At 39.9% G+C, this 138,601-nt stretch overlaps 4 protein-coding genes and 1 long non-coding RNA gene across 9 annotated transcripts; 1 reads left to right on the forward strand and 4 right to left on the reverse strand.

Annotated features, from left to right (window-relative positions):
- Positions 1-556: 556 nt before the first annotated feature.
- RNF135 (ring finger protein 135) lies at positions 557-13,844 on the reverse strand. Its single transcript, XM_074188971.1, has 5 exons — positions 13,466-13,844; positions 11,273-11,422; positions 7,005-7,122; positions 3,866-3,952; positions 557-2,058 (listed from the first exon to the last, which is right to left on the reverse strand). Exons 1-5 carry the CDS (start codon positions 13,829-13,831, stop codon positions 1,508-1,510), a joined length of 1,272 nt encoding a protein of 423 aa, XP_074045072.1. The 5' UTR covers positions 13,832-13,844; the 3' UTR covers positions 557-1,507.
- A 1,444-nt stretch (positions 13,845-15,288) lies between these two features.
- Positions 15,289-20,763, reverse strand: LOC141488688 (uncharacterized). Its single transcript, XR_012468757.1, has 3 exons — positions 20,625-20,763; positions 17,281-17,343; positions 15,289-15,437 (listed from the first exon to the last, which is right to left on the reverse strand). It is a non-coding gene; the product is annotated as an uncharacterized LOC141488688 (long non-coding RNA).
- A 7,464-nt stretch (positions 20,764-28,227) lies between these two features.
- ADAP2 (ArfGAP with dual PH domains 2) lies at positions 28,228-68,723 on the reverse strand. 2 transcript variants are annotated; one of them, XM_074188972.1, is made up of 11 exons: positions 68,530-68,723; positions 67,973-68,103; positions 64,220-64,311; positions 59,196-59,275; positions 56,108-56,220; positions 52,600-52,746; positions 51,298-51,381; positions 43,752-43,814; positions 40,589-40,666; positions 39,134-39,362; positions 28,228-36,673 (listed from the first exon to the last, which is right to left on the reverse strand). In XM_074188972.1, the coding sequence occupies exons 1-11, from the start codon at positions 68,621-68,623 to the stop codon at positions 36,621-36,623; spliced, it is 1,164 nt and encodes a 387-aa protein (XP_074045073.1). In that variant the 5' UTR covers positions 68,624-68,723; the 3' UTR covers positions 28,228-36,620. The 2 variants fall into 2 exon arrangements, with proteins under 2 accessions (XP_074045073.1, XP_074045074.1); XM_074188973.1 differs by having other exon boundaries at positions 28,229-36,776; positions 68,530-68,721.
- A 16,977-nt stretch (positions 68,724-85,700) lies between these two features.
- Positions 85,701-95,708, forward strand: TEFM (transcription elongation factor, mitochondrial). Of its 3 annotated transcripts, none has more exons than XM_074188975.1 (4): positions 85,701-85,774; positions 88,879-89,348; positions 90,969-91,115; positions 94,003-95,703. In XM_074188975.1, exons 1-4 carry the CDS (start codon positions 85,738-85,740, stop codon positions 94,441-94,443), a joined length of 1,095 nt encoding a protein of 364 aa, XP_074045076.1. In that variant the 5' UTR covers positions 85,701-85,737; the 3' UTR covers positions 94,444-95,703. The 3 variants fall into 3 exon arrangements, with proteins under 3 accessions (XP_074045076.1, XP_074045077.1, XP_074045075.1); XM_074188976.1 differs by lacking the exon at positions 85,701-85,774 and adding an exon at positions 86,041-86,129 and having other exon boundaries at positions 94,003-95,706; XM_074188974.1 differs by lacking the exon at positions 85,701-85,774 and adding an exon at positions 87,148-88,520 and having other exon boundaries at positions 94,003-95,708.
- A 5,795-nt stretch (positions 95,709-101,503) lies between these two features.
- On the reverse strand, positions 101,504-137,095 carry ATAD5 (ATPase family AAA domain containing 5). Of its 2 annotated transcripts, none has more exons than XM_074188978.1 (23): positions 137,018-137,095; positions 131,033-132,930; positions 130,405-130,486; positions 127,194-127,358; positions 126,671-126,797; positions 126,223-126,304; positions 124,955-125,136; positions 124,421-124,578; positions 123,804-123,963; positions 122,270-122,611; positions 121,706-121,802; positions 121,361-121,440; positions 119,574-119,716; positions 119,329-119,479; positions 117,028-117,192; positions 116,642-116,754; positions 115,077-115,170; positions 113,029-113,093; positions 108,964-109,144; positions 105,557-105,723; positions 104,205-105,061; positions 103,325-103,486; positions 101,504-102,327 (listed from the first exon to the last, which is right to left on the reverse strand). In XM_074188978.1, the coding sequence occupies exons 1-23, from the start codon at positions 137,078-137,080 to the stop codon at positions 102,249-102,251; spliced, it is 5,613 nt and encodes a 1,870-aa protein (XP_074045079.1). In that variant the 5' UTR covers positions 137,081-137,095; the 3' UTR covers positions 101,504-102,248. The 2 variants fall into 2 exon arrangements, with proteins under 2 accessions (XP_074045079.1, XP_074045078.1); XM_074188977.1 differs by having other exon boundaries at positions 116,642-116,772.
- Positions 137,096-138,601: the final 1,506 nt, after the last annotated feature.

The raw sequence follows: 138,601 nt of genomic DNA on the forward strand, positions 1-138,601 counted from the left end.
GTTGGATAAAACTAAACAACTGAAAGAAAACAATTTTTATCTTACCTTCATTTCTATATGAGACATTTTATTTATAAATAATTAAAAAAGAAAACTTCATATCTTTTGACCATTTATCTGTTGGTTGTTTTATTTTCTCACTTCATAAATGAGGAAACTGGAGTTGATTGAAAATGTTTTCTGTAAAGACTTACATGAATTGATGCAAGGTAAAGTGAGCAGAACCAGGAAAACATTGTACAAAGTAATAGAAATAATGATGATCAAAAATGTGATGATCAGCTTTGGTGATCAACTATGAATGACTCTGATACCCTCAGTATTACATGATCCATGACAATTTGAAAAGACTCATGAAAGAAAATGCTATTCACATCTAGGGAAAGTACTAATGGAATCTGAATGCTGATCAAAACATATTATTTTTGCTTTATTTTTGGTGGGGTTTTTCCTTTTGCAAATTGTAAAATTTCTTTTTACAAAATGTTTCTTCTTTTACAGTATGACTAATATGGAAATACATTTTACATTATATATATATTCATATTTTATATATATATTCATATATATATATATATATATATATGAAACCTATATCAAGTTGCTTACCATCTTAGGAAAGGGAAAGGGGAGAGAGGGAACTAGAAAATTTGGAACTCAAAATCTTATAAAAATGAAGGTTAAAATTTTCTTTACAAGTAATTGTAAAAAAATTATTAATTTTTTTTTAAAATAGGGGCAGCTAGGTGGCATGGTAGATAGAGTACTCTCCTGCAGTCAAGAGGACCTGAGTTCAAATCTGGTCTCTGATATTTGACAGTTACTAGCTGAGTGACCCTAGGCAAGTCACATAACTCCAATTGCCTCATTAAAAAAAAAAATATATATATATATATATATATATAATAAAAAAGAATGCTTTAAGAAAACTATTCATGGGGTGGCTAGGTGGTGCAGTGGATAGAGCACTGACCCTGGAGTCAGGAGTACTTGAGTTCAAACCCGGCCTCAGACACTTAACAATGACCTAGCTGTGTGGCCTTGGGCAAGCCACTTAACCCCATTGCCTTGCAAAAAAAAAAAACCAACTAAAAAAAAAGGAAAACTACTCATATCCTGGGCCCATATACTTACTGATTTTTCAACCATTTCAGAAATCAAGAAACTGAAGTCCACAGAGAAAAAAATAACTGGTCCCCAGTCACACAGGTTTTAAGCAATGCCAGGATCCAAATCTTATTCTAAAGTCAATTCTCTGAAAACATACCCTGAAAAGGAAGGAGGAGGAAAGAAATGGGGTACAAAGTATGTTGGAACTAGGTGGCTTTCCCTCCTGACTAATACTGCAGAGCCAGAGGGTAGAAACAGAATCAGTGATTTATTTTACTTGGCCACTGAGAACTTATCACAATGCCTGACCCATGGGAAGCATCTACTGAATCTTTGTTGACTAAGTGGCTGATTGGTTGACCGGAGACCCTTCTGAGCTAGGTCACTAGTTTCAGCACTAGGAGGGACTCTCATCTCTTACTTTGTTTATAATCAGGGAGTTTCCAGGCTGTAAACCATATAACCAAAAAGCAGGGAATACGATGGGCATGGGGATAGGCAGCTCAAATTGATATAAGAGTTTTTCCTCATCTGTCACTGAATAAAATGAGAGTTTGTTCTGCTCTAGGTCGAGCCAAACACCCACCACCATGGGCTTATCCTTGTCGATGACAGCTTCCTTTTTCTTGTGCCAGTAACACAGTTCTTCAGAGGTGTCACTCCATTCCACGCACCAAGAGTCTGCCGTCCTGCCCAGCCAGTGGTTGTGGGCAATGATGTCCTTGGAGGCCACCCCAATGGCCCAGTCACTGCCATACTGAGTGTTCACTTCCCAGTACAGTCGTCCAGAGGAGAAGCCTTGACAGCACAAAATCTGGCTATTTTGGAACCTCTCGCAACTCGGAGGGTAGATTTGTCGATGCTGAGACACAGTCACTTTCTGACAGTCCTTTGACAATTCCAGGTAATAGGAGGCAGTTTTTTGGTCAAAGATTGGAAGGACAGACCCTGGGGAAGAGATTACATTTATAGACAATTCTTGATTGTCTGTGCTATTCAAATAACCAAGTACCTAATGGGTTACTAAGTATACTATGCTATGTGTGTGGGATACAAAGTCCTTGCCTTCAAGGAGCTTTCCTTCTAATGGGAGAGAACGTGTTCACACATAAATAAATAAAAATAAAGATGATGGGAGCAGTTAAGTAGTGCAGGGGATAGAGCACTGGCCTTGGAATCAGGAGGATTTGAGTTCAAATATGGTCTCAGACATGTGATACTTAGCTGTGTGACCTTGGGCAAGTCACCACCCCATTGCCTTGCCAGTCAATCAATCAATCAATCAATAAAGATAATGATTTCACTGAATAGAAGGAAGGAAATAAGCATTTATTTTGCATTTTGCTAAGCTCTTTACAAAGATTATCTCATTTGATCCTCACAATAATCCTGTAGGAAAGCACTATTAAAATTTGCATTTTACAAATAAGAAACTGAGGCAGACAGAGGTTAAATTATTAAAGTCAGTGAGTGTCTGAGACCAGATTTGAACAGATCTATGTGACTCCAAGTCCCTTGTTCTGTGAATTGTGGTGCTCCCTGGCTGGCATGAGGAACTCTCAAGGCAGGGAATGCCCTCTCTATGTGCTGACCAATTCAACACCTTCTTTGCACCTACGACTTTAGAGAGTTAACTGGAACCCTGAGAGGGGTCTTAAAGCTACTAAATGTCAAACATGGAATTCAAGTTCACATCTTCTGATGCCAAATTCCTTATTCAGACTTAGGCTCAAATTTAAGTGAATCAGACTTTTCTGGGCGAAGGTCAAATGATAGAGGAAAGCAATGGCCCATAAGCATACTAGGTGGCAAAAGGAATTCCACTGTGAGTGATGATCATGAAGCAAGAAGGTATAATGCCAGACTCGGACTCAAGAGGGCAAAGGTTCAAGTCTAGTCTGATCTGAGTATTAGACTATTGTCAGATCACTTTATCTTTCTAAGTTCTAGTTTTTTCCCCACTGTAAAAATAAATATAATAGTATCTCTGCTCTGTAACCCCAACAGGATTATTCTAAGACTCAAATTAGATTACTTAGGCAAAGTGCTTTATAATTTTAAGGTGATATGCACTTTGACTTATCATGTTTACAATTTTATTACTATATTACTATGACTTTTACCATAGATCAATTCTCCCTCATGGTGGCACAGCAAGGGACACAATGGATAAAGCACTGAGTCTAGGATCAGGAAGATCAATGTTCAAATTCAGGCTTAGACATCAGCTGTGTGACCCTGGGCAAGTCACTTAACTGTTCATAGTGGCATATACCACCCTGGGTTGTCACAAGGGTCACATGAGATAATGTTTGTAAACTTCCTAGGAGAGTACCTGACACAGAGTAGGCTCTTAATAAATGCTTGATCTCCTCTCCTCTGTTTTCTTCTCTTTTTGAATGGAATTCTAATAGAATTGCTTCTGGAATTGGTTGACATTGCTACCATCATATTGGCCTTATTCTCAATCCAACGTTGGTAATCCAGAGTTGACTTTCTTCTGGCAGAAAATATAAGCAAACTATACCTGGATGTGAAATCCAGAGTTACACCTGCTCTTTCAATAATAAGGGAACTCCCAATTTTTAAGACACTAAACTCGAATTTAGGGAAAATAACATTAGGAGGGAAAGTCATGAGTCCCACAAGGGGTGCAAGTGGGGAAACCAAAACATGGTGCTCAAATGACAAGTTCCAAGAGCTATTTCTCTCTATGGAATTTGAAACCCCAAATCCCCATCACTTGTATACTCACATTTAGTCAACTGGGAGGATCTCCTGGGCCCAGGCTGTCTCTGAGCAGGCTGTAGTCTCAAAGAACAAGAAGTCCCTGGGGATTCCTCTAAGGAAATAAAAAAATTGAGGAAGCTCTTTCAGGAGAAGGCATGTGAATAGTCTTCATAGCACTATACATCATGTTGGAATTAATATAGAAATTCTATCTAATAGTCCCACTTTTTGGGGGGGGGGTTGCAAGGCAATGGGTTAAATAACTTGCCCAATGTCACACAGGTAATTATCAAGTGTCTGAGGCTCGATTTGCACTCAGGTCCTCCTGACTCCAGGGCCAGTGCTCTATCCCCTGCACCAACTACCTGCCCCTAGTCCCACTTTTCTTGATGGAAAATTTGAACTCTTTCTGGTCACACCAAGAGTTTATTCAGGCTTAGATTCAGTTTTGGAACTGAAGCCATAAATAACATTATTTTTTTTCTTTTAAAGTAGAATATCTCCCCAAACTGATGGACTAAGAAGGAATTTCTAGGCTAGAAGTTTATATATCAAAATGGAAGTGTCTAAATAATTTGAAAACTATCATGAAAAGAAAGAAGACCTCTTCCATGGACAAATAGTGTTTGTACTGAGTCTACAAAGAAATCTAAATACAGCTCCTACTTCAAGAAACTCACAATCTAATGGAGAAAATATATAATATTTTATAATATAATTAAAAATTCGAATATATATTTTGTACAAATCTTACAAACCAGGATGGATCTGATAATTCAGAAGAGTGCAATTCAACAAGAATTTTTTATGATCTTTTTACATGCAAGGTAATGTCTAGGTATTCAAGATACAAACACAAAGGGGCATCTAGGTGGCACAATGAATAGAATGCTGCTTTTGGAGTCTGGAAGATGGGAGTTCAAATCCAGTCTCAGTCACTTACTAGCTATGTGACCTTGGGCAAGTCACTTGATCCTGATTGCCTGGTATCCAGAGTCATCTTCAGTCATACTGGTTCTTATCTGGCTACTGGACCCAGAAAACTTTGGAGGAGTAAATGAAGCTAGTGACTTAGCACAGCCCCCCTCACTCAAATCCAATTTATGTGCTTGTCATGGCATCACCTCCCTGATGTCATGGTCTTCTTCAAGGATAAAGGACAAACATTATCATCATCATCATCATTATCATCATTATTATTATTAACAAAAAATGAAAACCAGCCTCTTCCCTTGAGGAACATACTCCCTACTACAGAAAAAGAACATGTCTACAGATCTGTGAAAACAATCCAAGAGTAACCTCCTATTGGTCTCCCTTACTGTAGTCTCCTCTTCGTAGTGGCCTGAATCTTCTTAAGGCACAAATTATGACTATATATCATTCTTTTGCTCAATATCTCCAGTGTTGCCTGTTCAACAGAATGCAAAAACTCTTTTGTCTGATTTAGGATACAGTCTACTTTTCCTACCTGAGATTTTACATGGTTCCCTTTTACCTACTCATTCTAATCAAATTGTACCACTGTCCATTTCCAAAGCTCATCCTGCCTCTCTCACTTAATTTGTTAGCATGGGCCAAGCACAATATCTGGGAGCACTCTCTCCACACCTTTGCTGGTTGAAACCCTTCTCTTCTGCAAGACACAGTTCAACCTCAGCTCCTCCATGAAGCCTGATCTCCATTAGCTGAATGATTTCTCTCCTCAAATTGCCTTAGAGTCCTTTCTCTGGATCTCTACATAGCCTTTATATCAGTATATCATTTTAAAAATCTATATATTTTATCTTTCTTCTCCCAAAACACTCATCTCCATTAGATTACCAACTCCTTTATCTAAAATATTTTTTATCTTAGTATGTACATGCTAAGCCTTATGTAAAGCAAATATTCAGTCATTGTGCTCAACCTGAATCGTTAAATCATCCAGCAAAAAATAACAAGGAAACCTTTAAAAAATTATTTCAACTGCTATCTTATTGTCTGATCTTGCTATCTCTTATACTTTAGGTTTCTTCCTTAAGGATATGATTTCTCTCTTATCACATTCAGTTTGGATCAATGTATACCATGGAAACAATGTAAAGACTGGCAAATTGCCTTCTGTGGGAGGGAAGTAAGATTAGGGGGAGAATTGTAAAACTCAAATAAAATCTTTATAATTCAAAAAAACAAGTAAAAAGACGAATAGCATATAATAGATATGAAGTTTCATATGTAATCATCTTTTTTTTAATTCTCCTATGTTATGGAAATGTTTGATTTATTTCATAAATTAAAAATTTTTTAAAGAAAAAAAAGGTTTGGATAGTAAGTAGCCTTCCAACAGATAATTTTTATTGCTCATTATTCCCTTTCTCTAAAATTAAAACTATTCCAAACCTGGAAAATATTATTTTAAAATTTTCAACTTTTGTTGACCTAATTGAGGCTATATACAATCCTCCTGAGCCTGTTACAATCTACTTCTTCTCTCTCTCTCTCTCTCTCTCTCTCTCTCTCTCTCTCTCTCTCTCTCTCTTTTTCTTTAGTTTTTGCAAGGCCAGTGCTCTATCCACTGCGTTACCTAGCTGCCCCCCTTCTCTACATATCTTGTATTTCCAAAGCCTTCTCTGATGGAATAGAAATTAGCTGTGTGATCATTACACAAACTGTATGTGCCTGAGGATGGTGACCAGATTGAAGAAAGGAGAAGGAACAGTGCATCAGTCTTAGATGAAGAAATCTATGCCTCTCTCCCCTTTTACCCTTGAAGCAATTAGGTACTCTCTCCACCCTTATCAGTTTAGAAATCTATTTTGCCCTGGGCTGAGATTGAAATTATTTTTGGTTAACATCAATCAACACAACATAGCCCTCCAATGCACTTTTCTCAAAGACTAGGGATATATAGCTGCATATGATCTTGATCTGGATCTCTCTCTCTCTCTCTCTCTCTCTCTCTCATGTATAATTTAAATAAATTTAAATTAAAATATTTCAAATTAAATTTAGACAAAGACAAAACTCACTCTATATAATTTAAATTAAATTTAAAGACAAAGCTCTCATGTATATATATATATATATATATAAAATCATTTTTTCCATTTCTACTCAATTTTCATAGCTATTCCATCCTTCAAACCTTTTTACTTCTCCCCTGTGAAACAAAATTAACTCACCATTTATTTTGCTGGGAGTTTCTTCCCAGATTAATTTTTCCTGAATTTTTGTCTTCAGTTCTTTGATATCATTGAGGATTTCAATGATGTTTTTCTGAATTATGTTGGTATTCTTCAGCTTAGAAGAAAGTGGTGAAAATAGATCTTAATTGAGAGATGGTTAAAAATAAAAATAACAATCTTTAAATTTTCAAAGCACTTTATATGCATTATCCCCTTTGAGTGTCCCATTCACCCTGTGAGGTAGGTACCACAGGTATACCCATTAGGAGACTAAGATTCAGATTTAGCTCTTTCAGAAGGTAATTAAATGTCCAAGGTGAATTTGAATTCAAGTCTTTAACAAGTCCGACTACATCATGCTTCATCTCAAATAAAAAGCAACCTTTTAAGAAATTCCCATTAAGGAATTTTTACCATCCAGCATGGTTAGATGCTACATCCCTGTCTATCCTCTTTCCCTTCTCTCCTAACATGTTTTCTCTATTTATATGGTTGTTGTTTTGTTTTGTTTTTGAGAAATTGGTTTTGGAATGTTTATGTTTTAATATAGTTGGGATATTTAAAAAATATTTGTTAAGGTTGTTGTTCAATCATTTCAGACTCTTCAGACTCTTACCATTTCCTTCTCCAGCTCATTTGACAGATGAGAAAACTGGGCAAAGAGGCAAAATGCTTGGCCAAGGTCACACAGCTAGTAAGTGTCTGCGGCCAGATTTGAGTCTTTCTAACTCCAGGGCTGGCACTCTAGCTACAGTGCCACCTAGCTACCTGATAAGGCCTACATTTTTTAAAATGCCTTTTGGAACTGAAGCTAGCCAAAATTGGGAGAATAATACTCCTCATTGTTATAATATATTCATATCACTCACTCCTCTGCTCAAGCAAAGATTGTGGCTTCCTATATCCTAATTCCTATATCCAAATTCCTATATCCAAATTCTCATCATGAGCTCAACCTTCTACCAACTGCCTTCACTATAACTCATCTGCCTTATTTGCCGCTCTGCCCAAACATGGATTATCTATTTGCTGAATCTCTGGAAATTGTTGACCATAGAAGGGACCTCAAGAATCTTCTAGTAACTTATTCAACTCTGAGAGATCACACAATATAATAATAAACTTTGTTCTGAAGGTGAACCTGGGCTGCAGATCATGACCCCAGGAGGAGGTGTCCAGGACAATGAGAGGACCACAGCATCTGAGGACCAGTTTAAGGAAGTGAAGATGTTTCATCAAGAAAAGAAAAGATTAGGGGTGGCTAGGTGGTGCAGTGCATAAAGCACCAGCCCTGGAGTCAGGAGTACCTGGGTTCAAATCCGGTCTCAGACACTTAATAATTACCTAGCTGTGTGGCCTTGGGCAAGCCACTTAACCCCATTTGCCTTGCAAAAACCTAAAAAAAAAAAAGATTTAGAAGCCTGAGAACTGTCTCAGGGCTAAATGGAAAAAGAATTAAACTTATTCTTTTGGGTCCCTGAAGAAAAAAGTAGGTAAAGTATGTATAAGTTGCAGAAAAGTGAATTTAATGAAAGAGAAGGAAGACTTCCTTTTAGTTATAGCTGCCCTAACACAGAATTAGCTGCCTTAGGAGCTGCCTTAGGATCTCCCTGAAGGGTGTGAAATAGAAATTTAGAAGACTACTTGTTGGTGATGATGAAGAGGGTATGCATGAGTTTGGGCTCAATGGCAAATCAAGATCTGTGAATTTCTTAAAAAAAATCAAACTCCTTTCTGTTCTATGTTCCTCAGAACTCTTATACTCAACCTGCAACATTTTTTGTATTCCTGCTATCTACAGTAGGGGCAACTAGGTGGTGCAGTGGATAGAGCACAAGGACTTGAGTCAGAAAGACCAGAGTTCAAATTTGACTCCAGACACTTACTAGTGTGTGGCCCTGGGCAAGTTACTTCACCCTGTTTTTCTCAGTTTCCTCATCTGTCAAAGGAGATAGAGAAAAATAACAAACCACTCCAATATCTTTGCCAGGAAAATCCCATGGACACTTGGTTCAGGGTGAGTCACGAAGAGTCAGATACAACGAAACAAGAGAACAATATCTCCTATACATAGCACATTAGCCTATATAAGGTAGGTGCTTTTATAAATGTTTATTGAATTGCCTTAACCATAGCTCAAAAATAGCTGTAACATAACACCTAATCCTCTGCCTTGGCCTCTTTTGTAATTTTATGTATTTTTAAATTTTATGCATTTAAAAAGCATTATTCTGAAAACGAAAAATAAGTTTCTACCCATGAGGGGCAATACTACCAAAAGTGGTCCATGATACCAAAAAAAAAAAAAAATTAAGAACTCTTCTTTGGATTCTTTTTTAGCTATCCAACAATTTTTTTGAGGATACATTTTATTTTTTCATTAGGATAGATACTACTCAAAGGCAGGGATTATTTCACATTTGATTTTTTAGTTATATAACTTAGCACAGTACCTAGCAAACTAATGCTTTGTTGGGTTTTTTTTTTTAATTTAAGGCAGAGGTTAAGTGACTTGCCAAGACCAAACAGCTAGGTAATTAAGTGTCTGAGGTCAGATTTGAACTCAGGTCCTCCGGACTCCAGGGCTGGTGATCTACCACTGCCTAGCACTACCTAGCTGCCCCCTAAAGTAACTCTGTTGATGAGTTGGTTTGTTTTGCCCCTTCCCAAGAAAGTAAATTCCCTGAAAACAGTTCATTAAAGCCACCTAATAAGGAGATCATAATAAATAGTCCATAACATTTTCCTTATTCACTTAAAATTCATCAATTTAATTCAATTCAGCTAAATAAATATTTGTCAAATGTCTACATGAGAGAAGCAAACCTTTTCTTATCCTCCTTGCTGGAGATAAGAAAATCAAAAATAAAATTCCTGCCTTCTTCAAGGAACTTACATTCTGCTGAAGATTATATATACATATATACACACAAAGCATGTATTTTATTATATATATATATATATATATATATATATATATATAATGTAACATTTTATGGTACAAAGTCATTTAGAAAGGAAAAAGGCAGAGAGATAACAGCTGGGAAAACCTTCACTTATCAGGGAAGCACCTATGAAGAAAGCTAAGCTTTCTCCAGGGAGGTTTGGAAGAAGAGCATGCCCCAATTTGGGGGCATACTGGGTAAAGTCTAAGAAAAACTTCAATTTTTAGTGTAACACCAACATGATTCATTGCTTATTCAATTTGCTCTTAGGCTCTATCCAGAAGCTGTCCCTTCAGGTCAACAACCATTCTTTTTTTTTTAATTTTCAATTTTTATATTTTATTTTTTCAATTATGTATAAAAGCAATTTAATGCTTTTTAAATTTTGAGTTCCAAATTGTCTTCTTCCCTCTTTCCCTTACCCCGATCCTTTAAAAGGCTAGCAATTTAATATAGAGTATCATGTGCAAGTAACTCAAAACATATTTCCATTTTATTTGTTGTAAAAGAAAACTCAGGCCCTCCCCCAAAACCAAGAAAAATGAAGTTTTTATTTTTTTTTTAGGTTTTTGCAAGACAAATAGGGTTAAGTAGCTTGCCAAAGGCCACACAGATAGGTTATTAATTACTAAGTGTCTGAGGTCAGATTTGAACTCAGGTACTTCTGACTCCAGGGGCCTGTGCTCTATCCACTGAGCCACCCAGCTGCCCCAAACACAAAGTTTTTAAAAAGAATGCTTCTTTATAATTCAATTCTTTTTTTTACAAGTGATGGTATTTTTCATTATGGTCTTTCAGAATTGTCTTAGATCATTGCATTGCTGAAATAGCTCAGTAAACCATTCACAGTTGATCATTGAACAATGCTCCTCCTAATGTTTACATTGTTCTCCTGCCTCTGCTCATTTTATTTTGCATGAGTTCATATAAGCCTTCCCAGTTGTGTCTGAAAGTATCCTGCTGGTCACCTCTTATAGCATAATAATATTCCTTCACAATCATATGCCACAACTTGTTCAGCCATTTTCCAAATGATGAATATCCTCTCAATTTTCAATTCTATACCCCCACAAAAAGGACATATAGGTCCTTTTAAAAAAAATCAGTTTGGGATGCAGACCTAGTAGTGGTATTACTGAATTAAAGATTAACAATTATTCTTAACTATCTATTATGCATGAGGCAACAAGCCTCATAGAAACAAAAAGGAAAAAGTCCTGCCTTCAAGGAGTTTATATTAGCTTTATACTCTATATAATCTATATAATCATTCTCTCCCCTACTACCTTCACTCTCCCTATTCCATCCACACCACTTTACCTTCTCTGGGGTGGTCAAGTGCTCTGACACCCCGGTCTCCTCAAGAGGTCCCAAATACGGAAGACTGGTGACTCCAGAAATGAGCTGTTCTAACAGGCCCTCCAGTTCCTGACGGACATCATTGATTTTCCTCTTTATGGGTTTTGGTTCCTTTGAAAAGGAAAGTCAAAACATCAAACCAGGTCTCTAATGTGCACTGATTAGACTCAAAATCTAGCAAGACTTCCGGGGGCTGGGGGGGGAGGCCTCAATGCACCTCCTGGGTAATTCAGAGTGGGAGGGGGTGATGAGAAGCAAGTTGACAAGAGAAATTCCCATTCTAGTCCCTTTGGGAAAAGGACAGCCAGATGATAAATGGCAGTGGGATGGGGAGAGAGGTGGGAAGGATGGATTTTGGCTGAAGCAGCGGAAATGAAGGCAGTTGCAAGTAGAAGAGAGTAGTGAAGGATCAATCATTTAATCAACAAGTATTTTTTGGTTTTGTTTTTACAAGGCAATAGGATTGAGTGATTTGCCCAAGGTCACACAGCTAGGTAATTATTAAGTGTCTAAGGTCGAATTTGAACTCAGCTCCTCCAGACTCCAGGGCTGGTGCTCTATCCACCCTAGTGGACCTCAACAAATATTTATTAAGCACTGATTGTTTACTGGAGTAGTAGCACCGTGGTTAAAGGGCTAGCTATGTAACCTGGACAAGTTTTTAGTTTCCCAGTAAACCCATACAACAATATAATACAACATAAGGCTAAGGTAATAAATAGTATTTAGAAGGTATAATCTATATACAACATTTTTAAAAGGACCTATATGTCCTTTTTGTGGTAGAAAAGAATTGAGAATTGAGAGGATATCCATCCTTTGGAAAATGGCTGAACAAGTTGTGGCTATGATTGGGATAGAATATTATTATGCTATAAGAGGTGACCAGCAGGATGCTTTCAGAAACAACTGGAAAGTTGTTAATCTATCTATCTATCTATCTACCTATCTACATTTTTTTCTAGATTTTTTCAAGGCAATGTGGTTAAGTGGCTTGCCCAAGGCCACACAGCTAGGTAATTATTAAGTATCTGTGGTCGGATTTGAACCCAGGTACTCCTGACTCAAAGGCCGGTGCTCTATTCACTGCGTCACCTAGCCACCCATTATATATATGCTCTTTACAAGTATCTTATTTGATCCTTGGAGACATTTGATAATTACTAGCTGTGTGACCCTGGGCAAGTCACAACCCTATTTGCCTCACATTCAGGGCCATTCCCCAGTCATTCTGATTCTTATCTGGCCATTGGAGCCAGGTGACTCTGAAGGGGAAAATGAATGAGGCTGGTGAGTTAGTCCAGCCCCCCCCCCCCCCAAATCCAATTCGTGCTTGTCATGGCATCACCTCCCTGATCAAGGTCTCCTTCGAGAAGGAAGGACAAACAACACCACAACCCAGTGAGGGTAGGAACCATCATGATCCCCATTTTATGATGAGGAAATTGGAGAAGACAGAAATTAAACACAGCTCTGAAGGAACTAAGAGCGAATTTGAAGTGAAGTCTTAAGACCAGAGCGCTGCCAGAAAAACTTTGTACACTCTAACAGCAACATGGGGGTGATGATCATTCTTGATGGATTTGCTCATCCCTGCAGGGCAACGACAAGGGACAATTTCGGGCTATCTGCAATGGAGAATGCCATCGTATCCAGCCAAAGAATTATGGACTTTGAACAAATTAGCAAATTAGGAAAAAACCCGTTATATTATTATGTAATTTTACTATCCCATACTTTATTTTTCTTCCTCAAGGGTATGATTTCTCTCTCATCACATTCACCTGAGATCAATGTATACCATGGAGCCAACTAACAGAATGCCTTCTGTGGGGGGAGGGAAGCAAGAATGGGGGGAAATTGTAAAACTCAAAGTAAATAAGATCTTTCTAAAAAAAAGAGACCAGAGCGTTGTCCATCGCGAAGCCAGTCTAGAGGAAAGTTACACAAATGATGTGAGGATGTAGGACTAACGGGGGTGGGGGGTGGGGAGCAAGAAGGGGGGAAATTGTAAAACTCAAAATAAACAAAATCTTTCTTAAAGGAATGACGTGAGGAGAAGAGTCTGGATAGGACGGGAGGGTCTGCGGGGAGGCGGAGGAGGAAGGGGAGGCAGGAGAGCCTCCAGGAGCCCCTGGCTCCCCAGGCTCTTACCTGTAGCTCCCGCAGGTGGGGCGGGGAGGGGTCCCAGGGCTCGGGCCCCTCCTTCAGGGCTTTCTGGTACTTGTCCACCAGGTCCTCAAGGGCCGTGTTCTTCTTCAGCCAGGGGCTCATGCGGACCTCCTCGCGGCAAATGGGGCAAGGCCGCCCGGTCCCCCGCGGGGCTCTGGGGCCGCAGCCCCCGGCTTTACCCCCGCAGTAGGTCCAGTGGCGCTCGATACAGTCGCTGCAGAAGCTGTGGCCGCAGGGCAGTGTGGTGGGGCAGGAGAAGAGAGCCTGGCAGATCCCGCAGCTCAGGTCATCCTCAGACAGCCAGACCAGGACCCCGGAGGCCAGGGAGGCCCAGGGCAGGCCAGCCATGGTCCTCCCGGGAAACCGAAACCTGGATGGCTGGCCCTCCCCCTTCCTCCGCAGCCCAGAACGCCCCAGCCCGGAGGAATCCTGGGGTTCTAGTCCAGCAGCCTGGCAGCTTTTCTGTGTGGGAGCTGGGGGGGGGCATGCGCCCCTTCTCCGAATCAGGGTTTTAAAATGAATACTAAAATGCACAGGCTTACAAATCAAATTAAATTCTTTAATTACAATCTTTTTTTGCAGCAAAAGACTTGGAATAAAGCCTAGAATCCATCCCAAAGACAGAGCCGCTGGTTTCTGAATACAGACGGAAGCCTAATTTTTGAAAGAGCTTTTATTTTATTTTTCCAGTTACATGTTGATGAAAGTTTTTCAAGAGTCAGCCACTTGCATAATTATACATTATACATTTTTTTAAGTTTTGCTTTTTTGCAAGCTCCCCCTGACTCCAGGGCTGGTGCTCTGTCCACCCTAGTTGCCCTCAACAAGTATTTATTTATTCATTCGTTTATAGTTTTTGCAAGGCAATGGGGTTCAGTGGCTTGCCCAAGGCCACACAGCTAGGTCATTATTAAGCGTCGGAGACCGGATTTGAACTCAGGTACTGACTCCAGGGCCGGTGCTCTGCCTGCTGTGCCAAATAGCTGCCCCTTAACAAGTATTTATTAAGCACTGATTGCTTTTCTCTATTTTTTAATTAAAGATTTTATTTGAGTTTTACAATTTTCCCCCAATCTTACTTCCCTCCCGCCCCACACACAGAAAGCAATGTGTCAGTCTAAGCACTGATTGTTTAGTGGAGTAGTAGCACCGTGGTTAAAGGGCTAGCTGTGTAACCTGGGCAGGTTACTTAGTTTCTCAGTAAACCCATACAACAATATAACACCACATAAGGCTAATGTAGTAGTATTTAGAAGGTATAATCTATACACAACATTGTTAAAAGGACCTATATGTCCTTTTTGTGGTAGAAAAGAATTGAGAATTGAGAGGATATCCATCCTTTGGAAAATGGCTGAACAAGTTGTGGCTATGATTGGGATAGAATATTATTATGCTATAAGAGGTGACCAGCAGGATGCTTTCAGAAACAACTGGAAAGTGACATGCCGGGGTCACACAGCTGGGTAATTATTAACTCAGGCCCTCCCGACTCCAGGGCCCCATTACACATTTTTTTTTGTAAATATCTTTGATATTTATTTTTTTAAGATTTCATTTATTTTGAATTTTATAATTTCCCCCCTAATCTTGCTTCCCTCTCCCCATCCCCCACCCCCACAGAAGGCATTCTGTTAGTCTTCACATTGGTATGCATTGATCTAAATTGGATGTGAGGAGAGAGAAATCATATCCTTAAGGAAGAAACATAAAGTATAAGACATAGCAAGACTACATAATAAGATAATGGGGGTTTTTTCCTAAGTTAAAGGTAATAGTCTTTGGTCTTTCTTCAAACTCCACAACTTTTTTTAAGATTTTATTTATTTTGAGTTTTACAATTTCCCCCTCGATCTTACTCCTTCCCCTCACCCCCAACAGAAAGCAGCTTGCCAGCTTTGTTTTCATGGTGTACATTGATCCAAATTAAATGTGATGAGAGAGAAATCATATCCTTAAAGAAGAAAAATCAAGTATAAGAGATAGCACGATCAGACAATAAGATATCAGGGTTTTTTTCCCCCTAAATTAAAGGTAATAGTCCTTGGCCTTTGTTCAAACTCCACAATTCTTTCTCTGGATACAGATGGTATTTTCCATTGTGAGATACCCCAAAATTGTGCCCGATTGTTGCACTGCACATTTTTCTACCACCCTCCCTTCCCAACTCCCTCCCCTAAGCTGTGAAGAATCTGATAAAAAGATGTATATTTGTGTTTAACATGCTTACATATTAGATATTTTGTGTAGGAGGAATTAGAACTAAGGGAAAAGAAAGAAACCCATGGGATAGGAAAGAAAAATATAAAAGAAGGTTTTTAAAAATGAATATAGTCTTCATTCAGATTCTGTGGGTTTTTTGATTATATTGTTTTGTTTTGTTTTCCTCCGGATGTGGATGTCGTAGTTCATAACAGGTGTCCTAGGTGTGTCTTATATCTCTGAACTACTGAAAGGAGCTGCATCCATCACAGTATATCAACTCACAATGTTATCATTAATGCAAACAAAGTTCCCTTGGTTCTGTTCCCTTCACTCATGGAATTCCTCCCATGTTCCTCTAAAGTCCAACTATTCATGATTTCTTATAGAACATTAGTCCTCCAAAACATTCAAGTTACATAACTTATTCAGTCATTCCCCAATTGATGGGTATCTCCTCAATTTCCAATTCTTTAGCAAATTAGCAAAGCATATTTTTTTTACTTTATTTTTCTTGTAATTTCTTTTTTGAGGGAGTTATGTTTACTCTCACATTGTGGTAATGTTTTTCATGACTACACATTTTTTAACCTATATCAAATAACTTGCCTTCACAATGAGGAGGATTGAGGTGGGGAAAAGGGAGAGAACCCAGAACTCAAGTTTTTAAAAGTGAATGTTGAAATTTGTTTTTGTATGTAGCTGAGGAAAAATAAAATAAAAAATAGAATTTTTAAAATTAAAAAAGAACAGTTGCTCAAAAAAAAAATAAGCTCAGGTATCCCTGATTAAGAACCCATGCTTCCTTTTGTTTGACTGAGGAAACAGGCCCAGATAGGGTTTGGCTATATGACCTATATTATAGGTGGAATTTGAATCCAGGATCTTCAGCTACTAATTCTCCCTTCACTCTTATTTCATTCTCTTTTCTCTCCTCTCTTTCTTGTTCTTATTCTTCCTCATCCCCCATTTTCTCTTTCTTCTGCACAATTATCATCTACTCTTTACTAGATGGGGAGGCAATAGGGTTAAGTGATTTACCCAGGATCACCTAGCCAGTAAGTGTCTGAGGCAGGATATGAACTCAGGACCTCCTAACTCCAGGACCAGTGCTCTATTCACTAAGCCACCTAGTGTACCCCTTAACTCTTTCCTCCTCCTATTATTAGCTATAATAATAGCTAATAGTCACATAATACTTTGAAGTATACTAAGCAAATTTTTATGTATTATTTTTCCTGTCCTTTTCTATTCACCCTTGTCCTGGTACCCAGACAACAGATGTTGCCTTTTCATTTCCTTTTTCTCTTGCTTTCCAGGGTCAATGAAAATGAGGTCAAACAGGGATAAATAGAAATAAGAATCATTGGCACGGAGAGGATAACTGAATCCATGGGAGTTGATGACATTATCAAATGAAATTATCTAGATCAGGAGGGGAACCTTTTTTCTGCCAAGGGTCATTTCAATCTTTGTAACATTGTTCTTGGGCCATACAAAATTATCAGCTTAAAAATTAGCCTTCTATATTTGGTCAAACATTCAATTAATTCACCCCTAAACAGCTCCTACATTTATTGAATTTCAAGTCCTACCTTCAATTACTGTGGCAGCACCAGACCAAATGTCTTCGAGGGCCTTATCCAGGTGCCCCTGATCTAGGGAAAGAAGAAAAGAGGACTCAAGACAGAGCCTTGGAGGACACCTAGGGTCATAACATAAATGAAGACTGGCAAAAAAAAGAAACTGGGAGTGTCAGACAGAGAAACCAAAAAGAGTAGTATCATGAAAACCTGGAGAGAAGAGAGTATAAAGAAGGTAATCAATAGTATCAAAGACTTCAGAGAAGGCAAAAAAAAAAAAGATGAGGATTGAGAAAAGGTCATTAGAGTTGGCAAATAAGAGATCCCTGGTGACTTTGGAGAGAGCATTTTCACTTGAATGATGATGTCAGAAGCCAAACTTTAAGCCAAAGAGAGAGAAGAAGAATTAAACTCCAGGTCATCCCGGACAGGGAAAACTATATTGATAATTATCAGGGATGAAAGGAAGGGACTCATTAACCATGTATCATTAATAATTAACCAAGGCTATCTTCCTCTAGAGAATTGAACTTGGATTTGCTGTAGAAGCAGAAAATTTGTTCTTCTTCCTACACAGGTTTTAACCTGGTCTCCACAACCATTATTGAGGGGTACTAGTCCTGTGGAGAATGAGCCTAACTTTCTCACCACCACCAATTCTAGTTAGCATGATTTGTTGGGGTTTTTTTTTGTTGTTGTGGCAGTTGGGGTTAAGTGATTTGCCCAGGTTTATTTGTTGTGGCAGTTGGGGTTAAGTGATTTGCCCAGGTTCATACAGCTAGTAAGTGTCAAGTATCTGAGGCTGAATTTGAACTCAGAACCTCCTGACTTTAGGGTCAGTGTTCTATCACTACCACCTCAATGCCCCCAAGTAGCATATATCAAGCAGTATCTCATTTGATCCTCACAACAACTCTGAGAGGAGGGTCCCATTATTATCTTCATTTTAAATTAAGGAAACTGAGGCAGACAGAGATTAAATGACTTGCCCAGAGTCATGCCATTAGCAAATGTCTGAGGCAGAATTTGAACTTAGGTCTTCTAGACTTTGCTGTTCTATCCTTTAAGTCTTCTGTTATTGTCAATCATCCAGTGATGTTTAACTTTTCTTGACCCCATAGACCATTGCACACCAATACGTCCATAGAATTTTCTTGACAATGATACTGGCATGGTTTATCATTTCCTTCTCCATTAGATTAAGGCAAATAGAAGTTAGGTAACTTATCCAGGGTCACACAGCTGGTAAGAGTGTGTGGCTGTCTTTGAACTCTGCTCTTCCTGATTCCATAACCATCTAGCTGCCTCCCAAAAAAATTTATTAAAAAGCCATTATTTCAAAGTAGTCTCCCACCTAAATACTAACCTGGCTCTACTTAATTTCTGAGAGCAGAGATTCCACACAATCAGAGTAGTGTGACAATAGGCTTGAGCCATCTAGCTGCCATAATAAACAACTAAGTCCAACAGTCAAGAATTCCAGTGCCCCCTATGTCACTGGTCCTGTTTCCAGACCATTCATTATCCAGGGGAATCTCTTCCTATTGACCACCTATTGCCCACAGTGATGACAAATTATCCTTATCAAAGCAACAAGACACCCTGAGATGGAAACAGGAGAACTGCATGGACCAGATGAGTCATACCGCTACTACCACCTTGACCATCTCTTCTCTGCATAAGACAATGAGAAGAGCCCAGGATCCTGATCCCAAGGTTTCCAGGAATATCAAAGACCCCCAAAATACTAGCCCTACTTCTAGTCTGGCCCCAACATCCATCACTGAGGTGAAGAATTACAATGGAGAGATGATTTACTTTCTTTATTACCACCAACACTACTCACTAATCACCTGCCAGTGGTGGCCCCAAACCATCCTTCCTGCTTTCAGTTCACCAGATGCAGCCTGGCAACTTCTGCAGGTGCTGTATCCAAAACTACAAAAACTCAGAAAGAAAATTTTCACCATCAAAGCCCCAAAGCCTTGCCATACAGTTCAACATCAGAAACTGATATACGATTTTATCAATAAAAATGACAACAAGATGCATTGTCTTCTGTTTTACCACTGCACCCAAACGAGCAGGAGATATTTCTATTTGACTGGAAGATGAAATTTCCAATGGAACATCTGTTGTCTCTCCCAATAGAATGTGAAATTCACTGATAAGGGCCTATCTCCATTTTTCTATTGATATACCTAGCAATTATCACAGTGCTTTCCATATAGTAGGTACTTTGTCATTCATTTATTCATCAGTAGGTGAATTGTTGTGGGAGCACTTGTCACTGGCTAGATGATATTCAAGAAATGTGTGCTGGTGGGTTGCTATTAAGGAATTTATTTGCTGGGGACTTGTGAGTGACATCAGAGAAGAGACAAACTCCCATACCCAGCTGTGTCCTCCTTTGAAAGAAGAAGTTGTCAAGTTCTGGGCTTTTGACCCTCATTGAGGGTGAGAGTCAGGAGAGTAAGCCCAGAGACTCTAAAACCTAAAAATACTTGGGCTCCCAAAGAACTCAGAACCTCCTGGGAACTACATTAAATAGTGAGGAAAGTTTAACAGCTGAAGCTTTACCCCTAGACCCAAGCTACTACAACTGCCATAGCCTCATGGGTAAGTCGAGTCAGTGTTGATGCCACTTTTTGCCCCAGGCCATCACCTTCTCAAAAGATGGCGTGAGAAGGGGAAAAGAGGATGACTGGCCAGAAAGCAGTGGACCAAGGCTACCATACACCACTGTCTCACATGCCCAGGTCCTGGCCCTACCTTCCACATCCTGGCTGTCTTTGCCAGGAGTGAAATCAAGAGACAGAATGGGAACTTTTGCCAAATGAAAGGGGGGGAAGAGGGGGAGAGGGAGAGGGAGAGACAGAAAGGGGGAGAGACAGAGACAGAGACAGAGAGAGAGAGAGACAGAGAGACAGAAAGACAGAGAGAATGAGAGAGAGAGATTAAGGCTAGGTAAGATAAAAGCTGTTGAACTCAGAGTGCAGATTGAAACATTTTCTTCTCTCTTTTTTCTTCTTCCTTTCTTGGGGGGGGGAGAAGTGGGGAGGAAGAAAACAAAGCTAATGTGGAAACTTATTTTGTAAGATTATATATATTTGTAATGAGTTTTATTTTTCTAGCATCCTCGGTGGGGAAAGGGAGGAACAGGAAGGGAGGAAAGAACATAAAATAAAGATAAAATATAAAACTAAAAGGGGGAAGTACGTTAATTTAAAAAATGAATGAATCATTTCTTTAGAAAACATTTTCTAGGAGCAGCTAGGTGGCACAGTGGATAGACCACCCCAGAGTCTGAAGGACAAGAGTTCAAATCTGGTCTCAGACACTTAAAAATTACTTACCTGGGGGTGGCTAGGTGGTGCAGTGGACAGAGCACTGGCACCAGAGTCAGGAGGACCTGAGTTCAAATCCGACCTCAGACATTTAATAATTACCCAGCTGTGGTGGCCTTGGGCAAGCCACTTAACCCCATTGCCTTGCAAAGACCTAAAAAAAAATTAGAATAAGTAGAAGTCGATGATTCCATGTAACATCAAGACACACACACACAAAAGAAATCATAAGAATGAAAAATAAAAGAAAATATGAACTATCTCAATGGAAAACAAGGGCCCTAGAAAATAGATTGAAGAGAGATAACTTAAGAATTATGGACTACTTAAAAGCAATAATTAAGAAAAAGAGCCCAGGCATCATATTTTGAGAATTTATAAAGGAAAACTGGTCTGATATTTTAGTAGCAGAATGCAAAAAAAAAAAAAGAATTGCAAGAATCTATTGATCACTCCCTAAAATAAATTCCAAAATAAAAATTCTCAGGAATATTATAACCAAATTCCAGAGCTCCAAAGTCAAAGAGAAAATCCGAAAGGGAGCCAGAAGAAATCCAAATATTATGAAACTATAGTCAGGATTGCACAAGATTTAAAAGCTAGTAAAATAAAGGAGTGAGGAATTGCAATATGATATTCTAAAAGACAAAGGAGCTAAGATTACAACCAAGAATAACCTACTTTCAAGCACTCCTGATAAAATGAGTAGAGCTAAGTAGAAAATCTGACATTCAAACATAAGACTCAAGAGAAGTATTAGAAAGATAAACATGATTGAGAAATAATAAGGAACTTGGTAAGATTAAACTATTTATAACCCTTTATGGGAAGATAGTAAATGCAATCATTAAAAAGATCTGGGTAATAAAAATTAATTTATTAAATAGGCCAGCCAATCATTAAATTAATGATCAGTGATTCTCTTGGTCATCAATGACAAGAAAACACTGAAACACCTTCATTCAGATATGTTCCTTCTGACAGGGAATTTCCCTGAGAAGTGAAACTCAGCCCTGATTAGTGAACATTTAATGAGGGGATGGGATAGAAGACCTTAGCATCTCCCGATCACTTCATCTGTTGTAAAGGAGGGCCAGGAGGTCAACTGAGAATGTGACCTGATTGTGAGGTATGAGCCCCTTCAGTAATCAGATTCTTGCTAGTTTGGTTTCTCCTTCATGATCTCAGTCACTCTAAACTCTAATGAAGGGGTAAAAGAAGGACCAAACCAAAACTGGATCCTGTTTATGTTGCAAACAGAAATGAGGTTCCCAGTTGAGTGGAACCAATCTAGATATCCTAAGAAGAGTTGGAATACTTCTAACATTCTTTAGCCAGAGAGGTGCTTCACTCAAAACAAGTCTTTTTACAGATAAAGAAATATTAAAGATAATTGTTTTGGTTTTTGGTTTTTGTTTTTAAGTTTTTGCAAGGCAATGGGTTTAAGTGGCTTACCCAAGGCCACACAGCTAGGCAATTATTAAGCGTCTGAGACGGGCTTTCAACTCAGGTCCTCCTGACTCCAGAGTCAGTGCTCTATCCACGGCGCCACCTAGCTGCCCCTAAAAATAATTATTAATAATCAAATGGTGCAGCATTAAAATAATTTCTCACAGTATAAATACTTGTAAGTCTACCTGCCAAAACACATCCCAGAACTATATGGACATAATTATAAAAAAAAACTTTTCACACAAATAAAGACAAATCTAACCAACTTGAAGAAATATTAATTACCAATAGGTAGACTGAACCAAAATAATAAAAATGACAATTCTACCTAAATTAGTTTCCTCAATATCATGTTGATCAAACTACCAGGCAATTACTTTAGAGCTAGAAAAAAATAACAAAATCCTTCAGAAAAAACAAAAGGTAAAACATAGCAAGAGAATCAATGGGAAAAATGTGGTTAGATGGCTTAACAGTACCAGATTTCAAACTTTATTACAAAATAGTGGGGCAGCTAGGTGGCACAGTAGATAGAATCAGGAGGACCTGAGTTCAAATCAACCTCAGTTCATAATTGCCTAAACTGTGTGACCTTGGGCAAGCCACTTAATCCCGTTGCCTTAAACAAATAAAAATTAAAAAAACCCCAACAAAATAGTAATCATCAAAACAATATTGTAAATGGCAGCTAGGTGGCACAGTGGATAGAGCACTGGCCCTGGAGTCAGGAGGACCTGAGTTGAAAGCCCATCTCAGATGCTTAATAATTGCCTAGCTGTGTGGCCTTGGGCAAGTCACTTAACCCCATTGCCTTAAAATAAAAATTTAAAAAAATTAAAAAAAAAGAAAAACAATATTGTAATGGCTGACACAGAGTGGTTGAAATAAATATTTATATAGAAGTAAATGAGCATAGTAATCTAGTGATTGGTAAACCCAAAGATATATGTTTTTGAAGAAAGAATTCACTGCTGGGGAAACTAGAAAGCAGTAAGGCAAAACCTGTTCATAGATCAATGTTTTATACTACATACCAAGATAAAATCAAAATGGGCATATGATTTAGACATAAACGATGATAATCATTGGAAAAATTACTTGTCTGATCTATGGACAGGGACTATCTTATGATCAAAACAAAAGATCATGGGAGGTAAAATGGATAATCTTCATTACATTAAATTAAAAAGGGGTTGCATAAACAAAACCAATACAGCCAAAATTAGAAAAAAAGCTGGAAATGGGGGGGGACTGATTGTAGCAGGGGGTTTTTTTTAGGTTTTTGCAAGGCAAATGGGGTTAAGTGGCTTGCCCAAGGCCACACAGCTAGGTTATTATTAAGCGTCTGAGACTGGATTTGAACTCAGGTATTCCTGACTCCAAGGCCGGTGCTTTATCCACTATGCCACCTAGCCACCCCAGCAGGTTTTCTTAACAAAGATGTTATTTCTTGAAAATAAGAACCATTCTACCTATGTGACCTTGCAAAAAAAGAAAAAGAAAATAAGAAAAATTCCTCAATAAATGGCCAAAAGATTTGAATAGGCAATTTTCAGGAGAAATCAAAGCTATCAGTTGTGACAAGAAAAAAATTTCCAAATAAATAATAATTAGAGAAATGCAAATTAAAGCAACTCTGAGGTTTCACCTCCCAACAATCTTATTGGATAACATAACAGAAAAGGAAAATGACAAATGATGACTGGCAAATAGGAAAATAGAAATACTAATACATTCTTGGGAAGGTTATAAACTGGCCCAATCATTCTCTGTAACAATTTGGAGCTATGCCCAAAGGGAATTAATTTGTTTTGAATGATTGGTATTTTATTTTATTTTCCAATTGCATGTTCTGAAAGTTTTTTAACAGTCATCCACTTTGGGGGGAGGCAGAGCCATGATGGGGGCATGAAGGTAGGAATTCTTAGAAACTCATTTCCCCTAAAACTCCAAAAGCCATCAAATTATGACTCTAGCCAAAATTTAGAGGGGCAGAACCCACAGAAAGACTGAGTGATACAATTTCTCAGTTCAAGACAACTTAGAAGTTCTGCAGGAAAAAGTCTGTTTCATGGGGAACCAGGGTGGGGGGGGGGGTTGAAAAGAGCTGCAGCCACGGCGCAGCTCAGCAGAGCAGGGCTGGGTGCCTGGGTCCATGGCAGAGGGAGTGGTTTCCAGACCTCTTGGCCCAGGGATCACCAGGGACAGCTGGAAGAGGTGGTGAGAGAATTCTGCCACCAGAGTGGAGCACTAGCCTCAGAGCAGCCCTGCAGTGAGAACCTGCAGCAGGAATGAGCAGAGCCATCCAGCACTTCCAGAACACTGAGCCCATAGATGGTAAGGGGGTCAGGAGAGACTGCAGAGGTCTCTCCGTTCTCCCTGGGGTAGGACTCTGTTGTTTGCCCACACCCAGATCCAAGTTGCAGTTTCGCTCCCATACCACCATAGCCAAGCAGGAACCCCCCTCACAGCTTCAGGGCAGAGGGGAGGACCTGTGGTCATCCATATACCAGAGCACAGGCAAGAGAGCAGTCAGAGCCTCTCATAAGACCTTGGAGGAATTAAGTTCCCTGTGGATTGTTCCCAAAACCCACCAAAGCCTTGGAAGTGCGCTAAATCAGTCATAGGTTGAGGAAATGAATAAACAACAGAAAAAGAAGAATCTGACCATAAAAAATTACTTTGGTCTCTTGGAAGATTCAGAAGATGACAAAAATCAAAGCTTCTGTATCCAAAACTTCCAAGAGAAATAGAAAATGGACTCAGGCTATGGATGAGCTCAAAAAAGACTTTGAAAAACAATTAAGGGAAGTAGAGGAAAAATTGGGAGGAGGAATGAGAGTGATGCAGAGAAATCATGAAAACCAATTTAACAGCTTGGTGAAAGAAATACAAAAAAATACTGAAGAAAATAATATGTTAAAAACCAGTTTAGGCCAAATGGAAAAAGCAACACAAAAGGCAAATGAGGAGAAGAATGCCTTAAAAAGCCAAATTGGCCAGCTGGAAAAGGAAATAAAAAAATTCTCTGAAGAAAATAACTCCTTCAAATGCAGAATGGAAATAATGGAAGCTAGTGACTTTGTGAGAAATCAGGAAGAAATAAAACTCCTCCAAAAAAAAAATCAGAAGAAAATGTGAAATATCTCATTGGAAAAACAACTGATCTCAAAAAAGGGTCCAGGAAAGATAATTTTAAAATTATTGGAATACCTGAAAGTCACAACCAAGAAAAGCACCTAGACCTCATTTTTCAAGAAATAATACAGCAAAATTGCTCTGAGATCCTAGAAGGAGAGGGTAAAATAGAAATTGAGGGAATTCACCAATCACTTCCTGAAAGAGATCCCAAAGAAAAATTTCCAGGAATATTATAGCCAAATTCCAAAACTCCCAAGTCAAAAAGAAAATACTAAAAGCTGCCAGAAACAAACAATTCAACTACCATGGTTCTTTAGTTGGGATTACACAAAATCTGGCAATGTCTACATTAAGGGCTCATAGGGCTTGGAATATGATAATCCAGAAGGCAAAAGATCTTGGCTTATAACCAAGAATCAGCTACCCAGAAAAACTGAACATCCTCTTCCAGGAAAAAAGATGAATTTTCAATGAAACAGGGGACTTTCAAACTTTCCTATTGAAACAATCAGAGCTGAACAAAAAGTTTGATCTCCAAGTACAGGTCTCAGGTGAACCATATGGGGGTGGATGGGAAGGATTAATTGTGAGGGACTTAATGATGTTGAACTATTTGTATTCCTGCATGGGAAGAAGATACTGATAACTTATATGAACTTTGTCATTTATAGGAGTATACATAGACAAGACACAGGAAGGAGCTGAATGTAATGGTATAATATAGTAAAAAGATGGAGTCAATGGGTGATAAAGGAAAATTCTGGGAGGAAGAGGAAGAAGAGGAAGAAGGGGCTAAGATGTTTCACGTAAGAGTCAAGAAAAAAGCTTTTACAATGGAGTGAAAAGGGGGAAGGCAAAGGAGAATGAACGAGCCTTCATTCTCATCAGAAATAGCTCAGAGAGAAAAAAACATACACATTTAATAGGGTGAGGAAATCTATATTACCCTAGAGAAAAATGAGAGGAAAGGGGTGGGATAAGAGGGGATGGGGGAAGGGAAAGGGGAAGCAGGTGATAGAAGAGAGGGAAGTTCATGGGAGAGGGTACTCAGATACAAAACACTTCTGAACAGGGACAGGATGAAAGGAGAGAGAGTTTGATCATTCTTGGTTTTTTTATAGAACAATAGTACTCCATAATATTCATATACCATAGTTTGTTCAGGCATTCCCCAATTGATGGGCATGCCTTCATTTCCAATTCCTAAAGGGTATTATTTAAAATTAAAGTGTACAATTTAAAATTGTACATTATCTTTTGATCCAGCAATACCATTATTATGTCTGTATCCCAAAGAGATCAAACAAAAAAGGAAGGAATCTTGAGCGAGATGAGAAGAACCAGAAGAACATTGCACACCCTAACAACAACATGGGAGTGATAATCAACATTAATGGAGTCACTCATACCAACAGGGCAACAATCAGGCACAATTTTGGGGTATCTATGATGGAGAATGCCATCTGTATCCTGAGAAAGAACTGGAATTTAAACAAAGACCAAAGACTATTACCTTTAATTTTTTAAAAAAAGTTATCTTATTATGTATTTCTGCTTTATCTCATACTTTGTTTCTTCCTTAAAGATATGATTTCTCTCTCATCACATTCAGCTTAGATCAATGCATACTATGGAAATAATGTAAAGACTAACAGACTGCCTTCTGTAGGGGCTGGGGAGAGGGAAGCAAGATTGGGGGAAAATTGTAAAATTCAAAATAAAATCTTTCACAAAAAAGGGAATCTACAAATACAAAAATATTTATCACAGTTCTTTTTGTGGGGGCAAAGAATTGGAAATTGGGGGGATGCCTATCAATTAAGGAGAGTTAGGTGGTACAGTGGATGGACCACTGGCCTAGGAGTCAGGAGGACAGGAGTTTGACTCCAATCTCAGACTCTTTTTAATTATTAGTTGTGTGACCTTGGCCAAGTCACTTAACCCTGATTGCCTCTCATCCAGGGCCATCTCCAATTGTTCTGTTTCATATCTGGTCACTTGGACCCATATGGCTCCAGAGGAGAAAGTGAGACTGATGACTTAGCACAGCACTCCCCAACTCAAATCCAATTCATGTGCTTGTCATGGCATCACCTTCCCTGATTGCCATGGTCTTTGAGAATGAAGGACAAACATCATCATCAATTAGGGAATGGCTGAACAAGCTATGGTTTATGATTGTGATGGAATATTATTGTACCATAAGAAATGATGAAGGGATGGCTTCAGAAAAACCTGGGAATATTTTTATGATGTGATGCAAAATGAAATAAGCAGAATCAGGGGAACATTGTATGCAGTAACAGCAATATAGGAATGATGATCAACTTTGTTACCTATTGTCATACAATGATCCACAACAATTTGAAAAGACTCATGATAAAAACTTCTATCCAGCTCCAGAGAGAATTGATGAAATAACTCTAAGTATTTATTGAAGCATATTTTTTCCACTTTCCTTTCTTCTTTTATTTTTTTCACTTAGCTAATATGGAAAAGTTTTGCATGACTTCACATTAATAATGGATATCATCTTGTATTTTCTATGGGTGGGTAAGGGACTAGAGACAGAGAGAATTTGGGACTCAAAATTTTAAAACTGAATGTTAAAAATAAATTTTCTTGGGACAGCTAGGTGGCGCAGTGGATAGACCACCAGCCCTGGAGTCAGGAAGACCTGAGTTCAAATGCGGCCTCAGACACTTAATAATTACCTAGCTGTGTGGCCTTGGGCAAGTCACTTAACCCCATTGCCTTGCAAAAAAAAAACCAAAACCTAAAAAAAATAATAAATAAATGTTTTTATTAGACAGAAAAAAAGAACTTATGTGTGCTTCAAAAAAAAAGCAAGAACTGTGTTTCTCTTATGGAAACATTTAAAAAAAATTTTTAAATATTAATGTATCCAGGAACTGGTACCCATATAGTCTTCACTAACTTATTTAGCTAATACAACTTCTCCATGGGGAGAAGCTGGGAAGACTGCTTTCGAAGGAATTGTGATGCTTTATAAGGGAAATACTGTGGAGCATACAGAGCTTTTTTTAACTTTTTATTTTTAACTTTTAATTTTGTAACTATTTCAGACTGCTAACTACATAGTTAGGAAAGGCTTTTTTTATTTCAATTGGCTGTACAAATGGAATTTGAAGTGTCTCCATATTACCTAAGTCAGTTTTGGTTGACCTTTTGTGATCATTCTTCCTTTGCTTTCCTCAGTGATTTCCTTTGGTTATAACAGCCAGTGGGAGACAACTGCTGCAAAAAGGACAAGCAATGAGGCCTTCCCCACTCCAAGGCCATGAGGCCATATAAAAAGACATCAGTCATTGCCTTCTGCATCTGTTCTTTTTCCTTTTAGGTAAAGGATGGACAGCTCGTGTGGCAAGAGAACTCAACAGGTATTACATCCAAATAACAACCCTGAGTGAAACAAGACTGGCAAATGAAGTTGTCCTTCATTACTGAAGCTGGAGTTGGATACATTTTTCTGGAGTGGTCACAAGAAAAGGAATAGCTGTGAAGCTGGTATAGGTGTTGCAATCAAACTAATCAAGTCAAGCTTGTATGCCTACCAAAAGTAGTGAACAACAGACTCATCAACAAACTCATGACAATGAGATCGCCATTTGCAGGAAAATGCCATGTGACTATCATCAGTCCCTGTGCTCCCACCATGACAAACTCTGATGAAGTCAAAGAAAAATTTTATGATGACCTGGAGATCCTCATCATCAATCTACCAAAAGAGGGCAAGCTTCTAATTCGGGCTGACTTTAATGATAGAGACATGGCAGGGAGTCCTTGAGAGGAATGGAGTTGAAAACAACAACAGCAATGGTCACCCTCCTGAAGACTTGTGCATCTCATGACCTTCTCATCACAAACACTGCCTTCCATTTACCTAAATGCAATAAAACTTCCTGGAAGCACCCTTGCAGCAAACACTGGCATCTAATCGATTATGTGATTGTAAGGAGAAGAGACAGACAAGATGTGAGAATGACAAAGGCAATGTATGGTGCAGAGTGCTGGACTGATCACAGACTCATCCTCTCTAAGCTAACTAGCAGCCCCAGGCAAAATGACTCCTAGAAGAATTGATGTCAAGAGATTAGAGTGCCTCCCTGAGTGGAAACAGTTTGTTGTTAACTTGGAGGGAGAATTGAGCCAACACACAGTTGGCAATAGTAGAAAAGAAAAAGAGTGAGCAGCTTTCAAAGATTTGGTGGGTAATAACATTTGCAAACACCAAGACTACTCTGATGAAAATGATGTGAAGGGGTAGCTAGGTGGTACAGTGGATAGAGCACCGGCCCTGGAGTCAGGAGTACCTGAGTTCCAATCCGGCCTCAGATACTTAATAATGACCTAGCTGTGTGGCCTTGGGCAAGCCACTAAACCCCATTTGCCTCACAAAAACTTAAAAAAAAAAGATAAGGAAATATAGATGCAACTAAATGAAAAACAAAAACTCCACAGTTTAACAGACAGTTCAATTATTTCTAAGAAACCAGCATTCAATTCCATCAAAAAATAAAGTACAAATGAAGATTAGAAAGATGCAGGACTCTTGGCTCAGTAAGAAGGCAGATGAATTCAGTTTTATGTGCATAATAACAATTCAAAAAGTTTTTATGATGCCTGGAAGGTTCTTTATGGGTCAAAGATATATGATGCATCTCAACCACTCAGTGCTGAAGAAGTCACGTTGATTAGTGATAGGGATATGATCCTAGAGAGATGGGCTGAATACCTCCATAGTGTTCTTAACAGACTGTCATCAATCAATGCAGAAGCCATTGACCGTTTACCTCAAGTTGTAGTCAATCAGTCCCTAGCTGAAGTTCCAATGAAGAAGAGGTTTTGAATGCCATTAGGTTTCTTTCATGTGGCAAAGCACCTATTGTTGATTCTATTCCAGCTGAGATCTACAAGGTGGGGGGGGCCCATTGCTCATATAAAAACTGACTGAAATTTTCCAAGTTATAAAGCCATGGAGGGGCGGCTAGGTGACGTAGTGGATAAAGCACCAGCCTTGGAGTCAGGAGTACCTGTGTTCAAATCCAGTCTCAGACACTTAATTACCTAGCTGTGTGGCCTTGGGCAAGCCATTTAACCCCATTTGCCTTGCAAATACCTAAAATAAAATAAAATAAAAAAATAAAAAAATAAAGCCATGGAGTGGTTATTACCCTAGGAATTCAGGGATGCTTCTATTGTCCTTCTCAATAAAGGTAAAGGAAATAGATTGTCCTCTGATAATCATAGGAGTGTTTCTCTCTTAGTCATTGCTGGAAAGATTCTTGCCAGAGTCCTTCTCAATAGGCTGGAAGATGGTCAGCTACCTGAGAGCCAGTGTGACTTCAGAAAAGGTCGAGGAAGAGTTGATATGGTGTTTGTTGCCTGACAACTCCAGAAAAAAATGGTAGGAACAGAATGGAGGTTATATACAACATTTGTAGATCTGACCAAGGTCTTTGATACTGTCAGTCATGAGGGCTTATGAAAAATTATATCAAAATCTGGTTGCTTGGAGAAGTTCATCACTATTGTACATCGATTTCATGATGGCATGCATGCCTGGGTTCTGGATAGTGGACCATGCCATTGAGATTTTCCAACATGGGGAAGCTAGGTGGCACAGTGATAGAGTACTAGCCTTGGAGTCAAGAGGACCTGAGTTCAAATCTGACCTCAGATACTTAATAATTATGTAGCTGTGTGACCTTGGGCAAGTCACTTAACCCCACTACCTTACAAAAACAAAACTAAAAAAGAGAGAGATTTTCTGTTCATCAGTGGAGTGAAACAAGAGGGTGTCCTTGCTCCCATGCTTTTTAGCATGATGCTTTCAGCCATGTTATCAAATACTGTCACTGAGGATGAACATGACCGCAAGGTCAGCTACCACATTGCCAGTAAATTCTTCAACTTGAAAAGGCTACAAGTCAAAACCAAAGTGGAGGGAGTGTTGGTGCATGATCTGTTTTCTAATGATTGTGCCTCAATGCAGTCTCTGAAGCTGAGATGCAACAAATTATGGATCAGGGGCAGCTAGGTATCCTGGCGGAAAGAGCACTGGCCTTGGAGTCAATGACTTGATTTTAAATCTGACCTCAGACATTTAATACTTACTTAACTGTGTGACCTTGGGCAAGTCACTTGACCCCATTGCCTTGCAAAATTTAAAAAAAGAAGTATTGATCTATTCTCTGTTTCCTGTGCTAACTTTTAGTTTATCTAACTAGCAATTAATACAAAGAAAACACAGGTGCTCTATCAGCAAGCACCACACCATCCATATGTGGAACCATATGAAAAAGTTTTGAACATTGTGGACAAATTCACTTACCTTGGCAGTGTACTTTCCAAGGAGGTACACAGTGATAATGAGGTTGACACATATATTGTCAGAGCTAACTCAGTATTTTGGAGGCTCCAAAAGAAAGTGTGGGAGAGAAGAGATATTAGACTGACTATCAGACTGAAGGTCTACAGAGCTGTTGTGCTGACCTTATTGCTATTTGCCTATGAAACCTGGAGTCTACCAGTGCCACGCCAGGAACTGAATTCAAATTGTCTTAGGAAGATTCTGAAGATCACGTGGTCCCAGAGATCCTTTCTCCAGCTAAACTGTCAAGCATTCAAACATTACTATGGAGAGTGTAAATAACTTGCCTGGTCATGTTGATGGAATGCCAAAAGTATAATTGCCAAAAAGACTATTTTATGGAGAACTCAAACAGGGCAAGTGCTTACAGATGAGTCAGAAGAAGTGATATCAGAACACCCAAAGGCTTCTCTTAAGAACCTTAGAATTGATTTGGCAGCATGGGAAACATTGGCACAAGACTGTCCAGTGTGGTGTGCCCTCATTAGTGAGGGTGCTGCACAATATGAGGAAGGCAGAATAGATGCAGTTCAAAGGAAACATGAGATACATGTTCTCATGGACTATTTGTGCCCAACCTGTGGTAGAGCATTCCAGGCTCCAATGGGTCTGATCAGTTGCAGGCAGACACACTGTAATTTGTCATTTTAATCTTCTTCCATAATGAAAGCCAAGAACCAGGTAAAGGAGACTGGAGACTCTGACCTTGTGAGCTTGAAAGATCTGGCGGGAAGTCCAATATATGGGTTCAAGAATCAGTAAAGTTTTAATGGAACAAGAAGTGACCTTCTGGGGGCAGCTAGGTGGCACAGTGGATAGAGCACCGGCCCTGGAGTCAGGAGGACCTGAGTTCAAATCCAGCCTCAGACACTTAATAATGACCTAGCTGTGTGGCCTTGGGCAAGCCACTTAGCCCTATTGCCTTGCCAAAACAAACCTAACAACAAAAAAAGAAGTGACCTTATGGACACAGACCAGCAGTCAGAGATAAGGAATTATTTGGCAGTTATGACACCTCTAGACAAGAACTTAATGGAATGAAGTAGGAACTGAACATGGTTATGAACCTACTCCTCAACCAGAGACTGGGGCGATGAAAGGGAGAGTATACACCTGAGGTGTTGAAGCAAATGTTGAAGGGTTCTGGTTATGCCTTTAAAATAAATATTTTTCTAAAAAAAATTTTTTTAAAGAAAAATAAATAAATATCCTTTTGTAAAAGCCAATCAATGTTAAGTAATTGAATGAAATTTTATGCTACTCCCTGCTGCCTAACAATGGAAAGAACATAGCCAATGGGAGTTCAAGCTAATGGCAGTAGAGAAAAGAGATACTCCACCCCCTCAGGTAGAACCCAAAGAGGAAGACATAGATGGCCTAGCTTCAAAGCAGAAGAGAGTTTAAGCATATCTTGTATTTCATGATGTTTAGAATAGTATCTATGCAACTTAAAACCCTTTCTAGACTTTTTTCCTTTTAAAAAAAGTAGTAGAAGGTCAAGAACAAAGGCCTAGGGAAAATGGGAATAGAGTGTTAGACCTAATATCGGGAGGAAGAGGGTTCACATCCCTGTTCTGCCCCAAAGGGCTAATCTCACTAGTAAGGGGCAACAATGGGATTTAAAAACAACATTAAGCTGCTTTCCAAGAGCCTAGATAGAAGCAGAAATGAAATAGAAAGAGCAGCCTGAGGGATATCCAAGAAAAAGATATTAATATTGTATTCTGCCTTTTAGGTACAAATCTGTCAGAAATTTTTTAAAAATTAATTTACTGTGTGGCCTTGGGCAAGTCACTTAACCCCACCCACTGCCTTGCAAAAACCTAAAAAAATTAATTTAGTCTAAATCCAAACATTTCTAATTTTGAAAGAGATAGTTCTCTCCATGTCTCCCCAAGACAATTTGAAGTAACAGTTACAGGTATCTATAACACAACATGTTGAAATGCAATTTGGGGGTCAATATTATAAAATAATCATCACTCACAGCTACTCATTTCCTTCCTTGACAACTCTCCTAAATTATTCTCTTGTAGTAATCAAGAAGGATCTTTCTGAGATCATACCTTAATTTCTTCAGAATATAAATACAATGATTTTAACTGGAGAGATGTTTGTTGTAGTTACAGGTCAAATCACAATTCTGCCCTTTATTACCTAGCAAAGTTCCTGGGATAAAACATTTAATCTTTCTGGACCTTAGTTTCCTTATGTTAAAATAAGATTGGACAAGTTGACTTCTATAGTCCCAAATTGATCATCATATGACTTCTTTGGAATTCAGTTTTAAAGGTTCCTAACAGGAATGATGCAATGTGTTGTAGCCCAGGAGTTCTTTAGATAGTAGGGAGGGAGGGAGATTAAATGGTAGATAGATAGATAGATAGATAGATAGATAGATAGATAGATAGATAGATAGATGATAGACAGATAGATAATCTGTATTTGAATGTAGTTTCCTTTGTAATCCTATATATTTTGTGCATTTTTTAATAAAATGATTCTGAGAACAGGTATATACATACTCCAGATTGCCAAAGGGATACATAACACACACACACACACACACACACACACACACACACACACACGAACTTCAGATGTAGTGGAAAAAATCTTTGGTCTATTTAAGAGGATGGATTCTGATCTCTGTAATCTGATCTGTAATCCACTGATTGTATGACTCTGGGAAAATGATTATCCATTTTTGTGCTTCTCAGCTCTAGCTATACTTAGAAAGATCCAGGAGCTGCTGTGGACTATGGCCAATGACTCCAGGAAATAGAAAAATCTGCCAGACTCCCACCTTTACTACTTCTAACCTAACTAAGCAGGCTCTACAGAATACTGGAAAGTCCCCTGGCTTTGTAAATCAGAAGAAGCTGGCTCTGATATCTATTAGGTATCCATCTCTCTGAACTTGTTTTTCCAAAAGTAAAATGGAGAGGATGATTGTGTTACGTTCTTCCAAAAGTTATTGTTAGAAAAGTCCTTTGAAAAGCTTAATGAAAGAGAAAAATAAATTGCTATTATTTTTGCCTCTATTAAATTAAGGGTTTGTATGAAAGAATCACTAAGATCCCTTTCAGTTTTAAAAATTCTCTGATTTATTTGAGACAACTTCCCTGCCCTGTCCCAGTCAATCAAAATAAAAGATAAACCCTGGTCTCAAGAAACTCAGTCTCAAGGGGAAGACAATATGCAAATAATAACTATGTACAAAAGATATATTGAAAATAATCAACAAAGAGAAGGGACTAGAATTAATGGGAATAAATAAACGTTTCTGAAGGAAAGGGGAACTTTAGTTGAGATTTGCAGGAAGGAAACTGGGGAAGCTGGAAGGGAAGATCAGGAGGGAGAATATTCCCCGAGGGATTGATATAGCTGGGCAAAATACCCAAAACTTGGGGCGGCTAGGTGGTGTGGCTATTCCTTCACTTCCTACAATGGGAAGGTCACTAAGCAAGGAATCTTGGTGAGGGCAGCACTCACTGCTGTGGAGAACACGATTTAGCCTCCCAGAATCTCTGGATCTCAAAGAGTAAAGTGCAGTCAACCTTTCATCACACCTAGAGGCAGCTTGTTCATTTTGGTCTATGACCTCAGCCAAAGCCCAAAGTGAACAATTTTACATTTTGGGGAAGCAGCAGAAAATTCGATCTAAATCCACCTATTTAAGATAAATTCAGTTATAGGAAAGAGGAAGGAAAAGACCCTGGGATACATAGTGTTGTGGGGGCAAATACACCACCCTATGTATACATATTGGGAGAAACAGAAACCCAGAGTGGAAGTCTTAGGATGATCGGTGTAAGCGCGCCTACTCTCCTATAGTGAGGAATCACTATAAAGGAGAAGGAAAGATTCCCACCTGGTATATTTGGGTGCTGATAGGGAAAAATCTCATCTTGTGGCATCCCCTTTTAACTGATTGATCTCACTAACAAGGTGCTAAAGTTTTTTTTTTGCCTCCTGAAGAACTTCAAACTGGAACCCTCTAAAAGTTGATGCCCTAGGGAAAAGTTTAAGTCTCCCCTCCCTAGTTATACTTCTATTTGTTATACTTCCAACAGATGTTAGAATTACTGTGATATCATCAGCATCAACATCCCCTAGATAATCACCATTCACCATTCACTTAGCACTGGAAGAATGTAAGAATATAAGAGTTGATTATATCTACTCTTTTTTTTTTTTTTTTATGGATTCAGGGTCCAGATTCTCTGCAACCAAGTAGTCAGGTCCCTTAGCACCTCTGTTCCTCTGTGTCTTCAAAGAACCAAGTGAGCTGTGCTCTCCAAATTTCTCTGCATGGTATCCACCTTATTCTATAATCCAATTTATTTCATAATTCAATCACTCACTTATGCTGCATAATATCCTCCTCCATAGCCCAGCTATGTGCAAATATTTGCTTAATAAATGTGCTTTCAGAAGGAGGATGAGGAGGAGAAAAAGAGGAAGAAGATAATGCCCAACTGGTGAGATCCTCTTCTGCCTGGGATAATGTACGCTCAAGGTTGCTGAGGGTCTCCAAGCAGGACAGGAAACCACCAAACAAGCTTCTGGGCAGAACACACATGGTTACAGAAGGCTCAGCTATCAAAGAGTTCTTGCAAGGGATGGAGGGGTACAGTTCTCAGTTGGTTTCTTGCTTCCTAGGCATCCTGCCAGGATGCTGGCATTCCCTATGTTCTTATTGTCCTTAGAGTCTTCACCATTTGATTGTTGAAGGGAAGAAGTCTTCTGCTCAGTCACTATGGGGTTTCATAGAGACCAAGGGGAAGAATGATAGGAAGAGACCCAAGAAGACCTGTTGGGAGGGAGGGAGGCCCAATTTCCAACCATTGCTGCTGCTGTTCATCCTTCTTGAAAAAGACCAATGACATCACCAAGGTGATGCTCATGAGTTGGATTCTGCCTGCCATTCCAGCCGTCTTGACTTTTGTCTTGCCCAGTTTGCTTCTAAAGCAATGCTTCAGACAAGAAAACCACGGACCACAGTTTGTCTTTTTCTAGTCCTTCCTGCTACAGCAGAGGTCATACCCCAAAAGCGAACTTCTCTTTCCTGAAACAGAATGGGGACTTGAGAAGCTGAAGTCAATGTTAGGCCCGGCGAGAAGCGAGCAAGTCAGCTAAGTCCAGTCACCTCTGGTCAAGAGCTGCCATTGCTGCAACATAAGGAAAAGAGAGAATGGTGGAAATGCCACATAAACATGAGGGTGGCAGAGCAGACCCGCCACTAGGGAGAGAGAAGGGGAAAAGGAGCAAATGGGGGCAGGAGAAGAGAGAGAAACACAGAGAAAGAGAGAGGGAGAGCAACAGAGAAAAAGGGAAAAAAGAGGAAAGGGAGAGAAAGGGAGGAACAGAGAGGGGAAAGGAGAGAGAGAGAGACAGGAGACAGAGACAGAGAAGAGAGGGAGAGAGAGAGAAAAAAGGGAGAAAAAGAATGGAAAGAGGAAGAGAAGGTGAAGAAGATAGAGAAAAGGAAAGAGAAGATGAAAGAGGAGAGATAGGAAGAAACAAAGAAGGGGAAGAGAGGGAGGCAGGGATAAACAGAAAAATTGAGAAAGGAGGAAGGAAGGAAGGAAGGAAGGAAGGAAAAGAGGATGGGGAAAGGACAAGAAATAGAAAATAGAAAGGACAGCAAATAAAAAAAGGGAAAAAGAAAATGAAAAGGAAGTTTAATCAACTCCCTTAATCCAGAAAATTTCCACCCCACCCTCCCTCCCCCTCCCAATTCCCCCATCTGAGGTGAAAGGCCGCCTTGCTCTGGGGGCTGAAGGCCAAGTTGTGCGCCTGCGGTGAGTCTGACCGCGGCCTCCAGGGGGCAGTGCGCGGTCACTTTCAAAGTCTGCTTTTTTCCCAGCCAGAACTTCTCCTTTGGGTCCCAGCAGGAGGGGCCTGAGGGACCGGGGGCCCCCAGGCTTCGGGTCGGGCTGTAGAGGGACTAGAAGAGGAGCTGCTGCAGCTCCTGGAGGGGCTTGGGTTAGCTCTAAAACAGGACTTCCTGACCACAAAGATTGCAAGCTGGAAAGAGAGCTGGGGGGGGGGGGGTATTTTCTCTTTGCTTTAGTGGTTTTGAACCCCAAAGCAATTCTCATCTTTCAGGGAAGTTTTCCCAGGGTCCTGACTGTGGCCGCAGGTGAGGAATTCGTCTACACCGATAAAAGAGACAGCTTTATTTTTTCCTTAGGAAAATTATTGAATGGCTTTTTCCACACACATGGCCATCCCTAACCTACGCCCGCTTCTGCTGTCTGGGCTGGAATCTGGCTTGTGAAATGGAGAAACAAGAAAGAAAAGAAAGAGAGAAAGAAAGAAAGAGAGAAGGCAAGAGAGAGAGAGAGAAAGAGAAAAAAGAAAGAAAGAAAGAAAGAAAGAAAGAAAGAAAGAAAGAAAGAAAGAAAGAAAGAAAGAAAGAAAGAAAGAAAGAAGACAGGAAGGAAGGGAGAAAGAAAAAAAGAGAGAGAGAGAAGAAGAGGGAGGGAAGGAAAAGAAAGGAAGAAAGGAAGAGTAACGGAGGAAGTGGAGAAGTGGAGCAAGGGAAAATGAAGAAAAAGAAAGAGAGAAGGCAGGAAAAAAGGAGAGGGGGAAAAAGAAGGAACAAGAAAAGAAAGAGAGAAAAGAGAAGAGGAAGGAAAAAAGGAAGCAAAGAAAGAAAAAGGAAATTATGAAGAGGAGTTAAAAAGAGAAGATAAGAAGGAAAAAGGAAAGGAAGAAGAAAGGAAGGAAGGAATGGAAGAAGGAAGAAAGAAAGAAGAGAGAGAAAGGAAGGAAGGAAGGAATGAGAGTGGGGGGAAAAGAGAGAACAGAGAGTGAGTTATCGGGAGCACCTCCTTCTAGCCTAGTGGTCAAGTAGAGAAAGAGGAAAAAGTGGTTCAAGACAGGGGGAGGGGAGTTGAAATCGAGGGGAGAAGAGGCCTAAGGGACGGAGAGAGCTGCTGACAGGGACAGAAAAGAACTGAGACTAAAAATAGGCTTCCCTTCCTGTGTACTCTCAAAAGTCCCAGGGGTGGCCCAGCGGGTGCAGAGCCCCAACTAATAATAAATAATTCAATAACAAGGCCTACATTTTTCTCATGAGAAAAGGACTGGCTTTTCCTTCAACCAGAGGTTTGGTGGATTGGGAAAAGGAGGGTCGGAGAGTCAGCTTTGAGGGGGGGTGGGCATTCCTCCAGGCCTAGCAACCTCGCTCTGGAGGGTGGGACCTGAACTGTGTGTACTTTTCAGGGACAGAACAGAAGGAACCGCAGTGATGGCAGAGCCCCTGACCTTGCTCAGTGTTCTGGGAGCCTGGGAAAATACCCAGGTGGCTGGAAGAAAATTCACTGCCCTGCCCTCTACCTTTGTCTAAGAAAAAAAAAAACCCAAACATAATATTTTGTTGCCTGAGTGACTTTAAACAAATAATTTCACTTTCCCTGGGCCTCAGTTTCTAGACTTGTAAAATGGGTAGGTGGGACTGGATGACCTCTAGGGCCCCCTTCAAGCTTCAAGTTGACTTGGCTGATTTTGTGGGTCTTACCACGAGGACTGAGAATGGTCCTGGGGAGGGCCAGGACATGCTGTAAACTCTCCAGCCATTCCCTCTGTTCCTTCTCATTGGGACAGGTAAAGACAAAACTTCGCTCTGGAGTGATGATGGTGATGCCAGCCTTCCAGCGGTTCCCACGGATGCCCTTAGGGAGTTCATCATGGATCTCGTACCCATCCTCCTTGCTCCCAATGAAAACCTGACCCTGCTCAAATGCATCCTGGAAAGAGAACAGCAGGTGGGGAGGTGGTTGCTAGTCAAGCAGTTGCTCTGCCATGGGGATAACAGTTGCTCTGTCTTGCTATGGCCTCTTGGAAGGACTCCCCGCCCCCAAAACACATCTTCCTCTTTTCCCAAGGTCTTTCGGATAGTTTTTGCTGAAGGCCCTAGAATCTGATCAAGCAACAATTCAAAACCATAACTAAGATGAGACAAATGCAACGTTTTGGTTTTGTTTTCTTCCCAGGGAACCAAATCTAAAAGGCACTGATGCCCTCGGATGCCTTGATCAGATAGGAACTACCAATCTTAGCATTTCTTTAGCATAATAATTAGTCCTAGAGACCACATCCCTCCCTGCCAGACTCCCCAGCAGTTAGTTCAACATCCTAGGGCATGTGTCTCTTCTCAGAATAGTGTCCGCCTCTCTCCCACCATAAGACCATAGGGTCTTATGTCAAGTTCCAAAGTCTGTCTTTCTCATCCTCCTCAGTTTTATTTAGATTTGTCCCAGGGAACAAGAATTGCTAGTTTCTTGGTAAAATGAAGATTCAGAAAATGAATCCTTTGCATCCAGGACAAGAGATGCCAACCTGGAAAACATGTCCTCCATGGAGACCTCCAGAAGGACCTCCAGAAGCAAAAGTTAGGAGTATTAGTGAGGAGGGGGAATTGTAGATTAGAGGGAGAACAACTTGATGATACCATAAAATATCATTATGTTCCAAATAAAGTTTTCTTTAGGAAAAATTCATATTTTTATCTGCACATACATGAGAGAGTCTAGAATTTATTTCCTTTCGCTTTGAATGGGAGGAACAGGAAAGTTTGCTGAAAAACCAAAAGTCTAAAGAAAGTTGAGGATCCTTGAACCAGAGAACAACTCATTTCAGAGGTTAAAATAGCAACCACAAAAAAAGAGACAGTCTCTTTAAGCTGTAGCAGGAAGGAGTTATTTAGATATAAAGTCCTTCCTGGAAGAACTGCCCTAGAATGAACAGTCAGGAATGGGGCTGTCCATTGGTCTCAGATGATTCCGGAGCACTTCGACCCTGCAACAGGAGGCCGAATGAGATAACTCCCTGACATGAGTTTCTGTGCCTACCAGCAAGCTGGCATTCCCTAAGTAAATCATGTAATTTTTCAGACTTGTAATTGGTCATCCTTGACTCTACATTTCTCATTGGGTGCTGGTGCTCCCTTTGAGTCAACACAACAGACTCTTACCAATGGGTTCTTGTAATACAGCAGCCTCCTCTCCTGGGGGTCAAGAGCAAACCACCGTTTCTTAAATGCTTCTCTTTGCTGTGAGGAAGAGACAGAAATATAGTCAGAGAGAGATCAAGTCAGATAAACAGTGAGAGACAGAGAGACAGAGATAGATAGATAGACAGATAGATGATAGATAGATAGATAGATAGATAGATAGATAGATAGATAGATAGATAGATAGAGACAGAGAGAGACAGAGAAACAGACAGAGAGAGACAGAGAGACAGAGAATAAATGAATGTCTTTATCACTCAGGATGGGGTGATGGGCTGGAAGTCAGAAGCCACACATAGACTAAGCCATACAGAATGCAGGTCCCCCAAACAGGCTAGGAACTTCCCCAGGATGTCAAAGAGAAGATGCATCTGGGATGCTGATGCTTCTTCTCCCCTCCAAACACCTCCCAGAAAAGATCAAACAGGATATGTTATCCCTCCTAAACTTCTGGAAGAACCACAGGGTCATAGATTTAGAGCTAGAAGGGACCTTATAAACAGAATCTAGTTTCTCATTTTTTTCAGATGAGGAAAATGAGGCACTGAGAGGTAAAGTGACCTGCCCCAAGTCAACAGGTTATAAGGGAAAGGGAAGAGATTTGAACCCAGGTCTCTGACTTCATTATTTTTTCTGCTATCCAGCCTGAAATCCCTCTCTCCAATGAATCAATCACTAAATATTTAAGTGCCTACTATGTACTAAGCTCTAGGCTAGGTGGGGGACCCTACAGCTCCCTCAATCATGTTCCCTCCTTCATGACCTTCCTCAGGCTCTGAACATGTAGATTCTTTGACCAAAAAGGAAAATGGCAAATGATGGGGAAATGGGTACATATTAGAGCTGTAAACTGGTCCAGTCTTTCTGGGAACTAACTTGATAATGTGTCCAAACAGTTATTAAACCATATATATCCTTTGACCTAGTAATAATACCCCTACTAGTTCTAAACCCCAAAGAAATAAAAAAGAGAGGGGAAAAAACTCAGTTGTACAAAAATGTTTTTGTATTGGAAAAGAACTGGAAACTATCTTCATCAATTGAGTGATGCCTGAACATGAATATTATAGAATACTATTGTTGCTGTCAATCAGTCCTTTCAGTCATGTCTGACTCTCCATGCCCCATTTGGGGTTTTCTTGGCAGGGATGCTGGTGTGGTTTGCCATTTCCTTCTCCAGCTCATTTTACATATGTGGAAATCGAAGCAAACAGAGTTAAGCAACTTTCCCAAGATCATACAGCCAGTAAATGTCTGAGTCTGGATTTGAACTCAGATCTTTCTGACTCTAGCCCTCAATCCTAGCTATAAGAAATGATGACAGGGATGGTTTAGAGAAACCTAGAAGACTTGTATAAACTGATAAAGAGTGAGATAAGTAGAATCAGGAGGACAATTTATAAATGAATTTGATTTTGCAACTTTTATTAACACAATGATCAACCATGATACATTCAGCGCAGATAAACATGGGCAATGAGTGAATTTATTTTGCTTAACTATACACATCTGAAACAGGGATTTTGTTTTGCTTTCCAAAAGGGGTGGTGGGAGGGAGAGAGGGTGAATTTTTGTTCATTGAAAAGTTTTTTGAAAGAAAATGTAGTCATCATCACACAACCACCTCCACCATCTCCTCCTAGAGGGAAAAAACAGCTCTCCTTTCTGAGCTGTGGTCTAGAAGCCAGTAGGTAACCCTTTCATCAGGAAATAAGCATTTCCTTCTCTCTCAGGCTATGGGCAAGACATCTCAGAAAAGGGAAGCTCAGAAAACCAGACACATCAACCTCTCACAAGGACAAAACTAGACCTTGAAGGAAACCCAGGTCCAAACCCAGGCTATTCTAGCATGAGGACGGTGAGTCTGGGGGATGACGTAGTGGCTCTGAATCATGGGAGGCAGTCAAAAAGGGAGCTTAGGGAACCTGTTTTGTTCACTCTGTGGCCCTCTGTGAACTAGATACAGCATCTCCAAGCACAAAGGAAAGAAAAAGAATTGTGTGTGAGCCTGTAAAATAGGTACAAGTGGACCTTTGTATCTAATCTTTATATCTTTATATCTAATCTATTCATGGCCTATTAATGGCAGAAGGGGCTTGGAGTGAGAAACAGCTGCTCTCATATTGCCTAGGGCTCTTACTAGCTTCTGTGGCCCTAAGGAAATCCCTTAGTCTCAACAAGCCTCAGTGTCCTTCTCTGTAAAGTAAGGATAATATATCATCAGCTTCATCAGGAGGCCATGAGTATCGAATGAGATAATATTTTGGAAAGTGCTGTGCGAATCTCACAGGGTTGTAGATGTGTTATGGCTGTTTTTGTTATTATTATTATTACGTTTGTGGGCTATTTTTTTTTCAGTCTGAAGTTACTTAAATCTAAATACACTGAACTTCCTGTTTTTGGTTGCTTGGAAATAAATCAGTCTGACATTGGCCTAATCTAACAGTTGAATGGGATGGGTGCCATGTTCTTTCTCTATTTCTGCATGAGAAGGGCTCCTTCAAAATTATCTTCTATTTACTGTTGGTTCTTCAAAATAAAATGTAAGCTGCTTGAGGGCAGGGAGAATTTTATTTTGGCCTTTGCATCATATAGTATCTGGCCCAAATACTTGCTGACTGACAAGAGATTTTATCGTTTACTTGTGATTGCCCAGAAACAGGGGTTGAAAGGAAAGGTGGTGGTTAGGTAGGAAGGTAAATAAAGTGCCCGATCTGGAGTTAGTAAGCCCTAAGAGCAAATCTAGCCTCAGACACTAGTTGAATAAACCTGGGAAAATCATTCAATCTCTTCCCGCCTCAGTTTCCTCATCTGTAAAATGGGATAATAATAGCCCCTTTCTCTAAGTTGCTGTAAGGATAAAATGAGATTCTATTTGTAAAGTGCTCTATAGGACTATATAAATGCTAGCTGTTATTAATTAAGCTGAGTTTAAGGGAAGTATCCAACTTTTCGCTTTCATTTGGAAAGTTCAGATAACACTGGGGTTTTTTTGAGGGAGAGGGCAATCTTTAACAGGCTTCTTTATCTAAGAGAGATTTAGAGAGCTGCCTCCCGGCTGCCACTCCTACCAACCACTCCTTAAGCCTCTCCCCACCAGGATACTTCCCACTCAAGAACCTACCTTTGGGCCAGTCTTTTCCATGTAGCCTTGTTTGAGGTAATTCCTGGTGATATGAGGCAGGAGCTAGGATGGAAAGAGACGAACATGATTTCCCACCTACTCTAGGTTGATCTGAGGTTCGATGCCCGCCCACCACAATGTGTTCTCAGTGTTGCATCTGGACTCATAACCAGAGGGAACTCTAGAGTGGGGAAGGATGACTGCTGGCCTTGAAGTTATATTTGGAGCATGAAGGGTTGCAATATTGATACTAAAACAGATAATGAAAACAAAGAATCACTGTCAGCTAAGATGGCAAAGAAACTTCTCCAGCTACTTGTAGAAGACTGTCTTCTCTATCTGGGGAAGTTAGAGGCGTGAAGGGTCATTTCAGAAATATAATGCTGATGTTTTTTAGCCCTAACCTAAGTGAGAGATGCTGGGAAAATCCATGGACAAGTAGAAGCAGGGTCAGTTAGGTAGCACAGTGGTTCTATTGAACACCAGCCCTGGAGTCAGGAGGACCTGAGTTCAAATCCAGGCTCAGATACTTAATTATCTAGTTGTGTGACCTTGGGCAAGTCACTTAACCTCATTGCCTTGCCCCCCCCACCAAAAAAAGGAAAGAAAAGTAGAAGCAAACATACTCATAGCATAGGATTATTCTTATACTTTACTCTCTCAATATTTTCAACCTCTCCTCGATGGCTCCTTCTCTACTGCCTACAAACATACCCATGTCTCTCCCATCCTCAAAAAACTCTCACTTGTTCAATCCACAGTAAATATTGTCCTGTATCTGTTCTGCCTTCTATATTTAAATTCAATTTTATTTTCTCTTTCATACTTCTAAATCCCTTAAAATTTGACTTTTGACCTTACCATTTCATCAAAACTGCTCTCTCCAAAGTTACCAGTGATCTCTTAGTTGCCAAAGTCAATGATCTTTTTTCAATGTTCATTCTCCTTGACCTCTCTGCAACCTTTGACACTGGTGATTACTTCTCCTCCTCAACAGTCTCTTCTTTCTAGGTTTTCAGGATATTCTGTCTCCTGTTCTCCTACCTCTCTGACCATTTGTTCTCAGTCTCCTCTACTGGATCCTCCTTCAGATCATGTCCTCTAACCACAGATGTCCCTCAGAGTTCTGTCCTGGGTCTTTATCTCTTCTCTCTATATTATATCAACTGGTGATTCCATCATCTCTCTGGTAATGATTGTCAAATCTACCTTTCCTGTAGCTACCTAACCTCTATGCTGAGCTCCAGCCTCTTATCTCAACTGCCTTTCTGATACCTCAAAGTTTATATCCAATAGACATCTTCCCAAACCAGAACTCCTCTGTCCCTCTAAACCAGGGATGGAGAAGCTCTTTTTTATGAGGGTCATTTGGATATTTATAACATCATTCATGGGCCATACAAAATTATCAACTTAAAAATCCTAACGCTAAAAGCTTCCTAAATTTATTGAATTTTGAGTCCCACCTGTACTTGCCTTGGCAGCTCCAGACCAATTGATTTCCAGGGTCTTAAATGACCTGCAGGCCAGAGGTTCCCCACCCTTCCCCTAACCCCTCTCCTTCTCCTCCCTTTCCTATTATTGTACAAGTCAACACCATCCTCACCATCCCCCAGATTTACAACCTAGGAGTCATCCTGGATGCCTCACCATCTCTCATCTTCCCATGCCCAAGCTAGATGTCAAGGCCTGCTGATTTTACTTTTACAATCTATCACAAGTATGCCCTTCTCCTTAGGACTCTGCCAACACTCTGGAACAGGCTCTCATCATCTGTCCCTTGAATTATTGCAGTAGCTGTTGGAGTCTCTCTCTCCTAACTGCAATCTACCCTCCATTCAGTCAAGGAAGTGATTTTCCTAAAGTGTGGGATTGATTATATTACTACTCCCTACTCAGTAAACTACAATGGTTCCCAATGGCCTCCAGGATCAAATATAAAATGTTCTGTTTGGCATTCAAAGTCCTTCAGAACTCAAGCCCTCCTACCTTTCCATTCTTATACTTTATTCCCCAATATGGACCCTTTGATCCAGTGACATTGGCTTCCTTGCTGTTCCCATGAACAAGATACTTCATCTCTTTGTTCAAGACATTTTCTCTGGCTGTCCCCCATGTCTGGGATGCTTTCCTTTCTTCTTCCTCTTTACCTACTGACTTCTCTTAAGTGCTAATAAAATCCCATCTTCAACAGAAAATCTTTCCCAACCTAGCACCTTCTCCCTCCCTTAATTATTTTCGACTTAGTGTAGATAGATTTAGATATTGGCTTTTGACCTCATCATTTCATCAAAACTGATCTCTCCAAAGTTACCAATGATCTCTTGGTTGCCAAAGTCAATGATCTTTTCTCAATGTTCATTCTCCTTGACCTCTTTGCAATAGACTTAGAACTGGATTGAGACCTGGGAGGCTACCTTCCCCTCTTGTAGGGTTTTCTGTGGGTTTTAGGTGAGAGGGAAGCCTTTGAAAGACCATAGTAGTACAAAGATTTAGTACTGGAAAGGATGTCAGAGTCCATCAAGTCCACTGCCTTCATTTTACAGATGAAAAAACTGAGGTCCATAGAAGTTATATGACTTGCCAAGGGTCATGTAGATAGTTTTAAAGGCAAAATTTGAACCACCATCTTCCTGTCTCCCCATGTCTTCATTCTATCCACTTGACCACCACCAATTTTCCCTCAGGCTGATGCACTCTTCAAATGACAGTTTTCTCATCTAAGACTATAGGAAAAATCTGGACAAATTCATGAGTCACACAAACTTGCTCCAACTTAGCTCAGCACCCCCTCACTCAAATCAATTCACTTCCTTGTCATGGTATCCCTCCCTGATGTCATGCTTTTCTTCAAGAATGAAGGACAAATATCATCAAACAACTTCAAAGATTATATAAAACAGTAAGAGACAGAGGAGAGAGAGAGAGAGAGAGAGAGAGAGAGAGAGAGAGAGAAAGAGAGAGAGTTTATAGGTCAAGTGGGTGATCTGGCAGCAAAGGGAGAGTACTAGTAGGCAGCAGGGAATTGGAGAGTTCAATTGATCTGCAGGACTCTGCGATGGGGAACACTGAGAACTGAAAACTGAGATTTGCCACCCAAGACTCAACACAGTGAACAATGAAGGTCAACAGTGGTAGGTGGGGGAAAATTGATCCAGGAGATGAGTAAAGTGGCTGGTCATGTCTGACCTCATGAATGGGGCTCTGAAGGAGGAAGTGGTCCAAGGAAGGATGCGAAGGCTCTGCCTCATGATTGAAAGAGCAAGTCATTTAAGAGGAGGGTGTCCATGAGTGAGGTACAAAGCATCAGATGTCTGATTTTTTTTTCAGGGGAAGGGAAATGTATGGACTTTCTCTTTTTTCAAATAATTTTGGTTTTAAGGAATGGCTCCCTGAGAGGGAACATAAGTAGGGAGAAATGTAAGTGATAATAAAAACAAAATATAGCAATAAAATATTTTTAAATAACTATATCATACAACACTTTAAGGTTTACAAAGCACTGTATTATGTTTTCTCATTTATTAATTAAGCATTAAATATTAAACATGATTGTATATGTACAACTTATAAAAGATTGTTTGCTACCTTGGGGGGGAATGAAAGGAAGGTAGTAGAAAAAAAGTGGAATTCATAGACTTGGAATGTTGGAAACAACTTTGCAGGTAATTGGAAAAAAATAAAAGACAAAGCAAAAAAAAATTTTTTAAATAAAGAACAGAGGGCAGCTAGGTGGCACAATAGATAGAGCACTAACCCTGGAGTCAGGAGGACCTGAGTTCAAATCCAACCTCAGTTAATAATTACCTGTGTGACCTTGGGCAAGGCACTTAACCCCATTGCCTTGAAACCCCCCCAAAAAACCCCACTAGAGAATATAAGAATAAAAGGAGTTTTTAAAAAAAGAACATCAAGTTTCAAGTCACAGAAAATTGAAATCCTGGCTAGACTATTCATTGTCTCTTTGACCTTGGGCAAGGTGTCTGACTCCTCTTGAGGTCTCACTTTCCAAGGGAGAGGGTTAGATAAGGTAATCTCAGGTCCCTTTAGGTACTACATCCGTAGGCCAAAGGACATGGCTTGATAGTGTGATCATTGAACCCAAAGAGTCAAAAGACCTGCATTCGAGTCCTTGTTCTGGTACAGAATAACAATGTCATCTCAGATCAGTCCCTTGACTCCTCTGTAGCTCAGTTTCAGTCAATAAAAATGAGAGAATTGGGCTAAATAATCTATAAGTATTCTAATGCTCCGTAATTCTAAATCATGCTCAGATAATTATCTGGGATGACAGGTCCCAAGAAAAGAAAAAGCCTGGAAGGGAGAGGAGAGGAGGGTTGGGGTTGGGGGGGAATTAATAAGATGATTTAAGGGAAAGGATGGGAATAAAAATGCTAAACAATGACTAACTTCCTACTGATGGGTCAGCAACATTTTTAAAGCCACTTCAGGTCAAATAAGGCCAAGCATTGGTATTTTGTCCTGTTTGTTGTTGTTGAGTCGCTTTCAGTCATGTCCAACTCTTCATGACCCCATTTGGGATTTTCTTGGCAGAGATGCTGAAGCTGTTTCTCATTTCCTTCCCCAGCTCATTTTACAGATGAGGGACTGGCCCAGGGTCACACAGCTGGCAAATGTCTGAGGTTGGATTTGAACTCAGTCAGAGGAGTTCTGTGCACTGTGCTTACCCCTAGCAGCCCCAGTTTGTCCTGCTCTGGTCTTTCACAGAAATCCCTCTCACCTGAAACCCACAGAAAGCCCTGCAAGAGGAGAGGTAGATTCCCAGGACCAGGGCCCAACAATATACTCCCCTTTCATTTCATCGGTTCAGTAGCCCTCCTGTGGCCACCCATAATCCCAATGGAAAAGACTCCCATTTTAACCACTCCAAAAAAAAATGGTTGGCTCATTTTCAAAGCCTAGTTCCAGCCTTTAGCACTACCCCTTCCACTTTTTCCCTTCCTTTCCCCCATCCCCCTTTGTCCAAACTGTCAGTCTGGCCCACTCTTCCTGTTTCTGACCCCATCTTGTCTCCATTCCAGTCAACTCCTTCCTTAAAAAGACAAGCATCTGAAGATAGATGAGTCAAATCTGTCCCGTTCCCTTCCTGTTTCTGTTATAATGGAGACAATCCAGCCTGCCAGCCTGAACAGGTTGCTGTTGTTGCTGTTTGTCTTTGTTTTGGAAGAGGACCATGATGTCAGGAAGGTGATGTCACCTACTTGCTACCTGGGCAGGACACTGTCAGGCCACCCTGAGGTCAGGGTCAATGCTTACTGATTGAACGAATGACCCTGGGTCCTCGCCCTAGCCCTGCCACCTACTAGACAGATGAGCACAGATTTAGAGCTAGAATGGACTCGAGTCCTGCTTCTCAAAAAGACCAGTTGAAGGTCCAGAGGTGGGGAAAGGGACCTGCCCCAAGTCACCTAAACAATAAGACCCTCCTCTGACTCCACATGAAGCCCTCTTTCCCCAACACCGCTCTTATAACCTCCGAGACTTAGTTTCTTATGCCATGAAATGAGAATAATATTCATCCCATCATTCTCAGGGCTATACTGAGGATTAACTATGAAAGTGAATGAAAACATTTTGGGAAGAGATAAGGAAATGACAAATGGTTATTAAATTAATCTCCCTAAAGCACACTTTTTAAGATGATTCTCCCACTCAAAGTCTACTCAAAAGAGTCAAGTCTTGCCTCTGATACAGACTTAATGTGTGATCCTAGGTAAATTATTTAAAGACCTGAGTTCAAGTCTCACTTCTGATACATACTTGCTGTGTGATCCTAGGCAAATTATTTAAAGACTTTAGTTCAAGTCTTGCCTCTGAAATATACTTTCTATGTGATCCTCAGCAAATAATTTAATGTCTCAGTAATGTTGTCATGATGATCAACAGTGAAAGACTTGGCTATTCTGATCAATACAATGACCTAAAGCAATTCCAAAAGACTCATGATGAAAAATGCTATTCACCTCCAGAAAGAGAACTGATGAAGAGTGTAAATTAAAGTGTAATTTTATTGTCTTTTTCTTGCTTCTAAGAAATATGGCTAATATAGAAATGTTTTGCATGATTTCACATGTATAATTGATATATTGCTTGTCTTCTCAGTGGATAGGAGAAGGGATGGAAGAGAGGGATAGAATTTGGAACTCAAAATTTAAAAGAATCTTTCAAATAAATGAGTTGATTAAAAAATATTAATTAAATTAAAATTAAACAAATAATCAATTAATTAAAACTGTTTTAGAGGGGGCATTTTAGCATGAGAGGCAAAAAGCAGAAAGAGGTATGCTAGTAAATGTTTAATAACCAGCTAAGGGGGCTGAGGGAGAAATGTACACACCATATATTTAAGTTTAACATTTTTTTCCAGCACTTTCTTAAGTCTAGACAATACACAAAACAAGAAATCACATCTTGACCTATAGCATTTACCAATTTCCAAGGTGACAATTCTCACACTGAAAAATTTAACCATCAGGTTCTCTCTGATTTGAACTGACTCTAGCATACCCCTACAGCAAGGTATAGTGGAAAAAGAGCTGGTCTCAAAGCAGGACAGATCTGGGTTCAAGTGCCACCTTAGGAAGTCCTGGCAGTGTGACCTTCCATGCTCTAAGGTGCCCTCTAAGATTTTAAGTGGATGAGACAGTGCTGACTTGTTTTAGTGGAGGGAGCTTCTTCAACCTTAGAATTCCCTGTATTAGTGAAATCCCTGGTCCAGCCCCATCTTGATAGGAACCACTGGGCTGGGGAATCAGGAGATCCAGGTTTGAATCTAGGCTCTATCACATACCAACTTAGTGACTAAGGACTCCCTCAAACCTCAGTTTTCTCATCTGTAAAATAGGAGTGACAATACTTGCCCTACCTATCTCATAACGTTATTGGGAGGAAAGTGGTTTGTAATCCTTAAAATTCTTAAGTGTGAGTAATTGTTATCATCATATCATCATCATCGTCATCTCGGAGACAGAAGTGTCCTCAAGTGAGGTTGTGTCTATGCAATTCTTAATTCTTAAAATTCTTAAAATTCGGTTGTAATAGAAATAGTCCTGGGAAACCACAGCAGGACTTGTAATCTCCAGTCTCCCAGGAAATGGGTCATAGAATCACAGAATTCTACAGCTAGAGTCAGAGACCCCAAAGGCTATCATAGTCGAATCTCATTTTACAGAAGGGGAAACTGAGGTCCCATACAGTTAGCAAGTTTGGGGGCAGGTCTTAGGCTTCCTTTTGAGCACCCCCTCCAATAAGTCTCTTGGCATTTAACCACTATTCCCAGTATAAAAGCAAATGGGATCCTTTCAACCCCAGATCCAGCCCAACAAAGATTCAGGGTTGGGGTGTTCAGGAAGTCCAGGGAATAGGAATTTCTTCCCATCATATAAAAGACTGGATACCAATATCTCTCTGCTCTAGAGGATTAAGACTCAAGGGAAAACCAAATATTACTGCATGGAGGTGGGGGGGGGGAGAGGAAAGGAGGTATGGACGAGTCCATTGAAATTAGGGCCCTCCTATAACTCACCTCAGACTCTGGGAGATCAGGAAAGGTTGTTTTCAGGTAGTGGAGACGGGCTGCTCGGAGGGTATTGAACCAGTCCACTATCTCCTACAGAAATACACAAAAATAGGGTCAAGGCAGTTAGGGAAGGGGGGAGCCAGGCTCCCTACATTTGAAGAATAGAGATTAGATAAGTTTCCTGGCTGATAAAGAGGAGTAGTCATGTGCTGCCTACTCAGCCATGTAATGCTCAGTTCCTTACCCCTCTGCCTAAACATGCTTGGTTTCTCTTATTCTATATAATCTTGTCTCATTTTTAAGACATCATTTCAGATCTTGTCCTGGCTTCTCTTCTAAACTCCAAGAAAAAGTCCTCTACATTTTCACTCTCCAAATATTTTTAAGTTATCGATCCCTATCAGTAAATATATATGCATATATTATCTATTTGCTCATTTATAAATTACATATATTATTTTGCAAATTTATGAATACAAAGTGTTGTACTAGTAATTATACACAACTGGTCCTCATTATCCTATTGCTAATAATAATAATAATAATAAAAATAATGATATTTGGTATGTATACAATACTGTTAATTCCACAAGATGCTTTACAAAACTTATATCATTTGTCTCTTCCAAGGTGAGGCAGATTGAACAAATATCCCCATTTTATAGATGATTAAAAGGAGGTTAAGATAGATCAGGTGATTTATCTAAAGTCCCACAGATAGTTAGGAGCAGAGCCAAGGCTCCATCTTGCCTGTACTAAAGTCCAGGTCTTATTAAGGCAGGGGCTAAGTCCCTTGCTCAGTCTCTCTCTCTGCCTGTATTCCTTAGATTCCTGTCACCTGGTCTCCCCAAGCTACAGACCAAACTCTATCTCCATCTTTGTGTTTGGCCCTTTGCCTCCTTCCTCTTCCTCTCTTCTCCTGCAGATTTCCTAGACCTCTCAACCTAGACTGTTTCACTACATTTGGGACCCAGGTACCCAAGGGCTCTCTCCCCAATTTTTTAGACTGGGCTTCCCTCACACTGAGCCCAAATCCTCTCCCCTGCAATCCCAGGACTCCCTCACACTCACTGCCTTTTGTGATTCATTGTTAATCAAAAAAACAAACAAAAAAAACCCCTGCCCCTTGGGTCTGCCTTGATGTGATGCCATCCCAGATTTCATGATTTAGAGATTACTTGGAGTAATGCCTTTCCATCCATGGAGGGAAAATCTCAAGACAAGATGAAGAACAGAAATGATATTAGTCAGCCAGAGTACCCAAGGTCCAGGTGTCCTAAAAAAGAGGCCAGGCTCTGGGCTATTTACCTTCCCATTCTCATGATACACAAAGAGGTTCCTGGTGTGACTATCTCTCCTGTAAGTGATCTGCAGCCCATGGGGGTTTCCTATCTTCTCAGTCTGGAATGTGGCATTCAAGTCCTTTATGCTGATAACAGCTTTGGGGGCTTTTCCCTGAAAGAAAAACAATGTCCTTACAGAAACAGGCCCTTTATAGACTAGAAGCTGTTGGAGGCAGAAGCCCTTTATTATTCATATTTCCTTTCCCCATGCTGTGCATACAGTAGGTGCTTAATTCGTCTTTATTGAATAAATAGATGAATAAATGAAAGGAGAATGATAGCATGGCATTCCTCTCCATCAAATGCCTCTCAGCTCCTAGTTCTTTTTTTTTTTTTTTTTTTTTTTTTTAGGATTTTTCAAGGCAATGGGGTTAAGTGGCTTGCCCAGGGCCACACAGCTAGGTGATTATTAAGTGGGGGGGGGGGGGCGGCTAGGTGGCACAGTGAATAGAGCACCACCCTTGGAGTCAGGAGTACCTGGGTTCAAATCCGGTCTCAGACACTTAATAATTACCTAGCCGTGTGGCCTTGGGCAAGTCACTTAACCCCATTGCCTTGAAAAATCTTAAAAAAAAAAAAAAGAGCATCTGAGACCAGATTTGAACTCAGGTACTCCTGACTCCAGGGCCGGTGTGCTATCCATTGCACCACCTAGCCACCCCCCAGCTCCTAGTTCAAATAACCCATAGCCTTTCAGGGTCAGGTTCTGTCTATTTTTTAGGTATGTTGGCTATACCTATTGTTCTTCATGCTATCACACCCATGAGAATGTACACTACTTGAAGGCAGGGATTATATCTCCAATACTTCCCACAGTGTCTGACATATCATTAACATTTAATAAGAGTTTACTGTTGACTCTCTGGTCCTGCTCACTGAGCTCAGGGAGACTCCCTGGAGACCTTGGCTCCAACTCTGAATCCAACACTTCCTCACGGTGTGACTCTAGGCAAGTGATTTAAGCTCTCTGAGCCAGTTTCTTCACTGGTAAAGTGGGGTCTTGGGACTAGAGATTTAGAGCCAGAGTCACCTTGGAGATCATCCAGTCCAGTCTCCTCCTTTTAAAGATTGGCCATTTGCAGTTCAATTGGACGCTGATCTCCCTTGCTCCCCAAGGTCTCTTGGATCTTGCCATCTACCCTGCTAGCTCAAGTACTTCCTAGTCTTCTCATCTGCCAAAAGCTGCACTTTCTTCTATGTTTTGTTGTTCAGTCATTTTTCGATTGTGTCCAACTCTTCATGGCCCCATTTGAGGTTTTCTTGGCAAAGATATTGAAGTGGTTTACCATAGTGTTTCTTCCAGCTCATTTTACAGATGAGTTACAGATGAGGAAACTGAGATTAACAGGGGTAAATGACTTGCCACAGGGTTAATAAATGTGTGAGACTGGGTTTGAACTCAGGACTCCAGGACCACTATTCTATCCACTGTACCACCTAGCTGCCTCCTTTAAGTATTATCTCCTTTAATTAAAATGAGAGCTCTTTGGGGCAGCTAGGTGGCATAGTGGATAAAGCACCAGCCCTGGAATCAGGAGTACCTGGGTTCAAATCCGGGCTCAGACACTTAATAATTACCTAGCTGTGTGGCCTTGGGCAAGCCACTTAACTCCATTTGCCTTGCAAAAATCCTAAAAAAATAAAATAAAATAAAATGAGAGCTCTTAGAGAGCAACAATTAGCTCAATTATCTATCCCAGCTCTTAGCTCCTAGTAAGAACTTAAGAACTGCTTTTCTTTCACTGATGTTGTCTAAAAATACCCATGATAATAGGATACAATTGACTACAGTTGAGCTTCTAGATAATGGTTGACCCTGTTGATCAAACCCAGTTCTTAACCTCTGTATGTATGTCTCATAGATCCCTTTGGTAGTCCAGTAATGTCTATGATCCCTTTCTCAGAATAACATTTTTAAATGCACAAAGTATAATACATAGAATTACGAAAGAAGTCAATTACATCAAAATGCAGTATAATTAATAACAATTAATTAATAATTAAATTTTAAAAATTTAAATATTTTTTAAAAACAAATTCATGTAGAAAACATAATAAATTACAAAATGAAAAATGTTGACTGCATTAAATTAAAAACAAATGCAATGATAAAACAAAATCAATGCAACTAAGATTAGAAAGAATGTAGAAATATGGAAGATAATTTCACAGCTAGAGTATCTGATAAAGGACTCATTTCTAAAACATATAGAGAACTGACTCAAATTTATAAGAATGCAAATCATTTTCCGATTGATAAATGGTCAAAGGATATGAATAGGCAGAAAAAGAAATTAAAACTATCTATAGTCATATGAAAATACTCCCAAGTAATTATTGATTAGAGAAATGCAAATTATACAACTCCAAGGTACCACTTCATATGTAGCAGACTAGCCAATATGACAAAAAAGGAAAATGATCAATGTTGGAGAGGATGTGGGAAAACTGGGACTCTAATGCATTGTTGATGGAGTTGTGAATTGATCCAATCATTCTGGAGAGCAATTTGGAACTATGCCCAAAGGGCCATAAAACTGTGCATACTTTTCATCTAACAATTTGGTCTATATTCCAAAAACATCATGAAAAGGGGGGGAAGACCCACAGGCAAAAAAAAAATATTTATAGCAGCTCTTATTGCGGTGGCAAAGAACTGGAAATTGAGGCGATGGCCATCAAGTGGGGAATGGCTAACTAAGCTATGACATATGAATATTATGGATTACTATTATTGGGTAAGAAATAATGAGAGGGTGGCTAGGTGGTACAGTGTATAGAGCACCAGCCCTGGAGTCAGGAGTACCTGAGTTCAAATGCAGCCTCAGACACTTAATAATTACCTAGCTGTGTGGCCTTGGGCAAGTCACTTAACCCCATTTGCCTTGCAAAAAAAAAAAAGAGAAAAAAATGAGAGGCTGGACTTTGGAAAAACTTGGAAAGACCTGCATGAACTGATGTTGAGTGAAGTGAGCAGAACCAAAACATTATACACATTAACAGCAACATTGTGAGATGATCAACTATGATGAACTCGGTTCTTTTTAGCAGTTCAAGGATAACCTTGACAGACATGTTAAGGAAAATACCATCCACATTCAGAGGGAAAAAACTATGGATTCTGAATGCAGAGCAAAACGTTCACTTTTTAAAACTTCTTTATGTTTTTCTTTCTTTCTAATGATTTTTCCCCTTTAGTTCTAATTCTTCTTTTACAACAAGGCTAATATGGAAATATGTTAAAATTACACACACATATACAACCAATATCAGAATGTTTGCTGGCTCAGGGAGTGAGGAAGGAAGGGAGGGAGATAGAAAAATGTGGAACTCAATAGTTTGCAAAAGGATGCACGTTGGAAATTATCTTTGTATGTCATTGGAAAACAATAAAGAAAAAAAACAAGTTCATGTCCCCCCCGCCCCGATTCAGAATTTTATCCCAACTTATTAAAGCCAACCATAACACTCACTTCTTCTTTAGTGTAGTATTTCAAAAGGCCTTCTTTCATCAAAAGGACAAACTTTCTCTTCAGATACTGTCCATTGTCCCTTCCCCGCTTCCACAGGAGCCCTTCTCTGTTTCCTTTCATCAATAAGGATGAGAAATAGACCCATCAGTGCCTATGACCCCAGCTTGTAAATCCCCTCACCAAAGAAGCCCTGGATTGATTTCATTACTTCAGTCCAACAAGACTGTAAGCTACTCCCTGCTGCCAAATGTTCTCCAGAAGAATATGGAGGAAGGACCACGAGTCTTGGACTCAGGTAAGAAGTATGCTCTTTGCCTTAAACAGAGTCTGGCATTTACTAACTACTTGCTGATTGATTAATTGACCCAAATTCAGCCTCTGACACTTAACAGATAGGTGACCATGGATGACCAAGTCATTTAACTCTCTTAGCCTTAGTTTCTTTATTTGTAAAATAATGATAATAATAATAATAATAATAATAGTGGTCATGAAACTGTAATGAGCTTCAGAAGAGATAATATAAAGAGAGCTTTGCAATGTCAAAGAGCCATTTTAATATCAGTTATCATCGTTATTGTTTATCAAAAGAATCAAAAATGTGGATGACTCTGATGGAAGAAACATAGGGGTTCAAGCAAGCTACATATCCTGACAGCAAAAAATATACTCAAAAGTGGGGGAAGAAAGATAACATCGAGAATATATGTCTAATGAGAAAAAGAAGGTGAACCAGTCATGCAATCAATATTCTATTGAACTGTCCATGGGAGGATAAAGGAGTTAGGAGACCTCCAGAATGTTGGGGAGACCTTCTCTGGAGGAATGTGGAAATTCACTTACTAAAAAAAGCAAACAGGATGAGAAGGCAAGTCTGCATTCTGATGGGCATCAGCATCAATGAGAGCAGTGATAGATGCCAAGCTATGAAACTGCCCTAGGACTTTTGGAACACTTCATAACTGAAGTTCCAAGAACTTCAAAGTGAGAAGAGTCATTCCTGACCTCTTTCCCCAAATATGCACCAAATCAGATGAAGTTTCTTTATCCATATATGGGTTATTTAATTTGTGAAGTAGCTGTATCATCTTTTAAAAGAGGAAACTGGAAAAATAAACAACAAAAACAGTTTGCTTGTTTAAAGAGGCCACTAAACCATCAGAGCCACTGGAAGGTTGGTCCCTTTTGAGCTCTAGAGCTATGATTTTGTGTGTGTGTGATTTAGGGAAGCAATTTTATTTCCTTGGGCCTCAATTTCCATATCTGTAAAATTTGAGGTTGAACTCAAGATATCTTTCAGCTCTTGAGCTATGATAGAATGAATTCTATGATTAGAAAATCCCAGGCTAGTTATCCTAAAGGTTTAGTAGCAATATAAATTCATTTAATCCTGATTAACAAACTCTATTCCCACCTCTTTTTTTTAGTTTTTTTTTGCAAGGCAATGGGGTTAAGTGACTTGCCCAAGGCCACACAGCTAGGTAATAATATTAAGTGTCTGAGACCGGATTTGAACCCAGGTACTCCTGACTCCAGGGCCCGTGTTTTATCCACTGTACCACCTAGCCACCCCAACAAACTCTATAGTCTAACCACAGTGACTTAATAGGGCTACAGCAAGGGACTAGACCCATGATTTCATTAGGAAAGGAAATGCCCAAATGAGGAAACTCTCTACCATTGCAGGTCAACACCTTTTCTGCAACATATTGTCTTAGAAGATTACTTTGGACAAGTGAAATGACTTGCTCAGGGCCACATAGCCAAGAGGCTCGACTTGACCCAAGGTCTTCCTAGTGACAACAGCTCAAATCCACAGCAGTTCAAGGTTTCAGAATCCCACAGAAGGCTTGAGGCATTTGGTTTGATTCACCTTTGTGAGGTGGGTGGCCTGGTATTATCTCCATTTTACAGATGATTAAACTGAACCTTGGAGGGGCTCAGTAGGGCACCCAAGCCCTCAGCAAGGAAGTAGTAAAAACAAAGTTTCAACCTATGTTGGGTTCACTGTTTGGTCCACTGTGCCAAGTTCTCTGGTTTAGACAGTGTTTTGTAGTGATTGTGCTACTGGTCCTTCTCATTGGCACCATATAACTGGGAGTTGACTACACTGATCTGGTCAACATAATCAATCAATCCATAAGCATTTATTAAGTGCCTACAGTGTGTCAAACACTATATTAAGCAGAGGGGATACAAAGAAAAGAAAAAGTCCCTGCCCTCAAGGAGGTGACCATCTAATGAAAGAGATGGCACTTCAAACAATCTAAATTCAGGATCAGTTGGAAACAATTAACAGAGGGAGGCACTAGAATGAAGAAGAGTAGGAAAAAGGCTTCCTCTAGAAGATACAAACTGCAATTATTTTATTTATTTGTGCAATAGCCCATTGAACATTGAACATAAAAAAAAAAGCAGTCAAGCAACTTGTTCCAGAATTATGTCGATCTGAAATCGACTGAAAAAGATGAGAAGACTAGAACCTAGCATCAGCTCCTTCTCCATCACAGAGGATGGAGAGTCAAGAAGACCTCCATTCAAATCCTGTCTATGTGATTCTGGATAAGTTTTTGTTACTCTTTCTGGACCTCAGTTTTCTCATCCATAAAAAGGAGGCTATTGGATTCATTGATCTCTAAGGTCCCTTCTAAATATATGATTCTGGCTAAGTCACTTAAATTTTCAGTGTTCCATGAAGCTCTCTCATAAGATAAATTACAGAGCAGTTTCCAACTCCTACTAATGTATATAAAGTAAATTTTCTCATCAAGAATTTCCCTAGTAGAACTCAAAAATCATACCAAAAAAAAGGAATGTTGAAAACTATCTTTACATATAATTGAAATAATAAATAAATAAAATTTTAAAAAAAGAACTTCCCTATATGAGTGAAGTCATAGGAACTCTATAAAATGAAGAAATTGTACTATATCATCTTTAAGGACTCTTGCTGCCCTGAGTCTATTAACTGTGTTATAAAACATAACTGGGGAACCAGCATCCTTCTGTTAAGATTCTGCTCACGTCACTAAAGTCACATTTTCTTGCACTTGTAAAAACACGAACTCTGTGGTTGAATCTGTCTTACCAAAGATGGTCCAAGTGAGGCTGCCAGCCACAAATTCCTGTCTTTCATATTTGGCTCGGATCCATTGCTCCTTTAAGACCCTGAAGAGAAAAAGGCTATAGTTAGTTAGCTGAATCTGCAGTCTTCTTTTCTTTCTTTTTTTTAGGTTAGCATACACATTCATTGCTATTTCTCTAAGCTTACTGATTATGCCAGAACAGGGATGGGGAGAATGGGGAGTCTCGGTAGAGAACTAAAATCCCCAGCAGTGTTCCTTTCCATGGGAATTTTAAACTCTTGATGAAATATCTATAGCTGGAAGGATATCTGAGGTATAGCCTCAAACTAGGCTGGTACTAGGTTCCTTTCTCCAAGTGTCCCCTGATTGGTTAAATAAGGGATCCTGTCTCCCCCATACAGTTTGACCCCCCCCCAAGGGGCATTTGAATTTAGAAAATTAAACTTGCTGAGTCCATGCCCATTCTGCGCCTATGATAGGAATTGAGTAGCATCTTCTCGATAATGTCACCTGTATCTTCTGAAGAAAGGGCAAACACACACACACACACACACACACACACACACACACACACACACAGAGGATTAACTCTCTCATTGATGAGAAATTTAGATACTAGAAAAAAAAGTCATTCCAAGTTTTGGGTGTCTGTTAGTGGGAAGAATTGTGTCCGATGTAGCCATGGACTTGGCAATAACTTCTTGAATAAATATTGAAGGAAGACTAGCTCTGGGTCTCGGCTTGGACTTAGGGGTATTTCAGAATTTTATGGATTTCTTAGGGGCTTTTCCTTTGTCAAAAGAAGGCAATTTAAAATGACCTCGGCTTACATATATATATATATATATATATATATATATATGCATGCATATACATGAAAAAATGTGTTTGATTCATATGTGTGCATATAAACACATAATCTTATTTGTTCACAATATTATTATTATTATTATTATTATTATTATTATTATTATTATTGCAAAGCAATGGGGTTTTGTGACTTGCCTAAGGTCACACAGCTAGGTCATTATTAAGTATCTGAGGCCAGATTTGACTACAGGGCCAATGCTCCATCCACTGCACCACCTAACTGCCCCATCATTTGTACATAATTGTTATTGTGTTGTCTCTCACATTGGACAGGGAGATCCTTGACGGCAGGGACTGATTTTGCCTTTCTTTGTAACCTTAGACCTTAGTAATAAATGTTTGTTGACTTGTTTTGAGGTTAAGGACTAGAGATGGGTTCACAACCTGATTGAAAGCAGCCAGGGATATTCCACCCCTCCCTTCCTCCATCTCTGCTGCCTCTAGACAGCCATGGATACTCACCAAATTATTGTTTCTCACTCCCTTGCTAGGAAAAGTCATTTGCCCCTTTGCCATCTACCTTAAAGAAGAATACTAAGCAATTGGAATAAGATTTTAGATATGAAGCTGTGTCCCTTCTGTGGCTTGTGGTCCCCTCATTAGAACGTATGTACCCAAAGGTCTGCCAGCACTGGGTTACTATCCCTCAGAAAAGTGTACATACAGCAAGCACTTAATAAATGCTGACTGATTTTTTTTTTGACTGATTAATGCCTCTGCTTAGTGGGCTCAGGGAGACACAGGTTAGGCATCTAGGTTCTAGTTTTGGCTTTCTAGCTCTGTAACCTTGGGCAAATGGGTGTCATCTCTTTAAGTCTATTGAGCCTGAGTCAAGGGTAAGAAAGGCTCTTAGAATCATGGATTTAGAGTTGAAAGAAGGTCTTAAAGAACATTTAGTCCAGATCCTTCCATTTAAGTATCTGCATTTTCTTTTTTTAGGGTTTTTAAAAATATTTATTTTTTGCCTTTACTTCACCATCTTGGCTCCCTCTTAAAAATGTTTACTTTTTTTTAACATTCTTTTTATATTTTTAGTTCCAAATTCTCTCCCTTACTGTAGCCCCTCCCAACCCATGGAGAAGGCAAGCAATATGATGACCGTTAATCAGATGATTATTTTCCACCATGAGTTGGATTTTGACCCCGAATATCTCCTGCATCTCTGTTGGAGATATTACAAGACCCCACTCCACTCTTAGCTCTTGAGCACATCTCCTCTCGGTAGGGATCCATCTGCACTGACATTGCTCCCCCAGTTTCTCAGGACCTTTGCCTCTTGTCTGCTGATTCCCCTACCCAAGTACTTTCTGGTCTTGTCCTTCCATGAAGAGAACATGAACAAGAGTCCTCCTGTACACGCTTTGTCTTTTAATTAGAATGTGATCTCCTTGAGGGCAGGAACTGTCTTGATTTTCTGTTTCTATCTCCAGAACTGAAAGCAGTGCTTAATGTAAAAAATGCTTTGCCATCCATTCCAGTGAAGAAAGGCCTCCCTTGGGACCCTCACAATCAAATAAGGCATGAAAACTCTGAAAAACTGTGACATGAGAAACATAGGGATGTATATAGATGGTATAGATATAAATATGGATATGGAAAGATATAGGTAATATAGGCAAGTCAGGTAGAGCAGTAGATAGAGCACTGAACATGCCATCAGGAAGATATGAGTTCAAATTCAACTTCAGATACTCACTATGTGACCCTGGGCGAGTAATTTAGCCTCTGTTTGCCTCAGTTGCCTCATTGGTAAAATGGGGATAATTAATAATAGACTTACCTCCCACCATTGTGAGGATCAAATGAGATAATAATTGTAAAGTGCTTAGTATTGGTAAATGCTATCATCATCAGCCATTATCTAGCTATCTACTCATCCATCCATCCATCTATTTTTTCATACATCATTCATTCATTCATCCATACATTTTTTCCAGCTATACATCCATCCATCTACCCATCTTCCATCTGTCTGTCTATTTTTGCCAATCATCATCACTTTCACGCACGGAAAGTCTACAGTATAACATTACAACAGTTTCTTCCACCAGGCCATTGTTCCAGGACAGTCAAAATGGGAAGTTGGAAAGGAACAATTGACCTCTGGGATCCAATGTCCCACTCTTAGAACATTCCAAACCCTTTTGCTACTGCTCCAGAATTCTCTCCCCATTTCAATTTAATTGAGTTAAACAAGCATTTTATTGAACATATACTAAATAGTAAATAAGTTAAGTTTAGGGGAATGCAAAGACAAAACCCATAGTCTCTGCCTTTATATTCTTTTATTATTATCATTATTATTATTATTATTTTATATTTTTTAGGTTTTGGTTTTTTTTTTCAAGGCAATGAGGTTTAAGTGGCTTGTCCAAGGCCACACAGCTAGGTAATTATTAAGTGTCTGAGGCCGGATTTGAACTCAGGGACTCCTGACTCCAGGGCCGGTGCTCTATCCACTGTGCCACCTAGCTACCCCTCTGCCTTTATATTCTATTTATTCAATTCCAAAGATAGGAACTTCAGGGACCTGGCCTCTCCCTACCCACTTACCCAGGTAAGCTGCTACTTAGGGGCCTGGCCTTTACCTATCAACTTACCTAGATAGGTTGCTACTTTAGAGCCTAAGTTAAGGTGGGCAAACCCAGAGTTATCTCTTGCTAAGACAACTTGAGTCATCTTAGATAATAATTTCAAATGGTAAGAAGCTCACTAGATCCAGAGAACCCCTACAAAATCATGCAAGTCAAGGGGTTCAAATCTCAAGTCCATTTTAAGAACTCCCATGAAATTACCCAAATTATCAAGGGCTTCCACATCTGAAAAATGACCAATTATTTGAAAGATGGTGAAATTAAAGAAACAATATATACTCCTTTCTGTCAGAACAATAGTGGAGTTGACAGGTATGGCCAGGTAAGCAGAAGGGCTGCCCACAGGGTCTTTGGTTCAAAAGAGTATTGAGTTCTTACCACATGTGCTCCAAAATGCAGAAAGTGATGGTGAACTAGAGGGTTTGGCTGTGAAATGTCTTCTGATAACGCCTGTCCAGATTAATAAGCTTCCCAAAATGCACAGATATACTTATAGGTCTCCTGGACTAATCAATTCATATTTAAGTTTCTGTTACCTTATTGATATGCTACTTACTGAAAAGGAAATTCATTCCTAAACTAAAAGAGGATATTACTCAAAAGATGCCCCAAAAGAAATGAAAAAAACCAAACCCCCAAACGTATTGCTTAAGGGTAAAAGCAACTTGAAGATGCAACTAAAAGTGAAATTAAAATGCTTTTTATCAAAGAGAGAGGGAGAATGCAATTCTATTCAACACTCACACTTGACTCCTAGTAAACCCAGTTGCTTCTAGAACCAAAAATGTTCAAAGCAAGAGAGGATCTTAGAGGCTATTTAGTACAAATTCAGGGGAGGAAATGGGAGTTCCTTTACAAGAGATAGATACTAACTAGGGAAGGAACTGGGATTAAAAGAATCCACGTCTCCTGACTGTCATGCCAATGAGACTTGCCCTCCATCACACTACCCCACTGAATAGCAAGTCACCTAGAAGACATTGGCCATGATGTCAAGAAAAACATCTTACACTGAGAGCCGTCTTAAAGGGGAATAAATGGGCTTCCTTGACAGTCAAAGGCTTGCCCTTCCTGTTGGGTTCTTAGGCAGAAACTAGACCTTTTGTCTGCTGGGTTCCTGCCTTATATTGCACTGGATTAGAGGGCAGCAGGGGTCTCAAATTCTGTGATTTGTTGTCCAAAATTCTGGTTAGATTAGCAATTAACCAAAAGTGGGCTCTCTCTCTCTCTCCCTGTGGGCAAGGACAGTGGAAGTTGCAAGAGGAGAGAGGCATGAGCATGAGGCTCAGAACGCCCTCAGAAAACATTACACTGGACTTGAAGTCAGGAAGACCTGGGTTCAAATTCTGCCTAAGATACTTATTACTTGTGCAATCTTGTGGGAGTAATTTAAACTTTCTCAGCCTCAGGATATCTTAGCTGTAAAATGAGGGAGTTGGACACCTTCTAAGATCCTTCCAACTCTTAATCTAGCATCTTATGAGGGCCTGAGGGTCCACAACTGGAAGCTCTTTGACATGGATGACAGTAAAGGGAGGAGGGCCCACTCAGACCCCACTTACAGGCAGTCCTCAGACTGAGGGATGTAGTAGAAAGCGGGAACTTTTGCTTCATATTTTGCCTTGGAGCAGAAGTTTCCATTTCGTGCCATAAACTGAAAAACAGAACAAAAGTCAGCTTGACTGGCCTCTGTAGCATCACTGCCTCGGCCTGGGCCCTTCCCTCTTCTTCATCCCCTCTCTTCCCCTCCCCCCACCACTGCTTACACCCCGCCTTGCAAGATCTTAGAGCCTAAAATATGAAACAAAACCACAACAAGTGCAGCAGACAACTCTATCCTTTCCTGTCTCTCAAGGGAGGCGATCTCTGGTCATGGGAATAGGCTGCTACCCTGGCCCTATGGTTCTGCCATTAGCCTGGTGGCTCTAGCCACAGGCAGCTAGGAAACCAACAAGACAGAAAAACAGATCAGCCTGGCACGTCACCGGCCAGGATAGTGGTAGAGCAGGTTCCGCCAGGGTTTCCTTCCAGGAGGGCAGAAAGAACCTAACAGATGGCTTTGAGGGCTTGGAAACAGGATTCATCACACATCTGATTTTTCCCTTTTGATTTGGATGCTTTGGCATTTTATAGCCCCCGAGGCAAACCCAAGGGGCTGCTACTGGATCATCACAGACCAGGCTGGACAAGTGCCCAGGAAGGAAGAGAATGCCAATCCTGCCACAATAGACATTAGCATTTATACAAAGCGTACAACCACTTTGAACATCTCTCTCCCTTGATCTTCACAACTGGAACTACCTATAAGCATTATACTCATCCTCCCTTTTTTTTTACAGATGAGGAAAGTGATTTGGAAAAGTTCAAGGACCTTGCCCAGAGTCACCAAGTTCAGACGAGCCAAAGCTGGGAAAAGACCCAAACTGGAAGAGATTCCAAATCCCTGAGGTGCTCTGTCACAGTCGACCTTTCAGTTCAAATCTCTTCTCGTGGATATAGTTAACTCCCTAACAGCCATATTCACTTTGTGCATTGCCTAAAGGAATCATTCACAGCCAGTTAAATGCTTACTAAGCAGCACATTTGTGGAGAGAGGGAGAGGGGGAGAGAGGGAGAGAGAGAGAGAGAGAGAGAGAGAGAGAGAGAGAGAGAGAGAGAGAGAGAGAGAGAGAGAAGAGAGCACAAGCAAGAGAGAAATAGAGGAAAGAGAGAGAAAAAGGAGAAAGAGGAAGAGAGAGAAATAGAGGGGGGGAGAGAGAGAAGAGAGAGAGAGAGGGAGGGAGAGAAACAGAGAGACAGAGACAGAGAGAGAAATAGAGGATAGAGAGAGGGAGAAAGAGGAAGAGAAAGAGAAATAGAGAGGGGGAGAGAGAGACAGCAAGAGACGCGCGGGGGGGGGGGGGGGGGGGGGACAGGAGAGATTTCTTTGTTGTAGGGAACTCCCAGAGAAGTAAACTCCCTTACTGAATCTATTCTGTAGTATACAGTCTTAGAGAGTTTTCCTGGGGCTCTAAGGGCTTGTGCCTTGCTTAGAGTCTCCGTGCCAATATATGTCACAGTTGGAATTGGAACTCAGGTCTTCCTGACTCCAGGGTATTTCTCTAACTACTCTCCCAAAATGTTATCTTCCATTCTCATTTTAAAAAATATTCAAATATTTAATTAATTTTTCCAACTACATGCAACAGTAGTTTTCAACACACATTTTCTTTTTCTTTTTTCTTTTTGTAAGGCAATAGGCTTAAGTGACCTACCCAAGGTCACACGGTTAAGTATTAAGTGACTAAGGCAGGATTTGAACTCGGGTACTCCTGACTCCAGGGTTGGTGCACTATCCACTGCACCACCTAGCTGTCCCCAACTATCATTTTAACAAACTTGAACTGAGCTGTAAGGAAACTGCTTTTCTGGAGGGAAAGACTTGGGTCTATTTCCGCAGTCAAAGAGATTTGGGAGAAATATCTTCCTTCCCTCAGAGAGAGAGGCAGCCTAGTGTGGTGGGAGAGCTGGCTGCTGAAGCAGGAAGACCGGGTTCCCTCCCCCACATATAGTGACTCTTAGATTTGACTTCTTCCACCCCCATAGCCTAGGAGCCTGCCCGACTGACCAGCTACATATGCCTTTCCAGGTTGCATCTCAGTATCTTTGTACCTGGCTGTCCCTTATCCCTAAGATACAGCCCCCCTTCACCTCCCCCTCCGCCTTGAATCCCAGGCTTCTTTCAAGGTGCAGGTCAAATGCCATCAAGACCTTTCCTGCTTCCCTTCCCCCCACCAGGAGCTAGAGCCTCACCCTCTAAAGTTTCCCTCTACTATTCCAGGGGTACTTTGGCGTTTGATGGCCACACTCAGATGCAAGTTCCTTAAGGCAGGGGCTACTTTTGCCTTCACTGGCTCCTAGCATGTGCCAGATAACATAAAGGTTGATTTATTCAGGGTTGTTGACTCAACCTTTCAATGTCTGAGACAATTAACTCTCTCTCTCTCTCTCTCTCTCTCTCTCTCTCTCTCCTCTCTCCTCTCCTCTCCTCTTCTCTCTCTCTCTCTCTCTCTCTCTCTCTCTCTCTCTCTCTCTCTCTCTCTCTCTCCTCTCTCTGTCTCTCCCTCCATCTCTCTCTGTCTCTGTCTCTGATCTCTGTCTCTCTCCATCTCTCTCTCTCTCTGTCTCTGTCTCTCTCTGTCTCTCTCTCCTCTCTCTCTCTCATCTCTGTCTCTCTGTCTCTCTCCGTCTCTCTCTCTCACATCTCTGTCTCTCTCTCTCTGTCTCTGTCTCTCTCTCTGTCTCTGTTTCTCTGTCTCTATCTCCTCTCTCTCTCTCTCTGTCTCTCTCTCATATCTGTCTCTGTCTCTCTCTCTCATCTCTGTCTCTGTCTCTCTCCGTCTCTCTCTCTGTCTCTGTCTCTCTCTCTCTCCTCTCTCTCTCTCTCTCTCTCTCTCTCTCTCTCTCTCTCATCTCTGTCTCTCTGTCTCTCTCCGTCTCTCTCTCTCTGTCTCTCTCTCTCATCTCTGTCTCTGTCTCTCTCCATCTCTCTCTCTGTCTCTGTCTCTCTCTCTCTCTCTCTCTCTCTCTCTCATCTCTGTCTCTCTGTCTCTCTCTCTCTCTCTCTCTCTCATCTCTGTCTCTGTCTCTCTCTCTCTCATCTCTGTCTCTGTCTCTCTGTCTCTCTCCGTCTCTCTGTCTCTGTCTCTGTCTCTGTCTCTCTCTCTCTCTCTCTCTCTCTCTCTGTCTCTGTCTCTCTCTCTCTCTCTCTCTCTCTCTCACAGCTAGTGAGTATCAAGTATCTGAGTCCTATTTGAACTCAGGTCCTATCTCCAGAGCCAGTGCTCAGTCCACTGCACCCCCCCCCCCAGCCTTCCCCAAGGCAACTCTCTAAGACTAAGTTGTAGAGAAGGGGTCAGATCCGTCTTGGGAGAGGGCATGTCTCGTCCGGGAGTGCTCTGTAGCCACGAAATGAGAGAGCAGGGATAAAGGAAGCTTAGCCTCGCGGACACCATCATTACATCTGTGAGATGGGAATGGGGGGGGGGGGGGCAGACTTGAATTCTGCTGCAGTTTAGTATTTCTTGGCCAAGGCAGCAGCTTCATGGTGTGGTGGGGAGAAGCAGGAGTGTGGAAAGCAAGAGACCCAGGTTCAGCTCCCCCCCGAGTAGGTGCTGCATCTGCTATTCCAGCCGGTTGTCTCCTCCATCAGAATATACGCCCCTTTGGGCAAATTTCTTCTCTTCCTGCCTCAGTTTCCTCCTCTGTAAAATTAAAGAGTCTAGGAGTCCCCAGCACCTCTTTAACATTCTCAGGCCTCCAGAGCCCCCCAGTACCTCCACGACGCTGTCATCCCAGAAGTCCAGTCGAACCGATTTCACTTTGCTGATCTCAGGAAAGTTCCGGTGGACCCCAGAGCAATTGAGGCAGATGAAAACCCCCAGTTTATAGGAGGCCCAGTCAGGCTCTGCCGGGGGAGAGGCCAGTTAGAAAACAGGATCGGGGCGAACAAATAGTCCAGAGAGCTCCCCTGGGGCGCAGGGCGGACTGTGGGAGGGGGCTGCTGCCCTGGCCGCTGTCTCAAGGACACGTGGAGGAACACCCCAGCAGGGGGCCGGCTCCCCCCAGCAGGAGTCTCCCTGAAGGCCAGCCAGACTTGTCCACCAACAGGGAACGGAGGGGAGGCATGGGGACGGGCGTGGGCAACGGCGGGGAGGGGGAAGGCGAAGGGGCCGGGGCCGGGGAGCCCCCCGCCAAGAGCGCGGGCAGCCGGGGAGCCGGGCGGCCAGCGGCAGACGAGACTCGTAGTCGGTCTGCTGGAGCCTCTGGAGGCGAGGATGCCCCGGGGGGTCCCCTGGCGCACCCCGGGGTCCGAGCTCCCCGGGGCTCTTACCTGGAGCCCCGCAGTCCGCGCACACCGCGTTGCCGGTGCCAGCCGCCCGCAGCAGCTCCAGCAGGCGCCTCTTGTTGTGCTCCCGGTCCCCCATGGCCCGCCCGGGGCTCCGGCTCAGCCCCTGCGGCCCCCCCGGGGCTCCCCGAGAGTCCTGCCTCTGGCCATGGTGCCCGGGGCTCCGGGGCCGCAGCCGCCGCCCTGCCCGGGCCCGCCCCGAACTGCCCGGGCCCCGCCCCGAACTGCCCGGGCCCGCCCCGAACTGCCCGGGCCCCGCCCCGAACTGCCCGGGCCCCGCCCCGAACTGCCCGGGCCCCGCCCACGAACTGCACAGGCCCCGCCCAGAACCGCCCGGGCCCCGCCCACAACACCCAGGCCCCGCCCAGAACCGCCGGGCCCGCCCACAAAAGAGCGGGGGGCTTTTCTCCTTTTCGTTTTTCTTTTTTCTTTTCTTTCCTTTCTTTTTCTTTTCTTTTCTTTTCCTTTCCTTTCCTTTCTTTTCCTTTTATTTTTCTTTTCTCATCTTCTTTTCTTTCTTTTCTTTTCCTTTCCTTTCCTTTTTCTTTCCTTCTCTTTTCTTTCCTTTCTTTTCCTTTTATTTTTCTTTGCTTATCTTCTTTTCTTTCTTTTCTTTTCCTTTCCTTTTCTTTTCCTTTTCTCCTCTTCTCTTTTCTGTCTTCTCCTTTCCTTCTTCTTTTCCTTTTCTTTTCCTTTGCTTTTCTTTTTTCTTTTTTTAAATTTTTTTATTTGCTTTTCTTTTTCTTTTCTTTTCCTTTCCTTTTCTTCTCCTCTCTTTCTTTTCTTTTCTTTTTCCTTTCCCTTCCTTTTATTTTTATTTTCTCTTCCTTTCTTTTCCTTTTATTTTATTTTCCTTTCCTTTGTTTTCTTTTCCTTTCCTTTTTTATCTTTTCTTTCTTTTCTTTTCCTTTTCTCCTCTTCTCTGTCTTTTCTTTTCCTTTCCTTTTCTTTCATTTCTTTTCTTTTCCTTTCCTGCTACCTACTAGCAATGTGACCTAGAGCACCTTGATGTTTAACCTAACCTAAAGGATGATGAGAGACCTTAGAACTGATCTCCCATCCCCTCACTTGACAGGTGGGAAAACCTAAGGCTGAACAAGGACTGACTATATTATTCCCCACTGCCTAAAGGCAGTAACTTGAAGTTGGCAGTAACCATTAAAAAAGGAGGATACAAAAAAAATTGTGTTAAATCCTGACAGTGTATGGAATATTCCATACTCCTTCTGTGTAATGTGTAATATGTAGTTTTCCAGTCCATCAGCTCTGTAATAAAAAAATGAAATCTCTCCTTTCCTGTTTCTTATAGAAACTAAAGCTCTTTCCTTCCTATTCTGTGTTCTAACCACATATCCTTCACACTAACCTTCCAAATCCAGACCTATACCTGAGGGGGATGGGCAATGTGATTTAGTGAATCTGGACTCGCAGTCAAAAAGATAAGGTTCACATCCAGCTTCATACACTTATTAGCTATGTGACCCTGGACAAGACACTGAGAGCGTTTTTGCTTCAGCCTTCTTGGATGGGGAATGAGGGAGCTGGATTCTTGCAACTCTAAATTTATAGTTTTAGGAGATTGGCAGATACTCAGGCACTGTGATTGAGGGGTATTGTTGGGTTCCTCCACCAGAAAATACCTTCTTTAACTGCCAGTCAGGTGCTTATAATTCCTCTCATTCCTCCTTTGCATTAAAGTTTTCTTTTCAGAAAACTTGCATATATGACTATACAAATGGGAGGGGGGGGCTGGAAATGAGAGTTAAAGAGAAACCAAAGATGGAATTTCAGGAAAAGCAAGGAAAGGCAAGGAAAAAGGCAAGGAACGTCAAGGAAAGGGAGGGAAAGGCAAGGAAAGGCAGGGAACGGCAAGAAAAGGCAGAAAAAGTGCTCTATAAAGCCAGGTTTAACCTCAAAGTAAACAAACCTCTGCTCTCAGTCAGTCTTAAAAAACCTTCACTTCGTTCTATCAGCCCCTTGAGCCACTCAACTAAATTTCTCCTCCCTTTCATAACCAAACTCCTAGAAAAAGCTTTATTTGCTTCCACTTTCTTCTCACCCCCCCCCCCTTTCACTTCTCTATCCCCTCTAAATTAACTTCTGAACTCACTCAGCCTCTATGTAGCATATGATTCCAGTGACCCCACTCTCCCCTCCCTGGGTTTTCTTGGCACTGTTCTCCCCACCCAGGTCTCCTAACTTTCTGTTGCTCCACAATTCTCATTGGGATTAGTTTGCAGGTCAGATCCCCTGCTTGTTTGGGTTTTTATTTTTTGGTTTTTGGTGGGGGGTTTTTTAATCAGAACTTAACAAACGTGAAATAAAATGAATATTTCCATATAAGATGAACAGACATTTATTAAATGCGTAATATGAGCTACTCCCTGTGCTAAATGCAAGAGTTACAAAGAAAAGCAAAAGCCAAGCTCAGGTCCCAAGGGACTCACAGTCCAGTTGCAGGAGAGGGAATGGAATAACACGCAATTATGAATAAATAAAATATGTGCAGGAAAATTGGAGATAAGCAACAGAACAAAAACGCTAGCATTAAGGATGGTTGAGAAAGGCTTTCTGTAGAAGGTGGAATTTTAGCAGGGACTTGAAAGAGTTCAGGGAAGGCTGAAAGTGGAGGAGGCAGGGAATTCTAAGAGTGTGGAGTGAAAATATCCAGGACTAGGATCTGGAAAGGAAGAAAGGTATAAAAAAAAATTAAAAGGTCAGAAGGAGACAACATAGGACCTTAAATTCGAGAATTTTATATTTGATCCTGGAGGTGATATGGAACTACTAAATAAATACAGAGTTTATTGAAAATAGGAATAATATGGTCAGACTTGGGCTTTAATGATCAATCATTTTGTTAATAAATATTGTAGAGGGGTGGCATAGTGGATAAAGCACCGGCTTTGGAGTCAGGAGTACCTGGGTTCAAATCTGGTCTCAGACATGAAAATAATTACCTAGCTGTGTGGCCTTGGGCAAGCCACTTAACCCCATTTGCCTTGCAAAAACCTAAAAATAAATAAGCAAGCAAGTAAATAAATAAATATTGTATAAACATCTACTATGGGTGGGCACTGTACCCACTGCTCTCAAGCAATTAACATTCTAATAGGGAAGACAACATGAAATAACTATACACAAATGGGGGAAGGGAGGGCTGGAAATGAGTGGTAAAGAGGAACCAAAGATAGAATTTCACACACACAAAAAAAAAAAAGGAAGAAAAAGAAAAGAAAGCCAAGAGAATCATTGAAGCCTTAAAAAAAATACACAAAAGAGAACTGAATATGCAAGCAAAGCAACTTTGAAAAAGACATATTGAATTTATTAAATAATTAAAAAGAGAAACAAACTGTCCATAATGAAGACTCTCAGCTTCATATACATGACTTTTTTTAAATTATCCTTATATATAAAGAAATCACCAGTGATCTCTTACTTGCCAAGTTAATGACCTTTTCTCAGCCCTTATCTTTCTGGACTCTGCAGTCTTTGGTGGTATGGATCACCCCCTTCTCCGTGATAATCTCTTCTCTCTAGGTTTTCTTCACACCATGTCCTGCTAGGTCTCCTCCTACCATGTGACTTTTCAGAATTCTTTGCTATATCTTCATTTAGATCACACCCATTCCATCTAGACTACCAGAAGGCTCTGTCCTCATCCCTTTGCAGTCTCACTTGTGATCTTATCACTCCCCTGGAATTCATTAGGTCTCTATGGAGATGATTCTCAGATCGATTTCTCTGGTCCTAATTTCTCTCCCAAGAGCAGCTAGGTGGCACAGTGGATAGAGTGCCAAGTCTGTCATACGAAGGATTCATCTCCCTGAGTTCAAATTCAGCCTAAGACACTCACTGGACAAGTCATTAACCCTGTTTGCCTCAGTTTCCTTATCTGTAAAATGATCAGGAGAAGGAAATGGCAAACCACTCTATATCTTTACCAAGAGAACCCCAAATGGGATCATGAAAAGTCAGACATGATTGATTGAATAAAAATTAAAAATTTCTCTACTGGTCTCCAAGTGCCTCTTGGATATCAAGGATGGGATGTCTCGTAGATATTGAAATTCAGCATGTTCAAAACCAAACTCATTATCTTCCTCTTCTCCTTTCCTGTCTCTTCTGTATTTTCAAAGGTATCACCATCCTCTGAGTTACCTAGGTTGGAAATCTATTTGTCAACTCTCTCACTCCCATCTATTGCCAGGAGGAAGCTACCTTCATAAAAGCTCTCTTCTCTCAGACCCTCATCACCTCATATCTGAACTATCACATTATAACCTGGATGTTGGTTTGCCTGTCACCAATCCCTCCCCACAGTAGCCCATCCTTCAGTCAGCTGCCCAAGTGATCCTAAAGGTCAGGTCTGACTAGGCTCCCTCTACCTGTTCAAGAAACTTCAAAGGACTCCCTGTTATCTCCAGGATCAAATATAAAATCCTCTGTTTGACATTCAAAGCCTTTCATTCCTTGGCCCTTACTATTCCAGTCTTCTCACCTTACATCTTACCTAATACTCTGCAATCCTGTGACGCTCGCCTCCTGGCTATTTCTCAGACAATGCACCTCATCTGCCTACTCTAGGCATTGCTGCTCTTCAGGAAATGCTCTCCCTCTTCTCTCTGGCTCCTGGCTTCTATAACTTCCTTAAAGTCTCAGTTAAAATCCCAACTTTCACAGGAAGGCTTTCCTGACCTAAATTGTAATGACTTTCCCCTGTTGGCTAATTTACTCCCTATATAACTTGTTTGTATATAGTACTGAAGGATGAGAAGAAGGTTGGTGGAGCTATGAACCAATTCAATCTTTCTGGAAAAGAAAACTGGAATTATTCTAAGAAAATAACTAAAGGTTCCCTATTCTTTGAAATGTCATATGTGAAGAAAATAGTAGGACAGTTTGAATAGGTTTTTCTAGGTTTATACTACAAGAAGGTCAATTTTAAAAAAGTCCTATATTATGCTAAAAAGTTTGTAGATGGGGTGGCTGGGTGGTTCAGTGGATAGAGCACTGGCCTTGGAGTCAGGAGTCCCTGAGTTCAAATCTGGTCTCAGATACTTAATAATGACCTAGCTGTGTGGCCTTGGGCAAGCCACTTAATTCCATTTGCCTTGAAAAAAAAACCTAAAAAAAAAATTTTAAAAAAAGTTTGTAGAAACACTTTTCATAATCAGGGACCAATTAGATACCCATCAATGTGGAGAATGACTAAACAATTTTTCATGGAATTATTCAGTTCTGATGAATATCATAGAATATTACTATGTTGTAAGAAACAAGGATTATGAAGAAGAGAAGCATGAGAAGATTTAGGCTTATATGGAACTATACAGAGTGAAATAAGCAAAATCAAGGAAGCAATGTATAGGGGCAGCTAGGTGGCATAGTGGATGGAGCACCAGCCCTGGAGTCAGTAGTACCTGAGTTCAAATCCGACCTCAGACACTTAATAATGACCTAGCTGTGCGGCCTTGGGAAAGCCACTTAACCCCATTGCCTTGCAAAAACTAAAAAAAAAAGAAAAGAAAAACAAGAAAGCAATATATACAATGACTACAGTGAATGAAAATAAAAATAAGCTGAACACTATTTAAAAATACCTAAATTTAGTTCTACCTGCCCCACCAAATCAGAGATCTCTTCTCTCCTTTTTATTTGTAACAACTAACCTCTCACTTTGGTGTAAAGCTGAGGGGCTTGGCAAATACGACTACAACAGGGGATTGGCCAGTGAGGTCAGTCTTTCTGACTATGCTCAATATTTTTAATTTCCAGGTGGACTTTGAAGCACGTTGTAGATATTCTGTACTGGTTCCGGTCTGCTAAGCTCAAGGTGAATGGAAATCTCTTGGATTGACTACTGCTGTGTCAATAGAACTCTCTAAGTAGGTTCAAAAGGCACCAGACCTTGTCCTTTCTCTCTTGGTTTTGACTCTTCCAGTCTGACAGCTTTGGGGGAAGAGACAAAGTAAGTATCTATGGGATGTTGGGAACATCTTTAAACTTTCTCTGGGTTTCAGTTTTCTCACCAGTAAAACAAGGGTCAACATCCCTGCTCTAACAGGTTGTCATGAGACTCAAATGAGATCATGTGTGTGATAATATTTTTGAAAAACAAACGTATTAGTGAAACAAAAATTGCTTCTAATATTTTTAGCCTAATGAATAAAGTCTGAAACACATCTGATCTAAGTTAGAGGCCAATCTCTAGCCTGGACCGTCATTCGAAGAGATGAAATTCTCTCTCATTCTTTCACTTAGGACTAAAGTTATATTAAAACAGTTGAAGGAATGTGCCAAGAATAATTCTGAGAATGAAGGGAATCTGTGACTGTGGGAGGTGAGGAGAGAACCACAGAACTGGTCAGAGAATCAAACATCAGTGGGAAAGGCTAAGATGGAGATCAAAGGTCATTGGGACAACTCACTGAAAAGGGTACAAAGATGATTCATTTCCTATGTTTAGAAGAGGAAGGGACAGAAATAAATTGCTTGAGCAATGGATAAGAAGAAAGTCCGAGGTATGAGAAGGGTTGGACAAACTAAGGAGACCATCATTTTTCCCTCTGCTAGGGACCCTAGACTCATGAAGTAAAATTTGCCTCAGAGGGACTCAGTAAATATTTAACACGAGGCTCTCTAATAAGGACAATACATTTTTTATCTTTAGTTAGAGTTATTAAATTTTCTCCTTCACTTATTTAAGTCTAGACAATCAACAAACAATAAATAAAGTGCCAAATTGTAGCTTTTGGTGCTCTCTGAAATGTATTTGCTCACCCTGAACGTTTAACAATCAGCTCTCCAGAGACATCCTGGTTATCCTCTGGTGGTTGATCTTCCATAAAGACAAGTAGTTTGTAGAATCATTGATTTAGACATGAAAGGAAATTTAGAGCTGATTGAGTCCAACTCATTCTTTTAATAAATGAGGGACCCCAGGACTAGTGAGTTTAAGTAACTTGTTCAAGGTCATACCAGCAATAAGTGACAGAGTTGGAATTTAAACCCAAGTCCTCCGATGTCAACTTTATTCTTCTCCTTTCCATGTACCCCTTTATAAAAATCTAACAGGAAATGATCTGCCACATGTTCACAATGAGGGACAAGCGTATGATAATGACAGTCCATGTCTCTGCCCCTGGGGTATTTGTTTTCATCCTAAGACGTATCAAAGTCCTAAGCTAATGTCTAATAGAGGAGAATTTCAGTTATTGGCTCTCTGTATTTTCAGTCTGAAATCTCTCACCCAGTAAATAAGGTTCTGCCTCTGATCTTTGCTCTCTTTGCCCCAGTTCTTCCCTTTCAGGTTGGTCCAGAATATAAAAACCTAAATTCAGACGTAAAAGTTGAGTTCTGGAAAAGGAAACTTCACATGGGGCAGAAGGGAGGGAAGAGAAGGACAGTCTTAATGGCTTTAAAAAATGTTGTTTTTGTCCTTTTGTGCCTGCTCCGGTTTGGACTGAGACTTGGTTTTGCTGAATTGGTCTGACCCTCCATGTGACCAAGGGTACAGCCAGCAGTTTGTGGTCATGCCTCTGGTAGTTCTCTTCCCTCTCTGGAAAGTTAAGGGGATCATTTCAAAATCATAAAAGACTCAAGGATTTGGTGTTCTAACCTGTTTAGCCAATCAAGGGTTTTAATTCAGTTGAATTCAAAAAATACTTATGAAGTATCTTCTAATCAGAAAGGTGCTCTGGTAGGGGCTCTGACCTAAAGCAGCTCCTACTCTCGGTGGTTGTGGTGGTGGAGGTAGAGGTAGTGGTGGCCATGGTAATGGTGGTGGTGGTGGTTTCATTTTCAGTCCAGGTCCAACGCCCCATGTCTCCATTTGGGGTTTTCTTGAAAAAAATGCTGGAGAGTTTGCCATTTCCTTCTTCAGCTCACTTTACAGATGAGGAAACTGAGGCAAACAGGGGAAAATGACTTGACTAGAGTCACCCAGCTAGTAAGTATCCATGATGCATTTCAACTCAAGAAGATGAGTCTTCCTGATTCCAAGTCCAGGACTCTATCCTCTATGCTTCCTAACTAGTCACCTGTTGCCCATCCCAACCCAAAGGGGCTTACCTCAGGAGGATCAGTTTCTCTCTTTGTTAGTTATGTCATTTGGAATTAATCCATGAAAATGTCCTTAATATACTCAATATTACCTGTATCTAAATTTGGTAAAGTTTCTCCTCAGGGCCTATGCTAGCATATATGATATGTGAAGTAAGTGCAGGACAACTTTTATTTCAACCCCTAGAAAGTTCATAAAACCCCAAAAAACAAACAAATCACTCAAATTATTCATCAGCTTCCTTAGAAAGGGACCTGGAGCATGATATTAGGAAAACCCTTTGACATTCTGGTGAGTCACACTTTCCCCAAAAGTCCTATACCATATCCCCAAGACTTCCTGTAATTGACTGACTGATTGACTTTTAAATATAGCAAATAGGAAGTAATACAGCTATTTTAACTAGAATACACCCCCAAGTTCTTCTCATTTTGGTTTTTTAAATTAAACTTTTTTCAATTATCAAGAATTTTTTTCCATTATCCATCTTCCACATTGAAAAAAAAACCCAGAAAAACAAAGCCCTAGCAATATATAGGCACAGTCAGGCTAAACAGATTCCCATCTTAGCCATAAATGAATATCCCATTTGGCATCATGAGTCCATCACCTCTCTGTGAGAAGATGAGTAACAGGTTTCATCATCACTTTTCTCAAAACAAGTTTGATCTTTGTATATAGATTAGTATTCTTGAGTCTTTCAAAGTTGCTCATTTTTATGATTTTGTTGTTATGGTAAATATAGCTCTGGGTTAACTGGCTTGCCTCTGCATCATACAGGTCTTCCTAGGTTTCTCGGAAACTGTCTCTTTTATCATTTTTTTTTTTAGGTTTTTGCAAGGCAATGGGGTTAAGTGGCTTGCTCAAGGCCACACAGCTAGGTCATTATTAAATATTTGAGGCCGAATTTGAAACCAGGTCCTCCTGACTCCAGGGCCCATGCTTTATCCACTGCATCACCTAGCTGCCCTTCTTTTATCATTTATTACAATAAAATATTACTCCATTATATTCATTTGCCATAAGTTATTCAGTCATTTCCTGTCAAATTCCAGGTCATTGTGACTGCAAAGAGTTGCTGCAAATGTTTTTCTTTATAGCATCTTTTCTTCTCTCTTTCACCTCTTTGGAATGAAGGTCTAGCAGTGGTCCCCAAGTCATTAGTTTTGGCAGTAGCTACTGAGTGACCTGCGTGTTGTTATTTGTCATACCCACGTGGTATAAGAGGGTGTCTTTCATAATGCCTCCAAATCAAGGCCCCCACCCAATATGTCATAAAAGAGATCTCAATCAATTTGATTGATGACTATTCAATCACATGAACCCTATGTAACGTCCCTTGGCCAAAAGCCAAGACAAAAGTCGGGGGAGAGTTGGAGCAACTTTTTGTTCATAGACTCTGTGAATTCAATGCAGACTCTGAGGCTGAGATGTAACAGAGTAGGGATTGATCCTCTGCCCCTTGTACTAACTTTGGCTTAACAATCAATCCCCCAAAAAGAGAGGTTCTCCACCAGCCAATACCACACAATCCATACATGGAACCATCAGTTATAGCAAATGGAGACTTTTGGAATGCTATGGATAAGTTTACTTTGCCATGGCAGTATACTTTCTATGGATGTACACATGGAGGCTGACATACATATATAACTATATATACATATATATGTATGTAAGTATACATTGCCAGAGTTTAGGAGGTCTGAAAGAAGTACCAACATGAAAGGCTATGGAGCCATTGTGCTGACCTCATTGCTATATGACTGTGAATCCTGGTCAGTGCACCAGCATGATCCAGAAAACAGAACCTCTTCCATTTAAATTGTCTTAGAGGGCGGCTAGGTGGCATAGTGGATAAAGCACTGGCCTTGGAGTCAGGAGTACCTGGGTTCAAATCCGGTCTCAGACACTTAATAATTACCTAGCTGTGTGGCCTTGGGCAAGCCACTTAACCCCATTTGCCTTGCAAAAACCTAAAAAAATAAAAAATAAAAAAAATAAATTGTCTTAGAAAGATTCTGAAGATCACCTTGCAAGATGAGATTCCAGGCGCTGAAGTCTTTTCTTGAACTGAGCTGCCAAATATTCAAATGCTACTGCAGAGAGTGCAATTCTAATGGATTGGTCATGTTGTTTGACTGCCAAACATACATATACAGAGAATTCAAACAAGGCAAGTGTTCCCATGGAGGACAGAAGAATCTGTATTTTCAGGGATCTTTGAAGAACTTTAGTATTGATTGTGAAACAAGGAGATACTGGCCTAGGACTGCCCAGAATGATGTGCCTGTATCAAAGAGAGTATTGTGATCTATGAGCAAAGTCAAATCTCAGTAGCACAAGGAAGTATAAGATGTGTACATCTAGGGATGGCTAGGTGGCTCAGTGGATAGAGCACCAAATCTGGCCTCAGACACTTAATAATTACCTAGTGGTGTGACCTTGGGCAAGCCACTTAACCCCATTGCCTTGGGAAAAAGAAAGATAGACATCTCTATCCCAAATAGATTATTGGTTCCTGACCCACGGACCCTTCTGACCTCATGTTGGCTTGATTATCCATAGATGAATACACTGTAGGTCCTCTTCAAGTTCTGAGGATGAAAATGTGCAATGTCCTACACCCAAAATCCCACTTTTCTTCCAAGAAAAGAGGCAGGGGCATTCTGGTCTTTCTCCTTTGAGACTAAATTTGATCACTATATGGAGTTCAGCTTATTTTTTGGTTCTTTCCATTTCCATTGTCATAGTCCTACATTTGGATTTCCTGGTGCTCCTTACTTCATTTTGCATTGGCTCAGATGGGCCTTCCTATTTTTCTGCCTAATGTGGCGGCAATTACTACTGTAAATCACACTGTACTCAGTCCTGTCTGCTCTGTGCCCACCCATTGGGTTGTGTAAATCATCCTTAGAGGAGCCTGGTCTCTCCTCAGGGGATCTGGCTTTCATTTTCACATTCATTGTCTCCTCACCCAAACCCCAACTACTCCAAGTAAAATTCTGGTTTTGGTAATAGTCCAGGAGAGAAAATGAAGGATTTATGAAGGATTTTCCAAAAAGGGAAGACCAGTAAGAACGATATCCAGTGTACAAGTATGATGAACCATGGAATGATGACTTTTCCCTATATAGCACACTTTGTTCGACTATTTCCCAATCAATGGACATGTACTTTTTTCCCAGTTCTCTATCAAAGCTATCACAAAGATCACAAAAGAGTCAGACACAACTGAAAGGACTGATCGTCAACAACAACAAAAGAGCCTATCCTAAACCATGGACTTTAACAAAGAAATATCTCCTTTTTAGAAGTTCTCTTTAAAGACTAGGCCTCTCCCTGAGCAATCTATATCTTTTTTTTTAGGGTTTTTTTTTTTAACAAGGCAATTGGGTTAAGTGACTTCTACAAGGCCACACAGCTAGGTAATTATTCAGTGTCTGAGGCCGGATTTGAACTCAGGTCCTCCTGACTCTAGGGTCAGTGTTCTATCCACTGTACCACCTAGCCACCCCGAATCTAAATCTTGAATTCAAATTTCAAAGATCTTGAACAGCTCTAGAACAAGGTTAGTGGAATTAAGTGAATAATAACAGTACAGTTAGGAATGATATATGCAAAGTCGTACAAAGTCATTACAAAAGTATATAAATATTCTCTTATTTTAACCTTACAATAACCCTGGGACATAGGTGTTATTTCCATCTTACATGTTTGAATTCAAATTTGAACTTAGATCTTTCTGACTCCAGGTCCTAACCTCTACCCTTCTACCCATCTCCAACTCTCAATACTTAACAAAGTGAAAACAACTTTGATTATTTGGAGAGGCTAATCAATTTGGAGGAAAATTCACGATGAATTAAATTTTTAAAATTATCCTGGTCAGGTTTGGGATTTGGGAATATTTTAAAATATTTAGTTTATTTATTTTTTCAACTACAGGCAATAGCAGTTGTCAAAGATCATTTTTGACAAGATTTTGAGTTTTACATTTTTCTTCCTTCCTCCTTTCTCTTCCCCTCTCCTCCTTAGAAAAAGTGATCTAACAGAGATTATCCAGAATTTAATCTCTCATACAGAAAAAGGTACACAGCCACATTCTGGGGACTTTCATTCAAGGAACTAAAACTGCACCTATAATTATTATTAGGGAGTCAATCCTATCTGCACACAGATGGAGGCAGTTAGGTGGTGCCACAGTGCAGAGGGCCCTGAATATGGAGTTGGGAAGACCTGAATTCAAATTTGGCCTCAGACACTAGTTGACCTTGAGCAAAATATTTGATCTTTTTAAGTCTTAACTTCATCTGTAAAATGGAAACAATTAGAGCACCTACTTCCTACTTGCCCATAAGGATTAAATTAGATAATATTTGTGAAGTTCCCTTTGCATACTTTCACGCACTCTACCAATGATAGTTATTGTTATAAATGCAATAGTCTTTTTGAGATATCTTTGAATACACCCAACATGAGTAGATCAAAAAAGGTCAGTTGAATATTTTTGCATTCATAGGTGTCCATCAAAGTTACCTCTTAAGGGAGGGTCCCAGTCTAATCAGCCTATATCACTAATTCATTTTTCTTTACTATTGGAGACAAAATTCACACTTGTATAATCACACCTCTAAAATTCAAGCAATTATCTAATAAAAGTACCAACGTTTCTGTCACACAAACTCAATGGATTTGGCATTTTTAATGGATTCTGTTAGGAGCCAGGGTCTCTAAACTGTTTGACACAGTCTCAGCAAGAAGACTCAAGGCAGTCACACTGCCTGATGGAACAACATTTCCTTCTTCAATATATATCTAGGGATTTCATGCATACCAATATTTATAGGTTTATTATTGACTGCAATATTTACTCACCCTAATAGTGGAATGACTATAAAGGAAGGATTTCAGAAAAATTCCTTGAATAAAACAGATTGCAAACTCTGTCCAAATTTAACAGGACTGCCTCTCCCTGAGGCATACAAAAGGCTTCAACATTATGAAATCTCTCTGTCCAAATGAGAGAAAATAGTACAGGTGACCAATATGTGAACTCCAGCAGCCTTAGTTTCATGGGAAAGAATAAAAAAGTCACAGAACCTGTGGTTTCTACCAACAAGGCCTGAAAGAAAAATTGGTTATTGTAAGAGTTAACAGATGAGTGGACAAGCATAAAGACCCTCACTATAGATTGTTAAGGAAGTGTATCTAAAAACATTACCTACACAAAAAATATAAAAACTTTCCATTAAAAGAATTGCTTAATTAATAACTTTAAGTGAATTAACAATTATACAATGTAGTAATAAATATGGTAATAGACAGGTTAAGGTCATCATGGTCTGAGTAGGGATATGAAATCAATTAACTATATGATTATTACTTAAACTTGTAATCACATGATTAAAACTTACAACCATATGAACTGTATGATTGATGATGAAAATTGTACATTCTTGTAACCAAGGAAATGATCTCAGCTTGCTTGCTTGAAACATACATGATTCTGAAACTATAAAAATAAATGCAAGCAGCTGACAGTCAGTCAACCTGCTCCTGCCTTTACCCACTTGTTGACTCGACTCATTTCGCCGACTCTATCCTTCCTGTCAGGTTCCAAGGACCCCTCGGAGGCTGGACCCCCACAGGATTCCTTCCACTGAACCCAAAGAGTCTAACTCCAAATTCTGTGACCTTTCCACTATAACTCAGTCACCTCTAATTTCCAAGCAAGGATGAGAATTTAAGTTAGCAGCCTCTTTGCTACATCCTGTTAATATTTTGTAAGGGAGTTTGTATGCACATACCCTTGGATCCAACAATACCAATACTAGATCTATACCCTGAAGAGATCATGAAAAAGGGTAAAAACATCACTTGGACGAAAATATTCATAGCAGGGGGTGGCTAGGTGGTACAGTGGATAAAGCACTGGCCCTGGAGTCAGGAGTACCTGGGTTCAAATCTGGTCTCAGACACTTAATAATTACCTAGCTGTGTGGCCTTGGGCAAGCCACTTAACCCCATTTGCCTTACAAAAAAAAAATATTCATAGCAGCTCTGTTTGTGGTGGCAAAGAATTGGAAACTGAGGGGATGCCCATCAGTTGGGGAATGACTGAACAAATTGTTGTATATATACATTGTGGGACACTGTTGTTCTATTAGAAATCAGGAGGGGGTGGCTAGGTGGCGCAGTGGATAGAACACCAGCCCTGCAGTCAGGAGTACCTGGGTTCAAATCCATCCTCAGACACTTAATAATTACCTAGCTGTGTGGTCTTAGGCAAGCCACTTAACCCCATTTCCTTGTAAAAATCTAAAAACAAAAATCAGGAGGGATGGGAATTTGGAGAAGCCTGGAAAGATTTGTATGAACTGATGCTGAGTGAGATGAGCAGAACCAGAAAAGCAATCTACACCATAACAGCAACACGGAGGTGGTGATAGTAAACCTTAATGGACTTGCTTATTCCATCAGTGCAACAATCAGGGACAATTTTAGGGTATCTTCAATGGAGAATATCATTTGTATCCAAAGAAAAAACTGTGGAAGTTAAACAAAGACCAAAGACTATTACCTTCATTTTTTTTTTAAGGAAAAAGGTTGTTTTATTACTACATAATTTTGTTATCTCTATTATTTCATTTTTCCTCAAGGATATATTTTTTCTCTCAATGCATTCACTTTTGATCAATGCATAGTATGGAAATAATGTAAGGACTATCAGATTGCCTTCTGTGGGGGGTGGGGGAAGGGAAGGGAGGGTAGGGAAAAATTATAAAATTCAAAAGCTTACCAAAAAATGATAGGTAGAAACTACTATAGTACATGATGGGAAAACAAATGAAATATTTATATAATTTTTAAAAAAATAAGTAAGGGAGTTTGTTTTTGAAAAGTCATAACTTCATTATAGGAAAGTGACTGATAAGGAGCTGTTTAACCATAAAACTGGAACCTCACAGGATGTCACACAAGATGAGCAGACATGAATGGACAGTGATCTGCAGATTCCATTATATTATCTCCCCAGACCCCAAGTCCACTCCACTATCATTGTCACAGGCACTGCCATCCTTCCAGACATTGGCTTTTCACAACCTCAAAGTCATGCCCACTCTCCATTTTCCTGTATTTTACATACCCAATCATTTCCCACATCTTGTCAGTTTAAGACCACATCTCCACCATCTTTCCCACTGTCTTTGTGCACATAAAGTTCAGATCTTCATCATCTTTTCTTGAAAGTAACTTTCCATTTTGTTCAACCCTTGGTTGAACCAGCTGTGCTCTTTGGACTGTACTCCGCCATCATCGTGCCCTTTGCAAACCTCGTTACCAGGAAATTCATCATTCTTTGAGTTTTCATCGCCTTTGGTACACAGGCCTTGGCAGAGCTGTCAAACAGTGAGTCTACATGCCTCCCAGGGTACTCCTGAGTGCAATCAGAACCAGATTAAATCGTCATTGGAAATAAGCAAAAATTGGGAAATTAGTGTAATGGGAAAATAAAACTAAAAATAAACAGAATATAGATAATATTCATTTTAAAACTAAGGCAGCATGGGCCAAAAGGAATCCTTTTGTGAGTACACCCACCCCACCACCCCCTTTCTATTTGAGTTGGATACCATTGACCTTCAATCCTGCCTGGGACATATTGGGGCAGATGAAAGAACTCTTCCCAAAGACTTCATCTAGAGTAAGCTTACAGACCAACCAACTTTTGGTTTCCCTCCAGCTGGACTCTACCACATTCATCCTTCAACTCCTCCCCTCCCCCCAATTTGCCTTTTTCTTTTATGTTTTGTCCTTCCCTCTAGATAGTAAGATCCTTGAGGGCAAAGAACTATCTTTCTCTTTATTATTTTTTTTAGGTTTTTTTTTTGCAAGCCACTTGCCCTGTTTGTCTCTATTTTTTTTTAAGTTTTTGCAAGGCAATGGGGTTAAGTGACTTGCCCAAGGCCACATGGCTAGGTCATTATTCAGTGTCTGAGACCGGATTTGAACTCAGGTCCTCCCGACTCCAGGGCCGGTGCTCTATCCACTGTGCCACCTAGCTGCCCCTCTCTTTATTATTTATATCATCAAGGCTTAGAAAAACCTGAATAAATGCTTTTTGACCTACTCATCTAGTTCATAAGACATTGAATTTGGAGTGAAGAGAGACTTGAGTTCAAATCCTATCTCAATCACGTCTTGCCTCCAGCTTCTTCTTATTACCCATTTTTACCTCTGAGATGAGAGGGTGGACCAGGGTCTCTAATGTCCCTTCTGTGATCCTATCATCCATCCTCCAGCAGAAGCTGTAGAGATGTTTCTCTAAGGGCATCTCTGATTGTTACCCCCCCATGCACTTCAGTGGCTCCCTATTGACTCTAGGATGAAATCACATTCATCTGCATCTCGGTCTTTTTAAAACTTCAGTTTGGGGCGGCTGGGTGGCGCAGTGGATAGAGCCCCGGCCCTGGAGGCGGGAGGACCTGAGTTCAAATCTGACCTCAGACACTGAATAATGACCCAGCCGTGTGGCCTTGGGCAAGCCACTGAACCCCATGGCCTTGCCAAAAAACTAAAACAAAAATAAAAAAAACCCTTCAGTTTGAAAAAATAAAAAATAAATAAAAAACCTTTCTGCTTGTTTTATAATGAAATCACACCTGATGTCCATTATAAGTGACAGAGTATTACGTGACTGGAGTGAATATTGTACCATTTGTTTTTGGTTATTTATATTAGCTTTTGCAAGGCCATGGGGTTCAGTGACTTGCCCAAGGCCACACGGCTGGGTCATTAGGAAGTGTCTGAGGCCGCACTTGAACTCAGGTCCTCCCGCCTCCGGGGCCGGGGCTCTGTCCCCTGCGCCCCTCGCCGCCCCGGTATTGTACAGTTTGTGAGGAAGCCCAAGTGGGGGGCGGTGGGGGGGGGGCGCTCCCAAGGTCCCGTCCCTGCTGTGGCCGAGAGCGACCGCTAGGCTGCGCCAGAGCGCCTCCTCTGTCCCGGAACTCGGACCGCGGGCCGGAACGTTTGTGCAGAGCGCCAGAGCCGGAAGTCCTCTTTGAACAGCGCAACCCCCGCCGGAAGTCAGGGCCGGCGGCCGGAAACGCGCTGATTTCAAGATGAGTTTCCCGCGCTTCGTGCGTCTGTTCCCGGGAGGTAAGCGGACCCTGCAGCCGCGGAGCAGCGCGCTGGGCGCGTGCTGCGCGGGCACTCCGGGGTCCCGGGGCCCCGGCCCCACAGCCGCCCTCGGCGCCCCGCGTTCTCCTTCCCCGCCGCTCCCTTTGGGGCCGGAGCCCAGGGCGGCCCTTCGGATGCGCTTCCTCTGCCTTCTGGAGTGACAGTGCGCCGTGTCCGCCGCCGGTGGCCGCCTTCTGGCCGCTTCTTTGGCCTGGCAGCTCCGAAACCCGGCTGTCCTGTGCCTGGGGGTTTTTATCGTGAGATTTCTTTTTTTTCTTTTAGGTTGTTGCGAGGCAAATGGGGTTAAGCGGCTTGCCCACGGCCACACCGCTAGGTACCTGGAGACTTCTTTCAGTTCATATTCTTTTCATCTGTTTTTCCCTCTCTGTGAATTTAAGATAGCAATCAGAGCAGTTTCCCTTGATAATTTCTTGAAATATGAAATCTAAACTCTTTCTTTGATCGTGACTTTTAGATTATGCAATAATTCTTAAGTTTCCTCTCCCAGATCTGTTTTCCAAATAATTCCTTTTTCCGATGAGACGTTTCTCACTGTCTTCTATTTATTTTCAAGCTTTCAACTTTGTTTTACTGTTTCTTGATATCTCATGGAGTCATTAGCTTGCCCTTGCCCATTTCTAATGTTTAAGGAATTTCTTTCTTCAGTGATCTTTTTATAGTTGGCCCGGTCTGCTTTTGAAGGAGTTCTTTTCAGTGAATTTTTGTGCCTCTTTTTTTAAACCATCATTAAAAGTATTCTCTAAAGCATTTTTTTGGCCTCTTTCTACCAAGCTAATTCTACTTTTTATAGTTGGCCGGGTCTGCTTTTGAAGGAATTCTTTTCAGTGAATTTTTGTGCCTCTTTTTTTAAACCATCATTAAAAGTATTCTCTAAAGCATTTTTTTGGCCTCTTTCTACCAAGCTGTTAATTCTTTCCATAATTTTCTTGCATTACTCTCATTTCATTTCCCAGTTTTTCCTCCACCACTCTCATTTCTTTAACGCTACTGGGAATTCTTGTCGGGTTTGGTTTCAATTGGTATTTTTCTTCGAGGCTTTTTGTGTAGCTGTTTTCATATTGGTCTAGTCTTCTGAATTTCGAGTTTCCCTGCCACGATAGTAGGCTTTTGTGGTCAGATTCTTTGTTGTTGTTGTTGTTATTTGCTTATTTTTTCTGGTCTATTTTTGACTTTGAATTTTATGCTAAAGTTGGACTCTGATCACCTTTGGGTGGGGAGTCCCTGTGCCAAGCTTTAAGCTTTTTCATGCTGATGTTTTCACATGTAGTTTGGGGGGGGGGGGGGGTCTGTGAGCTTTTGATGCTTCCAAGACTGTGATCTAGGAAAAGGTGTGGTTTGCAGGCTGGTCTTTAACCAGGAAAGGCCTCTGGCTTCCTTCAGTCTAAAGTGCTAATGATCCTTATTGCTAGGGTCCCCTGCTCCCCTAGACCAACCTCCAGTGCTCCTCTTTGCCCTGGAATTGTGACCCAGAACTACATATGAGCAATAGAGTTGCCAATCAGCACTGGCTGTACCCAGTGCCAGGAAAAAGGTCCCCAATAATCTCTGACCAGTTATCTGACCCCGTCACCATCTCTCTTAGCTGAGAGTTCCCAAAGCTACTATTGCTGCCATTATTGCCACCTCCTTGTGTCTGGGCACTGGGCAGGCTTCTACCCCATGCCACAGACTATGTTTCCTTAGTCCTGAAAATGTCTTAGCCCAACCTTTTGTTTGTTCTGCCAGTCCATAATCTGATTTGAGGTGTTATGGAAGGCCAGTTCATTTGGGTGGCTATCCCTAATCTACAGTCTTGGGTCCACTACTGCTGCAGGCCATTTTTGCAGATTTGTCCAGGCCAGGGTCATTTTGCCTTGAGAATCCTTAGGGGGAATGAAATTTAAATTTATAGATGTTTCCTCCCTTTCTTCCTCCCCCACCCCCAAGCACACACTTGACTACTGAAACCTTAGGGCCTACACTTAGTATGAAAGGAGAGAGGAACCTTTTCCAGGAAACCACACATCAAGTGCTATCTGGGGGAAGAATGCTGGGTCTAGAGTAAGAGTATTTTGGGTTCACAATCTAGCCTTTCTGCTGGGTGACTTTAGGCAAGTTCCTGAACATCTCTGGGGCTCAGTTTCCTCCCAGGTAAAAGGAGAGCATTGGATCAGCCCAGTGGTTCTTAGTCTCTTTTTGTGTCAGGACTCCTGTGGCAATCTGGTGGAACCTAGATCTCTTCTCTGAAACATTGTTTAAATGAATAAAATGAAACACATGAGATTACAAAGAAAACTAATTACATATTGAAGTATGGTTCAAAACTATTAAAAAAATAACCTAAAACTCAAGTTCACAGACCCTGGGTTAAAAACTCCTGGACTTGAACTCTTTAATCCTTTCAGCTTTAAACATATGATCCTATTTCAGAAAAGCCTGGAAATATTTGCATGAACGAATGCTTAGAAAAATGAGCAGAACCACGAGAACATTGGAAACAGTAATAGCAACATCAGCTACATCATGTGATGAACAACTATGATAGACTTAGCTCTTCTCAGCAATACAGTGATCTAAGACAATTCTAAAAGTCTTATGATGGAAAATCCATCCACATTTAGAGAAAGAAGTATAGTGTCTGGTCACTTTTTTTTTGTTTTGTTTTGTTTTTTAGGTTTTTGCAAGGCAATGGGGTTAAATGACTTGCCCAAGGCCACACAGCTAGGTAATTATTAAGTGTCTTGAGGTCGGATTTGAATTCAGGTCCTCCTGACTCCAGGGCTGGTGCTCTATCCACTGCGCCACCTAGCTGCCCCTGTCTGGTCACTTTTTAAAATTGGTTTTAAGTGTTTTTATTTCCAAAGGTATTTCCCCTTCAGTTCTGATTCTTCTTTCACAATGAATAATATGGAAATATGTGCAACATGATTGTACATGTATAACCTTTATCAGATTACTAGGAGAAAAATGTGGAACTCAAAATCTTACAGAAAATGTTGAAAATTGGGGGGGGGTAAATTTAAATAAATATATAATTATATGGCTTCAATTAACTATATAATGCACTTTTTTTTCCATTTTAGGGAAGTGGAAATATTTTCAGGCTACATTGTGTCCATCTCTGTACCAGCCTTTGCTATCCTGCTGTCAGAGAAAATCCATAGCACCTGTGAAGAAAACAGACTTTGTTTCAATCTCATCAGATGAGAGTTTAAAGGACACTGGAAAAAGGTTGGAAGACCTCTACTCTTCTGAACAGAAATCAGCCATTTTGCAGGTGCTCAACACAGCATCTGAGAACGAACTTGCTGCTTTTACTTTTCTTCGAGGCAGGAAGTCTGTCAACATCATAAAACACAGGGAAAAGCATGGACCTTTCCAAGACTTGGAAAGCTTAATGGAAGTGCCCTTGTTTCAGTATAAAATTACAGTGAAAGTATGTGACTCAATTCTACAGCCAGAATCGAACAGAAATAAAAAACATAAAAGAATATCAGAAAACTGGGCATTAGGAAAGATTATCAAACCAAGAATAGAAAGAAAGAAGCTTAAGGTATGCCTTTTTTCTTAAAAGTCTTACCTATTCTGTGTAAATGAGTGTCCTAAGGCACTAGGTGATGAGAAAAAATCCACATTGTCCCTGCCCTCAGGAGCTTCTGATCTTTTGGAGATACAAGACCTAAACACAAACATTTTTTTATTCATATTCATATATATATATATATATATGCAAAAAATGAAGAGGTGGGGATAAATATAACTTAATTGAGGGATGGCAAATAAAGGAATTGAAGGATCTGTCTGAAACTAAGTGGTGAGGTATGTGAGGGAGGTAGTGAGAATCTAAGTTACTAAGGTATTTGGGGGCCAGATTTCAAAGCACTGAATAATGTTAAAAGGATAAAAGAAAAAATAAGAAATAGTTTCTGCCCACAAGGAGCTTATTTTCTAAGAGAAAGAATTCAACAAAGGATCATAAAGTTAGAGCTGGAAGGGACTAGAAATCTAACCATCCGGCGGCTAGGTGGCGCAGTGGATAGAGCACTGGCCCTGGAGTCAGGAGTACCTGAGCTCAAATCCAAACTCGGACATTAGCTGTGTGACCTTGAGCAAGTCACTTAACCCCATTGTCTTGCAAAAAAAAGTATAGAGCATATTACAGACAAGAATACAGGCCTAGAGAGGATATGACTTGTGCAAAGTCACACTGGTAAAGAAAATTACATATTGAATACATAAAGTGTGATTTCTAGGTGAGGGAAGATGGTGGTAAGCAGGACAGTTTGACTGAAGTAGAGAAGAGGTCAGATAGTGCAGGTGGGGAAGGTCAAGGAGTTGAACTTGAACCAGGAGGCAAAACATTAAACAATGATTGAAAAAGGAACCTTGAGAGTCTGCAGATCTGTGCACACTAAGTCTTGTTGTGTTCACCTTTATCACCAACAAAACACACAGCCCGATTTGAGAGAATAAGCCCATGTACTTTTCTGTAGATTGTCTTGCACATTTTTGCCTATGGTTTTCAAGCATATATATATATACATACACACACACACATATATAGTTGTAACTAATAAAATGCAAATTCAGATAAGTGTTTCTTTTTGTTTTTCTTTGTCTTCTCAATCATTAGCCACTTATAGGTGAGGACAACTGCCATCACCTATGGAACTTATGAAAGGTTTTGATGTTAAAGAGGTTCTCATTCTAGAAGATGCTAGAACCCATTAATGCTACCAGCACCCAAGAACTGTTAGAAAAAAATGACAAAGGCCATTTTTCTTTTCCCCCACAAATGGGACTTCTGTTTCTCAATAGGACTTTTGTAATGTTCCCAAAACTAGACTTAGTTCTATTGCTTCCTACAGATTTAAAAATTGCTTTCTATCCTTTATTTCTGAATGCAATCCCCTGGCTTATTACAGTGAAATAAAAGGGTTTGGAGGATATAAATCTTGTGTCTTTCAGTAGTATCTCTCCAGGTAAAGCCATGACCATGTTCTAAAGCTCATAACTGCAGTGCTTCCCAGGCCTTTATACATTACCCATATTATTTGTGGGTAACAGGAGATTAGGCACTTGGAGAGTGATCCAGGTATGCCATCTGTATTGGGGGAATATTTATACTCTTCAAAGATGTTAGCAGTTGAACCCTATTTTTTATTTGTTTTAGGCAGCTAATAGTGTTGTGTCTATTGTTTTTGGCAAAGAAAAAATTGCCTGGGCTCATCTTGATAGCAAACTAACGGTTCTTGACTGGCAACAAGGAAATAACTTTAAACTGATGAAAGAAACAGACACACCTGTGTACCTGGAAAAGGTGAGTAAGCTCTTTCCCAGTGTCTAGCTCCCAAAGCCCTCTGTGCAGCTTCATCTGGGGCCTCGTACTATAGGGAGGAAGAGGACATGGAGACCTGTGTGCTGCTCATTAACCCTATCTGTCCTTTTGATATTTTTCCTCACCTGGATCCCATTGGATCTTTATGAACAGTTGACTCTAGAAGTAGTATTTTTACTAATTGAGTAGGAACTAAAGTTTTATAAGAGGGCACTGGAAAAAGTAGTACTAAGTTATAGTATTGTAAATTTTTCAAAATATCACCACCATCTTACATAACAATCATCAACATTTATACGAAACTTTAAAGTGTGCCAAGCTCTTTACGTATATTATCTTGCCCGAGTCTCACAGTGTCCTGCTGATAACTACAGGTTCCATTATTCCCATTTTGCAGGTGAGAAAAATCCCAGTTTAGGTGAATTGACTTGTCTATGGTCACATAGGTGGGATTAGATACCTAGATCTTCCTAACTCCAAATCTTGTTATCCATGTCTGACTTTTGAAAGGGCTTCCATATTTTCATCTAATGCTCACATTGCCTGGAGGAAGTAGACAGGGCAGTTTTTACCAATCCCTTTGTGGCTGTTTTCTTTAAGTCACATTGGAGGCAAGTAGCCTGTAAATTAAGAGCTGGCAAAGCTAGAATTAGGACCTGGGGCTCCTGAGTTTTGTCCCATGTTTTTAATTAAAAGAAAAAGAAAGAAATTAGGGGAGCATGGAAATTTTAACCTGTTAGATATATGGATAAGGTTCAAAGATTCAAAGAAAGAAAAATTTTGATTACATTCAATTAAAAAGTTTTTATACAAACAAAAGCAATGCAGGAAGGCAGGAAACTGGGAGGAAAGTTTTACAGCAAATTTCTCTAATAAAGATTTCGTTTCTCAATTATATATGGGGAACTTAAGTCAAATTTATAAAAATATGAGTCATTCCCCACTTGATAAATGGTCAAAAATTATGAACAGTAAGTTTCAGAAGAGAAAATCAATACTATCAATAATCACATAAAAATGCTCTACATCACCTGATTAGAGAAAGGCAAATTAGAACAATTTTACGGGGGCGGCTAGGTGGGGCAGTGGATGGAGCACCAGCTCTGGAGTCAGGAGTACCTGAGTTCAAATCCAGCCTCAGACACTTAATACTTACCTAGCTGTGTGGCCTTGGGCAAGCCACTTAACTCCCATTGCTTTGCAAAAACCTTAAAAAAAAAACCCTCTTTGGTACCAACTCACAGCGGCTTGATTGGTTAATAAGACAAAAAAGGAAAATGATAAATGCTGGAGAGGATGTGGAAAAACAGGAACAGTAAAGGTGGAATTGTGAACTTGTCCAAGCATTCTGGAGAACAATTTATACTCTGAAGGGTATAAAATTGGATACCCTTGAATCAAAAGTAGTACTGCTAGGTCCGTATCCCAAAGAAATCAAAAGAAAAAGCAAAAGGATCAATATGTATAGCTCTTTGTATGGTGGCAGTGTTGGAGATTGAGGGGATGTCCAGCAATCGGGGAATGGCTAAACCAGCTTCAGTATGTGATCATGATGAAATACTATTATTTTTTTGTTTTACCAACTACATGCTATGGTGGTTTTCACTAATCTTTTTTTTTTTGCAAGTTTTTGAGTTTTATAATTTTTCTTCCTCAGTCCTCCCCCTGACAGAAAGCAATCTGATATAAGCTCCATATTTACAACCAAGCTAAACATAGACCAATATTGAACATGTAAGAGAAGAACCAGATCTTGAAATGCTATTGTTTTTGTTTTTTAGTTTTTGCAAGGCAAATGGGGTTAAGTGGCTTGCCCAAGGCCACACAGCTAGGTCATTATTAAGTGTCTGAGACTGGATTTGAACTCAGGTAACTCCTGACTCCAGGGCTGGTGCTCTATCCAGTGCACCACCTAGCCGCCTGTGAAATACTATTATGCTATAAGAAATGACAGATGGTTTCAGAAAAACCTGGGAGGTCTTAATTGAAGTGAAAGTAAAATGAACATAACATTGTATACAGTAACAGCTGTATTGTAATGATAATCAACTGTGAAAGACTTAGATACTCTTATCAGTACAGTGACCCAAGACTATTCCAAAGGACTTATGATGGAAAAATGCTGTTGCCCTCCAGAGAAAAATTGATCAGTCTGTGTACAGATGGAAACATTTTTTCTATTTTATTTTCCCTGCTTTTTTTTGCAATATGGTAATATGTTTTGCATTATTTCATATAATTGATATTACATTTTTTGCCTTCTCAGTGAGTAGAGGAGTGAGAGGGAGGGAGACAAATCAGAACTCAGAATTTTAAAAAAATGAATGTTAAAATAAATGCATTTAATAAGAGAAAAAGAACAAAAAAACCAAAGTCAGCAAATGTTGTTTTGAAAACAATGTGAAAAAAGATAGTGAAAACATAATGTGGTAAATAGCCATTTCAGAACCATACAAGAACCATGATTATCTTGGTATTCCATTCGTGAGGTGACTGAAGCTCAGGGACTTGCCCAAACTTTATTAAGCTAGTTAGTAACAGAGCCAGGACTAGGGTGGCCCAGGATTTTGGTTCTCATGCGACTGTTTTCCATTATAAACCCACTTGTAAAAATTTAATCCCTGTTAATTGTAAAAATACTATTTCTAGAGCTAACTTTGAATAACAATCCAATTTTAAAAAGAAAAGAAAGATTAATGCAAATAGTACTGAAGGATAATTTAGGCTTTCTGTATCAAATATATATAACCTCTGAAGTCAGGATAAAAATGGTTAAACAGTTTGGTTATTAGGAAATGATGATATGCTGAGAGGAAAAAGTGACTTACCAATAACTGTTGACTTTTCTATAATTCTTCCTTGTCTTTAGATTTCTTCAGTAGTATCTGAAATCCCTGAAGCAGATTTCTATATTTTGGAAAAAAGAAAATTTCCTCTTCAACAGACAGCTTTGTTTCCAGTTGCATTACACTTCCACGTTGTGGAGGCCATGCTGTTCTCCTTATTAAACAAATCTTTTGCTCAAGATGGTGAGCATCGGGTGTTAAGCATGAGCCGCACCATGGTGGGGAAGCACTTTGGTTTGATGCTTGGCTCTCTGCGGACCAGCGGTGTGACCATGGTCCAGCAGTTCCTCTCAGACTCAACAGTGAAGGCAGAGCCCCGGGTGACCTTCCCACCTGAGAGTGTGGTGCGCTACAGAAGCATGGTGGAGATCACCGATGGAAGAGAAAGAAGGGAAGAACTCTGGGATTCCCTGCTGCAAGCTGTGGCTTTTTATGAACTCTTGGTGTTCGACCCTGCTTCATAGAAATTTTTTTCTGGCTACAAGATGGCACAGGACAGAGGTGCTTCAATTTTGTCTTGCTTCCAGCTTAGGATCATGGAGAGAGCACTGGACTTGGGGATCTAAAATCTCTGGATTCAAATCCTGCCCTGGACACTTTCTTCCTGTGTGAGCCTGGGCAAGTCACCTCCACTTCACTGTCTATAAAGCCAGGCCATGGGGCTGGCTCAACGGCCTCTTAATTTCTAACTAGATTAATAGCCTTCTGACTTGAGCACTTTTAAATGGAAACAAAGAAATTCCCAGCCGAGCCTGGGATTTCCCACCTCTCCCATCCCCCAGTGGGAGCCGGTCAGCCTCTTGTTTAATTCTTCAGGATGGATGTAGAAGTGCCTTTGCATCAACCTCTGGATAGAGCCGACACCCAGCTGGGGTGGCTTCCCTGGGGGTGAGGGTGCTGCTAGCAGCCTGGCAGCAACTCATGTTCCCCACTTTGGGAACACGATCCCTGTTTGAGTCCAGTTCTACCAGCTAGGTGATCTTGGGCAATTCAGAGTAACATGTCTGCTTCAGGTTAGGACTGAGGTCCTGTCTATGTTGAGAGAAGGCACAAGAGTTCTCTAGGCCTGCCCCCTCAGCTTGCTGCTCAGAGAGCTGAGGTCTAGACAGCTGAGCTGACATTTGATACCAGGTCAGTGGGGTCTAATAAATCATTTTCCCCCCTATTCCACAGTGACCTCAGGAAACTGACTCTTGTAAAATGATGAGAGTGGGTTGGACTAGATCATCTCCAAAGCCCTTTCCAGTAATAAAAATAGAATTCTCAATTATCAACTCTTACTAGCGGCATTTCTAAGATGGTACAACTTTTCTCTTTTGATTTTTCATGTCAAAGGCTATGAGAATGTGATTCATTGAAGTTAGGATTTTCAGACACCTGGGTGCCACATACTTTTTTTTAGTGATCAACTGGAAAATGGTACCAGATCACCAGAATGCCTGCTAGGAGCCCACTTGAAGGGTTACTGAGATGCCAACTCTTCTGCCTTTTACCTGTCTGTCCTCTCAGGTGATGGGGCCTGAAGAAGCAAGAAACAGACCATGTCACCATCCCCCTTGAAAGCTGTGCCATAGAAGGTATTGGTACACTACAGGTTAACAAATGAAATGTATTCCTGGTGTGGTTTTTTTTTAATGTTTGTGACTCCAGGAAACATTGGATAATAAAAGCTCTTGCTCTCAAGTGACCAGAACTATTGTGTTTTAATTGTTTCTAATTTCTATTTGTCTTTCTTAGTTTTTGGCTTTAAAAAAGCCTTTACACTCTGATCCTTTCCGCTTTGCTTCCCTCCCTGGCCTCTGACAGGGCATCCCGAGGCTCCCAACTGTTGTTAATGAAAATCTGTCTTTGAAGTAGATTAGACCTGAGTTCAAGTCTTCTTTGGGCTGTAAGTCTCTCAACCTCTTGTCTAGGCCAGAGTTGGCAATCACTGGGGTGTCCTGGAACAAGATTACAGTGTGATTGGAACATATTTAATAAAACAAAAACATTGTAACACATAGATCATGTTAACAGGTGGTTTGCTGCCAGCAGGATCCTTCTATTTAATTGACTGTTCTCTGGGTTGACACTCCCCTCCGTACTCTAAGGGCAAGGTTTGGACAGACACAAGTAGAGGCAGTTTCCTCACTCAGTTTCCTATCTCAGTGTTCCTATCCCCTACACCTTCTATGGGAGGCTCTGTGGAGGATGGAGAAAGGGGCAGAGTAGGAAATGGGGCTGATGTGAAAGCAAAAGAGCATAAAAAAATCTAAAAACCCTTCAGAAAGACTTTTTTCAGAACCATAGTACCCTTATAGTTCGTCCTGTTGGTGGCTCTCATTGGCTACTGCCATATTGTTCTACTTACAGCATACTGATGAATCATTTGCCCTTTGATTTCTCTTGAGATTATGGTGTTCCAGCCCCTATAGACTCACTAGAAATAAAAACAATATTTTGTTTTCTAAGGTTAGGTCCCCTAGGAAGTACTTGGGACTACTCACAGTCCCGATCCCCACTGCCAATAGTGCAGGGGTTTAGACTTACTGATTCCAACCTGGGCTGCTTTACACATTACACAGGTAACCTAGCACATATGCCCACCCATCCACCCCCACATCATCAACGAATCGGTCAATAACCATGTTTCTAGTACCAACTCTGTGCCGAGGCTACGTGCACTGACGTGTTAATGTGAACTTAGTGTGGTCCAGTCCACTCCGGAACTCTAGATCTAGATCCATCAGCTTTGACCTCTCCTGCAGCAAGTATTGAAGGCAATGTGGCAATGAGGCCTGACTCCTCAGCCATCACGTTACTGAAGACCTAGAAAGGAGTTCTCACCATCAAAGTCCAAGACACTGCAAGGAAAGGTTTTATCAAACTAAGTGATGTTTAAAAGATGCATTGAAGAGCCTTCTCTCCCCTTTATACACTCACCAATCTGGGTTGCTTTCCAGCCCCACAATCAGGCCTTACCCTGCCCAACTCATCACCTTGCTGCTCTGTCCTCAGGACTCTTGGTCTTTTTCATCTGTACTGAAATGGAAACCTCCTCTGTATGTTTTACTTTTCCCTGTTGGAAGATAAGCACCCTTTAAAGGAGGAACCATCTCTTTTTTGTCTTATTTGTATTCCAAGCACTTTTCACAGTGCTTAGCAGAATGAGTCTTAACATGTTTTTTTTTAATTCATTTATTCATTCATCCCCAGGATTTAGCATAAAGTAAGCAAAAATTTTTGAAGTCTCAAATAAAGACTTCAGAACTCTGATAAATGTGGTGACCAATCACAACTTCAGAAAAAATGGTAAATAGCATGCCCCAACATCTCTGACACTGTCCTAATTTTAAAGCTATTGCCAATTGTATCATACTGGTAAGTAGCTCATGATTCAAAGAAAATTTGAAAGGACCATAATGACGATTATTAGCCCAGGGAGAGACAGGTAAGAATGTACCTAATAATCGCATTCTGTCGCCAGTATCACATGCTGGTGCTTGCTGGTTTTAATGGTGTGTTGTGGTTGCTCACTGATATGGGAGGCAGCGAAACCAATTCAAGGCCAAGAGACTCCCAAGCAGCCAGACCATCTCCAATAGTCCTGCTTCCTATCAATCAGGCCATGAGGAGGAACGATTCTGGTAAAGGCATGTGACAAGGATGCCTTGGCACAGCATACCTCTCATTATAATAAATATAATTGTGCAACTCACACCCCAAACATTTGGTTGGTTGGTGTGGTCCTCTTCACTATTAAAGGACTAATAGTAGTAGTACTAGTGGTCAAGAGATGTGAAATGAGATTTGAACATGTTTGTTAGAAAGGGTGAAGGAGGAAGCAGGAATCAGTGGGAAGTGACAATAATGTTAAAAACACCATAAAACATTTTTTTAAAAAAAATATCCAATAATAAAAAAAGCTGTGAGTTTTTTGATTCACAAAGATTGAAACAGTACCTCCATTGACAAGCTTGCTGATCTAATACTTTATCTACATATTAGTAATTAAAAGAGACTCCATAATTCCAAGTAGTCCTTGCATTAATTGTATCTTCTATCAATGGAATTGATTTTGTGAATTAGTACAAATAGTACAATAAAACAGATTATGAATAAGAAATCCACATAATGGGATTATACTTTTTTACTGATGGAGCTTGATCCAAAAAAGCTGAGAGTACTCGGAAGTCAAATCAATATTCCTAGTCAAATTTTGCTTCTTTGAATTTGTACCCTGAAAGTCAAGAAGTCAAGATGTAGAATGAGACATATTTTAGGACATGTTTGGAAGAAGCCAAGAACCACATTATGGGGTCAAAGTTTACAAAGTCACACTGCTTTTCTCGAGGATGTTAAAACTGTACAAGTCAGTAATGTATCCTTTTGTACTATTTGCTTTATTTCACTAACATGGCTATTCCCTCCACCAATGCAGATTATTATTCCTCAGTTGTTGTCCCTATCTTGTTTCCCACCACCTCTGGGAAAAAAATTCTATCATTGACTGGCCAAACTAGTGGATACGAGACTTTCTGAAATTTACCTAGGCTGATCCTTAGATACTGTCAGACAGTGTGCTGCTAAAACCACACTTCAAGCTAAGAGTTTATAAAATTGACAGATCTTGTTGCTATCCTGGCACATGGCACGTCTTTTAAGAATCCTAGGTTCGGGGGGGGGGGGGCAGCAGCTAGGTGGGGCAGTGGATAGAGCACCAATCCTGTAGTCAGGAGGACCTGAGTTCGTTTGACCTCAGACACTTAATAATTACCTAGCTGTGTGACCTTAGGCTAGTCGCTTAACCCCACTGCCTCACAAAAACAAAAAAAATGAATCCTAGGTTCACAAACATATATGGGACTAAGACTTGGAGGGGTGGGAGCCAAGCTGTTTCATATGTAAAACTGAGTCAATCAAATAGCATTCTTTTACAAAGTGGAAATGAGAATATTCTTTCAAATAACATAACATAACCAATTGGAACCTAAAAAGATCATATTACCAAAAAAAATAAAATTCTCATTAAATTCTTTTATTAGATCACTTTAAATTCTTACCCTATTTAATTATTTTGCTAGAATGATTCACTATTTTGAGTCACTCTTTGTCTTCCTATATCCTTTTATTGTCTTGAAAAATCTTGGGGAGAAAATACTCTTTCCCCTAGACAGAGACAGAATGGTAAAATGAACTGTCCCCAAAGCCAAGAAGCCCTGGACTTAAGTGTCATATCTGACCCCTATGGACTGAATGATCCTGCCTAAGACCCAGGACCCCCAGAAGCTCTAAGCAGCCTTCTATTCTTAGTTTTGAGGAAAGTGCTGACCTGTTCCGTGCTATCTCTCTAAACCAATAAAATCACAGATCCAGAGAAAGCTCATTATTTATAGACTCAGAAGAAGCTATTTCAGATGTCACATACTCATCCTGGTTAACCATGCCTTCCAAAATTATTATATGCCTGTAGTTCCTTTTTCAGCTTTCTTTTGACCACTAAATAGATCAATATATAATTTGAATCTTAAGAAGTTGGCGGGGTAGCTAGGTGGCACAGTGGATAGAGCACCGCGGCCCTGGAGTCAGGAGGACCTGAGTTCAAATGTGTCAGACAAATAATTACCTAGCCATGTGACCTTGAGCAAGTCACTTAACCCTATTGCCTTGCCAAAAAAAAGAAAAGTTGAAAATTGTGTGTAGCAATAAAAAATTTACAATATGAAGGGGGTGGATGGAGCCAAAATGGTGGCATGAAGGCAGCATTTCCTGAGAACTCCAACCCCCCAAACCCCACCAAAAAACAAAGGGTGGCTCTAGCCAAAAGTTAGCAGGGCAGAACCCACACAGAAAGACTAAGTGATACATTTTCCCAGTCCAAGGTAACTTAGAAGTTCCACAGGAAAGGTGTGTTTCACCAGGGTTTGGCAAAAAAGCCATGGGGAAGCCAAGCCCAGCTCAGCCCAGCCCAGCCCAGCCCAGAGATCACCAGCAACAGCTTGAAGGGGTAGGGAGAGAACTTTGCTGCACCTGGGTGAGTGTGGAGTGAGGAGCACCAGCCACAGAACCTGCAGCTAGAATCGGGAGAAAGTAGCCTGCACCCCCAGAGACCATAAGGGAAGTCTGCAGAGATTTCTCTGCTCTCCCTGAGGTAGGACCCTGCTGTTTTTACCTACACTCACATATTGTAATTTGGGCCTCCATACTAAATAACCAAGCTGGATCCCTCCTTATACCCTCAGGGCAGAGGGCAGTGCGTGTCATCTACATATCAAAGCAAAGGCTAGAGAGCATAAGACCTTGGAGGAATAAAGGTCTCAGTGGGGTGTCCCCCCCCCAAAAAAAACAACCCCAAAGCCTTGGAAGTGCTGCTTATTAGTCTTGGGCTGAGGAAATGAGTAAACAACAGAAAAAGAAGAATCTGACGATAACTACTTTAGTCCCATGGAAGACTAAAACACATACAGATGACAAAATAGAAGTTTTCGTATCAAAACCTCCAAGAGAAATAGAAAATGGGTTCAGACTATGGATGAGCTCAAAAACAGACTTTGAAAAGCAATTAAGGGAGAAGGAGGAAAAATTGGGAGGAGAAACGAGAGCGATGCAGAAAAATCATGAAAACAAAATCAAAAGCTTGGTGAAAGATATACAAAAAAATACTGAAGAAAATAATGTTAAAAACCAGTTCAGGCCTAATGGAAAAAGCAAAACAAAAGGCAAATGAGGAGAATATGCCTTAAAAGCAGAATTGGCCAGATGGAAAAGGAGATAAAAAAACTTTTTGAAGAAAATAACTCCTTCAAATGCAAGATGGAACTAAAGGAAGCTGATGACTTTGCAAGAAATCAGGAAGAAATAAAACTCTTCCAAAAAAATTTACAATATTACATTACTCCTTTAATATTCAGATACCAACTAAAGAAAACTACAGTCATACAACCATTCAACTAAATATTCAGTTTGTTTCATTATCTGTTTTCTTGGATTACCAGTGATTTTTCAATTATTGAGAGACTGCTGCTTTTAAGTGATTTTTTTCAATTACATTATTGTGGCCATGTAAAATTTCTTTGAGTTCCATTTCTTGATAGACTTTCCTAAGCATCTCTAAATTTGTCATATTTGTCATTACATAATATTTCATTAATCCTAAACAGTATCCCTGAATATTAATTTTATAAATGTACAATCTAAGATGCCTAAGGCAAAAGGTAAGTGATTATTAGAGTCTTTATTTATAGGGAAAAACTGGGAAGATAATTCTAATTTATGATTCATTTAAAAGAGCTGGTTAAACCATTTGCAAAGTAAAATTTGAGCATGTTTTAAATCAAGTAATTACATTTTTCTTCTTTAATCAGATAACAAAATCTTAAAAGGAAATACCTTAACAGTTATTTGGAAAAATACAAAAATCTGGTCACCTCAAGATACAAAAAATTTGATAAGAGTAATTCATTCAAATATGACCAAATTCAATTAATATTGAAAAATGATACATAAAAGTTCAGTCATATGAAACTTTGTTAAAATTTTTAGAACTATAGCACATCAAAGGTATAAAATGGTAGAAAAATGTATAGAGAAACTGACAGATTAACAATAAAGCAACATACAAGATAATAGCAGAAAAATATTCATAAAACTTCACTGTCCAGTGGTAGAATATTACTAAATATCAATGAAATAGGAAAAACTTCCATTTTAAAATAAAGTCATTTTCCTTGACTCTTGAAAATTAAATTCTCTTCAAAGTATGTCATAAGTTGTTCTAAAAGTTTTAAATTAGTAACATGTGTTTTCACAACAATAAAGTCAAACAATTTGGGGGTAAATTTTGAAAAATCTATTTTGGAAGAAATTCTCCACTACTGAAATTCCTTATTAAATTAAAAGAAGTCCTGGTCTTGTCAAAAGAACAGAGTGGCAGTGAAGAAAATTTTTGAGAATAATCTGAAACACAAACATCTCTGGTCATATCTTGGTTAAATCTATACACCAGGAGAAATAACACACTCATCCACAGAAAAACAAAGTTTTAAAAAAAAGATCATTCCAGATAAGAGAAGAAAACAAAAACATCAGCCTAAAGAAGAGCTATCACAACCAAATATACAGTTTGTAACCCAGGTTTTTTGTTATTTTAAATATGTGAACACAAATATAAAATATACAAAATCTATTTTTACTGTACATTAAAAGGAAATTTAATGACACAGGAAAATTAATGAAAATATCAAAATGTAATAAGAATCTTTGACTGTACATGGCACCATTGCATAGAAAATTAGGGAAAGTCAGTTGCCAAACTTCTCACAGTGTCTTTGGGTATATCAAGATGAATTCCTTCAAAATAGTGCAGGAACCTGTCAAAAAAGAAAGAATAAGAAATACTTTGGTAATGTTTCTTTTCACTGAATTAAAACAAGCTGTTTTACAACTAGTGTTTCCAACAAAGGACTCATTTCTAAAATATATAGAGAAGTGAGTCAAATTTATAATACAAATCATTTGTCAATTGATAAAGGGTAAGAAATATGAAAAGGCAATTCTCAGATGAAGAAATTAAGAGCTATCTATTATCCTATGAAAAAAAGCTCTAAATCATTACTGATTAGAGAATGCAAATTAAAACAACTTTGAGGTACTGCCCCACACCTATCAGATTGGCCAATATGACTCAAAATGAAAATGATCAATTATGGGGGGATATGAGAAAACCAGGACACTAATGCATTGTTGGTGGAGTTGTGAACTGATCAAAGTGTGGTATATGAATATGATGGAACACTATTGTTCTATAAGGACTCATGAGGACTTCAGAACAGCCTGGAAAAACTTGCATGAACTGATGCTGAGTAAAGTGAGCAGAACCAGAAGAACATTGGACACATTAACAGCAATATTGTGAGATGATCAACTATGATGGACTTGCTCATCTCAACAGTACAACAATCAAAGACAATTCTAAAGTACTTGTGATGTTAAATACCATCCCTAGCCAGAGAAGGAACAGTGGAGTTTAAATGCAAACCAAAGCTTACTATCTTCAATTTCTAAAAGTTGTCTTATGCATTAAATTGTTTTCTCTAATTTCTTTTCACATTTTGATTTGATTCTTCTTTCAAAACAAGATCAATATGGATCTATGTTTAGCATGGTATATATGTCTACACCTTAGATTCCATTAGATTGCTTTCTGTCAGGGGAAGGGGGAGGAAAGAGAGGGAGGAAGAAAAATGTGAAACTCAAAACCTTACAGAAAAATGATTATTGAAAACTACCAATGCATGTAGTTGAAAAATAAAATAGCAAAAAATGGGGGGGGGGGGGGAGAAAACAGCCATGGAAATGTTATTTCACCTTCTTTTATTCTTTTCTTGTTCTTTTAACTTCTCTGTCCTACAGATGTTGCGGAGGGTTGGTAAGTATTCAGTGAGGCTGGCCTGTCTGCTGCTCCCTAGGTTTAGAAGAGTTTTACCAGAAAATACAGCTTTTATGACTGCCAATCTTTTCTGTGCTTTGCTGAAAGTTAAAAAGAAAATAATTATATTTATTCAATAAAAATACTTACACACACACACACGCACACAAATACACACAGATTTCCCTCTCGTCTTACAATGCTACAAAAATGAATTTCTTCCAAATATTGCTTTCATCACCTTATTCCTGTTCAAAAATCTTCAATGGTTGTTCAATGTCTATTGCATTAACTGACCACACGTATTTTAAGCTCTTTCCTAATCTGACCTTATTCTACCTGTCCAAACTATACTATCATCATCTGCAAAAACATCAGTCTGAAAAGGAGCTATCACAATCAAATATACAGTAGATAACCCTAGTTTTCTGTTATTTTAAATATTTGCACACAAAAATGAAATATACAAATAGTTGTAGATTTACTGTAAATCAAGAAGAAATCTAATGATGTGGAAAATAACCAAATGTCATCAGTATCTTTTACTGTTCATGGAACTATTAGCATTGAAAACTTCATCTTCGGCTGTGCAGTAACGAATCCACATTGACCTAAGCATCTGCAATGTTAGAATATTGGAAAATTCAACCCAAGGGATCATTTTCTCCCCATACTTCTATTACACTCGAAAAGAAATTGAATTCTTGTTGTACCTCTCCAGATAGGATGGAGCAGGAAGGAATTATATCGGGGAAAACAAGGCAATTTAAGGACAACCATGTCAACAAAAATTCATTGAAAAAAGGAAATCAGACTCACTCTAAATCTGCGGCAGACTGACTGAAGTACACATTATTTCTTTGTTCTGAAATGTACAAAGTGAGGTCCCTGGTTGGATCTTTTCCTAACTTCTTGCAATGATTCAAAGAGGTTTCCAAAACTTTTGAAATAGTAGAAGAGCATTTGGTAAAACTGAGTGCTTCCACAACTGCCTTCAACTCTTCCAAGTCTTGGCAAGTCCAGCCATCACTAGGCTCTTGACTAAACTCATCACAAAGGCCATTTTTGACCTTGCCATTTGTCCAATTAAAATCTTCATTTTTACCAAATTCTTTTTGTTCCCTTAGATTAGGTAAAAGGGAATCCAAGAAAGACATATTATCCATAAGTTCAGTCAGCGAATTTAAACAATGAGAAGCAAGAGCAGGGCATTTTGGTTGTTCGAGAGTTTCATGAGGAAGAGAAGCAAACATCTTGTTGGATTCAAAGGGTTTCTTCTTCCCTTTTGCCCTAGATTTGAGGGCAGAGCTGCTCTCTTCTGAGCTCGAGGGTGGAATGGCTGATGACAAACTAGCATCAATATAATTCAAACCATTGTCAAACAAATCACTGTCGGCCAGTGTGATTATCTTCTTCTGACGCTTCATCTTCTTGGACTTGACCCAAGAATTGCCTTCTTCAGAGTGCTCAGTATTCAGGTGATTCTCAGTCTTTCTCATTGGGGGTGCACATGAAGTTACAGGCAAAATATCAAGGTCTTTTGATTCTGGGACGACGTGAACTGGCAAAGGCAGAATGAATTCAAGATTACTATATAAAAAATCGACATTCTGCTTTTGGAATTCAGTGAGGAGCTGAATGAGTTTGTTCCATTCTTCCCGTGTTGTGATTTTTTGCTGAAAAACAAGCATATTTTAACAAATGTTTACACAATCATGACATTTATAATTTTCAAATTTCTTACTAATAGCAGGTGTGATATTAATCCAACTTCATGGTGCTTGACAAATTTCTACTATATATTACTCTGCATGTCAACAAAGAATAGTGACTTGGGCCTAATTTTTGCCTAGTCCTTTTCTTGTTCTTTTCTTTGCCTGGCTCATTCTTGTGGACAATGAGCATTGCTCTATGGATTCCACAGTGATAAGCCAATCTATGTCAAGGTGAGGTTTTCCTTGAAATGATGTTTCATCAGAAACAATTCAGCAATTTTGTCTTAAACAGTCTAGTTCTGAAGTCAACCTTAGAAGAATATTTGACTTGGGCTAAAGTTTTTAATAGGGCACTCAAGATAAATCTTAGATCTAAAAATTCAGGCACATTTAAATTACCAGCACTGAAGTTTGTAGAGGGTGCGCAAGTTAGTATTATGATTTGTTTTAAAGTACCTTTATAAAGGAAAACAAATCTTCAGATGGGAGAACTATGTTCTTCATTCCAAGCAGACTCTCTGCACAGCCAGTGTCACACTTTGGAAGGTTGGTGTTATCCTTGTGGTTTTTAGGATGAGATTCTTCTTGAGGAAAAATAAATGCCATATTCCCAGCATTCTCTCCTATGGGGTCATAGTTTAAGAGAATCTGTTAGGCTTGTTTCCCCTCAGCAACTGCATGAGAGCAAACTATATCAAACTTCTTTATAGACATGTACACGTATACACACACACACACACACACACACACACACACACACACACACACACACACTCCTGCATGTGCATACACATACACAAATGCATTATTCCTCCCTTGATGGGCCTGATATATATTGTTTTTCTACAGTGTTTAGTGTAGTAAACATTATTTCCAAAAAGACTAAATATTATTTTAATTTCATACTTAAAAATAATTCCATTAATTACAATTATTTATAGTTTTGTTGTGCTTAAAAAAAACCCTATAATGCTTCTGTAGCTATCCTGTGAAAAGGAAAGGAAAAAAAAGCTTTTAAAGTCATCTAGTGCATGGATTTAAATTGTTCAAATCCTAAAAGCCAACCAGGATTAAAGGAGGCTGTCTTAACCTGTGATTCAGATCTCTGCATTTCACTGCTGGTGGAATTGTGAACTGCTCCAGCCTTCTGTGGAGAGCCATTTGGAACTAAATCCAAAGGGCAATCCAACTGTGCAAAACCTGTGATCCAGTAATATTACAGTTAAATCTGTATCCCAAAGAGATCACAAGAAAGGGGAAGACCCACGTGTTCAAAAATATTCATAGCGGCTCTTTTTGGAGTGGCAAAGAATTGGAAATTGAGAAGATACCCAACAGTTGGGGAATGGCTGAACAAGTTACAGTGTATGAATGTGATGGATAGTATTGTTCTGAAAGAAATCATAAGTGACATTAGAAAAACAGAGAGACTTAACAAAAACTGATGCTGAGTGAAGTGAGGAGAAAATTATACATACTAACAGCAACCTGTATAATGATTAACTGTGGTAGACTTCACTTATCTCAGCAATATAGTGATCAAGGACAATTCTAAGACTTGTGATGGAAAATACCATCCACATCCAGAGGAAAAAAACTGGAGTCTTAAGACAGACTAAAGCATACTATTTTCACTTTTTTAAAACTTGTTTTATATTTTTTCTTTTTCTCATGGTTTTCCCTTTTAGTTCTGATTCTTCTTTCACAACAAAACTAATATGGAAATGTGTTAAACATGATTTTTACATATATAATCTTTTTCAGATCATTTGTTGTCATGGGAGGGGAAAGGAGAGAGATGGAAAAATGTGGTACTCAAGAGCTTACAAAAAGATGAATGTTAAAAACTAAACATGTACTTGAAAAACTAAAATAACATTCCAAAAAAAAAAATCACTGCATTTCTATATAATTAGTTTCCTTTGTAATCCTATTTATTTTATTTTGTGCATTTAACATTATTCTGTCCACTTAGCTCAACAGACATTGCCAAAGGGGGTCCAGATCATAAGAAAAGAATTCCCAGGACTAGATTTTGAATCAGAAGACCTGGTTTCAATCCTGACTTAATATTTAATGTGATTAAAGTTCTGTAAACCTTAGTTTTCTCATTTATAAAAAACATCATAAAATGAATACTATTCATCTCACAGAATTGGGTGGAAAAAGTGCTTTAGAAATTTTACTGCATTATGAGAATGGGTTATTATGAGTATTCTAAGACTACTTCTTGAGCCTCATAAAAGTTTTAAAGCCAAATAAAATGAAATACTATCCTACACAGGAGTGAACATGTAGAACTTATTAGCAAGAAAATCTGAACAATCTGAAAATATGAACAGATTCAGTGGGTCTTTTAAAATAATTTCTAGACATTTGAAGAATAGTCCTAACTTCTGGTGTGGGTTTAATAATCATGATTTTCTATGGAAAATCCTTTGAAGCAACAAGATAATATGACATAATAATAAACTGGATAATATATTGATTTGATTCAATATGGGTTACGTTCCTACCCATAATTTTTATTATACATTTCGTTCTACTTTAACATGACACAGGGCAGCAAGGTGGTGCAGTGACTAAAGCATCAACCCTGGAGTCAGGAGGACCTGAGTTCAAATGTGACCTCAGAAACTTAATAATCATCTAGCTGTGTGACTTTGGACAAGTCACTTAATCCCATTCCCTTATGTAAATAAAATTTTAAAAAAAACCATGATACAAAATATAAAACACATAACAATCTCTTCTTGGATAAACCATTTCCATCATTTCCTGGGAACCCGGTTCAAGATTATCTTTCTGCTAAGAAGTCTTTCTTAGTGAATCACACCTTTGTCCAGTGTCTCTGAACAGATTAGACTATATGCAATCTTTTTTGTTTTAAAGTTATTTCCATCAGTCTCACATATAAAAAGCCTGACTTCCCAAGTAACTGTTAAAAGTCTTCAAGGGCAAGAACCAGCTCTTATTTATTTTATAATTACAATCATGCTTATTAGGTGGGAAATATGTGATTATTAACTAATTTATTTTACTATGAGGTTTTCCCTGTAAGTTTTATCCTGTTCACCAGTGAAATGAATACATAATAAGTTCAACCTATGACATACAGTTGTTCCCTTTCAAGAAAAAATCTGAATTTATTAAAGATAAATAAAGTGATGATGTTAACATTTCAAAAGTTTCACTTTAATGACCAAGTGTGGATCCAAAGAAGAGATATGAGAAGGGACCTCACTCATCCTGCTTCTTTGCAAAGGTGTGATACAATGCAGACAATTTTAGACATTTCTGATACTTTGGTCAGTTCTTACTGAACTATCTTCTTTCTCCTTTTTAAATTCACTGTTATAAGAGATAGCTTTCTGGTAGGGGGAAGGAGAAGAAACAATGAGAAATATGGTGATATAGAAGCAATAGATATTGATTAAAAAACTTTTTAAAGACTTCAAGTGGGATACTTAAAACAGAATTAAGTGTATTTAGGCATTATACAGGGGATTCATTCAAGAGACTGGGAAACCTATGTTTAAATTTAAAGTTGAGAATTAGGAACCAATGCTATCTAATATCATTAAGAAATGCAAATAGCTCTTAACACTTTTAATGGTGGCAAGTAAGAGAAAAGAGAAACAAAAAGATTTCATTGTTTAAAAAAACAACTTAAATATAACTTTTCAGTAATATATCCACCATGTCAGAAATAGTCCCCTAGACTAACACTTTGTACATTAATAAATGATTACTAATTCAAGTTGTCTTAGATGATAAATGATGGCTGAAACAGATTAAATTATCAACTGCTTAGAATGTCCATACTTACAGTTGGACACATCTTTTTAAACAGATCAACCCACCATGAAGTGATAATGGTTTTTCTTTTAAGAATCCACCTCCACTTCTAACCCAGAATTGTAAATAGAGAATGCTTCTTCTGATATCACAGTTATTAACAGTCAACAAGGTGACAAGATCTTTTATGTCAGTTCTTAAATTTTCAGCCAAACAGAGTGTCTGTAGATAGCTGGCAACATTGAGCTATAAAATGTAAAAGAAAAATATAGAAAAGTATCAGTTAAATAGTTTCTTTAAAAAAATTGTAGCACACCACAAATGCATGCTATCACACAAGTAAAATTAAATCCATGAGTTTTCCTAAAACTCAAAATATTCCTAAAGTTCATTCAGTAAAGAAATTGCTTTAGAAGTAAATATTCAAGGGGCGGCTAGGTGGCGTAGTAGATAAAGCACCGGCCCTGGAGTCAGGAGTACCTGGGTTCAAATCCGGTCTCAGACACTTAATAATTACCTAGCTGTGTGGCCTTGGGCAAGCCACTTAACCCCATGTACCCTGAAAAAAATGTAGAAGTAAATATTCAGTGGCTCAATAAACTGTGGTATATGTATATGATGGAACACTATTGTTCTATTAGAAACCAGGAGGGATGGTAATTCAGAGAAGCCTGGAGGGATTTGCATGAACTGATACTGGGCGAGTTGAACAATACCAGAAGAACATTATATACCCTAACAGCAACATGGGGGTGATGATCAATCTTTTTTATTTTTTATTTATTTATTTTTAAGGTTGTTTTTTTTTTTGCAAGGCAATGAATGGGGTTAAGTGGCTTGCCCAAAGCCACACAGCTAGGTAATTATTAAGTGTCTGAGACCGGATTTGAACCCAGGTACTCCTGACTCCAGGGCCGGTGCTTTATCCACTACGCCACCTAGCTGCCCCATGATGATCAATCTTAATGGACTTGCTCATTCCCTCAGTGCAACAATCAGGTACAATTTGGGGGATATTTGTGATGGAAAATACCATCTGTATCCAGAGAAAGAATTGTGGAGTTTGAACAAAAAGCAAAGACTTGTTAGCTTTAACTTTAAAAAAAAAAAAAGACCCATTATCTTATTATGTAATTTTGCTATCTCTTCTACTTTATTTTTTTTCCTTAAGGATATGATTTCTCTCTCATCACATTCAACTTGGATCAATGTATATCATAGAAACAATGCAAGACTAACAGACTGCCTTCTGTGGGGGAATGGAGGGAGGGAAGCAAGATTGGGGGGGAAGTTGTAAAACGCAAAATAAATAAAGTTTTAAAAAATTATTTAAAGGGGCAGCTAGGTGGCACAGTGGATAGAGCACTGGCCCTGTACTTGAGTACCTGAGTTCAAATCCAACCTCAGATACTTAATAATTACCTAGCTGTGTGGCCTTGGGCAAACCACTTAACCCCATTTGCCTTGAAAAATCCTAAAAAAAAAAAAAGTATTTAAAAAAACAAAAACAAAAAAAGAAGTAAATACTCAGGAATGTATTTTTATAATCAAAAGCATGTGACACCCCAAAGAAATGAGAAGACAGCTCCTTGAGAATAGAAACAAGACCAAATGGAATCATAAACAAGCAGAACAGCCTTGAAAATTACAAGATGAATTTGTTGTGTACTTAAAAAGGAAAGTCAGCTCTAAGAGATTTCTAGTTTCAGGTACAATGCTTTCTCCTGTTTCACAAAGCATATGAAAACATTCATTTCACTGAGTATTCAGAATAGAAAAGGCACAACTATTTCCCCACACACTCCTTTTCAGAGTATGAAATCAGGGGTATAAAACAATGCAAATATTGCTATACTTTTTGGATATCTTGGTTAGTTTTACTAGCAAAATTTACTTTCATCACTGTATAATTTTTTGTTATAAAGGATGACTATGGGAAGGAGAAGGTACTAGACATTACTAAATGCAGGTGATATAAAAACAAGATATCAATAAAATTTACTTAAGATAAAAAAGCCAAAGCATGTGGCTCTACATTAGAGAAGCAAGGAAACTTTCATCACTATTTGTAGAAGATAGTCATCAGATCTCCTAAAAGAAAAAATTCTTAATAAATATACTAATTAACATTCAGTTTATTCATATTCAAACCTACCAAGAATTATTTTTAAGAAAATCCTTTTAAAATGTAATCCACCTGAGACAGAGCTGGTGGTGTTGGAACACAGACTAAAGCACATTTATTATTATTATTATTATTATTATTATTATTATTATTATTATTATTCTTTTCTGGGGGGTGTTGCTGGGCAAATAGGACTGGGTGGCCTGCCTGGGGCCGCACAGCTGAGTGATTGCTGGGTGTCTGAGGCTGGATTTGGACCTGGGTGCTCCTGGCTCAAGGGCCAGTGATCTGTCTGCCACCCAGCCGCTACTACTACTACTACTACTACTACTACTACTACTACTACTACTACTATTATTATTATTATCATTACTATTTTATTTTATTTTGGGCCTTTTGGGGGGGGGTTTGTAGAACAAAGGGGTTGGGGTGGCTTACATGGGGTCACACAGCTGGGTGATTGTTGGGTGTCTGGGGCTGGATTTGGGCTTGGGTGCTCCTGGCTCCAGGGTTGGTGGTCCATCCACTGTGCCACCTGGCCATACCTACTATTATTAGTATTTATTACTTATTATTATTATTATTTTAACTTTAATTTTTTCTCTCCCATTTATCGCTTAGGCAGGTCTATATTTTCTTGGGGGGAAGGATTATTATGTTTACTCTTAAACAAGAATATTTTAGTAATATATAAAAAGAATTATTAGTACAAAATAAGATGGGGGGTGGAGGTAAGATTGGGGAAAAATTGTAAAACTCAAATAAAAATCTTAAATAAATGAATGAATGAGTGAATGAATAAATAAATAAATAAGAATTGGGGTACTTATAAAAAAATCCTTTTAATCCTGATTACAGCTCCACAGTAAGGGGCAGCTAGGTGGCGCAGTGGATAGAGCACTGACCCAGGAGTCAGGAGTACCTGGGTTTAAATCTGACCTCAGACACTTAATAATGACCTAGTTGTGTGGCCTTCAGCAAGCCACTTAACCCCATTTGCCTTGCAAAAACCTAAAAAAGATAATTACCTAGCTGTGTGGCCTTGGGTAAGCCACTGAACCCCAGCTGCATTGCAAAAAAAAAAAAAAAACAAAAAAAAACTAAAAAAAGATCTCCACAGTAAAAAGAAACCAAATTTAAATTTCACAAATTTTACAAGGTTAATTTAATACATTTTATTTAGTAAGAGTTCTAAACATGGTAATTATGGTCAAATAAATTCTAAAAAAAAAATCTGAATTATTGAATTTAATGTTTTTGTTTATGAACAAGAAGTTTAGAATTTTTTTTTATGGTTTTTTTTTTTTCCAAGGCAATAGGGTTCAGTGGCTTGCCCAAGGCCACACAGCTAGGGGTAGTTATTAAGGGTCTGAGCTGGATTTAAATCCAGGTACTCCCGATTCCAGGGTCGGTGCTCTATCCACTGCGCAACCTAGCTGCCCCTAAAGTTTAGAATTTTTTACAAATCTAATTCCTATCTTTGGTCATAGATCTTTTGGTACAAAATATCAATCATCTTTTGAGTCTATTTTAAAACACATTCATCTTATGAAAAGTTTGTAAACTGAGTATCTGGATAGAGGAATCCCACTCTCCCCTTCCTACTGTGTCACCTAAAGCTTTCAGGTCAACACTCTGATCAAGTAGGAAGCCCCTACCCAAATAATAGATACAATTTCTTTTAACCCATGAGTTTTTGGAAGTACATGAAGAAAGCAAAACTTAATTGGAGTGAAGTGTGTGGGGTTTTTGAAAATATATTTACATGTAATATGCCATGTTTATAGTATCATGAAATCTTTATTTTAAAAACACAACACAGGGGCGGCTAGGTGGCACAGATAAAGCACCGGCCCTGGAGTCGGGAGTACCTGGGTTCAAATCCGGCCTCAGACACTTAATAATTACCTAGCTGTGTGGCCTTGGGCAAGCCACTCAACCCCATTGCCTTGAAAAATCTTAAAAAAAAAAAAGAAAAAAAAGATAAAAAAAACACAACACATACCAAGGAGGGAGTTTTGAAGTTGATTTCCTCAAAACATCCATCAAATGTTAAACTAAATGTTGGATCTGCAAAAAAGAAAGTTCTTAAATTAAGAGTCATCAATAAATTGAATATAGGTATAGATAGTGAACTGATCAAATGTGGAGAGGACACAGAGCTGACTGATGGCTACTAAGTTGGGAGTTCAATCCTGTCAGGATACTGTGGTGAAACTGTTAACAGTTACATTTATCCTCATTAAGTTTCAAGTCTTATGTATGGGTTCAAAAATTCAACTTCACAAATATAATATGGGGAAGATGTGAATAGACAGTCCATCTAAAACAGACCTGGGGATGTTAGTGGCCTGCAAGACAATATCAATCAAAAGTCTGCTCCAGAAGTGAAAGCATCAAAAGAGACCTCATGGGGATGGGAATTCAGGGAAGCCTGGAGGGATTTGAATGAACTGATGCTGAGAGAGATGAGCAGAAACAGAAAAACACTGTACACCCTAACAGCAACATGGGGCGTGATGATCAATCTTGATGGACTTGCTCATTTCATCAGTGCAACAATCAGGGACAATTTGGGGCTGTCTGCAATGGAGAATACCATCTGTATCCAGAGAAAGAACTGTGGAGTTTGAACAAAGTCCAAGGACTATTTCCTTTAATTTAGGGGGGGGGAAAAACTGCTATCTTATTGTCTGATCTTGCTATCTCTTATACTTTATGTTTCTTCCTTAAGGGTATGATTTCTCTTTCATCACACTCAATTTGGATCAATGTACAATGTGGAAACAATGTAAAGACTGACAAATTGGGGCGGCTAGGTGGCGCAGTGGATAAAGCACCAGCCCTGGAGTCAGGAGTACCTGGGTTCAAATCTGATCTCAGACACTTAATAATTACCTAGCTGTGTGGCCTTGGGGAAGCCACTTAACTCCATTTGCCTTGCAAAAACCTACCAAAAAAAAAAAAAGGACTGACAAATTGCTTTCTGTGTGGGAGGGAGTAAGACTGGGGGAAAACTGTAAAACACAAAATAAATAAAATCATTAAAAAAAACAAGAGAGATCTCATGTCCAAGAAGACTAGCACAGACCCTCTCTGGCATACTGTTTTTCACTTCTGATGCTAAATTTTTAGGAAGGCATCTGATCAACTGGAAGTGATCAGCACTGTAAATAAAAGGACAGGGGTGGCTAGGTGGCACAGTGGCCCTGGAGTCAGGAGGAGCTGAGTTCAAATGCAGCCTCAGACACTTAATAATTACCTAGCTGTGTACAGGCCTTGGGCAAGCCACTTAACCCCCTTACCTTGCCAAAAAAACAAAAAACCTAAAGTAAATAAAAGGACATGTGAATGTCAGTTGAAGGAAGGAGAGGGGTTGACCCAAGGCGGGTGGGGCATAAGAGACTTCTTCATTCCAATGGCTAAAAGAAGGATTAGCTTTGAGGGCAGAACTAGGACAAAGGTTGGAAGCTGTAGTAGTGCAGATCCTTGTCCATGTATAGGTTGGATGAGGGACACTCCAATCTTAAGATTCTTCTGGGTTCTGAAACAGCAACACAGACACTGGCCCTGTCAGGATGTCCTTTTGTCATTAAAATGCAATATTTTCAGGAATTGAAATACTTAGTAATTAAATCACTAGCAACTAATAAAAACACTGGTTGTCTCTATTTAAAGTTTATAAAAGATTCCTCCCCATTATCTCATTGGATCCTCCCAACAGTTAAGTTAGACAGGGTTTGCTTGTATCACTGCCTTATAGATGGGTCAAGTGAGAGCCTTTCTCTATGACATACTGTTAATAACTAAGCAGACCAAGGTCTCTCAATCACAGGCAATTTCCAATTTTACCCCAATGTGAAACATTGGGATGTAATACATTGGGATATAGTGCAAAGAATATTAGATATCGACCCATGAATATATTAAGGGGGGAAAAAAATCCCACTAAGCAATTAAATTCAGGATAGATTTGCAACCTGAATAAAAGGGCATTGACAAAATATTTTAAATCAATATAAGCAGAATTTCACTCATATCAGTTTGACCTACCACTTGTAGTAAGAATCACAGGCCTCTTGGTTGTTGCCATGAAGGTCTTAATCGCATTTAGAAACCCAGCATCTTCATCAAATATCACATCAACCTAGGAGACATATGCTGCTTTGAATGCTGAGTCCAGGAACAAGGGAAGGACAGTTATTTTACAGTCACAGACCTAGATTGGACTAGATCATTTCTTTTCTATTTTCTTTTTTGGTTTTTGCAAGGCAATGGGATAAGGTGACTTGCCCAAGGTCACACAGCTAGGTAATTATTAAGTGTCTGAGGTTACATTTGAACTCAGGTCTGCCTGACTCCATTGCTCCACCTAGCTGCCCCTAGATCATTTCTACCAGCCTCTACTGTAAAAGGTTTTTTCTGAGTAATACAGGAAAAAATATAAGCAATGTATTCTATATTTAATTAATAAAATGCAAAGCCTTTTAGGTGAAAAGCTTAGGCTCTCTCAGGATACTTTCTAGCATCAGGGGTAGCTAGGTAGCACAGTGGATAGAACTCCTGACCTAGAATCAGAAGACCTGAGTTCAAATCCAGCCCCACACCCTTTCCAGCTATCTGGCTATGGGCAGGTCACTTATCAACTGCCTCAAGAAGAAAGGGGGAAAAAAGAAAAGATACTTTCTAACATCAGTGAACCAGAGTACAAATGGATAATACTCCAACTCCTCAAATATTCAGTACTAGGGAAAGAGGGGCAAAAATGACATAGTCCTTACTCTCAAGTAAATTACATCCAAATGGAGACAAACCATGTGTAACCAGATAAAGACAGAAGAGATAAAAGGCAAAGGCCAAGGAGGAAAACACCAAGTTGTATAAGCTCACTAATTCTACAGGAGGGGATCAGCAAGTGGCTATGAGAGGTGGAGACCAGTGAACACTTAAGGAATAGCACCAAATCCAAGCAGCGGTCATGACAGCGCAGAGAAGGAAAGACCAAGTAGGAGTCCAAGCTGGGAGGCCATTGGATGAGGCCAAGAGGGAGAGGTGCAAGATGGCTCTGAGGTAGTGAACCTTAGCATGTAGAAGGAAGGCCCAAAGGAATGCTCAGACAGACAGACAGATAATGGCTAAGAGGAGAATCAGAAGGGAAGAGTTTCCAAAACTCAAAGGAGAGAGAGTGTGTAGGAACACAGGAGGTCAACATGGTCAAATGCTGCAGAGGCAAAGGAGAAGGAGAAAAAGGATAATGAAAAGGCCACAGAATTTAGCAATTACAAGCCAGGTGGTAACTCTAGAGAGGGCAGGTTTAGTTGAGTGATGGTCTTACAAGCCAGATTACAAGGGTCTGAGAAATGGAAGAAATGAGTATAAATTTTTTTTTCCTTTGGAGTTGCACTGTGAAAGGCAGGAGATAACTTTCTTCTTAGATAACCTTCCTTCTTCAAAAAAATTCATTTTCTTAGGACTTGACATTTTTATTTTCTTTAAAAAAAATAGTTTGTGTTTAACATTTTTGAGATATTTATCAATTTTTAATATTTAGATACCATTTATGATGTAAAAATGTAATCTTTTTGTGGTATTAGTCATTTATAAATCTACACTCTTACCTCCTCAAAAAGTATGAGGGATGTTGCATTTTTCCGAATGGATTCTTCGACTCCCAATTCCTTGACATTTGAGCTGGAAATGTTGGTTGTTTTTGTCTGAATGTCTTGTTTTTCTTCAAAAGAAATAATTTCTACAAATGTGATATAAGCATATTAAGTAAATTCACTAGCATTACCAAAGAATTGTTTTAAAAGAATTAATTTGTTCTCAGTGAATAAAAATAGAAATGTCATCATTATCACTAATAAAATAGAAATATTATTAAATGCCTAGAAATCAAATCTACAAAATATCTGGAATTTAGTAACTAACTCTTAGGAATTTAAAAGACTTGCCAAAACAAAACAAAACAAATAAATTGTTTTTTCCAATTATGAATTCTTACCTTTCTTACTCTTCTGGGGTTTCATCATTACATCATCACTTTGTTTGGAAGACACCTTAAAATAATTTGCCAAAGTTCTGGGTGTGAGTCCTCGCTTTGTGACTCTTGGTGAAAGTGGAGGTTTCCTTGGCGATGTAAGAACTTTCTTAGGTGAGCTTAATTTTTCTACCAAAAATAAATGTTTTAATCGTATTTAAAATGAATCTTTCATGAGATAAAATAGGTTGGAGTTCTCCACATCCATTTCAACCACATATTAGATGAAATTATTTTAATCTCAGTGTACCTTAACTTTCACTTAAAGCACAATATGAGGAGGGTCAGAGTAGAACAAAGGACACCATTAAATTACAATTAATGAATATATTTTATTTTCAACATCAGAGAAAACTCTGTAGGTCAAAAGCATTTCTTTTGTGTAAGGTCAAAGAAGATATTACAGTGGAGACTCAAAAGTAAATAGCAGGGGCAGCTAGGTGGTGTAATGGATAAAGCACAGGCCTTGGAGTCAGGAGTACCTGGGTTCAAATCCGGTCTCAGACACTTATTAATTACCTAGCTGTGTGGCCTTGGGCAAGCCACTTAACCCCATTTGCCTTGCAAAAACTAAAAAAAAAAAAAAAAAAAAAAACAAACAAACAAAAAAAAAAGTAAATAGCAATCCTAGATGATGCACTTTTCAAAACATCATCTAGGAGAAGTCAATGACGTCCAGATTGTCTTCAAAACTGTAGCATTTGTTTATTTTACATGTTCACTTATCCTATATTATTGTACTGTATTTATTTATGTATAAGAAGAAATCAGTCATTTTATATATATTCTTTTTTTTTTAGGTTTTTGTAAGGCAAATGGGCTTAAGTGCCTTGCCCAAGGCCCAAGGCCACACAGCTAGGCAATTATTATTGTCAAAGACTGGATTTGAACCCGGGTACTCCAGACTCCAAGGCCGGTGCTTTATCCACTACGCCACCTAGCTGTCATATATATATGTTCTTTTATAAAGGTTATGTCTCCTTTGAAACAAAAAATAACAATGCCTAAACCTGCTGTTTTTCCCTAATCCTTCTAGAACCCAACTTGCTGTAGAATCACATGCCCAGCTGATGCCTGGCCACCTGCTGCTAATTTCCTTTTTAAATTCATCTTTCATGACCTTCCTATCATATTCAAGGTCACAGCAATTCTGCACACAACTTCCTACTTTCTCTCCTCAAGCTTCACCTTCTGTACATTCTTTGCTTTCATAAGACCATTAGAAAAATCTAGTGGGAGGCCCCTCCGATATCTCCCTCTTCACTTGAACATGTCATATATCACTGCCCATTCAATCCATCCCCTCCTTCCTTTCCAGGAAGATGCTTGTCTTGAAACCTGAATTGCCCTGCTGGGCTCAGGAATCCTAAAATCTGCTGGGCTCAGGAATCCTAAAATCTTTCTCCCCATTACTTTACCACTTCATTGTCACAATTATTTCTTCCCTTTCTAACAACTTTCACTTCCCCCTCTCCACAGACCTCTATCTTGTGTAGTTGCCTGACTCTTTGATAAAACATAGCTTTCACCATGTTTAATTATTCCTTCTTGCCTCTATCACCTCAAATTCAAACATAACTTTCAAGTCTTATAATAATCTGACTCTATTCTATACCAGAAAATCCAATTTCCTCCAATTATATTCTCCAATTATATACATTGTATGCTGGTCAGTGTGGGACATAACATGTTCCTGTTCCCTCCAGCTCAGAGCAGTGCCCCTACCAGGCATTCTCATCTTCCCTCAACATTGCCTGTCAAAATTAAAGAACATTGATCCTTTATAACTCTTGGGTCAAGTGCTAATAGCTTTTTCAAGATGTCATATCTAACCATTTCAACTCACATTCTTAGCTTCTTTCTCTTGAATTCCTACTGGACTTAAGAGTCAAGACCACATAGTTTTATTGCTCTTCAATTGTCTGGGAGTGAATTTGCTATTTCTCTCCATGAGGTCAGGAGCATTCTATTCTCTGTGTTTCCACTCCTTGCCTCTGCCCCATCCCCACACTGTTCAACAGCTGTCTGGCTTCATACTGCTAGTACTTTAATAAAATTTTTAAGATTTGGGGGCAGCTAGGTGGCACAGTGGATAGAGTACCAGCCTTGGAGTCAGGAGTACCTGAGTTCAAATCCAGCCTCAGACACTTAATAATGACCTAACTGTATGACCTTGGGCAAGCCACTTAATCCCATTGCCTTGCCAAAAAAATTTTGTTTTTAAGATTTTTCTTTGAAGTGCTTGAAAATAGACCATTTACTTACTTGGTGATCTGCCTACACTGTAGTTGTTAAAGAAACAAGGTTTATGTGAATGTACACCTTGCTTGTCAACCTGATGAGACTGAGTAGCTTCTTTAAGTTGAGAAAGAATTTGTCTACCACTGCGTTGGGAGGAAGCATTAACTTCAAATATCTGTAAAAATATGAAATGTTAAAAAGAAGGAACTGAAAATTTGAAAATCTAGGATAACTCTTACATTGAGATTTTTCAAATATTTGAAACAAACCTTAAAGCCAAGTTCTTGAGCACAAGCGTAGACTGCGGCAGTCTTCCCCACTCCTGGTGGGCCAGTGATAAGAACTGTATTGCAAAGAGAATTCCCTTCCTCATCATCAAAAATGTCCTTAAAATCCATGCTGAATGAGAGATCTGGAAATATGATAAAACACACATATATGACATGATAGGTAAAATGATCAATCATCACTCAGTACAATAGTCAAAAAAAATAATATCTTTAAAACTTAATGCTAATTGTTACAAATGTAAAGCCTATGACAGATGCTTTCTCTTAGCAGGCAGAAGATGGAGGAGGGAAGGGAGGGAGAAAAATTTTAAAATGCAAAACCTTGCAAAATAAAAGATTGGTTAAAAACTACCATCGTAGCCAAAGGATATGCAGAGGCAATTTACAAATAAGGAAATCAAAGCAATCTATAGTCATATGAAATACTGCTCTAAATCTTTACCAAGTAGAGAAATGCAATTTAAGCATCTCTGAGATACCACTTCACACCTTTCAGGCCAATATGACAAAAAAGGACAATGACCAATGTTGGAAGGGATGTGGGAAATCTAGGACACTAATGCATTGTTGGTGGAGCTGTGAACTTATCCAGCCTTTCTGGAGAGCAATTTGGAGTTACGATCAAAGGGCAACAAAAATGTGCATATCCTTTGATCCAGCAATACCTCTGCTGGGTCTATACCCTGAAGAGATCATGAAAAAGGGTAAAAACATCACTTGTACAAAATTATTCAAAGCAGCTCTGTTTGTGGTGGCAAAGAATTGGAAATCGAGTGAATATCCTTCAATTGGGGAATGGCTTAACAAACTATGGTGTGTGTGTGTGTGTGTGTGTGTGTGTGTGTGTGTGTGTGTGTGTGTGTGTATACACACATATATATATATATATATATATATATATATATATATATATATATACACATATATATATATATGTTAAGGAACACTATTGTTCTATTAGAAACCAGGAAGAATGGGAATTCAGAAAAGCCTGTAAGGATTTGCATAAACTGATGCTCAGTGAGAACACTGTACACCCTAACTGCAATATGGGGGGTGATGATCAACCTTAATAGACTTGCTCATTCCATCAGTGCAATAATCAGGGACAATTTTAGAGTACCTACAACAGAGAATGCCATCTGTATCCAGAAAAAGAACTATGGAGTTTACACAAAGACCAAAGACTATTACCTTTAATTTAAAAAAAAAAAAAAGTTACCTTATTTTACTATCCCTTATATATTTTATCTTAAGGATATGATTTCTCTCACAATACATTCAATTTTGATCAATGTATAGCACGGAAACAATATAAAGACTATCAGACTTCCTTCTGTGGGGGTGTGAGGGGAGGGAAAAAAGGTTAGGGGGAAAAATTGCAAAATTAAAAAACTACCATTGTATGTAGTTGGAAAAACAAATAAAACATTTATATAATTAAAAAAAGTTATTGTTAATTTAAATCTAAATGAACTAATTGTTAATCCAAGGGTCAGCTAAAGTTTGAAGTGGAGAGAGTATGGGGTCTGAAGTCAGCAAAACACATCTTCCTAAGTTCAAATCTGGCCTCAAGACATTAACTACTTGTATGACCCTGGGCAAGTCACTTAACCTTCAATTTCCTAATCTGTAAAATGAATTGTAGAAGGAATGGCAAACCAATCAATAAGTCATACATGAATGAAAATGGCTCAACACAAGAGTGAAACTCACAGCTCCATGAAAATGGAAAAAAGCAACTTGGGAAAAACTTTCATTTATACCTTGTTCTTTGTCATCACTTCTAACTTTCAGATTTCCTTTTTCTTCCAACTCAGTTCTTCTTTTCCAATCTTTCAACCAACTGTAATAAGAAAATATGAATTACTAAGAATCATTCAGATTTAAATATCTATATATCTATCTATCTATCTATACACACACACACACACACACACACACACATATATGTATGTATATTAGGTTGTGAAAGATGAATTTTAACTCTTCAGGAATCCTCAAAATGTGAAAATCATGGCAAAACATTTTTAAATCATTAATCAGCACTTTCAATAACCTTCAATATTAAATTTGGTCTCAAATGATCTCTTAAAGAAAAATTTAGCAACCTGTGTAACTTCTGAATTGCTATTTCATTGTCAATGAGTTCACTGGAGTCCTGAGGTTGGTATTTTTCTGTCCAGAGCATGTCCTCAGTTCCAGAATCTAAAAGCAAAACATTTTGCATTTAGTGGATGAAACATTTGTTTGAAAATTGCAAATACTGACATTATTATGGACACAATTTCCAACCAAGCAACAACAAATACAGCAGCAAAAAAAAAACAACACCACAATAAACCCCTTACTCCTTAGATTAAGCTTAAAAAATTAGTTTAATGACATCCCCAAAATTGGGAAGAGAAGTATAGAACTTTTAAATAGAAGGTAAAAAAAAACCCAAAATGTATATAATTGAGGAGATACTTTTTTTCCTAGGGGATTTTTGCAAGGCAGTGGGGCTAAGTGACTTGCCCAAGGTCACACAGCTATGTAATTATTATCTGAGGCTGGATTTGAACTCAGGTCCTCCTGACTCCAGAGCTGGTGCTCTATCCATTGAGCTACCTAACTGCCCTGAGGGGATACTTCTGATAATTATCATTGGGTTACAAATCATTAGGGAAAATTACCAGAGCTGGATGTTTTCCCTGATAGAAATTTCTCATCTTCATCTATTGTCACAACATCAGAATCCTGGGCTGAGTTCATTTCCTCCTTACATATCACAATTCCCAAAGCTGCTGGCTTTTTCTGGGAGGTCCTCAAACATTGTCCTTGGCCTAACACTTTCTTGCCCTCCAGCAAACCAGTGCCCGGCCTTCTGCTAAGGGAGGGTGCCTCAGCTGAGTCCTTCCTCCCTGGGTCCTGATCACATTCATCTGGTTTTCTCTTCTTTGATTTGTAGTTTTCACTGTCTCCTCTTTTCCTCTTGGTTTCCCTTTGGCTGTCAATGGATTTTATTTTCTGATGTCCTATGCAAGGGTTTAAAAATAACACATCTTTAATAAGAGACAAAAAGACAACTTTATTATCTTAAAAACTTTCAATAAATCTATTACAACAATAGGCACAGGAATTCCCTTTGATCCAGCAATATCACTACTGGGTCTATAACCCTGAAGAGATGATGAAAAAAGGGTAAACACATCACTTGTACAAAAATATTCATAGCAGCCCTGTCGGTGGTGGCAAAGAATTGGAAATCAAGTAAATGTCCTTCAATTGAAGAATGGCTTAGCAAACTGTGGTATATGTATGTCATAGAACACTACTGTTCTATTAGAAACCAGGAGGGAGGGGAATTCAGAGAAGCCTGGAGGGATTTGCATGAATTGATGCTGAGTGAGATGAGCAGAACCAGAAAAACACTGTACATCCTAACAGCAACATGGGGGTGATGATCAACCTTGATGGACTCACTCATTCTATCAGGGACAACAATCAGGAAAAATTTGGGGCTGTCTGCAATGAAGAATACCATCTGTATCCAGAGAAAGAAATACCATCTGTATCCAGAGAAAGAACTATGGAGTTTGAACAAAGACCAAGGACTATTAACTTTAATTTAGGGAAAAAAAACTGCTATCTTATTGTCTGATCTTGCTTTCTCTTATACTTTATGTTTCTTCCTTAAGGATATGATTTCTCTCTCATCACATTCAATTTGGATCAATTTATACCATGGAAACAATGTAAAGACTGGCAAATTACCTTCTATGGGGGGGTGGGGGGAGGGAAGTTAGATTGGGGGGGAAACTGTAAATAAATAAATAAATGAATGAATGAATGAATGAATGAATGAATAATATAAAATAAATATCTTTAAGAATAAAATAAAAATAAATATCTTTAAGAAGTTTCTTTTTAAAAAAAAAAGGGATTGGACATTTTGTACTGAAATCTGCCTGTGGATTTTTTGTACAAATGACCCATCAGATCCTACCAGAGGATTGCTTGTCTGATGGCTCAGAAGCCCCACAGGGGCCCTTTCTATTCCCTGCCCACCCACTGGCAGGTGCCCAGGTGCAATCGATACTTCAGAAAGACAGACAGTACAAGGCTTTCGTTTGAGACAATAATTCTTTTTGAACAGTCATTCCCAAGAGAGCCCTCTGAAAAATGCAATTTCAATATAAATCATAGTAATTAAAAGAGATCACTAACCTTGTTTACTCTGACATCCAAAAAGTGCCTGGTGCTCAGTTCCCTTTTTTAAAAACTGCGTAAAAAATCTTTTTAAAGGAAATTGAGGATTAGACCACCTAATTTCCTCCAGTAAAACCTTCCTTATTTCTTCTGTGAAATCTTTTCTTGCTCCTCTCAACTGCAATAGAAGGTAAAATATTTAATGAAAGTTCCATTGTAATGATTCTTATCATACTATACATTAATACTAACATGACTCTGAAAATCATATCATCCCCTTGAGAGAAGCCAATAATGACACGTGAATCTTTCTGGTGAATTTGTGTCAAGCTTTAGTGGAGTTTTATGTTTATGTTAATGCTGTTTTGCCTTCTAATCTGAAAGTCATTCCCCACGGTATTGCAAACACCTAAATTTCAGTTGAAGTACTACATTTGTAAAGAAATTTCAATAAGTTCCTACTTCTCAACTACTGGTAGCTATGTGTCAGGCACTGAGGATACAAAATCAAAACCAGTCTCTGTCCTAAGAGCTGACAGTGCTCTAGAAAAGTAGAAGTAGAAGAAAAATAATGATATATAGTTAACCCTTTAATTGTGTGTGTCTTAAGAATAAAAATGCTCTACAACACCAACCACAACTGTTGGAGTTTTGGAGCTGGGTCTGGAATTCAGAGCTGAAAATTCACCAAGGACAATGACATGTTGGCTGATATCCACGGTCCTGGTATCTGGGTCTTTAAGATCAGCTAGGAGAGGACATGAAGGGAGGGTCAAGCTCCACAGGCGGTTCCCTAAAGGAAAAGCAAAAACATGGCACTTATACTTTCAGGTAATACTGATCAAATGAATGTTTGTTGAGCAATCACTGTTGTGTGCATGAAAAGACTTGAGAACATTCTACAGGAACATACATGTCACCCAGGCTAGTTAAGTCTCAAGTTTCATGACTTTCTGGCTAAGACTCTGTTCTCTCACCATGCTGCCTGTGTGTTTATTAATGTACTTTAAAATTTCCTGTGAAATTGCTACAGATAGTGATAATGAAACCATTGCCTCATCTTTTGACTTTTAAGCAAATAAAAGAGGTAAAATAGGACATGCAATTTGATAGTGCTGAAAACTCAATACTTAAACAGATTAGGAAGATTCACCTCAACAGAGACTTACAGTGGTCCCGTTGCTGTACATGAACGACTGTCTGGAAACAGGAACTTATCGCAGAGTAGGCTTCTAAGGCAGCTGCCTTCTTTGCAATGTGACGTTTCAATGAATCGGGCAAGCCACTCATTAGAAATTCACGCTTTGCTTTAAATTGTTCATCATCCTGAGAGTTTTCAGATGTATCTTGACTTTGAACAAAATAAATGACTTAATAAAGGAAAAATACACCTTGAAGAATGGTTATCTAAGAGGGGAACGGTATACAAAAGGCCCAATTTATCTTGCTGATTTCAACTAAATGTAAAATCAATCTCTTGAAAAGTCAGATACCATCAAGCACTTTTCTATTCTTAAGATAAACTGCTACCTTTAAAAAAAAAACTTAATTTAAAAATTAAGGGAACCCTGTTACATGTCTATGCAATAACAGGTCAGTAGGACTTCTCTTCAGGTTCCTAGGTGCTGGAATTTGTACTGTTGTGGTGAGTTTGCCTGCCTAGCACAACTATAAAAGCTCGTATTCCTGGGCAGCCAGACAGGAGAAGTGAGGCTAAAAAATGACCAGCTTATACTTGGATCCTCATTTTGCTGAACTACAAGTTGACAAAGGGACCACAGAGTCCTACAGAACAGTCAGGTAAAGTGAAGCTAAAGAGGGCAAAAAGCAGCTGCCAGAGACTGAATGCTGATTTTCCAGTGGGATGCATATGATACACACAAGTAATTACAGTTTAAAAAAAGTTTCCCAGTAAATAAATACTTAGAAATTTAAATTAAAATTAAGATAGTTCTGAGAAACAAGTATGAACATTTCAGAATTTTCTACTGAACTCTTTGAAGCATCCTTCTGGGTTGGCCACCTTAACTAACCTGCCCCCCAAAATGGGGGAACCATATACAGGAAGGCACATAAGGATACAAACCCCCAAAACTTGACTGTGTCATCACTCAGGACTGAATTAAGAGGTCTAAAGAAATTAGCCTCCATATATAAAGAGTGTTGATGCTTTTTACCCCCCCATACTCCCCCAGATCCTCGGATCTCTTTCTGGTCAGTGGAAACATAAAAACAAAAATTAATGGCAGATTCTTTAAATAGCTGCAAACCTGATAACAATTCATTTGCAAAGAACAGAAAGAATTGCTAAAAAGATATTAAGTTAAAGCATAAATGTAATATTACATAACACAGATGCTTGAATCCCAAACACCACAAGTATTTTAAAATACTTTGTTTACATTTTTCTACATTCTTTAACTTGCTTGAGACTGACCTGCTGTCATCGAAAATCACAATAGGTTCGACTTTTTTCTGAGGTTTTTTGGGCAGGAATAGAGGAGCCACTTTTATTTTTCCTTGAAAGAACAAATGCACAGATTAGCATTTATATTTTTGTCCTTACTTGTTGCCAAATGTTTTCAAAATTACTTTCTTCTCTATTAAGAATAAACTATTAAAAAATTTCAAAAAATAAAAATAAAAAAGAATAAACTATTGTAATACACTAAGTTATATCAGGTGGATGATATGTGGATAGCTGGTAATTAGAATTCATCATGCTTCTATTTTTAAAGGTCCACAAATGAACAACTTCTTTTTTTAGAATTATAATATTAAATGTGATTTAAATGTTAAGTTTCCCAAAGAGAGAAAAATGTCCATTTCTAAAAGACACAACCAACAAAAACAAAACTTTTAACATTTTCATGAAAGTAATATACCATGTGAATTCTTAGCAGTCTTGTTTATTTTTTTCCCCAGTACATCATTCAAACACTGAATTTCCTTTTGTTTCTTCTCTGTACTCTGTGAAGAGGTGGGATTTGAATCTACAATTACAGCTGAATCCTAAAATGAAACAATAAAGAGATTAAAGATTTGTTTAACCTATTACATGTAATGATTTGCATAAAATTTATATGTAGAATTTAAAGTGGACTGAAATAACAAAAATAATGAAACAAACTGTTCTCCTTCCTCTCTCTCTTTCAGAATAGGCCTGGATGAAAAAGGAGATTTTTGAGTAGCCTCATTTATATGTGATTGGGAGAACAGATATCTACTTATGGAAAGTCACAGCATGGCCACCATTGGTCATTAGCTGCAGTACTGCTGAGTCTGGTTATGTGCAGAGATGTTCTTTCCTATCTCTACAATGATGTGAATGAATACCACATGCATCTTTGAAAGATCCTTCTCCCAAAGTACCCTATTTATGTCAGTAAATCTCTGGAACACACTTACGTCTATCTCTGATAATTTTTTCCTTTCAGTAAGAATCTGCTGTCTTGAAGAACGCCGCAGTGGAGCTAACCCCTCTTCATTCATCTTTGACTTGCTCTGCTGTATGGCCTTGGCTTTTTCAATCAACTGCTTTGCCTTTGATATGTTTTTAGAAATGTTGTTTGTCTAGTAATAAAAATTCAAAACAAGATTCTGTGACATGTAATGTTATATAAAAATATGGAATATTTATGTAAATGTATCTAATATTATATATCACAAATATTAACATTAGAATGTACGCAATATGAAAATATATAGAATATTTATTAAAGAATTTGCCAGGGTGGCTAGCTGGTGCAGTGGATAGAGCACTGGCCCTGGAGTCAGGAGGACCTGGGTTCAAATCCAGCCTCAGACACTTAATAATTACCTAGCTGTGTGGCCTTGGGCAAGCCACTTAACCCCATTGCCTTGCAAAAACTTAAAAAAAAAAATTTGACAGCTCACTACTTTCAATATAAATAGGGAGGGCAGGAAAAACATATTTATGAATTTTTAACAGGGAATTTTTGTCAAGTTTTGGATTTAATTGAGCTTATCTTCATCACTAGTCTGAATTTATATGGATGCAGATATCTGCCGATTTAGTTTCCAAATTTCTAACCAAAATATTATATTCATTATAAATAAGAGGATGTTTCTTATTATCTGTTCTCTGATTTGGGCCACCAAAACCAGGGAAAGTACATATTACAAATATGAAGTATAATTAATCACTAAACATTTATTCTATTCCTATGATATGTCAGGCACTGGGGGATGTAAAGACAAAAATAGAACAGATTTGCCCTCAAGGATTTACATTCACTGGGGAAAACAACCTATCCTATTGGAATATACACAGAATACAAGGTCATTTTAGAAGGAGGGAGAGAACTAGTGAGATCAGGAAAGGCTGAGCCCTAAAGGAAGTAAAGACTCTCATGAGGCTGAGGGAAGTTCAATAAAAGGAAAAATACCCAATTATCTGAATATTAAGAAAAAACACTGATACCTAAAGAAGCAAAATGAAGTTGTAAATTATAAGAGCCAGGGCTGTAGTTAAGAACTGAGGAGAGACGGAAAGACTGACAAATAGACAGCTAGACAGTCAGATAGAAGGAGCTCTCCCCTCTGGTTTAGGCAGGTAGCTTTAGATGAGATGGAAATAAGCCTGGAGTGATCTAACTTGATGGATTAGTTAGTTGGAGAAAAGGGATAACATTTTAGAACAGAAGGGCACAAGGTATGGAAAGCTCATAGTGAAAGGAAAAAAACAATAAGAAGAGAAATTTGTACAGAGGAGGACAAGGTAATTAGATCAGAGGCCTTAATTGGCAGCTGAGTTTTACCCAGTCCAGTATGGGAAATCCACTCCCAAGTTTTAAAACAGAGAAGGAAGTAACCATGAAAGGGATACTGAAAGAATGTTTATGAAAGCTGTAGTAGTGTGAAGTACAGACCAGAAAGGGGAGAACATAGAGTCAGGGAGCCCCATCAGGACACTCTGATCTCATCTCTGAGGCCAGTGGAAGTAAGACTGAGAAGGGAAAGGTCAAGCATAAGTCAGACTTCAGAGGAAAAGCATCTGTGCGATTCCTAGGTCAGCCCACATTCCAAGGTCTGCTGGCTTTCCTCATACTAGGTCGATGACAGGTGAACCAACGGGTGTTGCTGCTCTGAGCATGGTCAGCTCAAAGACTGCCTCAGGGAGGGGAAGCTATGGAACCAAGGACATGTGCTCATTGCTCACCCTTAAAGGGCTAATTTTAAGTGGGAAAGAGAAGCAATGGTAGATGATTATCAAGACAAATTCCTAGGGGCTTACCCTAGTAAAACCAGCGGACAGGATTAAATGCCTCTCTGGGCTAAAAGATCCTGAACACAAAGGGAAATTTCTAGGTCATATAAAAATGGCCAAATTGTCTTAAGAGTGTGAGGATCGGGGGGCGGCTAGGTGGAGCAGTGAATAGAGCACCGACCTTGGAGTCAAGAGTACCTGGGTTCAAATTCGACCTCAGACACATAATAATTACCTAGCCATGTGGCCTTGGGCAAGCCACTTAACCCCATTGCCTTGAAAAAAAAAATCTCAAAAGAATGTGAGGATCAGGTCCCAAAACTTATAAACTGATAGAGACCCCATGGTGGTAGAGTGAAAATTCAGCCTCTCACCCCTAGGTACAGGCACCACCTACAGCACATAATAACAGGTGACCCTGGACAAGTTACCTAACCTGTGGTGCTCCAGGCCAATATCATCGAACTTAAGTAGAGATAGGGTCATTGATGCTTAACTCTGTGTACTGTATATACTGACTTAGTTTTAAAACATCACCTTATCACTTTCACCAGTCTGTTTCCTGCCAAGGGGAGGAAGGAGAAAGGGAGGGTGGTAGAAAAATGTGTGTCTTATAAATTTGCAAAACGATGAATGTTGAAAAACTGCCATAGCATGTAATTGGAAAAAATATCAAGTAAAAAAAAACACTATGTTATCTATGTTTTGGTATATTTTGATTTTGTTAGATAGTTTCCAATAATATTGAAATCTGGTTGGGCCATACTGTAGGGAGTGCTATCGGCAGGCAGCTGGATGGCTCAAAGACTGTAAACTGCAGAGTGAGCTAGCAGGAGTCTTCACTTGGGGCTTCCCAAAAACAATGACATTATAAGGTCAGTCCTTATTCCTATTCAAATAAGTCTTATTTTTCCTGGGATAATAATAAATTTCTGAGCCAGCAATTATCCAAAGACTGATTATGAAAAGACTGACTAGACAGTGAACTCAAAAGAAAACCTTTGACCATTTCAAGGCCTGTTATTTTTAAGAGAGCTTAATAAAGTACCTAGAAAAAACTAAAGCAGAAAGATAAATAATAGAAATATTTCAGGATAGTAATTAATATATCTATAAAAACACACATTAATTTTCTTTCAACTTTTTTTTTCCGGGTGTAGTTTTTAAAAAGAATAAACAGGGGTGGCTAGGTGGCATACTGGATAAAGCACCGGCCCTGGAGTCAGGAGTACCTGGGTTCAAATCTGGTCTCAGACACTTAATAATTACCTAGCTGTGTGGCCTTGGGCAAGCCACTTAACCTTGTTTGCCTTGCTAAAAAAAAAGAAAACAGAAAATAAAAGATTAAACAGAAAATAAAACTTACTGAATTCTCTCATAATTAATTACCTTTTTACTCTTGGAAGTAAAATCTTCATCTTTTTCAGTTTTCTTGGATTTGGGGGGTGAACTAATTCTGGTAAATTTCATCCTAAAAAAGAAAGATGACAAGAAAGATTTTATTCATCATTATTCATCAACATTTGAAACAGAAATGATTCAACTAGAGGTTCAATTGGATTATAAAGTAAGTAAATTAAAAAGGTGACTCAAGTTATCTACTCAGAGGAAGAATTAAATTCAAGTCAAGCCAAACTGAACTTTTGCTTGAAAAGATTTCAAAATCAGAATTTTTAAAGAAGACTAAAGGAACTTTAAATCAAATTTGACCCTGTTACCTCACCTATCCAACAACTACATCTCTACATTTTTTTTCTGATTCAAACATTAATTGCATAAAACTCAGATTTAAAAGAGTAACTCTGAAAGACTATAGCTATCTAAAAGGCATCTAGGCCTCTTAGGTGATGGCACATGATCCACATATAAAATTTGTGCGATGTTATTTTAAAGTTTTTTCCTTCTGCAGATTAGCAAATTAGATTGGGGAGGGGACTAAAAATAATTTATTATTAATAGGAACAATTCTCCAGCATACAAAATATTTTTAAGCATTCCCCAAAAGATAAGTTTTTACCTAATAGGACTCTTTGAATCAAAGGGCCCTGTTATCAATTCAGCCATATACAAGCCATGCTGTTCCAAAGATATGCTGGAAACTGCTTTAGAAGAAAGCTTTCCAGGACCATCAACTTGTTTGTCTTCAGAATCAGTATCTCCAATCATTACCAAGCTTTTTCGAGATGATTTTCGGGTAGATTTGGGAGTGAAATTGTTTACCAGGCTATCATCCAAGCCATCTTTAGGACAAGCAACTCCAACATCCTTTACTGGGGTAATGATTTTTCTTGATTTACTGTTGACTTTGGGAGTGGAAACATGTAAAGGATGATCATCTAAGCTATCTTCAGAAATGGAGCTTGTAATGCTAAGAGAGAGAGTGCTTTTAGAAGTTACAGTTTTCTGATGTCTCAAACTTCTTCTGATGCTATTTGGACTTTGCTTAACATGTGCATCACATGAAGTATTTTCTTCCTTAACAGCATCCTCAGTTACCAATACTCTCTTATTCTTTTTCCGAAGCTTTTTACTCTTTCCTTTGGCTGGGCTTCCTTTAGGATTACAAGGTTGTGAATGGTCATGATTTGAATCTTCCTGAATTTTAGGATCTTCTGTGACTTTAACTGAATCATCTTTACCCACTTCCTCTTTTAAGGATTTTTCCTGAGTGTCTTTCTGTCTTTCCAAGGATTTTTTGACTCCATTTTTAACAGAATCAAATGCAGGTTGCCTAAAAGCATTCATGAACTGCTGTCTTTCTTCTACAGTACATTTTGGCTTTATGGCTTCGGGGCCCCCCATGTCTAACACAGCCAACTCTAATTCTTCCTCTGCTATAACTACATTGGATTTTCTTTTCTGAACTGTTGGTTCACTTTCAAGCTCAGGAAGGTTTCCTCTGACTTCATTTTCCTTTTGTTTCAAGAAAATTGATGGTATTTTCACAGTCTTTTTCCCCTTTATCCTTAAAATAGATTTTGGTGGCACAGTATGGATTTGTGCAAGAACAGTCACTGTCTTAAGGGGAAGCTGCTGGGAACTTTCACTGGCTTCAGGATCACTAGTGTTCTCACTTTTATCAACTTCACCAGCAGCATTAGAATCACCATAAGCTGACATTTTTGGTTCTTGGATGTGTTCCAATGTGTTTTCTTCCTGACTTCTTAAAAATTCTTCATAGGATACAGTTACTGTATTATGATTTACCTGGGCTGTCTCTGACACATGAACCCCAAGGTTGGAATCACTTACAGGATCCACAACTTCATCAGTTTTTGGCCCCATTCCTTGCTTATTGTCCTTGTGCTCCTTTCTGGATTGTTGGGTAGATTCTTTTTCTAATGATAAATTTCTAGTTTGGCTTTTATCATCTTTGTGCTTCCTTTTCCTTAAATTTTTGCAGTCATTTTTTGTGGTGCTTTGTTCAGAATTTACTTTCTTTTGATCTTTTGGGGAGGATATTGTGCTTAATTGCTTTTTGTTAGTATGACTAACTTTTGAGAAAGGCTCTACATTTTTCTGAGTAAGACCCACATCACTTAAGTTCATTTCTTCTCTGCTATCATCACTACTAATTATTATGGGTTCAGTTTCCAATTTTTTAACATCATTCAGTTGTTGAGATAAATTAATTCTCTTCCCCCTTGATTTAGGTTCTACATTGGAGGAACTGTTCAAAAGGGTTTTCCATTCTTTGCTATGATCAATGTGCAATGGTTTAGATGCCTGAGTCTTGGACTCTTTAACAAGAGAAGGCTTTTCATTTATGGGTGAAGTCCTTTTAAAATAATCCAAGATGTTATTAGATTTTGGAGGGGAGAAAACTCTGTCCCCAGTCTTCCTTATTGGTGACATATATTCAGTAATGGTTTTACAGGAAGCTCCATCATCTTCTTTCCTTTGCTTCTTGCATGGCTTCAAGTTTAAAAAAAAAAAGGGAAAAAAACATGTAATTGGGTGAAAAATAAAATATAAAAAAGAAAATTACTTAGAAATAACTAAAATGAAGTTTATATTTTTTAAATAAATGAAGGAATGAAGAAAAAGCTTTTAAAAATAAAAATCAGCAATTTATGTATATCAAATGAGAAAACTATATCTGAAAAATAAGAAAACCTCAGGAACACCTAGAAAAGAGCAACTTCTATGACTTTTGGCCTATTTTGAGGGGAGACATGTTTCCCAACTTCCATCTTGCTAACTGTTCTTTTAAAGTAGGGACCAACCTTCTTGCCACACAGTTGTTCTGAAGGAAGGATCTGAAGTCATCTACCTGTGTTCCTTCCTAACAGAAGTCTGGAATCTGTTTCTCATCTTTAACAGAAACCAGTAATTGATTAATCTCACACACACACACACACACTCTCTCTCTCTCTCTCTCTCTCTCTCTCATCTTTGTCTGTGTCTCTCATCTGTCTCTCCCTCTCTCTCATCTCTGTCTCTCCCTGTCTCTCTTTCATTTCTCTCATCTCTGTCTCTCCTTCTCTTTCATCTCTGTCTCTCTCATCTCTCTCTCATCTCTGTCTCTCCCTCTCTCATCTCTCTCTCCCTCTCTCTCATCTCTCTCTGTCATCTGTCTCTTCCTCTTTCATCTCTCTCATCTCTGTCTCTCATCTGTCTCTCCCTCTCTCTTTCATCTCTATCTGTCTCTCTCATCTCTCTCCCTCTCATCTGTCTGTGTCTCTCTCATCTGTCTCTCATCTCTCTCATCTGTCTGTGTCTCTCTCATCTGTGTCTCTCTCTCATCTCTGTCTCTCTCCCTCTCATCTGTCTCTCATCTGTCTCTCTCTGATCTCTCTCTCATCTCTGTCTCTCATCTCTCTCTCTCCCCCTCTCATCTGTCTCTCTCTCATCTCTGTCTCTCTGTCTCTGTCTCTCATCTCTCTCTCTCCCTCTCATCTGTCTCTCTCTCATCTCTCTCATCCCTGTCTCTCTGTCTCATCTGTCTCTCTCATCTCTCTCATCCCTGTCTCTGTCTCTCTCCCTCTCATCTGTCTCTCATCTGTGTCTCTCTCTGATCTCTCTCTCTCTCATCCCTGTCTCTGTCTGTCTCATCTCTGTCTCTCATCTCTCTCTCCCTCTCATCTGTCTCTCATCTCTGTCTCTCTCTCATCTCTGTCTCTGTCTCTCTCTCTCATCTCTCTCTGTCTCTGTCTCATCTCTCTCTCATCTGTCTCTCATCTCTGTCTCTCTCCCATCTCTGTCTCTGTCTCTCTCTCTCATCTCTCTCTGTCTCTGTCTCATCTCTCTCTCTCATCTGTCTCTCATCTCTGTCTCTGTCTCTCTCTCTCTCTGTCTCTGTCTCATCTCTCTGTCTCATCTCTCTCTCCCTCTCATCTCTCTCTCTCTCTCTGTCTCTGTCTCATCTCTCTCTCTCTCTCTGTCTCTGTCTCATCTCTGTCTCATCTCTCTCTCTCTCTCTGTCTCTCTCATCTCTGTCTCATCTCTCTCTCCCTCTCATCTCTCTCTCTCTGTCTCATCTCTGTCTCATCTCTCTCTCTCTCTCTGTCTCTGTCTCTGTCTCATCTCTGTCTCATCTCTCTCTCCCTCTCATCTCTCTCTCTCTCTGTCTGTCTCATCTCTCTCTCTCTGTCTCTCTCATCTCTGTCTCATCTCTCTCTCCCTCTCATCTCTCTCTCTCTGTCTCATCTCTGTCTCATCTCTCTCTCTCTCTCTGTCTCTGTCTCATCTCTGTCTCATCTCTCTCTCCCTCTCATCTCTCTCTCTCTCATCTCTCTCTGTCTCTGTCTCATCTCTCTCTCTCATCTGTCTCTCATATCTCTCTCTCCCATCTGTCTCTGTCTCTCTCTCTCATCTCTCTCTGTCTCTGTCTCTGTCTCATCTCTCTCTCTCTCTCATCTGTCTCTCATCTCTGTCTCTGTCTCTCTCTCTCTCTGTCTCTGTCTCATCTCTCTCTCTCTGTCTCATCTCTGTCTCATCTCTCTCTCTCTCTCTGTCTCATCTCTGTCTCATCTCTCTCTCTGTCTCTCTCATCTCTGTCTCATCTCTCTCTCTCTCTCTCTGTCTCATCTCTGTCTCATCTCTCTCTCTCTCTGTCTCTGTCTCATCTCTGTCTCATCTCTCTCTCCCTCTCATCTCTCTCTCTCTCTCTGTCTCTGTGCCTGTCTCTCTCTCTCTCTCTCTCTCTCTCTCTCTCTCTGTCTCATCTCTCTCTCTCCCTCTCATCTGTCTCTCATCTCTGTCTCTCTCTCATCTGTCTCTGTCTCTCTCTCTCATCTCTCTGTCTCATGTCTCTCTCTCTCTGTCTCTGTCTCATCTCTCTCTCTCTCATCTGTCTCTCATCTCTCTCTCCCTCTCATCTCTGTCTCTCTCTCATCTCTCTGTCTCTGTCTCATCTCTGTCTCATCTCTCTCTCCCTCTCATCTCTCTCTCTCATCTCTCTCTGTCTCTGTCTCATCTCTCTCTCTCATCTGTCTCTCATATCTCTCTCTCCCATCTGTCTCTGTCTCTCTCTCTCTCATCTCTCTCTGTCTCTGTCTCATCTCTCTCTCTCTCTCATCTGTCTCTCATCTCTGTCTCTGTCTCTCTCTCTCTCTGTCTCTGTCTCATCTCTGTCTCATCTCTCTCTGTCTCTGTCTCATCTGTCTCATCTCTCTCTCTCTCTGTCTCTGTCTCATCTCTGTCTCATCTCTCTCTCTCTCTCTCTCTCTGTCTCTGTCTCATCTGTCTCATCTCTCTCTCTCTCTGTCTCTGTCTCATCTCTCTCTCTCTCTGTCTCATCTCTCTCTCTCTCTGTCTCTGTCTCATCTCTCTCTCTGTCTCTGTCTCATCTCTGTCTCATCTCTCTCTCTCTCTCTGTCTCTCATCTCTGTCTCATCTCTCTCTCCCTCTCATCTCTCTCTCTCTCTCTGTCTCATCTCTGTCTCATCTCTCTCTCTCTCTCTGTCTCTCTCTCATCTCTGTCTCATCTCTCTCTCCCTCTCATCTCTCTCTCTCTCTGTCTCATCTCTCTCTCTCTCTGTCTCTGTCTCATCTCTGTCTCATCTCTCTCTCTCTGTCTCTCTCATCTCTGTCTCATCTCTCTCTCCCTCTCATCTCTCTCTCTCTCTCTCTCTGTCTCATCTCTGTCTCATCTCTCTCTCTCTCTCTGTCTCATCTCTGTCTCATCTCTCTCTCTCTCTCTGTCTCTGTCTCATCTCTGTCTCTCTCTCTCTCTCTCTCTGTCTCTGTCCTGTCTCTCTCTCTCTCTCTGTCTCATCTCTGTCTCATCTCTCTCTCTCTCTGTCTCTGTCTCATCTCTGTCTCATCTCTCTCTCTCTCTCTCTCTCTCTCTCTCTCTGTGCCTGTGCCTGTCTCTCTCTCTCTCTCTCTCTCTGTCTCATCTCTCTCTCCCTCTCATCTGTCTCTCATCTCTGTCTCTCTCTCATCTGTCTCTGTCTCTCTCTCTCTCTCTCTCTCTCTCTGTCTCATCTCTCTCTCTCTCATCTGTCTCTCATCTCTCTCTCCCTCTCATCTCTGTCTCTCTCTCATCTCTGTCTCTGTCTCTCTCTCTCTCATCTCTCTCTCTCTCTGTCTCATCTCTGTCTCATCTCTCTCTCTCTCTCTCTGCTGCTCTCTGCGTGGTGTCTGCCGCTCCACCAGGTCCTGGGCACTGCCCTGACTGGTCAGCTCCCGCCCCCCGGGGCCGCCTCCCCCCCCGGCCGCCGCCCCGGGCCTTGCCCGCTGTCACCCCGGGCCCCGGAGGCGCTCGCGGGGGGCGGCCCCGGGGCAGCTGTCACGGCCGCCGGCCGCGGTTTCGGGGGGCAGGTCCCGGGTCCGCCGGCCTCGGGCCCCCGGGGGCTCACTCTGCCGGCGCCTCGGCGCGGTGTCCCTCCTCCGGGCCCGTAGCGGGCGGCTGCGGTGCCGGGCGTCGGCGCGCGGGGCGGGGGCCGAGCAGCAGCCCCGGCCCGGAGGGGCCCGGCCCGGCCCGGGGCGGCCCCGCAGCGCGGCGGCCTGTGTCCCGCCGGGGCCCGGCCCGGCCCGGGGCGGCCGCGGGACTCACCTGGATGTCCAAGTCCTTCCCGGGCGCTCGCGGCGGCGCCGCCGTGGCCAGCACCCCGACCATGGCCCCCGGCTGGGCGGCGGGGCCGCCGGGGCTCAGGCGCGAGCGGGGCCCGGGCCGAAGCCGGCGGGCGCCGATGCCATGGCGGGCGGGGTGGGCCCGGGGCGACGCGGGAAGAGACCCCGCAGAAAGGGCGCGGGCGCGGCCCCGCTCAGGAGCGCCGCGCGGGCGCCGCCCCCTCCCCCCGCCGGCGGGCGACCCTCGGGGGCCTGGGCGCCGGGGCTGCGCGGGGGTCGGAGCGGGGGGAGGAGGGCGCGAGCGGCGGGGCAGGCCCGGGCTCGGCGGGCGGCGATTCTTGTCAATTGGGTTTTCGCGCCGTCCCGGAGCGCCGGAAGCGGGGGCGGGGCGCTGACGCACTTCCGGGGCGGGACGCGGCGGCGGCGGCGGCGGCGGCGGCGGCCCGCGAGGGTCAAGAACCCGGCGGCACCCGCGCGGGCGAGCCCGGCTGTCGGGGCCCCCCGGACCCCGATCCCCGCCCCTTCCACCCGTCTCAGGCTCCACGCGGGAGAGGGGCGCTCGTTAATCGGAGCCAGCTAGTGGGGGGCGCGGGGGGAGGGGCTCCGAGGCGGAGGAGCCCCTTCCCCTCACCCACCTCGGGGAGCCCCCTTGCCCGTCCTCTGCCTGGATGAAGGGGGATGAAGGTTGTGGGAGTCATCCGAGGGGAAGTGGGGGCCGGGCCGGGGGTCCCCCGCAGAGCCCGAGCGCGGATCAGTAGTGATGGGGGCGCCCCCGGACCCCGGGAGCGCCGGAACCCAGCTGCAGGAGACCAGGCACGGCGTCTTAATTTTTTTTAAAATTTAATTTTTCAAAAATCTAAATACAAACTACAAAACATCAAGCATTTCCCTTCTATGTAACAAGAGGCAAAATATTCTCTATGAAATTGGAAAAAAAAATTTTCCTAAGTTTACTTTTCTTTAAGTATTTAAGGAATTCCATCAGTTTTTTCAGAACTGTTCTGCTTTTTCTTTATGTTTTCATCTCTGCATTTTATTTAATTTTTTTTTTTTGATTTTTCAAGGCAATGGGGTTAAGTGGCTTGCCCAAGGCCACACAGCTAGGTAATTATTAAGTGTCTGAGGCTGGATTTGAACTCAGGTACTCCTGACTCCAAGGCTAGTGCTCTTAGCCACTGCGCCACCTAGCCGCCCCTATTTAATTTTTTTTTTTTTTGCAAAACAATGGAGTTAAGTGGCTTGCCTAAGGTCGCGCAGCTAGGTCATTATGAAGTGTCTGAGACTGGATTTGAACCCAGGTCCTCCTGACTCCAGGGCTGTACCAACTAGCTGCCCTTTTCTCTGCATTTTAAACAATGTTTCTCACAAATATACATGTATCATTTTGACTATTCACGGATAAGGGGGGGGTAAGGGAAGGTGGTAGAAAACTGTAACTTATAAAAATGGGCAAGTGGATGAATGTGGAAAAAACTTAATTGAAAAATAAAATAAAATATCAAAAAACCTAAAAAATGTTTCTGTGATCTTATTTTTGTCATAAACTTGATAACCCTGACTTAACTGC

Source organism: Macrotis lagotis, chromosome 5 (genome assembly GCF_037893015.1).
Source record: "Macrotis lagotis isolate mMagLag1 chromosome 5, bilby.v1.9.chrom.fasta, whole genome shotgun sequence".
Lineage (NCBI taxonomy): Eukaryota > Metazoa > Chordata > Mammalia > Peramelemorphia > Peramelidae > Macrotis > Macrotis lagotis.

What these genes read in the sequence shown, in the direction of transcription:
- RNF135 (XM_074188971.1), bottom strand. Translation starts at nt 13,831, where the DNA reads ATGGCTGGCCTGCCCTGGGCCTCCCTGGCCTCCGGGGTCCTGGTCTGG. An exon ending in ACTTGACCACCCCAGAGAAG is followed by an intron (nt 7,123 to 11,272) that starts GTAAAGTGGTGT and finishes CTTTCTTCTAAG; the next exon opens with CTGAAGAATACCAACATAAT. An exon ending in AACTCCCAGCAAAATAAATG is followed by an intron (nt 3,953 to 7,004) that starts GTGAGTTAATTT and finishes TTATTTCCTTAG; the next exon opens with AGGAATCCCCAGGGACTTCT.
- ATAD5 (XM_074188977.1), bottom strand. Translation starts at nt 137,080, where the DNA reads ATGGTCGGGGTGCTGGCCACGGCGGCGCCGCCGCGAGCGCCCGGGAAG. An exon ending in AAAAATTATCAGAGATAGAC is followed by an intron (nt 126,798 to 127,193) that starts GTAAGTGTGTTC and finishes GTTTCATTTTAG; the next exon opens with GATTCAGCTGTAATTGTAGA. An exon ending in AAAACCATTATCACTTCATG is followed by an intron (nt 105,724 to 108,963) that starts GTGGGTTGATCT and finishes ATGACCCCATAG; the next exon opens with GAGAGAATGCTGGGAATATG.
- TEFM (XM_074188974.1), top strand. Translation starts at nt 88,391, where the DNA reads ATGATGGAAAATCCATCCACATTTAGAGAAAGAAGTATAGTGTCTGGT. An exon ending in GCCCAAGGCCACACAGCTAG is followed by an intron (nt 88,521 to 88,878) that starts GTAATTATTAAG and finishes TTTCCATTTTAG; the next exon opens with GGAAGTGGAAATATTTTCAG. An exon ending in TAGAAAGAAAGAAGCTTAAG is followed by an intron (nt 89,349 to 90,968) that starts GTATGCCTTTTT and finishes TATTTGTTTTAG; the next exon opens with GCAGCTAATAGTGTTGTGTC.
- ADAP2 (XM_074188972.1), bottom strand. Translation starts at nt 68,623, where the DNA reads ATGGGGGACCGGGAGCACAACAAGAGGCGCCTGCTGGAGCTGCTGCGG. An exon ending in TGTATCATGAGAATGGGAAG is followed by an intron (nt 51,382 to 52,599) that starts GTAAATAGCCCA and finishes GTATTTCTGTAG; the next exon opens with GAGATAGTGGACTGGTTCAA. An exon ending in TGTATTACAAGAACCCATTG is followed by an intron (nt 39,363 to 40,588) that starts GTAAGAGTCTGT and finishes TTCTCTTTCCAG; the next exon opens with GATGCATTTGAGCAGGGTCA.